The following is a 144,179-nucleotide window of genomic DNA, read 5'->3' as shown; positions in this document are numbered from 1 at the left end:
ATGACAATTTCAAGTGCCACGCTGAACGCATGCTGATGGTTTTTTGGCTTAATCTTGCTGTGTTTGCCCAAGTGGATTGTAATGACCTGACTAAAAGTCATTTACACTCTATTTCTGGTGAAAATGAACTAATTAAAAATAGAGCCCAGCTAATAAATCAGCATGACCAATATCATCATCCGATTTCAGCTTATCACAGATAGTATCAGTGTGTAAGTCAGGTAATAAGGTACTAGCTGTAGAGAATGCAAAAGAAACTCAACTTTAAAGGATAACATTGGCAATTTTCTATATTTTTGTTATTGTCAGCAAATCCTCTGTGCAGAGCCAAACTAACAATGAACTCATCCTACTTACAAGTATTATTTGTGTGCACCCAAAGCCTGATATATTTTATTCCTCTGTGCCGTAGACCTCTGTTGTTGTCCATAAACTTTAAAAACACGTCAGTGAGCCACACCATATCACTGGATGACATGTTCCTTCATTACAAAGAGTTTGAGCACGTTAGATTGTTTAGAAACAGCTCCAAAGACTAAAAAAATGCATTTTCAGTCTCTGGAGAGTTCCATGTAACAGTTTTTGGACAACATTGAAGGTCTACGACACAGAAGAAAAAGATTTATCAGGCTTTGGATGCACAAACAATACTTGTAAGTAGGATCAATTCATTGTTGGTTTGGCTCTGCACATTTGCTGATAGTGAGGAAAATGTAGAAAATTGATAGCCATATCCTTTAAGCTAACATGAAGAGAATATATATTATATACTGCATATAATATATACTTTTAAATTAACAAGTGATGCTCATAGTAACAAATTCCCCTCAGCTCTGTGGCATTTTACCATCTTTCAGCTCCTTGTTTTGATTTTCCAATCTGCATGTTTATTGTTTCGGTTCACTCTCACTACTCTCATCAGCATTGTTTCCAGATGCACCAGACAGCTGTTTTGCAAAACAAAACAAAACAAAACAATCTGTCCAGCATCATACAGCACACAAAGTCAGCAACTAGCTGGTGGAGCATTTAGTAGCTAAAGAGACAGATATTTCCCTCAGGAGTTGGAGGAGACTAAAAACAGATCTGACTGGACTTACATTCACTAGGTCACATGGAATATGACTCCACATGAAAGTTAATAATGCACCATATCTGGTAAGATGTGACCATAGGCAAATTTATGCTAACAAGTTCACAATATCAACTTGACAGGTCATGATATGTCACTGTTGTGTTCACAACGTGGGTCCAAAAATGTAGTTTTAATGTCTATAATTTCAGGACGACAGAGCAAACTCCATCTGCTGAGAACTGTGTGTATGATGTTTATGTATTATCCATAGCTCCGGAAACCTAACAAATAGTGGGATTGTTTTGGTAACTGCTAAAGACATTGTCTTTGTGTCACCATTACACTGTCTACCAGACAGAGGTCAACTATTTTTTTTTTACAGTGAAAATTAGTCCCATTTAGTATATATCTCGTTCACAACTCTTAGATTACCAAATTTAATGGAAACTCTCAAATAGCAATATCAACCTCAAAAATCCAACACTCTTGTTAATATAATTAAGAAGCTCTTCCATGTACTTGCATGTACTGTACTTCATCGAGTACTGTTGAAATTCAGTAATTCTACATGCACCTAATTTAAATTTCATGAACTCCTCAACTACTTAGGTACACTTCGAAATGCCAGAATAAGACTAGAGTCAGGGTGTTATGCCAAAAAAAGAGAAGAATATTCTACTAAAGTTGGTTTTGAAAGCTTTTTCCTTAATAAGACCATTTTTTGTGAGAGCTTTCTTATAGAGGAAGATCATTACAGAGTTGGAGGGAGACTAGTTCATATTCGTATTCATATTGGAATAGTTACCGTCAAGATGGCACATTTGCTCTTTCACTGCGATATGTATCTCAAGTAATTGTTACTCAGCTTCAAAGGAACCACTTTTGCACAGTTGAGTAGCTCCTAACACAATCTTACTTCTATCTAAAAAATGTTTAAATCAAGTAACTGCCACTTTGTGCACATCAAAATGTATTTACTGCAATCATGGAGAGATTGAAATGCTACCTGATGCAGATCACTGAAAAAGCCTGAAGCAGTACAGAAAAGTGTTTACTGCTTGCACTTTTGCATCTAACCATTTGAGGTTATGCAAACTGACAGGGACTGTTTGAAGAGTGGACAGGTTTGCATTGAACTCAGCTTTAAAAAAGTGTGAATATGTATCAGTAACACTCATAAAGAATATTCCTGAGGTGAGAAGGTGCAAAGTGACAGCTATCATACCTGTCATCTACCATGAAAAGTGTTTTCAAGGTAAACAAGACTGGCATCCCTCAGTTCACACCACTGTTTTTAGCTTCATGTCAAACCAAAATGACAGCGCAGTGAGCCATCAGCATGTTGAACCTTTAGGCAGCACCAGTCAAGAGCGGGAGAAGACTGCAGCTCAAATAACATGTTGTATAATTCATGTAGTGTCTGTACCCTCTCAACCCTGTACAGCTTAATTATACATATGCTTTTCCCACCCTAGTGCCACAATAAAGGAATGTACAGTACAAGCACCTCAGAGCTGTCAAGTCAAAAGAGATTTTAACATATATTGAGAATGGGAATGTGGCAACCAGGCAGTTTTCTATAATTTTCTGGTCCCATCATGTTTGCAACAGATGAACTGATATCTTTTTTTAAATTTTTTTATCACAATCACAGTACACATTCCAGGAAATGCTCCAGTAAATCTACAACATGGGAAGCCCGCTAGCTTTATAAATTATGGAGGTCCACCACTTTGGTCCAGATTGAAATATCTTTACAACTGTTGGATGGATTGCAATGAAATTTGGTACAATCATTAATGTTCTCCTCAGGATGAAATGTTTGGGGATCCCTTCATTCCCTTCCTTCCATCCCTTCACATTTTAAGTTATCCAATACTTTGGTTTACGATTAAACACCTACAAAACTAAATACATTATCACAAGTCGCTGTACTTAGCAAATGTAAGCATGCTAATACCCTAAAATAAGAAGGTAAACAGTATATCTGCTAAACATTAGCATGATAAGTGGACTGCATATAGTTCTTTTCTACCTTCATGGACAAATTGCTTTACAATATGTTGTCTCTCACTCACACACACCGATGGCGGTGGAGTTGCCATGCAAGGCACTGGCCTGACAATTGGGAACAAATTGGAGTTCAGTGTCTTGCTCAAGGACACTTCAACACATAGAAAGAAAGAGCTGGGGATCGAACGGCCAACCCTGTGATTGGTGGATGACCCACTCTACCTCCTGAGCCACAGCGGCCTCTTGCCATAAATGTTAGCATTTCATTGTTATTGCATGTTAGCATCAACATTCAGCTCAAAGCACCATACAACTTCACAGAGCTGTTAGCGTGGCTGAAATATCTTAGTCTTATTTACATTTAGCCTATATATTCTTTATAAGGCCACAACTGCAAATATTAAGAGCTTTTACTCACTTTAGATGAGGAATAATGCCATTCGCTGCTGACTTTATATTTTGTTCTGCAGCTGTAGAAGAAATGAACTGAGGAGACAGAAATAGAGTAGAAAAGCTGCCAGTGTACTGAAAGTCTTTATCTGTGTACCTTCTCAGTTAGTTGGATGAATGGCACTTTTGCTCTCCAATGAACGGTACAGTGCAAGATGCACGGTTGAGTAGCCGAATGTGAAACAACATTGCTTATCTTTACAGTTATCTGAACTGTAGTAGGAGCCAGGATGACAACAGTTGTTCATTAAGTAGATTCAAGCATGAGATAAGGCATAACACTGTGACATTATCAGTGAAAAGGATAGATTATTTAATATAGAAAGTGAAGGATGACCTTGGTCTCCCACACATACTGCCATCATCTGCTAGGTCATCTCACCTGGTCATGCATGCATGAAGCTGGATGGTCAATTACTCACATCTGACTTCCATTTAATTAGGAGGCTAAGACAGGCAGTTCTTTGGTGTACTGCAACTCAGAATCAATGATATGCTGTGGCTCATACGATCCTGACAATGAGTTGAGAGTTTGATTTTCAGTCAGTCTGATAATCAGGTGCTTGTGGTGGCAGTAGAGTTATTAGCCAGTGTAATATCATATCTACTGTGGTGTTCCTGTGGCTCAGGACAGTCCAATCATCATTTATTGTACATCTAGCATGGACATTACTTCGAATCAGAAAGCGGAGGTGCTGTGATGTTGCACTGCTTGAGAGCTGCTCCTCCGGCGAAGAACAAAGCTTTGACTTTGTGAACTTACTGAATGGTTCCATGACTGGTATGAAACTTTTATTTCTACTATGTATCCTATGATAATGTTAGTGTATCAAAAGCAGGAAAAGGTCCCTAAATTGTTAGTCAGGATTATTTGATCATTTATTGTTTGTTCTCTTTGGTGCTGTACACTAATGATACTACTGGTCTCCATATTTTTATGAGCAAAGTAAAAGTTGTATAATAATAGACAAGAGTGTGACTGTTAGCAGTAAATTCCTAAATGTGTTAATATCATTTCTCATGCTGATTGATTCCCTTAATGATGCTGCAAGTCAGGTTTTTCAGATATCACATTGCACAGATATAAGGGTCTATCATAAAAAACTATTGACATTTAAAATAACTAGGAGGCTACAGGCTCTAAAGAAGAAATTATTTTGAGATGCCAACAGCTTCAAATTCACAGATATCATTCAATAAGTAAGGTACATTGCTCACTATGGGAAGTTTGTCTTTGCACTTACATCACTTACCTAGCTGAATACCTTTGTAGAAACCCATTTGTAGCCCCCCTCATGAATTCTACAAGCACCTTTGAAGCACTGCCTTTGTGAATTTGAAGAATATCTTTATTATTTTCTGAAAATATAATTCGATAATGATTCGTCTTCTCGGTGGGTGATGGTAATGTATTATTCTAGGAGCTTTGGGGAGTTTGGGTTACTGAACTCTCAAGGCTTATTCTCCTAACACTCCTGTACTGACTGATTTATGACCACTGTGCACAATTTCGGCAGTCTGAGTTAACCAAGGAAGAAATACCCCAATGCAACCCTACAGATGCTTGACAGCACCTCTGGATTGCCCCACCTGAATGCACTACTCCAGTGTGATATGAGTCCACAAACATGATGATAGCTGAGATTTCCCGTTGGATTTCCCTCAGGAGTTGGTGGATGCCAAAACAGAGCTAAAAGGACAGGATATATATTGAACTTACTTTCATTAGGTGACAAAAATAAACTAACTAACTAACAAATAAAAAAGATACACAGCAGAAATTATGTGTCAACAGGCTACTAACAGGCTAGCCAACTTTATAAAGCATTACTATATAAATGTTGTGTTCAAAGCTTGTTGCACTGTCCTTGAGTGTCCAAAACATCGATCAATGCAGGATTGATCTTGAGATGTCAAACTAGTATCAGCAATATATTGTTTGGAGTCTGGGGTACCTTGCACATGGGAACCAAGTCAATTGTTGAGCGACTAACTCTATAACTTTCAAGTCTTCCAGAAAGGACCCTGATTTATTTCTGATATTTTAGAGTAGCATCCAAAGAAGTTGCTGGTTTAACTGGGTTACACTTCCAGTTTAACCACTAAAAAAAAACACTCTATATGTCAGATATTACCAAATGAAAACCTTCTTGGCACCTGTAAAACTGTATAAATACTATACATTTTTCTTTTCTCACCAGGCAAATATACATCAAGATTTCACCCAAATCAAAAACATTTTAGAGTAATTCCCCTAAATAACTGTGGTGCCTTCTGAAAGATGACACAAAAGCTGCTGTCATGGCTTTAATAGAGGTATTGTTGCCTGCAAGTCAGGCAAGCAAGCAAAGGAGATGGGTTTCGATCCTGGAATGCTGAATCAGACCAGAGGACACTTGAATGAAAAAGGACTCTTCAAGGGACAAGGTTGTGAGCCTTGCGTTGAACATGGTGATGAAAGAGGCTACTTGCTTATACAAAGCTGTTTCCGAGGGTTTGTGCTCATCATAACTTTCTTTTACAGTAATTTCATAGTGATAATAGAACACTTTTAGCTTGAACAACTAAAGTGCAAATGTGCAAAATCATCCCTGTAGAACACACATACACATGCTTGACAACATAAAAGCATCAGTAATAAAGAGCACACAGTGCAATTAAACCAGAAACATAATTTGCAGGATGCTCCATAAATAAACTGCCTGTAATTGTAATGAAAACTAATTAGAGGTTACCTAATAGCTCCTGGCAGATCTACTGTATAAACCATTTCTAATATTTTTCCAGACCTCACTTTGATCATTATTAGAGGGTTACTGTAATTGCTGCTCACTCAACTGTTAACATTCAATTATTGATAATGATTTTTGCAGCTTCTTCCCAATCATCGCTGAACGGTCCCTGTGGGATGATTGCTTACTTGTGAAACAAGCCAACTCAATGCTTAACGCACGAACTCAATTAAAGAAAATGCACATGGTGATTGTTCCCTGCTAACTACAATGAATACTTTCCAGTCAAATAAATGCACACTGCATCCCAGTAAAGAACACAGAGAGCTGCACAATGAAAGCCAAAATGATCTGTATTCATTGTATCGCACAACTCAATTCCCTGAAAACCAATGGGTGGATGGGCTCTTTATGGTTCAGGCTCAGTGTTTTGATCTTGAAGTGACTCTCCAATACAGTTTATTATTGACATTTCTCAGTGGCTCCCAGCAGGGACTTAGACAGCAGAAACCATATCGACCTCTTCATAAGGCAGATAAAGGTAAGACCAAGGTCACAGGGTTTCTGAACACGGGTGTGAATTTTGCAGAGACGGAAGATTTTCAGAGAGATAACATAAAAGGAGCAAGAGTCTTGGTTTTGACAAGCACAGTTGACATGTCTGCTGTGTGAGTCTGGTTAAGAATAAATATGGAGCTCTGTCTTATGGTATTGTCACATCTTTTCTTTGCTGTAGAAAACATGATCAAGGATTATAGCTGAAATGACTTTTCAGGCCTTTAAAAAACATCCAAATACTGGGACCATAGTTTTGCTCTCAATCTAGTTCATTTTTTTTTCTTCATCTGAAAATCATATGGGTTGGTTTGCAAAAGACTTTGACACCGGAGACCACAACTAAGCACAAGTAAAATTGGTCTCTGATGTAAAAAAAATTTTTAATTTCCTAAGCTTAGATCAGAAAACACTCATGTAAGCTGTTTTTGGAATGTGCTGGAAAACACTGACATTTTTTTGTTTAGGTGAGGATTACTTGGGAATGTTTCCAGTGTCACTTTTGGTATTATGTGAATTGCTGAATCATTCCGAAGGCTTCAATATGCTGCACATGAAGTGCTTGTGGGATTGTCTAAAAGCACCCTTTCCAACTGCAGAATCAGAGAGACTGTTTCTGACAATTTTTTCAAAACTTTACATCACTTTCCACAGCATTTGACCAAATGAGCTGAGTACATAGGATGCAGCTTGTTTTAGAGCCACAAGGTCAGCGCAGTGATGAGGTCAGGGTGGATAGATGGGTCAAAGAAATCTTTTTGGCAGATGTTTACATAACCTGAACAAAGTAGTTACTTTAACCTAAATAACTTCTTGATGGTAGAAACTCTTTTGACTTTTGTTTGAACCACAATGAATCCCTGTCATATAAAACGTGGGGGTTTTCAAATCAAATCAAGTCGGCAAACATCACATATAGTAAATTGTAGAGTTGTGGTGGAGCATGGTGTTAAAAATATGATGGTGTCAAAACAAACAGCTGTCAGAACAACAACGGAAGTGTGTTTTCTATTGTGCAATTGGTGCAAGAAGCAACAAAACTTTCTTAGCTGATTCATCACTATTTTTTCCACAATCGCACCTTTTTCAAATTATTTATAAAAATAAAAAGTCAAAACTTTCAGTAATCACTCTCAGCCTTTCTAGGTTTTCTGTTTGCCACTCACCATTCTTTTCTCTGCTCACACTAAGAGAAAATCAAGTCTGGGTTATATGTTATCATCACCTCCATGTGAACAGCATTCACTTACATTGTCGGCTGTAGGGATGGAGTAGCATCTTGAAATAAGACAAAATGTTGAATTTTTACCTTTCAAAAACACAATATTGAGGAGTCACAGGCTTAAATGTGGACATTTAGGCTGAGTCTGAGACAACGGTAACACTAGTTTTGATGAGTGGAAGGGACATTTGTGGAGGTTGAATCTTTCATCTTTCCCTCTGGTATAAAAGCCACTGGTGACAATTTTCCATCTTTGTGATTCTTACCTCTGGTCTAGGATTGGTGCATTTCAGTCTATTAAACCTTGCTATTCATCCGTGCTGTACCCATCGCAGGAATAGTTTGAATGTGTGTGCTATGTCAGCTGCTCTCACACAATCAGCTGCACATTCAGCTGTTTTGGATTGCTTTGTAAATTGGATCGACATGAATTCCCATTCCCGTTTTAGATTAACTATACGAGAGCAACAAAACCAGATGAGATTAATATTTTTCTACAGAACCTGATAAACTTTCTATGTTTAAAATAAATTAAAAGAGCTTGAATATCAATCAGTGCAATACACTCACCAAAAGTTATGTCAAATTTATCACCCTCCAAAATATTATATCTAATATCCTTATCATAACATGCTATGCTGTCACTAGCTTCACCTCTGGGGCTCTGTCACACTCTACTGAGGACACATGGGGGGAGCCGTACGCCTCCTGCTCTATTGTGCCAGCAGTAATATCAAGCTCCCTTACATGTCCTGTCACTGAGGGAGGCAGCTACAGCTGTGGGGCTTAGTCATCTTCTAGTGATGATGTTGAGCACAATGAGAGCCTTATCCTGCCTACTGCAAACCTGCCAGCAGTAAGACCAACCTCCCCCGTATTTCCAGTCTCGAGAGGAAACCTCCAAACTGACTTCACCGCCCTTGGCCACAACTCGGGAGCTCTGACATACTCCAGCTCCAGCTCTGTCCTGAGGGGAAAGAGGCACTCAAACGAGAGGAAAATAGAGACAGGAGCGAGGACTCCTCCGGGTTTTTTTTTTTAAATTAAGAAGCTTTTAGAAAAAGAAACTGCTGACAGGTATGTATCCACAAAGGAACAGGTCAAACATTTTAAATAAACATGTAAACATTCTGGTAAAGTAGTGATACAAGTCCCTCAAAGTTTTGCTGTCTCATATGTCTCATATGACTGTTATCTGATCTGCCACTGTACTGTAGATTTAGTGAAAAAAACAACTTGTTCAGCATTATTGTTGAAAGAAACAAACGTTGACTGGAAAAAGAAAGGAAACAGCAGTCTCCCATGTCAAAGACACACCGTCTGAGGTTTTGTGGATCTATATCAACGCTCCACTACCTCCACCTGTGGGAAATAAATGAGCAATGTCCCAGTTACACTGATTTGAATCTGTAATGCAAAACATGAATATTTGGTTTAGGAATTAGATTTAGTGTTGCATGCTAATCATTGCTGAAAATTAAAACATAAATTCAGCGGATATCTAATTAGAGTTTTTGAACCCGTCTGACTAACTTGGTTATCTGGCTTTGTGAATTTCCCCTTAGGCTGCCTTGTCTTGTTGCATTGATGTTCCTGAGGCTCGTTTGGGATTTTTCATAAATCACACCTCTTTACTTCAATTTTTGTAAGTTTTTTTTAAAGGATGTAACAGTTCATCAGTTCATCTGCTGCATTAGACTCTTTTACATGTAATTTTAGGCTACAACACTGCTTGTGTAGCTGCTGTATAGATGGGTTATTTTTTCTCCCAGTATAAGACGCCTTAACAAAAAATGAAAACACAAATAATTCACCAGGAAAGTAGAAGTCTGAAACTTTTCTGGCACACGTTCAGTGACCGCATACTCAAAATAAAATACACTTGACACGTTTGAATAAGCAAAGTGTTAAAGACATTTATGACCAAAAAAAGCAGCACATGTGGCCAATTTGTCACTGTCATCGTCTCATTCACTGGCTGTCAATGCATTATTGCCTGCAACCAAAAAAACAATATCATGCCTCTAACCTTGTTGCTTTTTTTATTACATACACCTATAGCTAAAACAAATGCAGTCTGGTGGAGGTGTTGATTCAGCTTTTTTCAGATTCAGGCTACTGTAGGTGTATCTGATAATCTGAGTTGGGTCCCATACTGTATTTTTGCTTTACTAGAGTTAGTTTAGTGATAACTCTGTGTGTTTTGAGTAACTTTTAGGAACCTTTTCTACCATCATGACTCACAAGCTGCTCCATCTGGCATCTCCATTCTGTGATTAAATTAAAATGTGAAATATGCTGCAGCCTCTAAACATCATTACCTGTGAATGTATATTATGTGTATTAATGACCATCCGGAAGTGCTTTCTGTAAATTGTTGTTACATTATGGGTGCAAACAAACTAATCTTCCTGAAGAGAATAATTAGTGCTTGTAGCAGGAATGGATGAAAGGCTGAAAGTGCTCGACAATGACAGGCATCAAACCCTCTCCAGCTCTGCTTGCCAGCCTGACACACTGCTGCTGACAAGCAGAGTGTGTCATTGTTATAAATGAACCCTGTAAAGAAGATTTCATATCCTTTCATACATCTCCCTCAGTTTTATATTGCTTGAATGTCTATTCCTTCGTTTTATATCCGTGCCTATCATTTTGCTAAGGCCCACTTACTGTATATTTCAATTGGTTTAATAGCCTGTCAATCAATCCTCCATAGCAGAGGAGGAGGAGCAGGCATGGGCAATAGCAAACTTTTTAAATTTGATGTAATACAGATACTTTTGGTTACAATTTTAACAATACTGATGCAGATACCGATTATTTCTTAAATTGTTCGTGTTGCTGTTTTGTGGCACTTTCTTGTCACAAATAGTGCATCTTGCTGAATTTTTATCTACAGGTGAAAAGTAGCACCACACCAAGCTACGTTTCCTTTCTGCCATTCTCTCACAAGTTTGATGCTGAAGTGTACAACTATGCACAGCTACATGCTCGGTTCACATGTCACATAGGTTTTCACAGTCATGTGACATGTCAGGGCCATTTATTGATACAAACATCATACAAAAGTACTGAAAATGTTCGGAAGTGATGCAGCCACCCATGTTTTTTATTTATATAATTTTATTAGCAATATTTTTTTAAAGGAATCAATACCAAATGAGTAGCTTGTGAATATCGAAATATCGATCCCCCGATATCACTCTGCCTATCCTTAGACAACACAAGTCTGCTAGTGCATCACTAGTGAAATCTACGGCTGGATAGTGAGCTGTTACTGTAGTTGAGTTAAGACTTTGTTAGACCTGCGTAGTTTGGACGGTAAGAGGCTGTGTGCGTCCACTGACAAGTAAGTTTCCTTTTATGTTTGCAGATAGGAGTGTAAGTTGCTACATGTAGGATGCGTAATTCATGCTCATGTTAGTTAGCAGGGTTAGCTCTGCATTTATTGGGTGTATGAGCTGATGCATATTTATATGGTGATGATAAGCAAGAAACAACATCTATAACTATATTTCATACAATGTGTAGCAATGCTGTACTTAGTATTGAGTGAGATGGTGATTGTTTCTAGAAGTTTAGAAGGCGCTCGTAATGAGGCACTGTTCAAATGTGCCATAGTATGAACCAAGCAGCACAGTAGAGCCACATGTTCTGTACGTTCATATAAATACATAAGAGATATTGAATGTTATTCCTATTAGTTATAATGTTGTTTACCATGTTATTTACCAGCACTGTGTAGGAATATTAAGGAATACAGTAGATCCTGTATATATTAGTAATATTAGTTATATGTGGAAATTATGTACATAATGCTATTATATTCTGTGCAGTAAAGCTGCAGTGTTGTATGTCATATTTCACATATAATTGTTAAATCATTTATGTCCTTTATTTTATATGGTTACAGAACCACACAAATGGAAAACCATATTTTCAGTCTGAAAATATTAATGGTGCACAGTGTGTGGAGTTTGTAATAAAGTTCACTGGAGACAAATCCATCTCAAGAGCATTTTTATTGATGCCCCACGGTGATTACACTAACTGGCTAGCAAACTAGTTAGTGGGAGTCAAGCGCACATCACCTTGTCTGATTTAACTGATCCTGAGTAGATAACCTTTGATCTCACTGAATAAGTGATCAGGCTCAGAGAGCGAGCGCACACCTTGCCTGTGGCAGAGGACTCTTACTCCCACAACCACTCACTCTGATAACTGGATGCATCGAGGAACGCAGGAAAAGGGTGAGAACAGAAGGTGATAAATGTGTTGTGGAAATGAAAGGAGAGGAGGGGAGCAGGTTCAGAGAGTGACTTATATTAAGCTGAAGTAAGTGTATATTTCTGCATCACATAAAAATCTGGTCTACCTTTCACTTAACGATTAAAATGTCATCTCTTCTATGTTTTTTAGCCACGCTAGCAGCTCTAGGGACAGAAACGTTGTTCTGTCTGACGGTTCAGACTAAAATATCTCTAACTAGATAGATTGCCATGATATTTTCTCCAGACATTTATGTTTCCCAGAGGATGAATCCCAATGGTGATCCCCCGCCATTTCCTGTACAGTGGCACCATCAGGTTGACACTTTTGGTGTTTAGTGTTCCCCTGTGGCTGAACTGTAGTCACTTCAGTGATCCCGTGACTTTTCATGTAGCCCCATCATCATGTCAGAATATAAATTTGCCCAATATTTTGATTGATAACCAAATATCTGAAAAACTAATGATATTCTTCTCACCTAAGCTGTACTTTGTGTTTAGTACTATACAGCATTGCCAGATGTATGGTAATTATCGTATTTGTACAATCATTTTGCCCTCTGTACAATGTACGATCAATAATGCCAAAAGTCCCATAGTGTACATTAATTTGATCATTTTGTGAGACTTTTAATTCATTTCCTGACACAATCAGGATAATACATATGGATCCTACGTCTGTGTTTACACATCTCTTCTTACGTGATGTCTCTCCAGCCAATCAGACTCCCCCCTTCCATGCACTATATAACTACGTCAGCAATTTTAAAAAAAAGCTTTTAAATAATGTGGGTCTTTTAGGTGGTGTCAAAAAGTTGTTTGTCTCAATAAATACGTGTTTTCTGAAAATTACACATTTATGCCTATTTGTTCTCTTGGTTATGACTCATGTACAATAATTTTCCTCAAAATACTTTAACATTTCCCATCTGACAATGCTGGTGCTATAGTTGGCAAATATTAGCACGCTAAAACCCTCAAATCTGAGGGTAAACAATATACCTCCTATACATTAGCATGTTTCAGTGCTTCATTGTTATTGTATGTTTGCTTGCTGACATTAGCATTTAGCTCAACATGCTAAACTAAGATGGTGAGCATGGTCAACATTATACCTGCTTAACATCTTATGCTGACTTTGGCATTTAGCTAAAGTACAGCCTCACGGAGCAGAGCATGGCTGTAGACTCTTCTATGTCCTTCTTTGTCTTTAAATTCTTGGAAAATACAAAGAAAGATAAAACTTAAATAACAGGAGGGCTCTGTCTGTAGAAATGATGGGTCTAGTGCAGCTGAGCATTTCGCCAACGGCGCTCACAGCCAAATAACCAGTGTACCCTACTCTGAGATTTTAAAAAATACATCACAGCATGCAAAGCAGCATCAGATTGCAGAAACATAACTGACTGAAGTTACCTGCTGTGTAAAATGCTAAAACCAGTCATCTGTGTTGTATGGCACCAAATTACAAGTGTTATTACCTTCTAAAGTCATCTGAAGGAGGCAATTTAATGGTAAAACTGAACTAATTTAGTTGTCATTGTGCTATGATTCTTGTGGCACTGAGTCTAACCTTCAAGACGGCCTGGCTAATGGCAGACTGTTAGAAACATGGCAACGTGAGGAACGACTGAGCTGACTCACTGATGTGATGTGACACTTCAACACATTTCACTGAGCCTCAGCATGAAGGAACAGAGAGAGACAGTAAGAAAGAAAAGAATGATGTATGGAGAAGTACAAAAATGAAAATACATGAGAAGAGTGTTGTAAAGGAGAAAATATGGAGATGGATTTTAAAAACTAAGAACAAAAGAGGGTGACACATGTAAGGAATAAGCTTCCAGATGACATAGAGCTCTGACCTTTTCACTTTTTCTCAGTCTGTTAGTCAACTGTTGACTGGTGACACAAGGGAGTGATAATTCTCATTGTTTCTTGAATCCAATCTGATCCTGAGGCTTTGAATTAAAACATGATGAATCACATCATGTTGTAACTGCTATCACAACATGTCATTGAAAAAATATATTATCTCAGCTCAGTCTCCCGTGTCATTTCATTATCATTGGAGGAATGACAATATAGATTGGGGAAGGTTGCAGGAGGGTTGATCCTCCACTTTCTCCTCTGGCTCTCCGTGATGGCTGAGATTGGGTTCAAGACCCTGATTTCAGCTCACTCATTGAAAATGTTCAGGCCATGGGGAAACCCTGTGCTCTAGTAAGATCTCTTCCATCTACTGTTATGTTTGAGCCAGCATCCATCAGTGAGACTGGGGTCTTTGGTGGACCTGCTATTCGTAAATCTAAGTTTGTGTGTGAAGTCTTTCCCAAGTACTACAAGCTGGTTTCAAACGAGTAATTTACTAAATCAGGTTGCACCATTAAAACTTAAGTAATGTCTTAGCCAGTAAACATTTTAATGTGTATCAGTTGCTTGGAAACATATCCATTAAGAGTGCAACTAACTATGTAAACAGAGGTCACTGTAGCATCACATAATTATGTAACATAATTTCCAAAAATAACAAGCTAAAAGATAAAATAAACTTAACTGCCAATCCTTTGTAAATGTATGACTATGTAATGACTTTGTTTTATTTATATCTGTGTGTATGTGTGTTTTAGGATTAGTACAGTGAGAGGGAAATATCCGATAATGCTGAGCTAACTGACATCATTTGGTCATTTAGTCTAACATTACTGACATGAAGTTTTGTAATTTGAGGTTTACTGTGTTTTTTCTGTGAAATTTAAAGTGTCAGCTCAGATATGTCCATACGACCACAATCCATATTTTCTTTTAACATAATGTTAAAAGCTAACATTAACTTTGTCAGTTGGTTCATTCAGCTCGCTAATACAACCGCTCCACCTGACAGTTAGAAGGTGTAAATATTTTATTACAACTAATCTCTCCATAAGAACTAGTTTGTGTGGTGTAACCAGGTTTAATGTAGTGATGCATAAACCTCCACTTACATTCTTATATTATAAGTAGGCTAAGTTCTCATTTAGACCAAAGTCTGATTTTTTTAAAAAATTATGCTACATGAACATGATTTGCAAAGCAAAGCATCAACAATGTTGTGGAATCTGAAGCTTCCTCTCTTACTATCAATATTTGTAAATACATTTCCTGAAAGTGTAACTCTGATTCTTGTTTCCAAAATTAGGCACTGACTGGGAGTAATATTTTGCCTATATCCTGTGGCATAAACCACGGCTCAGAGTTTACTTTTACCTTCAATAGTTAGTGCTTTTTGCAACTGTAAAATGGAAACATTAAATCTACAATAATTATCTCTGTGTTCTCTGTGTCCTGTGTTTTCTACAGCATGCATCTAAATGGAGAATGTTGTAAATGGAAATGGAAATATAAATGTAAATATATGTAAATTTAATGGCCCTCTCCAAACATGACAGTCACAAACAATATTTGGAAGTACTAAAGACAGACTGTTTGGTGAGACAGATGCTTGCTAGCCGAGGCTAAGCACCTTTTCCTGATTCATAATTTGCATAAAGTCAGTGAGGGAAATCTTCCAGCAGGTGTTTGAATACATTAAAAACAAATTGTTCATATCATTACCGTTGCATTGCCACTGCAGCATTTATAAAGCAGCATATAAACAGACCTCTGCCCTGAATGTAGATAGTAAATGGATTTGGACAGATTACCATAAGTTCTGATCAATATTTCCAGTACAAACCAGTTACAAACAGTACTTTGTTCTGCTAGAATTTAAAATTAAAAAGACATTAATGTTTTACATTTTGTGACAGGCTCAAGGGTCTGAGGGAAAATACACACCTACTCTAGTGAGGTGCTGGCTTGCAGGCAGGCATCAAAAAAAGCATACTCATAATTCAGATGCATTTATTTCAACAAATGAAGGCAGCATTTCAGAAATCTGCCTCCTTCAGGGTACCGGTTCCTCCATACCACCTTGAAGGGCTTTGTTCCTCAAGTCTAATCATGTCATTAGATGATGCATGAAAACCTGTCTCATATTCCTTCATTTTCAGGGTTGGTGGAGGCGTGGTATTTCAGGCAAAATATCCAAGAAGGCCATGATGCCAAACGACCGCATAGCAAACTTTATAATACTTTGAGACAGGATTTCACAACTCTTATGGTAAAAATCATTTAATCACAACACTCACCAGATCTACAGAATCAGAAATCAGAAACAGGTTTTTGCCCAGTAGGTGCACTTACAAGGGATTTGCCTTGTTGTTGTGCATAACAGTAGAAGAGAAAATACAAGTACCTATACAAAGTGAGAGAAAATACATCTTTAACAAAAGTCATTTATATAAATAGTCTTCAGTGTTGAAGGTAAATTACCAGTGTAAGATTGGAGGTTTTATGGCTCACTTTGGTGACTTGGAGCAAAACTACGATGTGTAAAGAAGATGATTGCAACAATAAGCAGATAAACTGTGCAGCACTGTGTTTTTAATTTAAATACTCATCTTTTCTTTTTATTTAAAATTTCAACCTCAGGCTTTTAGCTGCTTTTACACTGCGTCTCTGAAGCACAGTGCTCCCTGATGAAAAATGAGCTGTTTTCTGCTTCCTCACTCCATACTTCAATCTATCACTTACTGATGCATTTTATATTTCTTATGCTTTCACTCTCCCCTCCTCTCTCTCTCTCTCTGTGCTGATTGTAAGATTAGATAGAATAGAAGCGTGTGATGATTTATTCGCCCACCCCTGCTGTTAGCTGCATGCTGGGCCAACATCATGTTACTAGGGAATTACAGTATGTGGTAATTACTAATTCACATTCATAAAATTCAAAAATCCCTCTCTCCCACTGTTTGATTTTACATTTTTGGTACTGAGAGGGTGGGTTTAATTTTCCACTGAGATATCTTAAAAAAATAAAATAAAATAAGATTTGTAATGGTCTCCACCCTGCACGCTCTCTTTATCTGATCAGAGAACATTATTTTAATGTTGAATTTTAGCTAGTCAGCTGACCGGAGGATGAAGTCCTTGTGATTTTACTTTTGACAGAGTTTGCACAATATGGTATGATGCAATAGCCTGGCAATTAAATAAGGCTATTGAAAGACAGTGTAAGATACTGTAATAGAATTTTAACCAATCAAATCATTTCAAAATCATTAACTGAGGTGTAGCTGATCTTTGACATGGATTTAACATCACTGATTAGGTGGTACTTTTAAGTTTACAGTATTGTTCACATAGAAAAATGGTTGCAGCTCTGCTGATAAATTATTTGACCAGAAATTATTCTATCATCTATATAAATTCTTAGGTTATAAAATGTTTCCAAACCCCATTAAATAAATTCCTAAAGCTGAAAATAAGACTGCAAAAAAAAACATTTCCTCATGTCATTACTCACAACTGCACCAATTGCCGGATGTTGCACAAGTACTGTGGTTTTCTATAAAGGACCTGTCATGTCTGAATTAAGCGATAACAAACTTTACCTCCAGTATGTCTGAATGTCAAAAAGCCATTACTTTAATATACAGATGAGGCCAACAATTAATTGATGGAAGATGACAAATAGGAGTCAGACCAGATCACATTTCATAATCTATTATAATAAAAGTAGCACAATCAACTGCTTTAAAGGCTTAGGTGTGTCCATGCCCCCAAAAGCCTAACTGTGTGGTCTAAATGTAAATGTAAAGCCATGAGCCTCGACTTATAACTTATTTTTAAACCTAACCCTGAACCGAAACAAAGTAGGAAGAACTTTACTGCCATTCAAGAGCCTGCTGTATATTGAACAGGACACCGAAACAGTGTCTGGGTGAGGGCCAATGCTCCACTATGACAGTCTGTCTTGTGTTCATGCCATTTGTCACACTATAGCTGACATCTTTAAACGTGCATATACACCTGTCTTCATTGATCTCTTGAGCTGCAGCGTCTCCCCTTGAACTTGGAGTCCAAGTCACATACAGCCAAACTGCCATGTATCTACACGCAAGCTGCACAAAGTGGAAACCAGGGTCCACTGGGGTCCACTTGTTGGTAGAGACACTAATCTTTTACCTAAATCTATTTCAATGTGAATATGTTGTGTGCCGTTTTTATTTTACAGTATGATTTCGATATGCTGCCTGCAATCTATGTATTTTGTTTCTGTCTTAGATCATTTCTAACAACCTGTCTTTTGTATGACCTAAGTCTGAGAGCATGATAATAAAATAATGATAATGATAATGATAATAAAATCACCACTGATTTGGGGGGCACAGTTTTCATCTGCTTGTTGTAAATGTAACAATAAAATTGATTGGTTGATTGATTGCAAAAAGTATTTTATCTTTTTTAAATCTCAACTCCTTGATATCCAGGTGGAAATTTTACAAACCTGACAGGGACTAAATCCATATTTATTATCAGTCTACATATAATAGCTCAGTAAAGTCATAAAAAATAGAATATTCTGTGATCTTAAATATGCTGTTTTATCAGGTTTAGATGACAAATTAAATCATTATTAAAGAGAAAAAAATTTCAACCTGGGTCTATTTATCATAAATGTGTCCCAGAGTCATGCTAACCTCCCCTGTTGTAGAGATTCATCAATGCCATTCAGGCAACTTTTAGTCTTTTGTTTGGACTCAGAGGTAAGCATTTGAAATGTATGTTTATTTGGAAAGCACTAGGAGGCTTGTGCTTTTTGCCCAAATATGTTGTTTTGCATTTCACATTTCTCTGTAACAACATTTATTATTTTGGCTCTTTCTGTAAGCAGCAAAGCCACTGACAATGTTATTCTCAAAGTATGTGATCACACTGAATTTTTCCCATAAGTCAGACTGGTCGTTCGACAATGTATTGTCCACAATTTTGATTCACCACTGGCTACTTTTGTATTTAGCTCATCGTTTTGCTAGCCTACATCCCTTTTCATCAGTGACTTCTTTTTACTTGACTGGATGTGAATTGAGGGGTGAAAGTTTGTTCTGTGGGCATTCAAAATTAAACAATTCATGGCAATTAATTGGACTTGATAAGACTCAGCTGGTTTAGATGTTTTAAAAAAACTGCTGCTTTATTTTCATTTCTGTTTTACCTTTTTGTTCTCCTGTTAATATCACCTGCTGCCTGCAGGTGATATTTTGTTCATTTTTTTACCGTTTGTACAAACAGAACCACATGTGGAGTTAACATTTTTAAATGATTTTTTCTGGTTGTTATTGGAAGTGATGAGAATTTCACTGGAGACACTACTGTACTTCCCTTCGCTGCTCTCAGGTGAAATTATTGTAGTCTGAGTAAAGCAGCCCTTTAAAGGAATCGACTATTGAAATCTTGCAGCTGACACACACACAGATGATCTAATGATACTCGTGACTTGTTTTACTTGCCCAGTTTAGCCAATATTGCAGCCTCCTCTCTCATCTTCGGTGTGTAACAGCCCTGACACCACAGCCGGCCTAATGAGTAGGAAGACAGAGAGAGAAAGGCGTTCCAGGCTAGTAACGTCAAGACGGATCTGTAATTTCACCTTGATAAGATTTAATGGAAAAACTGGAAAAGTACTGATCATCACAAAAGCGCTTGTGTATCACAGTTAGTGAAAGTCATGTGACACCTTCTTAAATTTGGATCCACAGCTCTGCCTCTGAGCCAAACGGGCCCTGACAGGAGGTTACATGCTGTAAGCCGAGGTAGCGAAGCGTGTACTCCAATGTGAGTATGTATGTGTGTGTGTGTGTGTGTGTGTGTGTGTGTGTCCTTGTGTGTGTGTCCTTGTGTGCTCTTGTGAATCTATTTTTGTGACCAGTTTGACTTTTGGACCTTGGTAGAGAGGACATTTTTGTAAAATGAGGACATTTTGGCCTCACTTCTTCAAACATTACGGACTTAGTTTAAAGGTTAAGGTTAGAATTAATGGTTCAGATTAGGCATCTCACTTCAAGAACAATCTGTTTCCTTCTGGAATAAGGACTCTGAGCTACATACTCCTGCATCTATGCATCATGCCCCTGAATATACAGCTTTTCGCCCACTTAAAAATACATATATTGTACATATATGTACATGTATTGTTATTGTTATTGAGATGTTAGTGTATGCACAATGTTTATGTGTACCACTGCTCACACTGTGAACGAAGCCTTGTTACCAGGCTGTACCGAAAACAAATTTCACTGATTCTGGTCTTGTGGTGATTTTAGTGAAGTGAGTAACATAATGGTTAAGGTCACTGTGTCATCCAGTATTTCTACAGACTGTACAGCACAACAAATAGGGCCCTGCTGTTCTTTTCCTCACTGTATGAGCGCTATGCTGTGATAATCCCACGTTCGTGCCTTCTTCAGGCAGCAATTGGCTGGATGTGCTGAGGTGACAAAATAAGCAGGATTGGAACTTCTCTCTCAAACTTTTATTATTTTATTCTTTTAAAAGGTGCAACACTATGGATGCCTTCGAGGAAAGATTGTACAAAAGTAAGTGATCTTTAATTCATTAAACATTTACTAAACTTTATTTCTATAGCGCCTTTTAAAATCAGAGCACTACACTGCAAACTAGAGCAATACAAATATATACAAAGAACAATATAAAACCATTGGAGTAGAAATGATAAAAATGTTAAAGACACAGAAGTCTATGCAAGCTGCGATTTTAAATACTTTTAAAAATGTGGCTGTCATGGAAATTAAAATAGATTTCACACAGAGGGATAGTCTTTTGGAGCTTTATTCTCACTTGTGTGCAAGAGTAGCCATCTGTCTGTGTAGACTAATAGACCCTGAGCAGAGCTAAGCACTTCCATTATACCTTATGTCACATCCCCAGAATGGCAGTGAAGGTAACTAAATCTATCTATCTATCTATCTATCTATCTATCTATCTATCTATCTATCTATCTCTTATGATACATTTTCACAAGTCACATATTAATCTAATTGTTCTATCCCTTCCCAAAATACAAATTGGCAAATTGGTCGGTTTCTTTCCGCTTTATTCAAAAAGTTTGTAATGATAAATAATTTCTTTCTCCAATAAAAGCTTGTGGAGGAAACTGTTTGGATCATTTCATAATCGTAAGAGAGCAACATAGGTGAAGCATGATCAGTTGTTGAGCTGCACTTCTGATTATATTATTCCATTTGAGAGGTTTTGAGAGGTGTTGTGTGTGACCTGACACAACCAACGCATTTACACTCAGATACAAAATGTCTCGGCCTGTTTGGGGGAAGGGCGGAGATCATCAGATTCACTGTATCTTTTTCAATGCATCCTTGCTGCATTTATACCTGAATTTAAAAGCAGTGTAACACTATTGGAGAGGTTGCCAATCACCTGAGATGCATAAATATGCCAATTCTAGACAAGATGATAATCAAAATAGTAATACAGTAATTGTCTGACCTGTTTAGCTGGGCAGTTTACAATTATGACAATGGCAGATTTACCTTCAAAATTCATCGTAATTTTTGAAACAAAGGGTCTTTGATTTCAGACAGAAGTAGACAAATGCATGTTTCTTGTTCCTAGCAAACGACAACTGGCCTCGCCACCTGAAATGACAAGTTGCCAGCAGATTTTACCAGCTGTAGCTAGCTAATTAAGCTAACGTTAGTTTCATGAGTTGGTTGAAAACACTATCTTCAGCTGACTTTTTCATGTTTCTAGCTGACTAGTTTTATATAAAACAAGAGCTTTTATTGGACAAAGAAATGCACTTGATTGTTATATATACAACCTCTATGTTTTTACTTTTAATAATACAAGAGAAAAAGCTTTGAGGATATCAACTAAGGTAAGTGTTTGGCAAAATGTACTGCAGAGGGGTTTAGTGAACAGTCAGTTAAGGGCTTGAGTCCCCTCATACATCTGCCCATTTGTTGATTTGCTGTACAAAAATATAAACATTTATGTTCAGATTTGAACTTGCTTTGTGTATCCATAAAACAATGTATTGTTTCTGATGCTATAATAATCTAATTGTTGAAATGACAAAACTGACAGAAATTGAAAATGTTTACTTCTTTTATAGATGATGCTGAAGCTGAGATGTTGTTTTGATCACTCAGAAGCTTTGTGTTTGCTCTGAGATAAAAAAAAAAAAAAAAACAATTTACCAACTGTAGCACAGGCATAATAGGCCCTGTCTCATCTTCAGTCTGCCTGTGATGCTTTACAATTATTACTCCTTAATCACAGACTAGTTTTAATGCAGAAAAGACCAAGTACATGGTATTCTCCACCTCCACCAATGACTCAGACTATCCTGCCATTAAAACTTTAAATGGCACCCATGTTACTCTTGCTGAGTCATACAAATAGACTACTTAGAAATTTGGCTTGACAGCGATATCATTCATATTCAACATTTGACTCAAAAATTAAAAATCAAACTAGGCTTCTTGTATAGAATCAAAGGATGTCTGTCTTCTTCCAACTATAAGATTATTGTGCAGTCAACCCTCATGTCTGTCCTTGACTAAGGAGATATTCTGTATTGTCATGCTGCCCCATCAACACTTTAGCAGTTAAACCCTGAATGTCATAGTGCATTAGACTTTATCACAAATGACAAATTTTGTGCTCATCATTGTTCTCTGCATCACACGGCTGGATGGACTTCCTTACAGTCAAGAAGAATTAGCCATCTCATGTTATTCATCTATAAAGCTTCCAAACTACTTCGCATCTCCTCTCTCATTTAAATCTAGTAACTACAGTACACGATCCAATAACTACTTAACCTCAGATATCCCTCATGTTCACACTAATGTTGGCAGGACTGGTTTCAGGCACCTTTTGAATGGAATGAACTACCCTTAAACTTGAGTCTTACATTCCTCTTGAAGATTTTAAAGCTTTATTATCTGATGTTTTTATGATTCTTGTAACTTTTTAATTTATTAATTCCTTCTTTATGGTGTAGTTGTGTTCTGATTGTGTTCTTATGAATGTTTCTTGTTCTCAGGTCTTTCTTAGAAAAGAGATCTTAATCTCAAATAGATCTTAATCTCAATGAGACTGCCTGATTAAATAAAGATTAAATAAAAATAAAGAAATAAAATAAAATAGACAATCCCTGGAACTCTTTGGCTCACAATCTCTCACATAGGTTTCAGCTCAGCTCTGCAAGACATTCCACTAGGATGGATCTTAACAAGAACTCCTGGCCTAGCTAATGTCCAATCCCTGTCTAGTCAGCATTTAAAGGTCGGTCTCCTTGGTGGGATTTGAATTGACAGACCTTGGGTGAGGAGCCAAGTTGTCTGAGCTTTCAGTGGCAGCTGGCGTAAGGATTAATGAGCTGATCCTGATTCCATCATTTCCACTATAGAAAACGTCTGTAAGGAGCAGAAGTCATACTTGACTTAATGCTGAAGTGTGGTGTGTGTGAGCGCAGGTGTGCACTTCTACGGGTATATGACTGAGTGGATGCACCAGCACTAACTGAATCGGACAGGTGAGTCATGTGGAAACAACATCATCCTGGGGCAAACTGAGTGGGAAAGAATCCCACTGGGATTTAGAATCATGCATAACTATGAGAGGAAATTTTGACATGACTCCAGCACACACAGGTGTCTATCTGTGTGTGCTGGAGAGAGTATCACCACCCTGCAAAATACAATCCAGATAGTATAATTTAGGTAGAACAATTCACATGAACTGAAAAATGTGTCAAGTAGCGGAGACATGAGAGACCTGCAGCCATTCTCTTTGGCGCAGCAGCCAAATTAGAACAAATTAAACCAAATAATCTAGCCCAGGCTCTAACCCAGGTCTCTAAGAATACATGTTCTTCATTACGTTAGAGGGGCATAGTTAATGGGACACCGTTACAGTTATTTATAATCCATTTGGTGAAAGAAAACTCATTAGCAGCTTGCCATTAGAAACAGATCCCAGAATGCATGCCTGCGGTCGCAGAAAGCCCCAACGCCATTTACTGTAGCTGCATTGATGTCGGCACTGCACAGTTTGACTCTGAGTGCTCTGATTGCATTCATCGGGGTAGAACTCTTAAGGGCATCTGGGATCATGCTGGCTAATTTTTATTATTTTGAAAAAACTGATCAGCGATTGCCAGACCGCCACTGAACTACTGAATGAACACTTCTGCAGTGACTGAATGCTTAAGCCGTATTGAGGCTTTTTTGTGTTTTTGTGTGCGTACATGTTCTTCATAGCACAGAAAAAACAAAATGTTATGTTGTTGAAGCAACATAGACAAACAGTAGAGAGATGAAACCTAGCCTGATTCTTTTTCAAAACTGGAAACAAGAGAGAAAACTGATGCTCTTCAGTAGAATATTTTGACATTTCTATTTAGTTGGAAAATTCACTAATATTCACCAACTTCTTACTATTTTTTCATACTTTAGATGAGATCATTTTAACTAATGTTTCACTTCACACTCAGCCACAGTGCTGACACGGTGATAATGCTACATAAGATTTGGTTACGTCCCACTTTTTAATTCACTGGCTGGTTATATCATTGTATACTTGGTATATTTTACACTAAAGTAATTGTGTATATCATTAGAGCTGCAACAATTAGTCAATTAGTCAAGTCAATGATAGTAAACTGATTATTTTTGGTTTGTGGACTGTTAGGACAAAAGAAGACATCTTAGGTTGCATCTTGGGCTTTAGGAAATGGTGATGGACTTTCTCACATTTTTTAGACCAAAGGACAAATCAACAATTGATCGATTAGAGATGAAAATAATTGTTAGATGCATAGTTTCAACTGAATGTGATGTGGTCTGAATGTGGTCACCGATCTCGACACACCAATATGAATTATATAAATGTTATCTTGCCTTAACAGGTGCAACTAGACAGTGAGGGAGATGTCAATCAAGCACATGTTGTTCACATTTCCACTGTCCTGAGAGCAAATAAGTGAAAACACGTGAGTGAGCAGACTGTAGGTGTGTATGGCCTTTACATTTATTATTAACTGACTAGTAATACAGTGGGTGTATTGTTTCATATGTTGACAGTTGAGATCTTATCACACCATGCAGCTGTCACTGTGTGTATGAGCAGTATGTGCTGTTTGCTGCAGTTTTTCTTAACAGCTGCAGTATAACTTCAGGGTTTTCTTGTGGTCGAAATGATATTGTTTGGTATCATATGCTGTGAAATCAGTGTTGAGATAAAACCAACAATTCTAACTGATTGATGCACAGTTATGATGTCTGTATTTTACTTTCAGTGCTGGCCTTTCTGCTCAATCAAGACATCAGCTGAAGTGACTCAGGCAACTCTGGTGTTATGTTTTAGACAGCACATTTCTCATCTCATAGTAGTGGACATGTTTTTTCATTAGGTTGTTCTGAGGTTGGTGGTTTGGCAGAAGCTGATACCCTGCATATTCTGCAGATAATTACACCTCTTCTGTCTGACTTTATAAAACCAAGACATGTCCAAGTATGCACGGAGCAGCCTTTTTATCTAACAATTTTGTATAAATTATTCCTGCCTCTGTGGCAGTGTCTGCTCTTCACCCAGCTGTCATTATATAGAAATGTGTGCTTGCTCTAGCCTAAAAGGGTAGCGTGTGCTCACTAGTTAATATGCGGTAAGCTTCCCTGGGGTTCAAAATGGCATAAATGGTATAGTTATATCCATATCATTGTGCATATCAATATCAGTGAAGAGTTTAAACTGCCCCCCCCCTTCTGGAAATCGCAAATGAAAGTACAAGTACAAGCTGTGCCCAGTATGTGGGTTAGGACAGTTCAGAAAGCATATCTTAACAAGTCATTTAGTCTCAAATTCAGTCTTCAAAACTTTTTGTTTCAACCAAGAAAATTATTCTTCCATTAGGGTGAGATAGTGCAGTTTCCCTTGTTCCAGTTACTTTGTAGAAATTAATGAAGAAATATCTTGAGTCATGGCAGAAAACAGCAGCTCATTTTTATTTAAAAAAAGACCACTGATTCTTGAAACTATTTAATTTGTAAAGGAAACAAGTGAGAAATAAGTATAAGAATAAAATATAGATTCAAACACTTGTTACACCTTTTACCCTTGTAAATAAATGCTGATATATCAATATTAAACCAGCTCTGAGCTCAGAAACTGGATCCTCTTGAGGTCATTTGTACATTGAGAGTGTGTTGTTGGACATCATGCAGTGTGTTACTATTTTATGTCAATGCAGGAATGTATCAAGGGGTTTCATTATCATGAATAACAGAACAACCCCAAGGCTGCTGCTGATAAAAGCTGATGAGAAAGTCCAGTGTATGAAGAAGTAAGATGCCATGACACTTGTCATTCATGTATTATTGTTTCAGGTTTTGAATGCTCAACCTACATGCCTGAAACTACTCCATGCCATGGTGGCAGATGGGACATGAGCCAAACTAAAAAAAATCAAAGTACACATCAAATAAATTGTTCCCAAAGATAGTTTCTGTCATTTTAGGTAGTTCTTATCACGATGATGTTCGTCCAAGTGCTCATTTTTCTGATAAGTTTGTTTTTGAAACGTTTTTAAGCCCGCTTAGATAACCCCCATCTGGACAGTTCACCAGCACTACCAACAATATCATGTGGCCAGGGAGAGTGTTTTCCAGGTGACACGCAATCAGATTCTTAGGTCTCTGCAGCAGGTTAACCCCCATAAGGCAGCAGGGCTGGACTGAGTGTCATCTAGAGGTCTAAAAGCCTGTGCTGAGCTGATAGAAATTGATGTGAAAAAGTACAAAGTTTGTCTACGTGCTGTTTTCTGTTGCTGTTTTTTTGATTTTATAGATAAGTTACTTCCTCTAGGCCCTATCTACAAACCAAACAGGATGAGGTGGCGAGCTGAGCTATAAAGCGCAAGCATGCAAGTTCTCAAGAAACAGTTGTGAAAGATCCTGTCTTTACATGAAAACTCACTTGTATAAGTTTGGGGAAACTGAGAGGAACTTTTGCTCTTGGCCATGGTGACCGTTGATCTCCCTAAGCGTGAGCCTATTTGCAAATGCTTAAATAAATACCAGAAAGATAGCTCTTGTGTTTGTTCTCTTTACTATACAGAAATTCCCACCACAGAGTGTATACTGACATCTTCAACACCTTGTTGGCCCAGGCTGTCGTCCTGTGCCACTTTAAACACTCAGTCATTGCATGAATGACTTCCGTCTTGTGGTGCTCACATCAGTCGGCATGAAGTGCAGAAGTCCAGAAAATGGTGCTGAGATCATACCTTTTACCACTGATCCTCTTCAGTTTGCCTAAAAACTGATCGGTGGATGATACTGTGGCCCTCGCTCTCCACTCAGCCCTTGAACACCTGGACAACCCCAGCACCTATGCCTGCATGCTCTTTCTGGACTATAGTTCAGCTTTTAACACTGTCCACTCCACTAAGTTCGTAGCAAAGCTGGCAGATCTGGGGCTTCCCACTCCCACCTGTAATTAGATTTTAGATTTCTTGACAGAAGGTGGTTAGGGCGGGGAATTAAGTATCATCAGCACTGAACATCAGCACAGGAACCCCCAGGGCTGCTTCCTCAGCTCTGGACTCTTTTCCCTCTACACTTGTGACTGCCAATTCATCCATAAACTTAGCTACATTTTCAAATTTGCAGGTGAAACAACCATCCTAGGACGTATCGAGGGAAACAATGAATCACACTACAGGCAGCTGGTGGACGAGACACTTGCCTATAGGAAGGAAAACAGTCTTGTCCTCAACAATGACACGACCAAGTACCTAATCCTTGATTTAGGGAAGAAAGTTCCCCCTCTGCAACCTCTGTGGATTAAGGGTACCGGGGTGGAACGGGTCGACAGCTTCAACCTGAGCTGGACAGTAAATACCTCGGCCACTGTCAAGAGGGCACAGCAGCGGCTATGTTTCATCAGGTCACTGAGGAAAGGCAGCTTTAGCCGTCAGCCTCTGCACAGGCCCACAGATGTCTTGTGGACAGCGTCCTCACCAGAGGTATGGGTATGGAAACACCACACTAAAGGAGAGGATTGCCCTCCAGAGGACTATTAAAACCGCAGAGAAGAATAATAGAAAAAATAGGAAAAAAAATAGGAGTACAGCTTTCTTCCACGGACACTCTGTTCAGAAGCTCCAGACACCAGCTAAGAAACCACCAACCAGAGAGCATCAGAGCAAAAGGAAGTACATCCATAACAGTTTCTTCCCAGTGGCCATCAGACTACTTGCAAAAGTAGTACACGGACACACTTACTTCATACTTTTTATTATGTGCACCCACTCACTTTATGCTTTTTACTGTGCACATCTTTTATTACTGTTAATTGTGTGTATCTTTTGTTTCTTTCTTATTATATACATATTTTATTGTATTTTTATTACTTTACTTATTTATTATCGTGTGCATATCTTTATTGCATTTTTTATTACTTGACTGAGAGATCCACACAAGAATTCCAATGCCCTTGTACATGTACACCTGAGCCAATGGCAAACAAAGTCTTGAATCTTGATGTAGGCTATTCAGATGGATAAACATGAAGAAAATGTTGCAGACCAGTAACGCCATGCTCAAAGCTGTCAATGCTTTGTCATAGCTAACAAAAGTAAGTCCCACCATCTTACATATGAAATAATAAGTAAAAATAATTGAAATATCCCTTTGAGAGACAGCTGCATAGCGCAGCATGATGTGTTAGCCTGTCACTCAACCTGCAACTGGATCAATAGCAGGATGTGACTGAGAGGAGCATCTGATTCACTTTCACTCTTCTACTTTTCAGTGCCTTTGACAGCAGAATCAGAGCTGCACAGCACTAAGACAAGTGTGTGTACATGTTAAGTACTGTTTGTGTGTGTGTACGTATGTGTTTATTATACACTAGCATACTAATGTGAAAAGAGCTAAAAGGTTCCCCACTTTAGCATTCAACTGAAGTGGGAAGATACATTTGCTCTCAAGAATTATGTTCATATACAAATATTTTCTATTAGGAAATCAAAACATTATCAACATATCAACAAAGCATTCATATTTAAGATATCTGAAAATCTTTCACTAAAATATTCTTCAGATACTGAAGAGTCATACTGAACACAATCATGTATTCACACATAAACACATAGCTGTTACATCATTTTTTGACATTATTTGTCCATCCCTATGATATTTCACAACAAATTAATCTAAACTGAGGATTATCAAGGCATTTAGTGACATATTAACGTATATGATTGTATATAGTTTATGTTATCATCATGTCATACTTCTCTGACTATATAAGTAATTGGCATTCTTTTTTATAGTGCTCTTCAATAATCTTCAGCCTGTTTACCATTGATTTTTTTCCCCTTTTTATCTCATCAGTTTGGCCTTAAATTTTATTACAATTCTTTTTTTCAAGCTCTGCTCTGGTCTGCAGCCAAATTTCTTTTGGCGTATCTTTACTCATAAATGAAGTTCTTTTTTTTTTTATCTAAAAACAGCTTATTGTGTCTTGTTGTGAGCTAGTGAGACATTTAAACTGGCAGAAATGGAGACATACACATCATGTATCTTGAAACTATTCACATTCATAATTGATGAGTTTTGAAAACTTGTCCCATCTTGGAAAACATAATCTTTCAGTCAACAAAAACATGGTGACATTAGCATTCTGTGAAGAATCCAGTGGGAGCTCCTTCAAACTCTCACTGAAGAACAGTGAACTAGGCGGCTGACACGCCGCTATCAGTATCAAGTCTGTTGCTGTAGCTGCTCCAGAGGGCATGTTTTAGTCTTGAATTTAAACAAAGACAGTGCACTCATGGAATCAGACACAAGTCAACGCATCTGTGGCTCCAATATTAGGTTATGCTTAAAGGATAAGGCTGGTGTTATGCTATTTCTGTGTTATGCTTTTTCTCATTTGTCAAGAAAGCCTATTAAAAGACCAAAATCAACAATGCATTAGTCTGTCTCTCAATACTTTTTGATTTCCTTCTCCTTTCTGTGGTGCGCAAGTCATAATTACGATTGGGAAACTGAAACATGGATGCCTCACATCACCAAAGTCTGCCATTCAAGGTAATTAAACACAAATTTAATCAGTCATTATGGTCTTAATCTCTACATTTGGAAATTACTGCTCCGTTAATAAGATTTGAAGACTTATTGTAGCTTTGATATCTCCTGTGAGGGCGGTCATCAGAGGTGATGCGGCGTGTTTCCAGAGCGTGGAAGGTCCTGGCACCAGACGGAAAAGATGGTGGCGACCATAAGCTGCAACTCTGAGCTTCAAACCGGCTCTAATGCAAACCAACGGGTGATGTCATACTTCGCTATGTCCATCTTTATATAACAGTCTATGTTTTTAACCAGCACATGACCAACTCTGTGATACAACCATCTCAAGATGTTTGATGTTGTAAACATAGAAAACTTTCACATCTTTCCCTTTTCCATCCACCCTGTATGACATGAACACAGCCCCAGCTGTGCAAATGACTGTGCACTACAACATCATGGTAATTTGCCTGTTCAAATATGACGTCTTGTGTAGGAAGGTGACATTTTGGCTTCAGGGGCCAGGCTAGTGGAGAACTGGTTAGGGACTGCCCTCTGGGGACACGGCTGGGCAATGATATCTCATGATATAAGTGCCTGCCTGCTTGATGAACTAAAACAAACAAAAATTCAAAATACTCTGTTGATCCTTAGAAATCCCAAATGTATATGCAGCCAGTATTACAATAAAGTCAATATTTCTATCCATCTGTAAAAATGTTTGATTCATTGCATTGATTCATATGAATTGCAGGTTTCAGAATGTGAATGTTTAGGAAGTCATGGATTTCAGCTTATAGTTGAATAAAAAAGCAATATTTTGTGTAATCTTTACTTTTCATCTCTCCATCCATTCAGTAGCTTGCCTGGAGGGATATGCTATTGCCCTGTGAGTATAATAACAATACAATAATACTATTGTGCTCTGCTTTACAAACAAGGAGGGGCTGTAAATTTGCTCTTTTAAGTGTTTAAGTTTGACAGGCAATAAAGATATCTTCCCTGGTAGATCTCCAGGAACCTATAATATTCACACTCATCCTGCGTCATCTCCCACTAAATCGTATATCATTCTGTCAAATAAAGATATGACAGGATTTATTGGTGTCTCACTGTTACCACATGGTGCAATTAACAGTGCAGAAGAGAGGCAAATTAGGATCCGTCAGTTCAGGAGGCTGCAATAACATCCGACTGCAGTGAGGTGTTTGTAGTTGTCAGTTATAATGTTTTCAGATGGAGAGTATGCATCAATATACATACATCATATACATATATACATATACATATGCATACATCAATGTGCTGAATGAATGTCTTTTGAATGAACATGACTTCATTTACCTGTTTAAATAATCAGAAAAAAAATTAAAGTTCTCAAGTGGTGAAGTTCACACTTGAAAAGGAATCTTAACTCAAGATCCACATACTAATTTGTATTATATTCTATTTTTACCGCCTACATCTCTTGTCGTGGAATTGTTTGCATTGTTGCTCAAGAACCACACAGAGACATAAAGAAAGCATTAAACACTGTTACTTGTTGAAGCAGCTGTAGACACTGTACAATCCATTACATAATCAGTAACAACTATACAAATGTCCAAATAAAAAAACACAAAACAAAAATACAACCATCCTGTATTTTTGGAAAGAAAGCATGTTGTTCAGCCAGCCCTTTCCCTAAAGATTGTGAACACAAACCAGACAGCTTTATATCTCTCCCGAAGCAAAGTTCAGTCAGTCTGTTCCCTAAATGGACACTTTCACAAACTGTTACACCTTCTTACAAACAAATATGGTCACAAGATGATCCCACAGAGACCTAATGGTCAGGCAATAACTTCAAACAAGTACATTCTTCAAATTTAGCTCAACTAGGTACCTCATGATGCACACAGTTTCTAAGACAGTATGCTTAAGGCAAAGATATCTTTAGCTAACCCCAGAGGTCAGCAAACAACCCTCAGATAGAAACAAGTTCAAGAGTTAAACTAGCCTATTAGTAGGATTTCTTATTATCTTATTCCCACAGTGTCACAGTGACATTACATTACATCACACTGCATTGAGAATAAACATGACCCCAGAGTTTAAAAACAACATTTGTAACATATATAATATATACAAGAAATACATCAAATGATAACCACTATTTAAATCTCTCTCAAACTTTCTTCACCAGCACAATTTCATCAAGGCTGAGACTGTGGATAATTTAGTAAGTGGAACTTGACTTTAGATTTTTTGTTTTCAAAAATTTTAATTAAAAATGGATGGAGGATGTCATGATGCACCTTCAAGAAGAGAAACTGAGATTCATTTTTAATGTATCACTTAAAAAATGTAACAGGTTTATTTCCAGCATCTTGATCAGTAATGTCATACATGTTAATATTAAAATCTGTAATTCTGAATGCTAATAACGTGTATATTTTTCTGATATTATATTGCTGTTATTGTTTAATCATAATTGTATTAGTTTATGCTTGTGGATACTGTTTTAATTACACTTTAGTCATATTTATCTTTACCTTGATCCTTGAATTTTTGCAATTCACTCACATACTTTCAGTATGTATTTGCAACAGAAACAGTCTACTGCAATATGACAGGCTTGTTCTGTCATTAAAGTATTCAAATGGACTGTATATTACCCTCAATTATCTAGGTGCATGTATTTCTGTATTTTTCTTTTTCTGTTTTCGGTGTTGTTTTTATTGAATTGGACTTTCTGAATTGGAATTGAACTTAAAAAAATGAAAGTGACACACCACAGTAGTTCCATTTACCAGAAATGTCTACTCTTATTAATACTGTGATATTAGTTCAACCATACCATGCATTAATATGTGACACCAACAGTACATCCTAGCTACTTTAACTGCAAGTTGTCCACATATATAGCCCTTCTGCTTGCTGGAGTAATTCCAACAGACACGTGCAGATAGTATAACTAAAACAGGTACCATAGCAATGCGATAAAGGTGTAATCCTCTCTCACACACACAAATATACACAGCCAGCTGATGTATCCACTGGGGAGGAAAAAAATTTTACCCCACTAATCAGGATAAAGTGTTATAGTTTCTCTAAGTGTTGTAAGAGCTGCATATTATATCTAAAGAACAAGAATGAGAAATAAATCACTCTAACTCATTAATAAACCATTAGCTGACACAAGACACACTTTTGATCCTCAATTTAGAGACACAAAACAAGACTTGACAATTTTTCATTCCCGCATGACGATGATAGAAGCAAAGACAAAACTGTTCATTTGAAGCTCTGCAGTTTTTTTTACCACTTAAATAGCCCATAAAGTGTGTGTGTATACTGTATATGTGTGCTCTCATGTGCGCAAGTGATATGGTCCATTTCTTCATTAACATTTTCTATACTTGAAGAGCCTGCTAATTAGCTTTCAAGGAGCTGGTATTGATTCAATTAAAGATAAAATATACAGAAGGTGGGAGAGAAACAGCAGTTCAGTCAAAGTATTTAATGAACTAATAAGACCGCTCTTTTTCTGAATTAATACGAATCATGTAAAATAATATTTATAGGCTTTATTCTTACTTAAAAGTGGAACTTTTCAGAGAACTCTCTTGAGACACATTATCTAATATCCAAAGGAAACTAAGCAGTGTGATGATGTAGTTAAGGAAAATAGTGACACTGGGCTTGCTAACAGACATGTTAAACCATGTCGTCAATAACAGACTTAATTGGGTAACAGTTTTTGGCAATATGAGCTGAATACTCGACACTCCCTGAGGTCAATGGCAGTATTTGGGCCACTTTGAGTGGCTTGTTTTTGTCGTTTTCCCTCAGTTTCAACTGTTATCTTTTCCCTGTTACTTAATGGTGGAGACATTAACTGTATGGGCTGAAATAGTGATGCTAAATATGTGCTCCCCAATCCTCGATGTCAACCATATTTTCAAGAAGAAGCTGTCAAAGTCCCCATCATGCAGAAAACTCCTAATGTCTGTGGGCTCTTTGGCACTCTTTGCACCATCTGCAGATGCATTTAAGTTTTTGCCTTCTCTCCAGTCCCTCCATCCATTCAAACAGAGCCTTCCCCAGGGGTCACAGTAGTTTTCTCGTGGCAGCTGCTTATTCTTTGTGACTACTCATTATTTCCACCCCCGCAGAACCTCAGTAAATTTCTCAGCAATGTGGTATAGTTAATATAAAAATGGCTGAGGTGTGGATTTATCATCTGTGACATTTCCAAGATGTCTCTCTCAACTTTTGGAAATGGTTCATCGCAAACTAGCAAGCAGTCATCAACAACCAAGTTTTTGCTGTCTCATAACTAAACAGCCCTCACTTCAAGAGGGAGAGGAGAGAGGCAGAAAATACACTTCAGCGAGGAGATGCGGTTTTCCAAATGACACTGCTTGAATCTGTGACATAATATTGTTATAAAACTCAGCCTGTTTAAACAACCTGAGCAGAGTCAGTATTGAACCATATGATACCTCTGAACAACACAATATTCTCTTACACTGGGACAAAAAACACTGGTTATCTAGGAATGATTTTCTGGGGGAAAAAACCCTCTAATGGCTTGTACAGTTAATACATACAGAATCTCAGAGATAGCCACTAATTTGTGGTCACATTGCCGCAGTAAATACTGCATGTGTGTTAAACATGCATTTTCAAAGTAGAGCTAGTAAGAATCCAATGTATGCTGCATCAGCATTACAGAGCCTATCATGTCAGTATACTGTATCGACATGCTTATGAATGAGTCTTCATGAAATTTTGATGAAACCAATGCATGCAACTACTCTCAACTCTACTCTCTCAACATGGTTGTTGGTGTACAGTATACATATGTATATATTTATAGGTTTTTCCCCAGTGAAAAACATTGTTGAAATGTTATTTATTAAAATAAAGTGAGTTCTTACATGGTCAGAGCTTATGATCTGATGCACCAGTCTACATGAGGTTTTGGAGCTTTGCAATGATTGTTACCATCTGTGAAAACGTGAAATCTTTGAATCCAAGATGATCATGCTGCCATTCTCTGGAGGAGCAAACCACACATATTTTAAAGCTAATGTATACGTTGTCATGCAGTCAGTCTTTGGAGTGGAGTATCAATTTAAAATCGGAAATCTAATATTAAATTTTAAAAGTCTCAGCACTCTTTAAAATCTCAGCAGGGTTTAATTAGAAATGTATAAGCTCAGAACTCAACTTGCTTTTGGAAACATCTTTTCAAATTATTGTTACAATCTTGAATTGTAAATCAATTAAACTGCACTGAAAATTAACTGATCATTTTACTGTGGGACCATAAACTGTCAGAGGCCTCTGTAGGGCTCCTGTACCCCATATGGAGAACCTCAGCTGCCCTACTGTACATACTGTAACAATAACGGGGCGGACTGTCCAAGAAATCCACAGAGTTACTTGGAAGCACTCGCCTGTGCTTGCAGATGGTAAATTCACTCACAGTGTGTGGGGGGCACGGAGTAGGCTCTGCCATACAGCCGTTCCCATCAAAAACATACCAGAAACGCAGATTTGAATACAACTTGTTGACGTCTTTGTAATCTCCCTGGAGCAGAGCGGATCACATCAGCACCAGGAAGCCCCCGTGTCTCTACCTGGGGGTTTAATTGTGGCTGGAGACACGCACAACGCGCTGCGCCTTGATGCATCAAATGGAGCTCCGCTGGTGCACTTTTCACACTTTTTAGACATTCTGGTGGCTGAAATCTGGGAGTAAAAAGCTTTTATGTCGCGACGTTCAGTGAGATGTCATAAATTCGAGTCGCTCAAGTTTGCGTGACTACTGTAAATCCCAGTTTTGCGCTGTCTGCAGGACCGATCTGATTGTGTTTATATACCGACACACTATCTTTGAAGTGAGATGCGAAGCAACCTCAGCACAGAAACGTCTGCAGAAGCTGTGCGCTGTTACCCTTTCAATGTAAACAGTCTGTAATTCGTCTGCTTGTACTGGACGTGCGTAAATGAAGGACACCTTTGCCGGGATTCCCTGATTGCTTCTGTGCTCCGCTTTTACCAAAGTGAAAGCAGAAAGAAATACTACAGATGAAGAAAAAACATGGTAAGTAGTTCGGTTTTTTGTTTTTTAAATAACCTTTCTATTGATATGCGCGTGTTTGTTACCATTACGCATGGTTTGTAGAGCGCAGAACAGATGACATTAGTCGATAAAGAGTCACCTATCATCTTTGTAGTGCAAAAATTGCTTTACCAACACATATAACACAGGTAAATGCAGCTAAAAACAGCGCAGAAGAGAATCCTTTGATAATCCCATACCCAACAGATGCAAAAGAGTATGATAAGGTCACTTGTGATGACCGTTGGCACCGTTAAGTCCCGATTGGACTGTTTTAATGACACCGTAGGAGATTAAGCCGTTAAGTACTACAGACACAGTATAAAAGTCCCTTTGGGAGGCAATAGCAAGAGCATCACATGGATGTAAGGTTTTTAAGACATGGAGAGAGACATGGAGAAGAAAAAATCCACATGAATAAAAAATCTGCTCGAAGCCCCGGTGTGCCAAAACTGATTTGCAGGGTGAGTAAACACCTGGAGGATGCTGGATTCAAAGGAAGCACAGTATGTTTAGAAGCTGAAAGAAAGCTCCCATTTTAGTTCATCAAGGGCATTGATTGCAGCCTCTAAGTGCAGCAGAGACCTGCCTTTTCTTGTTACCTGAAACATCTTTTACCCTACCAGAGACATTTCTATGAAAATCAAAATCTAGAGGTTACAGGGACTTTTTTCCTCCAGTGCCAACTGTTTAGACATCTGAGTTAACTGCTGTAGGGTTGCTAATGACAGGTGAGCAGTTTATAATGTGATTAAACTTGAATTCATATAAAAGGTGGCATGTGTTATAAAGTACAATACGTTTATCGGTTTCTTCAGGGAGAAGCCACTGGTCCACTGGCCACGATGCTGACATTATATTGAAGGTGTTTACCTCACACACAATACAGTACAGTAATGGCATGTGCTGCAACATTCAATAATCAGATGCAGGGCAGGAGAGTGCAGTTACATACTGATATTGGTAGCAGTTCAAATAAGGCTGATATGGTTTGTGAGAGACATTACGCAAACCTGCCTATTGTGGAAATCATTGTGATTGTGATAAGTAGCTGGAGGTGGAATAGAGTTGCAAAAGTCACCACATCCTCTGTCAGCTGCTTATCTCTGACTGAATAATATCAGAAGATGCATCTCTTGCCATTAGCAGCTGGTGGTAGCATTAAGATCCACCTCAGTCTTAGGAAGTTAGAAAGAAATAGATCTGTCCTATATGTTCTCACGCTTTTTAGAAACCTACCTGCAGGCTCTCTTTGCAGAGACAGAGTGTTGCATTTTTGCTTGAAGTAGCTCACTGATGTGAGAGATATTCAGCAAAATGAAAGAGAATCACCATCATAGCACAGTATTCTGATGAAAAGTATTTTTCAGCACATAGTGTCCTTCCATTTCGTTGGGAGACTCACACACACACACACACGGGGGGGGGGGTTTCCTCTCTCGCTCTCAAACTGACACTCGTTTCTCTCCTCATCCTCTCACACTCGAGAGATGCACGCACGCACTCTCGCGCTCATGCACCTCAACTATCAGGGTATGACTGAAGATGGAAGATTGAATCGAAAACCCATTAAAATGACAGAAACTCTCATTTATATCATGCCCTTCCCATTCCCTACTTATTATTAACTGAATTAAAAAAAAACTGGAAACAATGACTTCTGAATGATGATATTGCTGAATATGTCATTTTATTATACAATGATGTTTTCTCTATATATCTGGTGCATGAAAGAACAATTCACAAAGAAGACTCATTTGTAGCCCATTAAGCAAAATATAAAATGGTTTAATAATTAATGTAGGAACAGACGATTAATGCCTGATGGTTTCAGGAGTGCACTGCATGTGCATAGAAGAACAGTTCTCGCTAATAACATCTTTTTACATGTAGAGGATATAGGGGTAAAATAATTAACATGGCTCTCACTTGCCTGGAGTTATATTGTTTTTTCACCTACAGAATATTGAGCTGAATGAAATTCAGCCCCCCCGCTAGGATGTGTGTTTATAGGCTGCAAATCACTGTGATCAGTCAGGGACAAGTGATGTGATGCTGAGAGTTAGGGTGTATAAGAGTGAAGAGTGAGTGAAATATAAGCAAAATCAAAACTTTCAACAAACTTTTAAGCCGACCTCAACAGATACACCTACACACATGTCCAATCATAGCTTAGCAACTGCAACAGTATACTGTTGTGTTGGGAGGGTGATGTCTTCTTTATAGCCTTTCCAAAACCAAGAATAGAAAAGCAAATGTGTCAGTGTAACCTGTCTTTTCAAGATCAGCAGACCGAAGAGACCACTCGACAACTTCTCTCAGGTTCACGGTGTTTATTTCTTGGCAAAGCTGTTAGACAGACACATGACTGTAATGGTGAAACACACAGTTTTATCACATAAACTGCATGAACCCATTTTCAAGATTTATATGAAAAAAATATATATACGAATTCTATGCAAAGGCTTTAGGCTTCTCCCTATGGAAGGTACAAATATACCAAGCACATGAATGTGGTTGGTGGTGATGGTGAAACATACAGCTCCTGCCCCTACACATTAGAATTGGAACACAATCAACACTCTGAAGCAATCGCCATTTCACATTAGGTGTGCAATACTTCCACAGAATACTAGTGAGGCATTGCAGCTAACTGTTACACAAGCTAACAGACTTTAGCAAGCTAACTTCACTTGACCGAACAATAGAAATACAGAATGACAACTTACTGACAGTCACAAAATGTGACAAGACAATTCGTGTCATTTTGGAAAAAAATCACGGACCTGTTTTCAGTACATATCGCAGCTGAAATCGTCAGCAAGCAAAAGGAGCGAGCTGACGACTTCTGGTCACTATAACCACTACAACCTGCCACATGAGGGCACCCCAATAAAACAAGCAAAAGGATATTTTAAAGATATTAAACTATTTCCCAAGGGAATAAAAAATAAGATAACTTGCTTGCAAAATAAAAAGAACACTGAATGAATATAGAAATGAATTTTGACGAACTTCAGCAATCTATAACAACCCTGTTACAGTAGGAATAGATAAAACCGTGTGTATGCTGCAAATGTTAGCATGTCTGAGAATTTTGTAGGATTATAAATTGCGTTAAAAAAGCTGTTTTCTTGATATCTAGTGTTTCAATCTAGTATTTTCCTAGTGCGTGTAAGCCGGTTCTGGATGCTGTTATTCAGAATTCAGGCTAATATTAGCAATTCTGTCCTGCTCTTTATGTGATTTATGGGATAAGCAGCTAACAGACTGAATAAAATAAATAACTATAAAATATCTCACACTGCAATACAAAAACAAAGCATTTTATTTCCATGTCTTCTACATGGTTCATTAACCGGTGAGGATGCCAACTTTTTGTCTGGGACACGTAGCTTCTGCCTGTCTTTAACATTATATCCAGTAGGCTATGCATCCAGTCAGTTGGAAAAATTAAAAAGTCAGCCAGCAACAGTATTTTCAACCAACTCATGGAGCTAATATTAGCTTCATTAATGAGCCTGTCCTCACAAGAAAAACGACAGCATAGGTCTAAAATTCAGGCTGGTGAAAACGACCTATAGTTACATTTACGCCATCTAGCAGCCATAGTAATTACGACCCAGGGAAGTGACGCAGTTCAGATGACGTCAATATAAGGTGAGTGGATAAGATAATTTATCCTTATTAGGAGAAAGAGGGTTGGGTGGATGGCTAGAAGTGGACTTAGCTGCAGAAGACTGCTGTTTGCTTCCCGTTTCCATGACCTTTCACTAACCCTTACTCTTATTTTTTAAGAGTGATGTGGCAGAATATTACGCTCCTTTGGGTAATTCTGGAGTGCAATACTATGGCCACTAGATGCCGTAAATGTAACTATAGATCAGTTTTTGCCAGCTGAATTTTAGAGAGAGAGAACTCCCTAAGAAGCATGTATGTAATTTAGTTACAGCGTCATTCCACATTTTTAGCATTCGTCTCTACTGGGTGTAAACCTTCTCCAAAATGTCTGTTTCAGCATCTACTACAAGACATAACACAGCAAAGACATTAAAACATTTGAGGTAATTTAAAACAGTGTTATCATGCAGACTGACTTTACTGTTTACAGTAGTCTGCAGCACATAAGTTGGCTGCGTAGCATCACAGCTGAGCAGATGGTGGGGCAGCATCTGTGAAGGAGAGTTTACCATTGAGCTGTAAAACACCCTGCTTGGATACATCTTTGTCACAACTCTTTGAAGTATCAGACGAAACTGTAATAATATGGTGATTGTTTCAGTACCAAGGAAATGTCAATATTATAGACTAATAACCAGGAGATAGTGGGAGTGCCATGAGGAATATGAGATGAACACTGACAACATGCTCATTAATTGGCCCAACTGCTGACTTGAGAGAGAGAGAGCTCACTAGAAGCAGCCAAACTAGATTTCCTAAACTCACTGAGAAGCTATCAGACAGTGCGACCACAGGTCTCCAATGTGTTAATATGCAACAGTAGTAATAATACACAAAGCAAATAGATAAACTTGGCAAATCATAGACAGTGTCCTCCAATGAAGCCAAGATGAAGTAAACATGCAAAGAGGTTAGTAAACTTGAGCATCAAAGGCTGAAACTGAACAGTACTGGAAGACCAAATGGAAGAAATAATCATCACATAACACCAATCATCAATGACTGATAGACCTGAAAGCATCCAGAACTATGAACCAGTAATGGTCACAGCATCAGGCGTCCAACAATGAGTCATGAACCCCATCACCAGGGCCTAACTATAATGAACCTGTAGAAGTACAGGAAAAAAGTCAAAGATATGTGAGAAGTCTTTGGCGATTAGACCCTCTCATGATGTTTAACATTTTGAACCATGAACATGATCGTTCCCTGATCTTAACTACATGGTTATTATTGTAACCTATCCTTCTTACAAGTATTATTTGTGTATTGAAAGCCTGATATATCTTATTTCTCTGTGCCATAGACCTCCGTTGTTGTCCAGAAATGATTAGACACGAATCAGTGAGCCACACTGTAGCACTGGGTGACATGTTCCTTCACCACAAAGATTACAGTCACATTAGTTTGTTTAGAAATGGCTCCAAAGACTAAAAACAGCAGTCATGTTTTCAGTCTCCGGAGAATTGTTCTGAGTAAGGAACTACTGCGCATGCGCAGGGATGTGATTCCCTTTACAAAGCTTCGCTAGCTTGTTACATATCACAACCTCTTTGTACTGAAGTTCTTTGAAATCTACAATGTAGTACAAAGTCAAAAGGTTGTGATATGTAGCACAACAAGTTGACGAAGCTCTGAAAATGAAACCACGTTCCCACTCGTGTAGTAATGTCTGCCTTACACAGGACTACTCTCTGGAGAATGAAAACGTGATCGCTGTTCAACTACCGTTCCCAAACTCTTTGTGGCAAAGGAACATATTACTCAGTGCAACTGTGTTACTAAGTGACATGTTTTAATAGTTTTTGACAACAAAAGAGGTCTACATCCCAGAGGAATATAATATATCAGGATTTGGATACACACACAATACTAAGTAGGATTGATTCATTGTTATTTTGGCTCTGCACATGACATTTGTTAACAATAAGAAAAATGTAGAAAATCGTCAGCCTTATCCTGTAACTAAGTAGTTATTTGAACCCAAAACCATAATCTAATCCTAACCACGTTGCATTTGCGCCTAAAACCTAGCCAAACTTTAACCATAGATTATAAAACAGATTTATTTTTCAACAGTGATTTGCTGATAATGGCAGCAGATCATAAAATACATCTATGTGTCGTTCTAAAGGGCCGTAACAAACAACGTGTTTTATTGTTTAATTTGGAGGACTTTGGAAAATACCAAAAACAAGTGTTTTAAGTGACAATTTTGGAAGTTGATTCTATATACTGGATTGATAGTGACACAAATGCACACTTCCCCACATATGCACAGTTAACCAACCCAGTCTCCATGTCATGTAATGCTTCACTTCTTTCATCAGATCCTTTTCTCACTCTTTATGCTGCTGAGTTTTCTTTTTACGCTGGAATTAAAGCAATGCAGAAAATTGATAATTGATAATTGATGTTACTATGTTGATTTTTTTGTGTCGTTGGATTATTTAATTTATTATAATTATTATTATTTATGTATGTATATATTTATTTTTTTTGTTTAAATGTTTGTTAACTTCCTCGTTTTGTGCCTGAGGACCCCCTTGAAAATGAAACATCTCAAGGTGTTTATCCTCTAATTAAATTTTGAAAAAAAAAAGAGACTGTATCAGTGGTAACCCCATTGGATTTACAGCCAGGATTATTCACAAGGGATTGGACTCAGTGTGAGAATGCAGTCTTCTCTCACAAATGCCTCTGTCAGTCTCTACTCTCTCTGTTCATCACCATTTTCTAAACCATTGTTTCAGCAGAGGGTACAATCCATCATGCTGCCCTGTCTCTGGGAAATGTTAATCATGCTTTGTTTTTATTCCAGGTGTTTTTATTCCAAGTTTGTTGTCTCCTTCCTATTCCTCAATTTTGCTTCTTCCTGATCTTTTCCCATTTCTTTCTGCACTTTACTCCCTTCATTCTCCTTTTCTCAAAGTCTCATTTTTTTCATCGTCGTTTCCCTCCACATCTCTGGCTAATCTAAGGGCTACCCTTATAATTAGAGCTGAAACCTAAAATTGGGCCCTCCAGATGAAAGTCATAATTATAGATCATGACAATTTGTCACTTACCATGAAAATGACAGCAGGGGTCATGTCAGAATCCATATAAGCCTGTACTCCGTACTCTCACAGCAGTTGCTCTGCTGCTCAGGCCATTAGTGGTCAATGTTTCAAGATTGACTACTTGTTGAAAGATGCCTGTTTCCATTACTTGAAGCCAGTTGAAGGAGGTAGCTGTCTCGCATTATCCAAGAGTTTGTAATTTGCTGACTGAAAGCTTGTGGAGAGAAACACTGAAAGGGTGGAAAATACCTTAACCTGTAGAGAACAATAAAGGGTTTTTAAAGTGTCTTTATTGTAAAACCCACTTGAATTTGTAATGCTGCTTGAGACATGAAACACTATCAACAATATGAGGCAGAACAGAAAAGTAATACTGTTACAGCAGCCTAACTATTATCCAAAATGTTAAATTTCTAGGCAGAAAGGCCTTATTTCTATCTACAAAAGGCATATAATCAGACATATAATCCAAGAGTAAATTAGAAGACAATATGTGAACAATATGTGGCAATTACAGTCCAATGTAAGCCAGTTAGTGCACTTGTGCAAATGTTAAGATTTATGAAAAAGGTTTGGAACAAAACCGATACATGATGTCAAATTAAGCTGTAAAGAGGACGAAGACATAAAGTAAAGCTGTAAAGAGGACGTACAGGTTAACAAAAAGATATCGACATTATGCTGTCATGTTGTTGTTCGCTACATGATGTTGTAGCGAAATCCAAAAGATTTTTAAAGGTTGCTTGATGCGTGGGTCGACCTCAGTGTTCAAATGTGTGAACTTGCATTTAAACACTCGGCTGACAAGGTCACATTTTTAAACTTGATGTTGATATTTGATATTCAGTATTCTATAGCTAAACCGAGTCCCTTGATGCATTCAAGAAACACCTGAAAACTCAGCTCTTCCGTGAATACCTCAACACTTGAGCCCCGTTGTACTATATCTTATTCTTAATTGTATTTCTTATGCACTTGTCTATTTCTGGTCATTTCTTTAATAAAAATAACCTTCTGTCTAGTGCTCTTTCTTATTGCACTTGTGCCTGGTCAGCTACTTGAGAATTAGTACCACAGCTCTTTTGAGTCACTGTTCTCTAACACTCTGCACATAAAACTTAGGTTTCAAAGACTCCAGTATCTGTCCCAAAGTTAGATACCCGACAAAACTCTGAATATTAACCTCCACTGTCAAATAGCTCAGTATGTTAATTGACAGCCCCCTCTATCTGTCTGAAACCAGATTCTAATTTTGTTCAACATTTCTTCCAATTCAGAGTCAAGATGTCAGAGCTGCTGTTCTTTTTACTTATAAATGGGCTTGCATGCAATTTCTTTGATGCTCTGCAAGGCTTAATTGACAATAAAATCAATACACCACCATGTCCATGAAAGTTACAGCTGTTGGTGTGGTGCTCACCAGACAGGTTTTTTTTGCCTTCTTTTCAAAAATATCAACTAGTTTTGATAAACATTACATTTTTCATTAAGCCAGAGTTGTCACAGTCTTACTTTTTAAAGAAATCAACTTAGACGTTGATCCTCCTCCCAATTATTGCATTATAAACAGTTTTGAACATATTTTATCTCAGGAAGAAGGGAAGATGTAAATTATTTGTTTAGCACCTTTCAAACACAGAGGCAAAGAAAGTGCTTTACATACAGCATTAGATTTAAAATCCTAATAAAGAAAAGAAATAGACAAATAGTGTGGTTTCAGTGCAATTATAAAGAGCACAACATTTAATAAATGAAATGAAAATAGAGAAAAGCACATAAAATAAATGGTGGTCCAAACAGTTGACTTAGTCCATCATACATCTTTTAGGCTACTGGTACTGGTACTCCTTAAAAAATAGTGATTGATCTGTTTATCCTTAATAACTGTCTCTAAATTTTGCATTTTATATGAAAAATTGAGTACTTATGATCCAGCTGATATTGCTTTTTAACATTTCTGAACACTTAATGTCTAGTTTTAGAGCTTTACATAGCACACCACTTTTTAAAGTAACTAAAGACCTTCTGATGTCAGTAAGTGCTGGCTGATTGTTTTATGTCAATACTTAGACTATACTCCAATTTTAATTGAATGCCTTAAGCACTGGGGAGTATTACTGTCTCTGTGAAAAATGCTCTACTCTGGATCATCGTTACTTGGATAACAATCTCTCTCTGCTGGCAGCTCATCCTCCTGACAACATGCACAGCTGTAGGGCTCAATTTGACATCCAGTTTCATTGTACATGCTATCCCTCAGCTTTATGAATCTTATGCTTAATATTTCATTTTACTGCCATGTTGATAAATTCTTTCTATTTCTCTGGTTGAAGCCCGATGGTGCAATCACTACTGTGACTGTATACATTTGGCTGAATACAGGGGCGGACTGGGACTAAAAAATGGCCCTGGACTTCTTTACCCAGACCAGCCCACCACAACCAGCCCGCGGACACTCCATCCTCTGCGGAGGAGGATGTGGGCTGGTGCATAATCAAGTGGGCCAACGACTCATCTCTCTCACTCTTGTTTTTGTATAATGGGCTGTTCAAGCGGCCAACAGAGCGACTGGCCCACCGGGATTTCTTCTGGTGCTCCTGATGGCCAGTCCGACTATGGCTGAACATAAAGTCTGACTTCTGAGGATCAGGAGGGTAGACTTAACTAAAATCCCAGGCAAACTTGAGAAAGCTTTTTTATTAAAGGGCCTGCACAGCCATTGTCCACCCAAATAATACAGACTTATAAACACATGCCAGTAAACATTGAGCTGTTGCATGACTATTGTTTGAATATCCCTTAAAGACGTCCCTAAATGATTCAAAAATAGTAACAAAATGAAAGTTATGCTGACATCCAGGATGTTACCCGGCCGTCAGATGGCTGCTCTCCTTGGGCATTCCAGCAACGTTGAAACATGTCGTTACCATCATCATACCATCACTGGCCTATTTAGCTATTCTGCTAAGGTTTATGTACACAGTGTGCATTCTACAGCTTTATACATCCTATATGTCTATATTAACAACTTACTATGCTCTACTTTCTAAAATGGTTTAACTGATGTCTTAGTCTGACCCGGACGTCTGTTATACATTTTAACTATGTCACTTTCAAGATAATCCTGACAATATGTTATTTTTAAAAAATATATTATTACAGATTAAGTATCTTAAAACAATACATATGCAATCATTTTTACAGAAACACACTGTGTATATATATATATATATATATATATATATATATATACTGATCTAATGGCCATTAGAGGTACTGCAGCTGAACTGTGTTTAGTATTCAGCTGTGGTTGTTTCTTACTGTATTCACTCTTCTGTTGCCTTGATTTATTCATTTTTATTCCCTGTCTGGTATATTCCATACGGTATGTGTGTAGCTGCTATGTAAAACAGTTTGTACATTGTTATTTTTAGACATGTGCTATCTTTATTCCTCTTTACATTCTTTGTATCATCAGTTTTTTGTCAATATAGGCAAACTAAACCTCTAGTGGGCTTTCATGTTGCTCTCTTGAGTGCTCCCGTCAAACATCCTCTATTGTCTCCTGGATGGATCGTTGTTTCCCAACCTCTGGATGAATCACTGCCCCTTCACTTTTATGACTCATACACACACTTGAACATGGAAGACAAAGATTAAGGCCCTCTTGTTTTGTCCTCATATGTTGATATGAAATCCAACTGCTGAGCCTCCTCACCCACACATCAGATTTACATGTATTGATATTGTTGTTCTAAACCAAACTAAATCCTTCCTACTGTCCCGAACATGGCATCCAGAGCTTGTTTGTTCTTTTGTCTTTTGATAAGATTGATAACATTTTGACAAAACTTAGTTAAGAGGGCAAGCTTATTTTATGTAACATAATTATATATAAATGTTTGTTATTCTACTGTGATGCACATGAAACTACAATTGTACACTTAAGTCTGTAACCGGTAATGACCGGTGACAGCAACCTCATTTGCAGAGTTAATGTGGGTTGAATGCAGGTTCAGTAGAGCCTCTAACTGAACATGTGATATACTGTAAGAGAGGGGTATTAGATATATATACTCTGACCATTTTATCAAGGCAAATTCTAATGCAAGGTAATTACACCAGTAGGTCAGAGCTTGTATTTGTCATCTTTGAAGTTATAATCCTTACAATTTCCATCATATAAGACCCAATTTTTGCCTCTCTGTGTCAGTGGTGAGTCCATTTCTTGTGCTGGGTTCACAGGAATGGTGAACTATTCCATTTATAACAAATTTCACAAGTTGCTTGTGTTCTTCTATTGTATTTCTGACAGGGTAGCCGCTCAAAGCACATTTCCTGCCCCCGGTAATTGATTATATCAAATGTGACTCATAGACTTTTTTAATAAGGTTGTTTTCAAACCTATACTGTAGTTTGTTTGCTCTGGTCAGGAATCAGTGGATCATTGGATGAGTTGGTAAACGTTTCCCAGTGGTTCAGTTTCTTTTCACACAGAAAAAATTTAAGCAAACCAAAATGCATCACTAAAAACCACGTGAGAATGTTCACTTCACTCACAGGTTAGTTGTGTCTGATGCAGGAGCAAGAACATAAACTCAGGAAGAAGGTCCTCCGGCCAAATTTTCTTGCCTCTGATTCAAGTGAGGTGTTGCAAATTTACATGTACATACTTGTCCACTATTTTTCAGTATTCATGGTTACTGTAATGTACAATTTGTGCCAAGTACACAAACGTCTTTGTTTGTGTGTAGCATAAATCGTTTTAACTCTAGTCGGGACAGACAGAGAATTTATATAAATCACATTATTAGCAGTATACTGTGGGAGACAGACTTGACACCGTGAGCACACCAGACACAGCAGATCACACAGGGCTGTTCTAGTCTGTCTCCAATCTGCATCACAAATCCCTGCAGACTGAATGTTCTCACAAACCTTCACTCGGTGTCTTCATAAGTAAATTCTTGGTTGGCAGGAGAGCAGCAACTTCTGTATGACTGTCTCCTTTCTAGTAGATATCCAAAAAGAGGTGGCTAAAATATTAAGTTTGTGTGACTTCATTGATAATCATTAATTAAGAATTAATTCCTGGAGGATTACAAACAACATTTTAAACATTTTAGGACATAGTTTTACTCTTACTTTAGTTTTCCTACTTTTTGTCAGGAGAGAACAGTGCATACTCAGTAGAAATGGCTTGCTGAGACTCGACTTGGTTGAGCGATAAAACAGCCTGTCTGTGAAGCCGACATAAAGGGAAAGAAAGTTTTCAGGCATTAATATATTTGCAAGGAATTTGGTTTGTTAAAGTTGAGGTTTGAGTTGGACATTGAATTATTCTATATGGAAAATGGCAGAAATGGTATTGTACTGAGGTGAAAACAGCGCAACTATTTGATTTTGTGTTAGCTCCTGTATGTGATCCTGCACAGGATCAACCACACATTTCTGGAGGGACTACCTAAATATTTATTCTTTGTATGTTTTTTTGACACATAGTACATCTTTTAATCGCAAGCTCTATGATCGCACCAGATTTAAACCAGATCCCCATTTATCCTGTCTGCTTCTCTCTGTCTCTCCTCTCACCCTAACACATACACACAGCTGGCTGTGACAGATAATCTCTGCATCAGCTCATCCCAAGCCCACTCCCAATGAAGGGCCTCTCAGGTGTCCTAGATATGCACTGGACATGTTCTACTTTCTAAGGGTCATGTACATAAAGTGGGGAGTATATTACCGTGGAGTGGTGTAAAAACATTGGTTGGAAGGTTGTCTCTGCAGTAGGAGGCTTTGATGCATTGATGGAGTTTATTTTTGGCAGAAAGGGATACAGGAAAAGAGATGTCAGAGGGTGCATTTGAACCAGTTTTAACATGATAATCACGCTGGCATTCAGTAAGTGTTGATGTCTATGTAACCTGTTAAAACTATAACAATTTTGGTGCCTGTGATTACCAGAAACATGGGGAGTTTTCTGCTAAGAGGCTAAATTGTCCAGTTTTCAGCAATCTGTTCCCTTTCCTATCCGCTTACAGAGGAGCAGAGATTATCCATCCCAGCCCCTATAATGAGTCCTGATGACTGCAATTGCATACATTACAGGAATCAGTCACCATAAATCAACATGAACCAGTGAAGCCCCTTCAGTGGCCTCCAGTGTCTGGTCCTGTGAGGGTGAATTGTTTGGTGCTCTGTTTTTCCATGCTTGCATTTGCGTGTGCGTGTAGGTGGATGGTTGGAGGGTGGTGCGGACGGTTCATGCATGTGTGATTGTACATGTGCATGCTCATGTGTAAGCCCACACAGCCTGAGAAAAACACCTACTCTCCACGCTCCCAGGCACCTGCAAACAGCAGAAATGTGATAAACCCTGGAGCCCTTTGTAAATATTTGGTTTTCCCTGAATGCTGGCATGACAATATACAATTCACATACACCAGCCATTCATGAAATGTGTTTCCATTATCCTTCATTTCCCATACTGCTATTGGCTATCATGGGTGATCATAGACACTATCCTCTTATATGTTTGTTTTGATTGCATGAACTTTAACCTTTAGGCTGTACTTTGACAGACAAGTGCTGAAGTCGTGTTGACGGTTTAAACATTCACACTAATCTATATTTTATAGCTTCACTCTCCCACACACAAAGCAATCTATAATTCAGTATTTTAAAGGCGTTAAGCAAACCGCATTGTAAAATTTTATTTCTGCTGCTAAATCAAACAACAGCATCCTGGACTGCATACTTATACTTATCCTGGACTGTTAAAGGGGGACCTTAAAGAGACAGGAATGAAAGCGGCCTGTTTCAGACAGAGGCTGAACTGAGCGGCTGCATAAAGAGCCAGTATAATATAAATCAGGATTTTTTTTTAAATTATAAAACATGCAAAGATATTCCAGTAGAGCCCCAGAATATAAATATAGACCAAGAAATGAAAATGAGCCAAAGCCTTTTCACCTACTTTTACCAATTGAACGATAATTATTGTTGCACACTCTATGTTTAAAGCTGAACTGATTACAAAACAGTTAAAAACATTGTTCTCTGTAAAGCTGTGATGGCTTTAACATATCTCCTGACCTCCACTTTATCTCAACATCCATTTACCCCACCATCAATCCCCAACCTCTTTCTCCATTGATGAGAACTCCTCCACACCCACACGCAGTACATTCTTGCTCACCTACTGTTTAGAGCACGCTTGAGTAAACGCCAGACATTAGCTGACAGAGGAGGCAGCAATTGCTCTACCTCATCTGAGCTAAATCAATTAGCCTCTCTCCAGCGGGGTCATGCAGTGTTTGCAGGCCTGGTGGGTTCAGAGGGTATTACTGTTTCACCCAGACCAGTGGTGTACTGGGAAAGAAATTCAGCCCTGGACTTATCCACGTGGCACATGCTTACCCTGCATGACAGACACACACAGGGAGGGCTGGTAAAGAGACAGACAGGGGCAATAAAAACGTTATGGATTTTTTGACGGTCCACTGGCCCACCGATGTGGCGGCCCACCGGGATTTTTCCCAGTATGCCCGATGGCCAGTACACCACTGACCCCGACCAATAGACTGCTGCACACACTGCAGCATCTGCTTGGGTTTGGCCCAAGCCTGAGAGGGATGAATTGGATTTGTTATGAATGGGGTATGACGCAATGGGGCCGATTGTGATATTGTATAGGGCTCCAGTTCTGGTCATCATCAGACCCACCTCAAAAAACATTTAAAATGTGCTTGGTATACCCCACTTCTTTCCATTTATTCCCTTCTTTTGCAGAAGCTGAATGCATCTCTCACCTCACTGGAGTTGAGCAGTGCCTCTTTGTATTAGATCTTCAATTTCAAAGCCAGATGTAGGAGCTAATATATTTTACACAAACAGTATTCAGCTCAATTTAAGCAAGGCCTGTTCTTGATTGAAAAATCTTTTCCTCTCATCCATTCATTATGAACCTCATTATCTCATTGTACTGTAAACCAGACCCTTAGGAGATAAGCATTGTCCTCAACTTGTTTGATGTGTAAACAGATAAGCTTTTGAGCCATTTATCAAACATGCTACTGTAGGTGCAAGTAGGAAATTATATGTACCGGACCCATATTACAGTGTAGCAGCTTGGAACAGGGATGAATGAATGAATAACTCGAAGTTGTCCATAACAATCTCCTTACTCTGTTCACTGTGGGGTGCATTTGATATTACAAAACTCAAACTGAGCATTATTACCAGGCACTCAGTGTGCTTATCAGTCTCGTCTCCACTGATGCAATGGAGTGTGATTTTAAAGTAGTCATGTTGTGTAATGGTTCTTCACCCATCACTAGTTACTGCTAACTGCACTTCTTTTATTTGTGATGTTTTCTTCTTTGCATCCGCAGAGCACTTGAGACAAAAAATATTCATAACTAGAACAATCTTTTAAAACAGGATTGTTGTAACAGATTAAAAGTTGAATTCATGATCAATAAAATGCACCCTTGCTCATTTTAACACATTCAGGGCTTTTGCTGCTACAACCGTACTTGGTGTGATATGACTAGTAGCTTATGGTGGCTAATGTTATCTTACTTAGAAAGATACTGCTGTGTTGACATTGCTCATAAGTCTGCTTACTTCTTGACTCTTGTCCTCTTGTTCTAGTGTTACACTTCATTTTACTGTTTACCGTTATTTACCATTAATTGTCACTTGCGGCTACAGTGGCTGTTAATCAGGAAAAGTGACATACCGGTATTAACGCATTAAGTTCTTTCTGATGTTCAGGACAGTAAAGTACAAAAGATTCAAACACCAAAATGAAACAGTGTTATTTACTATGGATTAATGTGATTGGCTGAATATGGTTAAAAAAATTTATATATTTTGACCTATTTTGACATATATTTTTAAATATGGAGCAGGGAAGATTGGGCAACAGCTACATTATGTTGTTAGGTTATGTTACATTATGTTAGTTTTCTGCATTTTGATGAGGTAAATTTCCTGGACCACTCCACAATGATGGACACAGAGTATATACAGAATGTAAACGGATGTCATTATTGCTACAGTCCAAGCACAAATAAATAAACCAATGAATGAAAATAAAGTTGACATTTAAAACTGGTTACTGTTCAGGCACTTACAGTAATAATCCTAGACACTGTAATTGATAAACAGTAATCATAACTGCTTGTCACTGTTCCACCATTTCAACATACAGGACTCTAATCTGAAACAGACACACAAGTCTTGATTCTTGATCACAAACCTCCTTTGCTTTTAAACTGTAGTCAAGGCGTTTGACCCAGTTTTTAAATATTATTATAACTCATAAATGCTGCAGTGCAGATCAGCAGGGTTCAGACAGTCCAGGATTTGTGTGTTTGTGAGACTGTGTGGATGCCAAGCATGTGATTGCCTGGGCAGGTAGGATGTGTACTCTCTGCCCTTTTCTTTGCTGTTATGCGCAGGTCTTTGATGGAGGGCAGCCAGCAGCCTGCCACCCTCTCAGCTGTTTGAATGTCATGGCACAGGCATGTTTTGAGCAGGAAAAAGCAGAGCCAAAACAGATGCCTATATACTGTATGATGTGAGGGAGCTTTAAATGAATGGTTTACACATCTGATGCTTGGGATCTTATGTTCTGTTGGTTTTTATTTACTCTTGTGATACCAGACAATCAGAGATCTCTACCAACTGAAGTGTAGGATTTCTAAATGCATGGTAGTTGCTTGAACAGTGGCAAGAAATTACCGGAAATTATGCTCTACCCACATTTTCCTCTGTAGTGAATGTATGAAGGGCTGCCCTAAAGACTTTGGATTGTTTTTTTTTTAATTCTCTAGTTGTTTCCATCCAGTGTTAACAACAAAACCAGGGAGATTGTCCTCAGTCTCTATGAGCAAAGCATTTAGAGACTGACCTGTGAGTTTAGTTTTTATTAGATAGTTAAAAGCACGTCAGCTGCATTAAAGGTGTGTTTGTCCCTAATCTGCAGTACTCTGGGTTTGGAGTTATACAGGAGACCTGCAATTCAGTATATATATAATCATTTGTGGGGTTTTTTTATGTACAAACAGTTTATAAGACATGGAAAGCTGCAGCTTCTGACCTCTGAGTTAGTGCCTCAAGATTCGAAAATGAGGACTCTAAGATATTAAAAATATATTTAATGTTTATTTCAGCTTGGTTACCTAACCTGTCTCATCCCTATCCATGTTTCAGCCTTGTCCAGTACTGTAATTTGTAACCCTGACAAAAGCAAACAAACACTGAAACATTAGGTCTCCACCTTCAAGTGAACATTTTCTATTCCTCTAATGTTTACAGTCTACCATTTGATGTAAATGTAATTGATGAAATTGAAATTGAAATTGATCTCTGAGAGACTGTTTATAGGTGTAAATAAAGGGGGTGATAAGAGCTTTTTCTTATCACACTGATATGAATTTGTTTTGCTGTTCGGCAAAAGCAGATAGAGCAGACTTGGAAACTGGGGATTAGAGTCAAAACACAACCGAACTGTGAGCATATTGGCATGCTGACTTTAGATTGATTTAGTTCAATGCCTCACATATCACTATATCACTAACTATACACTTGTAAACAAATCATATCCCCTACAGTATATCTTATTTTACTGAGAGTACTCATTCATTCATGCTCCCCAAAATATGTTTTTTGTTTTCTCCAAGTAATTTAATCAGTGAATGAAAGTCATTTTTCATGGGAACACATGGACGTTTTCCTTCAGGGATTCTTTGAAATCGTCACCACTGAGCGCACACACTGCACATAAAGAACATTGAAGGCTCCAAACTGAACAATACTGAGTGTGGTTTATAAAAATGTTCACGTACACCTGAGTGTCTGCAGATGAATACACTCAACAGACGAGGGTCTTTTCGTCTACAATTGAATATGCCAATTTGTTGTCATAGCTGAAGCACAATAATCCCTCTCAAGAGTCTAGCTGCCAATCAACACTTCAGTTAATTGAGGTGATTTACAGACTTGTATCATGAACGAACTTGCACTCAGAAATCAATCTTCAGACCCGTACCAGCAGAAGGATATGTGAAGTGTGAAAAAGCAAATATTACACACACTACTGTGGCAAATACCGCTGCTTGTTTTTCAGCAGCTTTGTTCCGTAATATTCCAACAGCAGTTCATAGCTTGTTGATGTGCAAAAATACAAAATATCCTGATGAAAATAATTAACAACTCTAAAAACCCTGTTCCAATAACCAAACCTTGTTCACTTCTTTCCCTCATCTGTTCCTATTTTAAATTGTACAAAATCTATTCTGTGCGCACACTTGGGCTTTTGAAAGGTACAAATGAAGACTTTACAGTGCACATGTACATCACATGTTAAAAGTAAATTAAAATATATATATATAAACAAACTGTGATAAGATGACAAATGCAAACAGCAGATTGAACAGACAAAACACATGGAGACCTCCTCATCCTCACTGGGACATTATACCACATTTTCAAGTCAAGTCAAGTCAATTTATTTATTTATATAGAGCAGGTCTAGACCGTACTCTTTAATTCCACATTTCAGTTTCTACCTCTTTCATTGTATTTGAAAAGTCAGCTTGCTGCCTCTGTCAAAATGTTCTGTCACTTTCACCTGGAGGCAACATGGCCAGTTTCTCTTTCCAATTTCCAAGCACCATTAACAGTAATGTGAAGCAAGTACAGTTTCATTGTAGTGTATGTCACAAGAAGAAAAGTATTTTCATGGGATTAAAAGAGGTGTGAAAGCCTATTGTACAATTACAAGTACTTTTTGATCATTTTTGCCTTTATTAGATGACGGCAGTAGAATGCTTGACATGAAATGAGTTAAAGAAACCCCAACTGGTGTCTTTGTGATTACGTGGTCAGCATCTTAAACCACTTGGTGACTCAGGACAAATGTACAAAATTGTACATTTTTAGTGAACTATTTTTATAGGAAAAGCTGCTAAAATGAACTGCCAGCAGATGGTTCTGGAGTTTAAAGAGTTGCAATGGCACAAAATGTAAATTTCTACCACAATCATCTGAAAGAATATCATTAGTAATTTTGGCTTTTATGCTGAGGATTTACATAAGATACCTCTATAGCACCAGTGTTGTGATTAGTTTCTTGTAGTGTGAATAGCAAGGTAATGTTGTGGCAGAAGGTTAAGTCCATGTTTCAAGTAATAATGTCCCATTTACAGGTCAAGGTTGAGTCAGGTTCAGGTTCAGGTCAGGTACAGGGTGGTCATGTGCATTTACTGCCCCTAATGTGTGTGTGTGTGTGTGTGTGTGTGTGTGTGTGCACGCGCACATGTATGATAGAGTTGAATATAACTATTTTTCCTTTCTATCTTTCTCAACTAGGATGAACATGCTGCAGAGGAAGCTGCATGGACAAAACCTTGACTTGTTATCTACATATATGGACACCACAGCTGAATGTTTACCTGACAGACAAAGCTGTGAAGAGGAAAAACGAATAAACAAGTATTTAACAGCAGGAACCTGAATGCTTTGCTGATGATTCAACATTTATCTTCAAGCACACTGGATGAATAGAATCTTTCCTTGTCTGCTGTTGACGTGGATCGTGTAACTGTAATGTTCTGGCTTTCCAATATCATCCAAAACACGAGGCACAGCCAAGTTACAGTACAAATCTCAATTCAGAAGGCTTCACACGGACTTCAGAATAGATAATAGCGCGATAACAAGCAAACCTGTGTATCTGTCGTCATCATCTTCCTACATGCAGCTCCGCGCTTGGCTTTATTGAAAAGGAGGAGCCCATTAAAGCATTTGATAGATAGGAAGTCTTGGTCTGAAGGTGTTGTTGCTGGCTGGCTGCTGGTTGGAGATGAGATAAGAGCACTGGGAAGAGAGAGAAGAGGTGCCAGTGTGACAAGAGCTAAATACAAATTAGGATTTGTCTCTCCTGCAGCTTCACCAGCGAGGCGAATCAATATAAACTGAAATGGACAAATTAATCAGCTTCTGTAACAGGAACATTAGTTGTGAACCTGAAATGATGAAATTAGATGTTTTCTAGAGGTTAATATGACAACATATCACAATACAAGGGATGGGAAATGAAGGGAAATATTGTCTCAGCTACTGAAAGCGGGATAAGAGACAACCTTTTCTACACCAACAGTGCCACACCACAGTGCAGCCTTCCTCAGTGCCATGCATGAACTGATCCGTGAACAATTTTAGATAGCAGTGATGAGGCTGGTCTAAACCTTGTACAAACGTGGGTCGAGAGGAGCAGAAGCAAGATGGAACTGGATAACAGCTCGCTGGACTACTTCACCAGCAACATCACAGAGATTCCTAATACCACTACAACTCCACCCTGGAGTAAGGCCACGCTGCTTGGCCTCCAGATCTTCCTGTCTGCACTGCTGGCTATTGTCACCCTGGCTACTGTGCTGTCAAACGCCTTTGTCATCGCCACCATCTTTCTGACCAGGAAGCTCCACACACCTGCCAACTTCCTGATCGGCTCGCTTGCTGTCACAGACCTGTTGGTGTCTATTTTAGTCATGCCGATTAGCATAGTGTACACTGTGAGCAAGACGTGGTCACTGGGGCAGATTGTGTGTGACATCTGGCTGTCGTCTGACATCACTTTCTGCACGGCCTCCATCTTACACCTGTGTGTGATTGCATTAGACCGCTACTGGGCCATCACAGACGCGTTGGAGTACTCGAAACGCCGCACCATGCGGCGGGCGGCGATCATGGTTGGGGTGGTGTGGGTGATCTCTATATCGATTTCCATGCCTCCACTTTTCTGGCGGCAGGCCAAAGCCCACGAGGAGCTGACAGAGTGCATGGTGAATACAGATCAGATCTCTTATACCCTATACTCAACCTTTGGCGCCTTTTATGTTCCCACAGTGCTTCTCATCATCCTCTACGGACGGATCTATGTTGCCGCTCGCTCCCGCATCTTTAAGACACCATCATCCTCTGGGAAACGTTTCACCACAGCCCAGCTCATCCAGACCTCTGCAGGCTCGTCTCTCTGTTCTCTTAATTCCGCCTCTAACCAGGAAGCGCACCTACACTCTGGCACAGGGAATGCGGGAATTGGAGGAGGAGGAGGCGGATCACCTCTGTTCATGAACAGTGTGAAAGTGAAGCTGGCAGACAGCATGATGGAGAGGAAACGTCTGTGTGCAGCTCGGGAAAGGAAAGCGACCAAGACGTTGGGCATCATCCTGGGCGCATTCATCATCTGTTGGCTCCCATTCTTTGTCGGGACTCTTGTCATGGCCATATGTAAAGAGTGCTGGTTTGATCCAGTGCTTTTTGATATCTTTACCTGGCTGGGATACCTGAACTCCCTCATCAATCCCATAATCTACACTGCATTCAATGATGAGTTCAAGCAGGCTTTCCAAAAACTCATCAAATTCAGAAGGTTCTCCTGAAAACCTCACAGTGATTATAAAAAAAAGACCTCTGCTGGAAAACATGAAGCGAAAAATACAAAGAAAAAATGAGATAATGGGAAATTATAATGACAAATATACTGTATGCGTAAATGTTCCATCTTGTGAACATATGTAATGTGTTTTTAAACTTTTTTTTACATTGAACAGCTCTGTGCCATAGCTCATTAGATACCTACAGTATATCCATCATATATATGCATGCTAAAAAAAAAAGAGAAAATCCTTAGCCCCAAGAATTATTGAACTCTACGTCATGTCACAGGGACATTGTCATTATTTCTTGGACAAAAGCAAAGATTTAAAACAGACTGTATGAAAAGAGTAAACTCAGAGTGGACTGGATTAAATGCAGTGGAAACGAAAAGCCATGAAATGTATGTTGTCTTAATCTCTGTGTCATGCTGTATGCTGCTGCTCCCATATGTTTCTGTGGTACAGTAAAGTACTTAGAAAGACTACGAACTCTAGAGATTCAGTAAAACTGTCTCCATATATGCAATTATACTTGAAAGTGGTGTGTGTGTCTGTTTGAGTGTGTGTAAAGGTAGTTACTTTATTGTAATATATGCGTGTTTGGGGTAGGGAGGATTGTCAAGTGTTTGACATTTATATAAGCTATTCCCTAGTGAGGCTCGTCTCGTCATTACAGAGACTGAAATGGAAACAGCATCTCCCACATTGCCTCTGAATAATAAGTAACACCCATGCCATAGCAACAAATAAGTCCTTCCAAAAAATGTTGAAATGATATGCTCAAGAAAAAAGGAGTCTTGGTTAGTGAGAGCAAATTGAGAATAATTAATTTTGATGGATTTATTTATTCATTTGCTTTAATGTCTAGCTTGTTTTTCCTTTATGCAAAAAAGGGGTCACTGGCAGATGCTACATATTTGCAGGAATTCTCTGATGATGTTATGACATGACAAAGATGTTGCCAATGTCAGTGTGTTTTAACAGTGTCTTCATAACATGTAAAACCTTAAACTCCTGTCTGACATTTTATTCCTCTATTGATATGCCTATTCCTGACAACCACGGGTTTACATGAAGCAAAAATGCACCAATGAGGGTTGAACTCACAAAATTTAAGTTAAAAAGTTAAAGTATAAACTGATATATTTGCTCTGACAATTAAAATATATGTAGTGAAGCAATAATTAAACTGAAAATGTGCTCTTACAATCAATCTTGATTTGATGAAGATGAGATAGTGACCAACAAGCTTAAAAAGTTAGGTTTTGTAGGATAAATTTGTACTATCAGCCAGTTAACAAAAGCTCCTCGACTCAATAAGAAAGCCTGATGGGTGCCACGCGATGTGGCTTTTGATTGACGTACTGGTTAGCGCACTTGTCGAGCAATAAATACTCACACAAGTGCAAAGCTGAGTGGTAATAATGTAATGAATGATGAAGTTATGAATCTGTTTTCATTGAGCAGTAGTTATTATAAACACTTCATTTAATTTTTGAGTTCCACTCATCATAGAAATGTGTCCTAAACACACTGAAATCATCATGATGCTAATTTATTTTCTGGTGTGTCATTTTTATCCACTTTCATGTGTGCAGCAGCTCTATAATACAGCGTTTGAACATGAGTCGTTTTACTGAACATCGTATCAAGCATGAACAGCAACTTTTAATACAAGAAATGTCTCATGTCTGACACATGAGGGATAGATATTCAAATCGATTTCTTTTATCAATCAATCAATCAATCAATCAATCAATCAATTTTTATTTATATAGGGCCAAATCACAACAAAAGTCATCTCAGACAATGTCGATGTCAGACAAGATGAGAAACTGTTGGAAAAGGTCACAGCCACATATATGTGGTTTATAATCATAGGTCATATGGTCCATATTTCATTGAAAATATAATTAAGTTGTGTGTGTGTAAAAAGGTATGTGCAAATTCCATCAAATCATTTAATTAAAATCTGATGAGAAGAAACTATGGATGAATGGATAAATATAGTAGCTATAGTAGATTTAATAAATAAACTGGATAATATGGAGAATATAGAAAAAGAACAAGAATGAGAAAACAAACTATAGCATACATGAGTTTTGCTTGACAGAGAACGTAACAATAAGACTCTTCATTGGTGGTGAGCGGGAAATATGTGACCTGAATTGCTTGTATTTGCTGCAGGTGGATTTAGGAGACTGTCCCCCCCACGAGAAACAAGAGCATCAGTCGAATTCACGTTCAAGCGACAAAGCCTTCTAGCTGCCATAAGAATTATGACTGTTGTCCGTTGAGAGAAAAGGAGGAAACAGTGTGAAGTTATTCTAGAGATAAAGTCCACAGAGGAGGAGGTCGGGGGCGCCGGATCAGAAGCTGGCATGGATCAACGTATTTTGTTGTTTAATTTGGAGGATTTGTTGGGATTTAGTCATTAATCCGTGAACTAATCAAAAAAAAAATCTCTAATTTACAGGCTTGATTTTCATCAATAACAGCCACACTAAATGTTAAAGTTGAGACTTTAATTGCAAAATCGACAAAACAGGAATCAAATAACCAAAGAGGAGTTGGATAACCATCACAAGTGCCAGCTGCCTTTAATCTGCTCCGGGCTTCAGTTCAAGGAGCTGGAGGCAGACAGCTCATACTGTATGAGTCAATGGCCTTGAAATTCAGCAGGATATGGCAATTATGTAGTCACCACAAAGAATCTATAACAAAAAAGTGGCTTGGATATACATGTTTGCATGAAGGGCATTCAAAGATGCATAGTTTAGGCTTGTTGTACCATCATCATGTCTATGCAAGTGACTTTTTCCACAGATGCACATCAGACCAGAGCCAACCATCAGCACCTCTGCAGCAAGAACACAGATTCTGCCATCAATTCTTCATGGCTGTCTTTCAGGGTGACTGCTATATATATATATATCAGTGATAGCATAACCTACAGTGATCTCTCTCTCTCTCCCTCTCTCTCACTGGTCTGAAAAGTGGCTGGCTGGAAGGCTCAGTGGACAGTCAGTGCAATCATGCTGAACTACTTTCGGTTCACAGGAAAGAGAGGTGAAGACCAGCTTAGCCACTTACAATAGATGTATTATTAATGTAAATTTTATTTGTTTACATTTCCAAGGAGTGCTGCAGTTGAACCACAGGTCCCCATATACCACAGAGTATGACTCATATTATCATGTATGTTGACATTGGTTGATTTTTCATTTCCATATCAGGTGAAAATGAATGTGTAATACATGTCATTTTATTGTTTTTTTCGGGGGGCTCAATCATAAAAGCAATTGAAGTTTGGTCAGGATTGTCAGTCAGTTGTACAGACTGCTACCAGCTAAGTAGGACAGAAGTAAAAAGGAGGACAAAATGCATTCATACTTTTCCTTTTAGCATACCAGCTACAGCTTTAAATAAATTATCAATTGTCATAGAAGCTAATGGCTAATGTAACCTTCACAGTGTCAAATTAATTCCTCACTACTTACCCTTGCAGTGTAACAAAATGAATGTTCTGTCTCAATTTATAGGTGGGCCACGTTTAACAGCATTAGACAAATAAAACCTCATTACGGTTTCAGGATTCAGCCTTACAGATACCACAGTTAGCCCACCAGCTATTGATTTATGTCATTGGGAAATCTGTCTTAATTAATTGGTATATAGAGAAGAAATTGAGGCAAATTAAAATAAAGGACTATCCATGCAAAGGCGTTCTGACAGCTGAGTTGCTTAGGCAAATACCAATTGCAGTATCTTGGGTTTGAATCTGGTTGCATGTGTCTCTCTCCATTGTGAGCCATTAAATAAAGGCTAAAATGCCAAAAAAAATGATACGCTTAAAACAGAAAGGGAGCCAAGAGTAGTTCTGTCACTGCGGATTAGACTAGATAGGAGATGGCTTCAGATAATGTTAGGCTGTCTTGAGCAGTGAAACCAAAAGGTCAGAGTGCACTTAACCTCATGGGATGGGGACTGTCAATTCTCGACTTGTGTAAGGAGTAAAGCGTAGAGGGAGTGCAGAGGAAAACAGTTGGAGGAGGGGAAAGGAGTGGAAAAAGAGTGACAGCCTCACAAACAAACCAAATTAGTCCCCTGAGACTGAGTTCAACAGACACTGTTAACCAAGTCAGGCCAAAGGGTAATAAGTTATCTGCTCAACATACACACACAACATTATTTAGCCAGCTAAAAATATAAAGTCAAAGCCATATATCAACCCCACATCAGCTGTATTACTGTGCAGATTTCATTTATTAACACATAATTCAGGTGATTTATCAACACCAAATATTCTCTAGTTTCAGTTTTCAGCTTATCTGTTACAGTATATCTGTTTTATAATTGAATACATTTGGGTTTGAGATCAGCTAAACAAAACAAGGAATTTGAAAAATTCATGTCGTGCTCTGGGAACATATGTTGAGTATTTTCCAATATGTTACAGATTAAGGCAGTTACTATAAAAATAATAAGTACAATAATCAGGGTTTGAGCCAGAGCCATTGCAACTATGACCCCCTTAAAACTCAACTAAACAACAATAAAAATGTCCTGTCACAACAACTGTCTCCAATAAAATCAAGTGCAGGATCTACACTGGTAGCAGGATTCCCAATTTTAGATTTTATAGCAACGGTATCAACATTTATTTTGTTTGTGAACTAAAATATGAAACTGTTGGCTGTTACCTCCTGAACATTCACTGCAAACCAGTGTTTGTAAGCTCGGCCAAAAGTGGTTTGTTAGAGAGAGAAACGCTGTACTGTACATTTTAATATTTAAACAGTTTGCATCTTTTTGCTGTTCAGAAAGAACAACAGATAATGTCACTAAATGTGTTGGTCTGGTGTTCTAGATACAGATTAATTTTCAAGTTGTTTGGAGTTGACTTCAAGCAATACTGATATTGATAATATTTGTTAGTGGCACTGTTTGACCCTGGTAAAACAAAGGGGTGTTCTTGACTGCTCTGTGTGTCATACATGTGATTTTATAGCTTCTTGAAAATTTTAAAATGTTTAGAACACAAAACTAGTTATGTCTATCTAATAAAGGGCTGCAAGTAACAATTATTTTCATTAGCGATTAATCTTTCAATTATTTTCTCTATTAATCCATTAGTTCTTTGGTCAAAAAAAATTCAGAAAATAGTGAAAAATGGCAGTCACCATTTCCTAAAGCCCAAGATGCAACCTTTACTATCCAAGCAGACTAAAGAAACCAGAAAATATTTACATTTAAGAAGCTGGGAACCAAGAATTTTAGCATTTTTTCTCTGTAAGTCACTCAAAATGATTATCAAAATAATTGGCAATTAATTCTCTATTGATCGACTAATCAATTAATCATTGCAGTGCTAATCCAATGTAATATTTAATATCTATTTTAATATTTTTAAATTTTGTAGCACTCCACAGGCATACAGTTGGTCCACAATGGTCAAAAAATAGGGATCCAAAATTCCCACCTTCGCAATGGCTCATTGAGCTGACAAAATTTTAAGCAATATCCAAATATATAAAGCCCTATCTATTCCTCTTAAATTTAGTAGAGTTGCAATAGGCTAGAAAGAGAAGATACAGTATATAAATTTTGCAGCTGTTCCCAATATGAAATGGAGTGTCCACAACTGACTCACACTTTGATTAACAAGCATGTATGCAATCTGACAAGCCTCTCTCCACCTACATGCGTGCACAGTCACCCAGACTGCACTCTGTCCATGTATCTAGAAACACATTCATATTCATTAAGGTCTATATGCTTCCTATGTATACATGTTATCCACACACACTCACACCTTTGCCAACTTCACATACATGATCAGAAACATGGGAGATTAATGATTTAAGAGGCTCCATGAATATTTTGCATTTCATGTCTTCTACAAAACAGTGAATCCAAATCCCGTCTTTTTTGCTGTTGAGGCATAAAGAAAACAGTGTGGAGTGGTGATCAAATGGAAAAGCATGCTAAATGGAAGTTAGATTAAATTAAATGTAGTGATACAACACTAAGAATTCTTTCTTCCTACATTAAATATTTTGCTCTCAGGAGACGATGAATCAGACTTTAACAAACCAACATTTAAGTTGTGATACTTGAATCGCAACTGAGATTCAAAATTAATAATGTTGTATACTTGTACCTTTTGTGCAGTACTCAAAATACAAATGAATAAGTAATGTGGATAGATTGTTTTAAAGATTACTTTGTTCTTTTGCTTCTCCCATGCATGCGCATACAAAGCCAAAGGTTTTTCCACACAGGCCAAGAATTCATATTTTATGTATGGAGCCAGACCGGTAAGGTTCCATAAAAAACATTTGTTTAAAACATGTATGAGCTTCAGAGAGACTTCTGTAGACCCTTGTCATATGGCATGGGCTTTTTCTCAAGGTGTCATGGTTTATCGCTGCATATACAACATGAAGGTGTGATGTATGAATTATACCGCGAGGTCATCTCTACTGTGAGCAACCTTTACAAGATATGCCAGCTACACAATTTACAACCTCCAAAAAGAGAGAAAGAGTTAAAATTGTGAGAGCTTGGGGAAAGCAAAGAGCATTTGCTGATTCCACCAGAAGATCCAGATTGGACTGTAGCAAGGATTTTAGAAATACTGAGGTCATGAGTCCTATCCCAGGGGGATTCAGGGGCATAGCCCCCATCCTATGATTGTTCTAACACTCATTACTCAAGTTCATCCAAACAATAAGCCATAATTAATAAGCCAAAGTTACACATGGCATGAAAGTGAATAGCTGTGCTTTTTGGAGCCAAGAACACAGCTTACCCAATGAACTGTAGCCCACTGCCCAGTTTTTTTTCACTCTTGGGTGTGGTTATAATAATCATTTTTAAATTTGGTGGTTGCTACACCCACTGAAAATGGCGTGTTAAATACAAGGGAAGAGAGAGGTGCTGCAAAATTTTTGACTTGGACAATTACAATTTGATTCAAACTTATTTCTGTGCAAAACAAAAAAAATGGCTAACATGTTCGACAGATTCAAGGAAGTTGTATAAAATTGTTGGAAAGATACTTAGGCCTAATCTGTCCTTAAATACAATAAGACATTAAATACTGTAAATGTAATCCTTATTTGTCATAAAATAAAAAGAAGAGGTATTTCTTATTGTTTATCAGTGAATCATAGTGATAAATGAGGTATCACTGAAACATTTTGGTCATTTCCTGTACATTTCCTGTCTACAAAGATTCTGATACATGAAGGTGCAGCATTAGAGAGTCATTCCAAAATCTTTATCAGCACAGTGACCCTGAACAGACTGACTTCTCACTCATACATGCAAACATGTTTATTTTGGACACAGGCTATATGCTCTGATGCGATCCTTCATCACTATGAACCTCGCGCAAGGCCCTGCAAGGGCCACTTTTGGAGTAGGCAATAAAAGACACCATGACTGCAACAAGGTAGGCTAATTGTTTATTCAAGGCTGCTGCAGTGCAGTAACTTTATTATGAAGAGTGTATTTTTGCCACTGAAAATGTCAGAGCAGAAACTCCTACTTGATTCTGTGAGCAAAAGTTTGGACGTCATGTTTTGAAAGCATATAGATTAATGGTTTGTGAGCTCAGATCTTGTACTCAGTTGCTGCTTCTGTTTCCTTTGGTGTACCATAGACTGTAAAAAATAATGGGTTTGTGGACTCCTGTTTTGAAACCTTGAGGTTGCATTTTGACTGCTGTCATCTTGGACTTTTGGAGCCAGAAGTGACTATATTTGGACAAGATGGTGGAGTGAAAAACAGGCTTAAAACCATTAAAACAAACTTACTGGAAAAAAATGAACATCTAAATCCTTAGAGGGTCTTTTAGTACAACCAAACTCTGAACAAGACTTTTTTAGGTGACCAAAATGTTACAATCAAATTTTCATGAACTGAAAACAGACTGAAATAGCGAAGGCTAATGCTAGACCTATGGTCTGTGAATGTGGTTATGTCATGGTTACATTACCTAACTAATGTTGTCCCCGTGGTAGCAACTTGCCTGTGATGGCACCTACCTGTCACTCCAAATGGCCACGCTATTAATTATGCAAAACTTTGAGCCTAAAATTTAAACAGGTGAGTTATATAAAAATCACCCCCCCCAACTCCCCCACCCCCCATACCGAACGGGGAAATTAACTATAGCTAAAGTTGGGCATTTTAACATTGTGTAGCCCAGGCTCTAAAATGACACCCTTTAATATTAGAATTATCCCTTTAAAATAATTCATGTTAATTGAGAAGTAAATAATTCATTGGAAAGTCATTAAAATCCTTAAATACAATTCATTTTATTTTGGAACAAATAAATAATTAATGTAGGTTGATTATATACACTAAGAAAATAATAATACGAAGAACCATTAAAAAGTGTTGATATAAAAATAACATTTGGAGTAAATATCATTCAATTAACTCATATAAATGACTACATCTGTTAAAAGTTGTTTAAAATCATGAAACTATGTGCATAAAGGGAGAAACACAGCCAACATTGTGTTTTCCAAGCAGCAGTGAAGGGCTCAGTATGACAAGATCCCCAAATAACAAATCAATGAACCCTACTAGCCCCAGGTGATCGGCCTTAGTTCCGCTTCCTGTTATAACTTCCTGTTTTATGAAACAACCCACGCTGCCTACCTCGAGTGCTGTTGGGACATAGAGAAAATAAAATATTTTGTCATCTGTTGGATTGTAAAACAGTGCGAGAGGCCGGATGATTTTCGTGGGTCTGCCGAGGTGAAATGCTGTAAAGCTCACTCATACTTTGACTCAACGGTTTTTGGTGATACTGTGCTCTGTTATTACATCATAATAAGGGTTACAATTGGGTCTACAGGGATTGACTCAATTTTGGAGCCAGCAGCAAGTAGCCATTCGAGGAACTGCAGTTTTTGGCACTTCCACGTTGGCTTCATTTTTCAGCCCCAGAGGTGGCTGCTTGGGTGTAACACGTAGTTACTTGTTTTGAGTTTGTAGATCTGGTGGAATACAGTCTATGGAAATCTATAGCCAGGCCTATCAATCATGTCATTGACCAATCTTGCTTCGAGAGGTAGGCTATATTATTGCCATTCTTTATTATTCTAAAATTATATAAGAGGATTTGTTTAATCCGTATTACCAATACTGTATTGGTAAGGCCAATCATATGTGATTTGAAAGTGCAACCTGTATTCAAACACAGTGTAGACTGATCTTGTAGGTTACAGCCCCCTCGTCCACAGAGTGAATAGAATGACAAGACTGTACTGTACATGTGCAACTTGTTACATGTTTGTCATGTAATGTAATGAGTTGCACACGCAGAGCTGTTCAGCTCTGCTGGCAAGATGATACCACCCTTTGCTCACAACACACTGCACAACTAAATAGTTTTAATAATATATTAAAACATTTTAAAAAGACACAAAGGACATGACCTCGGTGTCCTCAATGGTAGCTATGGGCCTAATTGGACTGAAGGTTAACCAAACAAGAAAACAGACTGAGAGGTGAGGCATGTTGTGCAGCAGAGGCAGCCTGGTTGGCAGGCTGAATGACTAAAAACATGATAAATAGCCGTAAGGGCAGAACTCAGAAGTGAGTAAATCAGTGTACATAATGAGTACAACTCAGACCATCTCTATATCACTCCATCTAGATGCCTTCGAGCAATGCAGAACTCCCTCTTACCAGATCGGCTTTCACCATATGATATTAGTTGGAAAATCATCCACTGAGGATCAAATAAACTCTGCAGCATGTAAGCTGGACCAGTCAGTGAATTTATATTGGATGGTATTTATAACATCCAGTAATCAAACATTTTGATTTAAATTGAGAACTTTTAGTCTACATCTACCAATGATGCCCCAAATCTAAGCAATTTCTTGCCAAAGACAAACATTTTAGTGAAATTGGCATCTTTTATTATCTATGTCTGTCCCAGCTGTCCCTGCCTGAAAAAAATATCAGTACATAAATAGAGTAGTAGCGCCTTGCCCCCTCATTAATGTTCCCAAAAATATGAAGAGGGTCTAGGGGGAGTCGTTTTGGAAATTATTGCTCCATTAATAAGATATGAAGACTTATGTCTGCTGTGTGGGTATTGATTGACAGCTGTGATTGACAGTTGGCTCACTTGCTGCTCTCTCTGGCTCCAGGACTCATACTGAGTCAGACTATTGTCACAATATTTCACTAAGTTTAATGTTACACAATTTATCTATTGTAATTTATCTATCTATTTATCTGTTCCCAGTAAGCTAACATTGGCGCTGGTCTAAGGTAGCAGGTTTCCAGAGTGTGAAGAGAAACAAACCACACTCCTTATTTGGGAAGTCCTGGCTACAAACAGTAAAATATGGCAGCAACTCTGGGCTTCAAACTGGCTCCAATGCAAACCAATGGGTGGCTTCACACCTCACCACGTCCATCTTTATATACAGTCTTTGAACTAGTCTATATATAAAAGTTAGGAACATGGTCTTTTAAAATTAACCACTATGAAGTGCAGTTAACCCCACTCATACAAGCATGAAGGTTTTTGAGACTACAACATTTGCAGGGAACTGTTACTCAGGAGCGATATGTATTCTGCTGAGAGGCTTGTCATCTCCTCTACCTAATGTGTAACCTCAGATCTACAAAAAAACCCTTCTGCAAATAACTTTCTAGGCCCATTTGTGTGATCAATTTTGACCTGTTATCCTTTGAAATGGGTTTCATAAAAGCTCCAAATCTAATAGTAAATATTCAGCAAGCATTCCCCGAGGGAGCTCTTTGTCCCTCTTTTGCTGCTTCCAAAGCTTTCTTCCTTCCAAAATTTCTATGATGCAGCAGTTTCATCTCATCTTGTGTACTTTTTTTTACAGCCAGAGAGAATTTTCCCTGTGATGTTTATGAATTTTTAAAGCGGGAGGTGAGTGAAAGGAAATGAGAGTGAGAGACAGACGAACAAATGCATGAAAAAAGCAGATGGGTTTGAAAATAAGGATTTTGAAGAAGAATTTAACAAATCCACTAAATTCAACTGCTTTATATGATGTCAGTTTGAAAAGGCAATTACACATGATAGTTGAGGACAGGTAATAAAATAAGATTATATTATCTTACTAAATTTACCTAAATGTAACTTTTGTGGAATTTTTGTGAGTTTTGTGAAATGTCAGGATTTCAGTGTAACACAGTCATGATACAATTAGCCTTTGATATTCTCTTTTTAGGGTGACTGTGAGGTGCTGGACAGGAAAAGGTCAGGATATTAGAAGTGACTAAAGGTCCCTGTAACATTTTAGTCACTGAGGCTTTAGCAATTAGCAAACACATGGCAGGTAAAGCCTTTCATAAAGGAAATGGGCAGTCACTATGGAAGAATAGATTTGTCCAATGAACCCCTTTCGTAAATATAGCCTTCTGTTTGCACAGGAAGAGCAGGTAGGGGGTTAGGTTGAAAAAAATGCTGAGGAGTAATGTCAGCTACCATAACAACAGAGGAAGACACTGAAACTGAGTACGCTTTTGCACACGATTACATGCACAGACCCAAAACCCTGGGCTGCATTCATATGTCACAGATACAGATACACAAAGACAGATTGATGCACAAACATACGCAAATATGAAAATGGCTGCCATAACAACTCCGCAGTGACAGTGTGCACTGCTCACAACAATGTTAATCATGCTGAGGAACTCCTGGCAGAGAAAATGTAAGGTTTTAAGGTGAGAGGAGAAGAGAGAGAGAGGCTGTAAGGAGGAGGGAGGGTGACACACACACAGCCTAGAGGTTTTCTCTTCCAGTCAGTGATCTGTCTAGTTTAGAGCAGATGAACCACAGTTGAACCCAAATTGAAGGAGGCATGGCAATCATCTTTATTTAATGAAGAACTTATTGTTCAAATTATTTAAAGCAGAGGATTTCTATTTGCAGGTCCAGAGTTGGGCAATGAAAGAAATTAAATCATCTAAAAAGTCTTCTTTACCATTATTTTATAACATTATTCTTTTAAGTTTAATATAAAGAGCATTACAGGATTACCCTAAACTCACTGCTTACGGACTAAAATACTTAGACCACAATAAAACAAATACATGGCTGCTAATGTTTTCCTGTAATTTGTAATTGGGAATTGTGAAAAAGGAGAAATTATCTCTATGCTCGTTGTCTCATAAAATTGAGAAAATGTCCTTCAATAAGGAAAAAAATGTTTTATTAGTCATTCATTATTCACAGGCTATATATATAAATATATAATAATAAATAAATATAATATATATATAAATATGGACAGATCCTTTATTATCACAACAGTCTTTGAATGATGATCTTTTGTTCAAAGAGTCTTCATGATTTTGATATAAAAGATATATTTGAAGAGATCTCATACTAAAACCTGGCAATATTTGTACAAAGATACATTTCTGCAGAATGCTCTTTTTATATTTTGACTGTGACAGGGATACTGATTTGGTTATTTCTGGTTTATGGTTTCATAACATGCTGTATGTATGTAATATGTTTTCCTAATTGGTGGAACCGTATTGGAGGTATATTGTGGTTTTTGATTTTCATGTAAATTAATGTCTTCTATGCTGTGCTCTTTATGGACAACAGCAATCTCTGTTTCAATTGCAATCTCGGAGCCATTAGCTATCTGTCTGATGTCAATTTAGCCTCTGGGGGCAACAGCCAATGCAGATAAATTTAAAAAAGCTAATAAAAGCTAAACTCTCATCAGACAATAGCCGATGGGTTCCAAGATTGCATTTTGGCCAATGCGTTCTGCCTCTTTTGCTCTCCACACAGACTGTTTACCTGCATGCAACCAAATCTCGCTTAAACGTGATTGGTTAATACCACTCGGACTACAAACGCAAACCAGAACACTTCCAGTGCCAAAGTCTTGTCCCGTCGCCTACAGATTCTGCATTCATATGCAGTTATCTGCTTATGGAGATTAGTTCAATTGCAACCATCAGTGTTGGGATACAACTGGACTGCTGGGTGGACAATCCAACCACAGTGAACCTCCTCCAGTGAAAGCTACATTTTTTTTTCATGGCTCATGCTCCTCCAGGAAGCTCTTTCAGGGATAAAAATGTCTTGTTTTTTCAAACCTACTCTACAGCAGTTCTGTCAGTCAAAATTCCCAATGCCTGCAGGGGGTTTTGTTTCCTTTGCCATATATATTTAGAGAGTTTACCAGTTGGCCCTGACACAATTAGGTTAATACACAGTAAGGTACTGTATGTGCTGAGGAATGTTAAAAGCTGTGTTAATTGTGTGTTACTGTGTAACAACCATGCTAGCAGCTCGGTAAACTGTACTTAGGCACAGCGGTGCTTTAACCTAAAAAAAGCATGCGCACAGTAACTACGCTAACATGCTTACGTTTAGCAGGTGTAGTGTTTACAATATTCACTATCTTAGTTTAGCATTTTAGCATGCTAACATTTGCTAGCACTAAATACAAAGTACAGCTGAGGATCATAGGAATTAGTTATTAGTCATTAGTTTTTCAAGTATTTGGTCAAAAAGCTGTATGTTGGGATGTTTCAGTATAGATACATACAAGCACTAGATAGATAATGCAAATTATTGTAGTATAATTAACAACACATCTGCTATTACTCAAGCAGTTTTGTTGTACAAACAGTACATACCCAGCAGCCAAGTCATGCACACACACACACACACACACACACACACACACACACACACTTTCAAAACACACACCCAAGCAGCTATCAGAATATTGCTCTACCTAAAGGGCACCAGAAATCCTCCAAGAATTTACTCTGCCTAATTTAGCTAGAAAAATAGTTTGATCCCAGTTCCTATCTTTGTAATGTGTTGCCATTCAACCGTGGGGCAAGATAAAATGGTTTGGTAAGTTTCCATACTTGCTATGATGCTGGCAAAGTAACAGAGGAACAAATTAGTGTGGAATAGCGAAACGAAAAGTCTGGTTTTCCACACATTTTGAAATACCTTATTTATGGCTAATTATGTGAATCCATACCTGGCAGGAATCACATTGTACATTTCTGAAACTGTGTGCTGAGATGCAGACCCCCCCCCCCCCCCCCCAAAAAAAAATGTAATTGCAGTGAAAAAAGGTTTTAAGCAGGAATTAACAAAACCCTCATTAGCAATCTACAACTCCCACACACACGTTGACGTACAATTATGTAATTACCCATCTGAAAAGCAGTTTATTTACAGACGGATGATTGATGTAAAAATGCTTCATATTATAATTCCCCCGCTGATGGTTTATTTCATTTCATCCTCAAAACAGCCAATACACAGCATCATCTCCTCCATCCCTCAGAGGTCCTTGTGTCAAATTTAAATTCCTACTTCTGCAGGGTGATTTTGAACTTCATGTCTGGTGATGGAACCTCTCCAGACATGAAGCTGCGTTTCTTTTTCTGTGGCGCTCCAGTACGTTTATAGGTCAAGTTGGACGGTATCTGATTTGAGACACGAGCATAGCCTTTTATCAATGTGGAAAAGCTGGCCTTTCTGTCAACCTCTGTCTCGGTCTCCAGCCGCCTGTATTCGCCTGATTAGCCCAGGCAGCTGGCTCATTTTCTGACCTGAGCAACTCACCAGTAAAGAGGAACTGAGCTGAGCGAGAAAGCAGAGGATAGAGTAAGGAGGAGATATGAGGAAGAAATGTGAATAGGACACAGAGAGTGAAAAGACATTCTAAGATAGGCAGAAGTACAGAAGAGAGGAGCCAGAGTGACCACTGACTGACAGAGGGAAAGAGCCTTTCTATATTTCAGCATTTTTCAGTTGGACTTTATCTTTAATGAAATGTGATGTATGAAAACAGGGTAAAAATGCTAGAAAATATTACCATAATCCACTAGTTTTCTCTCTAATTGTTAATACTATTGATAAACTGGAAGAGTCTTGTTTAGAGCTGCAATTGACAATTATTTCATTACTGATTAATCTGCTTATTATTTTGGGCAGATAATTTGATGATGTTATCAAATGCCTTGTTTTGTCTGATCAACAGCCTAAAACCCAAAATTATTCAATTTACTACAATGTAAGACAAGGAAAAACAGCAAAATCTCTACATTTAAGAAGCTGGGAGGAACCATCAAAGGTTTGGCATTTTTGCTTGAAAATTGACGATTACCAAATCGATTCCCAAAATAATTGCAGATTGCTATAATTGCAGGTTGCAAAACGTGAGGCGCACTGCAATGCCTTTTTTGTTGAGGCCTACAATTGAAAAAAAGAGCAGCCTTCTGTGTCTTTTTTATTTTATTGTTGCTATTTTATTAACGCTTCCTGAGGGAGACTTGAATGTCTGTACCAAACTTTGTGGCAAAGTTGTCAAGGCATTTCACTCAAAACCACAGAGGTCAACCTCATGGTGGTGCTACATGAAAAGTCAGGTGATCACTAAATTAGGATTCATCCTCTGGGTACCATGAGTATTGGTACAAAATTTCTTGTCCAATCCATCCAATAGTTGTTGGGATATTTTGGTCTGGAACATCCTCCAGAACCACACTGCTATCATGGGTACAAATGAGTACAAGAGGGCTAGCATCACAAAACATCCAGGGTTACTCTTGTCCTGCTGTCTTTCTATGGCAACACAACCATCAACAAAGTCCCATTTCACATCAACACAGCTATCTCACCAAAGTTCTCTAAGGACGTGACTGGCTGTGGACATACACAGTATTTGACTGGAGCATATATCTGTTTGGTTTGCTATCATTTTCTAAATATTTACTGTCTTTATGTGTGTTTTCCTAATTTGGAGATTAGGTAAAACTAAATGTCAGCTGTCTGTCCTCAGTATGCCTATATGTGTTGCTACTGAAACATGGAAACTTCAGTGCTTTAAAAAGAACCTTTAACTTTCCAAGTTGTCACCATACAATCTTTTCCATGAGCCAACAGAGAACCAGAACGAATTCCACAATTCTGTCTTCACATCTGAAAAGACAGAAAATAAGCTCAGTGAAAACACAGCTGACAGGATGGACTTACTCTATGATGGACCAGATGTCCATGTTTGACTGAGAGTCCTAATTTGAAGGTAGGGTGTTCTGTCATCAGAAGTTGTTTTTTTTTGTTGTTTTTTTAAATGTCCTCCATATGTCCCACTTTGTTTGGTAGTAAAAACAGCAATTTACTGTCCTGTGCTCTCTTACACAAACCTTTTTGTTGACATTCATAATAACCAAAATTCCAATCAGTAAACAAACAACATCAAATATGCCTGTAAATAAACAGTGAATTGCCTTGGGGGTATCAATCAATCACCGACAAAACAATTAAACTTTTATATTACACTAGCACTATTTGTGTAATCGGGTGTATACTACATTTTTTATTATTTCCATAGTGCACATACAAACATAATAATAATTATTATTATTACATTGTACCATTTGTAATCTGAAGTCTGAGCCATTCCCCCCTAAAATCTTTCTCTCTTTCTCTCCATCTCTTTACTCGTCTTTTAAGGTACTGTCAGCTGCAGCTGACAGACCTTTTTATCCCTTCCTACGTTTTTATGATAAAGGGTAAAGACAAGACAGAGAGGTAAAGACAAAAAAGAGAAGAAGAGGTCTGACCCACACGCAGAGGGGATTCAGTTACATTGCTGACATGTCCCCTGTGGTGTTGGAAGAGCCTGCAGATTTCATTCTCGGCAGATAAGAGTGATCCCTTCTCTCGCTGCAGCAGCAGGAGCAGTAAGTCCGTTCTGCTACAAGAACCTAAACTCCTGAACGAAAAGTACCTCAGCCTGTCTCCTTCATTACAAGCAAAGACTGACAAATCAGTGTTGCAGTGAGATGACAGCTGTAGCCGCAGACTGTCAATCCCGTCCAGCAGAAAGAGCCAGTCACAGACAGATGACAGCAGGTAATTCAGAGGGGATAGTTTACCTCGCCCTTGTATGTAAAACACTGTTCAGTAATTGGTGCTTGTCAAAGGGATGATTTTATGTTTGTGGGTGTATGTGTTAATCTGTGTCTGTCTGTGCATGCATGTGTGGGTGTGCAGATGCTATCATAAAAGCAAAAGACACTGTATCTACACTGTTGTATGCACTTTTCAAGGCTAAATATTTGAATACCACTCAAAGAATTCTTAAAAAAAAGCTTTTGAAATACCAGTAACTTGACTCAAGTCATCTCACAGACACAAAATTACAGTTATCTTTTTTATGTGTTTGTTCAACATGAGCTAGAGGTGAGATCTACTGCAAGGAGCACAGATTTTCTGAGGATGAACATAAAGCTGTTGAATTTAAGGTTTAAAGGGACAGTTCCACATTTTGGAAACTATAATAAGAAGATCAATACCACTCTCATATCTGTCAGTTCAATAGTTTTAGAAGAGCTGGAAAAAGAGAGAAACAGCAAGCTTGGCTCTGTCCAAGGGTAGCAGAATGTATGTATATGTAATTTGCTTAATCTGTACATAAAGTCTGAAAATGCTTCTGGCTCCAGCTGCATATTGAACAGACAGAGGTGAGAGTGGTATTGATTTCTTCATCTAACTGTCAGAAAAGAAGTGAATGAGTATATTTCCCAAAGTGTAAAACTATGCCTTTAAAAAGTGGTGCAGAGCTCAAGTTGCCCTACTGTCTGTGACTGTACTTAAAGAAATAATTAATGAAATAAAATTCTAATAATTGTAAAACCTGATAGCAAATACTATTCCTTCAACCCAAAGCCTTTTTATCAGCCATGTATGTTATGATTCAAATGTGCATGTTTTTGTCTTTTCCCTTATATCACATATATATTTAAAGTCTGTGTTTGTTTTGGAGCATACATATGAGTGCAGGCAGGCAGGTGGGGAAGACATGTGTATGATGACAGTTCCTTTTAATGTTTCATAACCACCTGACAGATAACAGAGCTCTTACAGGTTTTTCTTTATTCATGTCTTTGTCTCGAGCCCTTACAGCCGAAAAGCAGGAAATATCTGCTGTGAAATCAAACAGCAACCTCCGGGGCTGAAAAAATGAAGCCATCGCAGAAGTGCCAAAAACTGCCGTTCTTTGAATGGCCACTTGAGGCTGGCTCCAAAAGTGAGTCAATCCCCATAGACCCCCATTTTAAAATGCCCGACTTTGCAGCAGAAATAAACATGTTTACAGCCTGGTACAAAAAACAGTTTTTGTCTCTATAGCTAATTTCCACATTCATGACAATTGTACAGGGGGTGAATTTATATAAATCACCAGTTTAAAATTTTTTAAGGCTTAAAGTTGTGCATAATTAAGGGTGTGGCCGCTATGAGTGACAGGTGCTACCACAACGACAGCGTTGGTTAACATGATGGTGTAACCCAAGATTTACAGAGTATAGGTGTAGCCGTCAATATTTCAGTGTGTTTTCAGCTCATGAAAGTCAGCTGTAACATTTTGGTCACCTAAAAAAAGTCTTGTTCAGCGTTTGGCTAAAAAACCTTCTAAGGAGCCGAAAGTTGTTTTTTTCCCAGTAAGTATATTTTGTTTTTAATGGTTTTAAGCTTGTTTTTCACTAGTGAAAATTAGCATTAGCATTAACATTATTACAGTTAACCATTGTCTGTAAAAGCACTATGCTAGCCAAGCTAGCAGGTGGCCACTAGCATTAGGGTCAGCTCCACCCTCTTGTCAATGGTCACTTCTGGTTCCAAAAATCCAAGATGGTGACGTCAAAATGCAAGCTCAATGCTTCAAAGTGGGAATCCACAAACCAGTGGGTGACGTCACGGTGGCTACGTCCTAATATTTTTTACAGTCTATGAGTGAAATCATATTATCAGCTCAGCCCCAGCTCAAACTCAAGGGAAAAAGCTGAAATCTCAGCTTGCCAGACAAAGACTTAGCTGAACAACAATGATTCAGCCAAAGCCGGACTTACAATTTTAGTGTATGCTTCAAACAAATCTTCATTACAATGTCAAACCATATCAGACTACTGTACCTTCATGCAGTGAGACTGTTAAATTTGCTGAATGTGTGTGCATTTCTATGCATGTGTGCACTGTCTGAGAAACAAATGAAAAACCCAAAGGCTCCTCTTAAAAGCCAGGCCATTCTGACCTCCCGTAGTCCATACTAGACTCTGTGAGAGAGACTGTTGGTGCACTCTGGATTTTGAGAGCTAAGTTGAGAGCTGAATATTTGTGCATTTATGGTTTTCTTTCACAAACTTTTACATGAACCAAATTTGTTTATTAGCCACTTGATGCTTTGAATTAAATCACAAGTTCAGGATTGTTTTGAATAACTCAATTACATATATGTACACATGCAAAAGAATTATTGAAAGGTAAGACTTTCTGCTTAAATGTTGTTTTTTTTCGATTTTAAGATTGCCAAATTCATCAAAATAACATTGGATTTTGCTCAAATGTTACAGATTTTACAAGCACAACCAGACCTTAAAAAAACATTAAATCGCCCACATGCCCTGTGAGTGCTGGTCAGTGAGTCCCTTTATCTTTTTTTTTGGAGCTGAAATAAATGAGGAGGTCAGGACACTGGCGCCAAAGGGAATATACAGTCTGATTCTGAAAAGGCCCTTAATTGCTACAGTGAGATAGAAGTGTGTGAGTCTACTGAAACAAAATGTAACAAGTGAGCCAGTTGATAGCCATTATGCCTGTTTCAGAGTTGAATGATTGGCGTAATTGTTCTTAATGAAGTTCTGGATTAGAAATGACTTGTCTGGCATAAACCATAATGAGCTGTAATGGATAGAAGATAGAAAACAATCTCACACTCAGAGGATCTTAGCCTCATAATCTCTCTGTTAACTTCTTGCACTGTACAGGGATCTACCTGAAACAAAAAGGATAAAAAACTGTGTATAACACAAATTCTTGTTTTATTTTGCTATAGTTGCAACAACTCTTGATATTTCCACTATATTTCAAAGTACATCCATTTAGTACTTGCCCTTTGAACACCATAAAGCGCTTTACAATGTTTTTTCTGTTGCTCACTCACCCATTCACACACACTCACACTGATGGGGGCAAACTACCATGCAAGGTGCCGGCGCAACCATCAGGAGCAATGGGGTTCAGTATCTTGCTCAGGGACGCTTCGACATGCGGAAAGGAGGAGTCGGGGATAAAGTGCTGATTGGTGGATGACCCACTCTACCTCTTGAGCCACAGCCGCCCCATTTTGGTATCAACATGAATGTCGACATTTCAAGATTAAGCTTTTGAAAAGACTCTACAAACCCTGAATCCATTCAGGTTGAATAATATTCAGAGTCTGAAAGTACAAAATCTCTGTAAAAGGAAGAAATCAGACTGCAGCACAAATGCAAAGGGTGGCCCAGGGAAGTGCTATCTGGGGAGCAAGCCAACACCCCAGGGAAAGGAAAAGAGGTTGAAGCTGGTGCAGGATGAGCTGTAGGCTGCAGAACAGGAGGCGAGATCCAGTAGAGTTGGCATGAAACAGCAAGGTGACTGTACAAAGTACTGTAGCTACAGGCAAAAAGACTATAAGGTCACCCTGGAGAAACTGGAAAGTTGAATCCCAGAGGATGGTGTTCCTGAAGCAGGCAGTGTGTGATGTTCTTTCAGGCTCATCAAACAAGCCATCTGCTGGGGCAAGGTGAGGGCACTGGGATGTTATGTCTGTACACAGAGTGAAAGCACTCTATCATGCTAAACGTAAGCATGAAACATCCAATAGTTGTTGGTGTGCATCAGGTTTTTTTTAACATCTTAATAGTAGCACATTGGTAACAAAAATGGCCTTTCCTTTGACCTCACACTCAGACAAAACTATATTTTTCCCCCACTTCTGGCAAGGAAGTGATTATATCAAAACTGTTTGTTTACCCTGCATCCAACAATTTTGTTTTCCTCCCAACATTTAAGGACCACCATGGTTTTTCCTCTAACGTCACCCTCAGTCCAAACTTAACATTTTTTTACCCTGCTGACAGTAAGGATCTAAGAATTAGGGCTACAAAAAATTAGTATTTTCATTGTTCTATGCCCTGGCGATTATTTTCACAATTAATCGGTTACTGTTTTAGTCTATAAAATCTTGGAAAATAGGGAAAATCATTTAAATGTGTCGTTTGTCAGGCCAATAGTTATATAGTTGACTATCAGTTAAGACTAAGCAAACAAGCAAATATTCATATTTGAGATGTTGGATACAGTGAATTTTAAGGCATTTTTTTGCTTATAAAGTGACTTAAACAATTAAGTGATTATCAACGTTGTTACCAATTAATTTTCCACTGTCTCTATTATTGTTCACTGCTCACATTCTCTCATTTTTATGCACTGAATATGTGAATTAATTAAAGTTTTAGAGATATCCTGTCATTAATTGAAGTGCTGGACAAGTTTTGATCTGTTGGTTTTACAAGCTGAAAAGTCAGGGGATCAACAAAATCATTCAATTTTTTTTAAATTGTTAAAAAAAAAAAATGCATTACCCTATAAATCTATCTGCCAAGCGGTGACAGCTCCCTTTCACAAAGAAGGCAGGTAAACAGACAGGCATGAAAGTGTGAAGTGGTGTGTGACAAGCTGTATCTCAATCAATACACATTTATGTATTATCATCGCGGATCGTGCACCTGCTATAAAACATGGGGACTGAAGTCAACCAAGCAATTTTTCCCCTGCTGCCCTCGGCCTCTCCTTTGTTCTCTCCACCAATCTTCCTCCATTATAACAAGCTGTCAGTTTCTCTCTCCTTTTTACCCCTTTCTCTTTCTCTCCCCTGGAAAAGTAAACAAGCTCTTGTTGAGCAGTCCCACTCATTAGCCCCATTGGCTGGACAGCTTTCTCATAAAACGAGCTGGTGTTATGGCAACTCGCAGTCCACTGAGTGTGCTGCACAGCACGGGTGTGAAAAACGGTTCAATGGTTGTAGCAAAGTTAAAGAATTTACACCAGGTAGTGCTCACAGAAAGCTAAAAACCCACGAAAATGAAGAGTCAGGGAAAGAGAAAATAAATAGTTCAACTAGAAAATTGTTCTCAGCCTGAAGTTGATTAATAGGAACAGGCTACTGGGCAGATTTATGTGAAAAAATATTTGATTCATTTATTGAAGGATGGTAGAAAAACAAATCTCCCTTTCACATCGCTGATATTCTTCATTACACCAGCTACCTTTGAAATACTAGTTCATTTATTGGCTTTCTTTGTGAGGAAAGCACATATTGTGCTGTCTCACACACAGTCATCCAACTACCCAACCACATGCGCACACATGCATGCACAAAAGAACCTTTTTTTTTTTTCTCTCCGTGTTGCTGCATTCACTGCTGTTGCTGAGACAGGAAATGAAGGGAGCCGTATCACCCAGTAATAACACCATGTTGATGATGAAGCTCTGGCCATGGACACAGGGAGAGATGGAAACACAATGACTCAAAGAACAGAACACTCTCACAACCCAATCAATATACACCAGTGTACAGCATTGACAACCAGAATAGACAACAATCCTACTCAGTTTGTAGCCCACACATGCAGTCATTGCTCTTGTCAATCTGCACTTTCTTCTCCAATCAGTCATTATAATGACATGTGTGCTCGCTGAGGATTTGAAAACAAGCATCTTGTTCACACATAGTTTGAAATTTTTCAACCTACACGTGGAAGAAATTTTATAGAAAGCATCATCTCATCTTAATGCAAAAGAATATTAAAGGATCATATGGGTTGTTTATGTTTTCTCCCAATTTTACTGAAAAGATAATCTGATCATTACACAAAGTTCAAAATCATGCAACACTGCCACCCTATGGACAGAGACAAGTAGTACAACAACTCAACAATGCTCTGTGGAGACGAGCAAGCTATGGATAACCACAGTGAACCACATCCCTGCAAACATTATGGAGGCTTTATTCTAGCTAAATATCACAGTAAGTAATTAATGAATTCCTCATTATTTCAGGATATGGTTATCGCTGTAATGACCAGGTGGAGTTTTCATGTTAAAAGACAAACCTCATGTCACAATATGTGTACAACCAAAAAGGTTTTCAATCCATGGGAACATCCAACATGTAAGTAGGACTGATCAAGCCTTTTGATTAAGGGACAGGCTGTTATCAAGTATAAAACACCAAATTTACTGTGTTCTTTGTGGAATAAATGAAGGAAGCTCAACTATGGGAGCTAAAGAAATGAGATCACATCTAAGTAAATACTGGATTTCTTCTTTACTCTTACTCTATTATATGTCTCAATACATTAAGTGTAGTTGAAGATTAAATGATCTGTTCTATTTGCCGCCATAGTCTTGTAGTATTAAACTATGAAAAAAAAATCCAAAGACTTGAAAATAGCATCAGGGTAGACATGAAAATTTGAATTTGTTTTAATTTTCTAATTTTCATCACCAAAACTGTCTACAGCATCATCTTAGACAGGATACATGCTCTTTCAAGATGAGGAAGATGAGGCCTTAGTCTAAAGTCTGCATTTTGAAAACCATGACAAAACATTCATTTAGCTGGTGTTACTACATACCACATAGCTAGCTTTAGCTTTTTGTATTTTGCTCACTACTCACCCTCATGTCCAGTTAACTTGAAGCTAATGTTGCTTCTTGGCACCTTCACAACAACTGCAACAATAAATGTGAATTGAGTGAATTGGTTATTAAGCTTTACTTATTTAGTTATTTTTTATTTTATTTTATTACAGGGGCAAATCCAGGACACATAAGATATATATAGTGTTCTTAACTAGCATGTGGTTATCAGAGCGATGACAGTTGGTAAAATAAGTGAATATGGTTAAGAAAGGTGTCAAAACTTCATTGTCCACAATTTGTCTTAAAACAATAGTCAATAAGTTTTTCTTGCCATAATCATTCCTCCTCTTCACACTGACAATTAGAAGATCCCTTCATGATGCACTTACAATGTAAGTGATGGGGGGGGGGGCAAAATCTACAAGCTTCCTTCTGTGCAAAAATGTATTTAAAAGTTTATCTGAGGCAAAGTGTCAGCTGTCCAAATGAGTCAAATCAAGTAGATATCTTTCAACATGACAGTCTTTTTAGTGTCAAAGTCCCTGTTTTTGTTACTATACTTGCACCACAGCTGGACAGGGAAACACTGAGGAAACACAAAGAGGGATTTGATGCTAAATGTGGTAGATATCCACTTGATATGACTAACTCAGACCACTGAAGCCTCAAATAAATGTCAGACCAACTTTTAAATGCATTTTTGCACAAAATGAAACACTGTGGATTTTTGGCCTCACTTCACCATCACTTACATTGAAAGTAGATTTGAAGGGGATGTTTTAACAGCCAGTATGAACAGGAGGGATGATTTCAGTGAGGAAAGCCTCTTTTAGTGTTCATATGGGCACCTGACTGTTGTTTTACGACAGACTGGAAAAAATATGTACCAATCATTTAATATGTTTTTAATGAGAGCCTGTGATATGAAGATACATTTTTCATTTTTTGATGTACTTTTCCTTTAATGTTAACAGTACAAGACAGCCCATTGTTGTAAATCAGCATTTCACACATTGACATGTTAAATAGCTGCTAACGGCCCATATCCTGCCCTGCTATCTAAGTTAGCTCATGGTATATTCAGGACACAATCCTTTCCTAACTTACTACTAATTCTTTTTTTTTTTGACAGCATAATATCTTCAGGGAGGCGGAATTGTATGAAAAAATAAATGTTAAGTAAAAAAGTACACTAGTGGAGCAAGGGCAAGTTAACACAACCCATGTAGCAGTTAAATAAGTTTTTTTGACACATCATTTTTTTTCTCACAAAAGGAGTGAGGAAGAATGTGCCATCTTGGATTTTTAGGTAGCAGCTTTGTATCTTTAATGAGAGTCACCATAGACTGTATACTTTACCAGTGATGGAAGAAGTATTCAGATCTTTTAAAGTCCTGCATAAAAAATCCTACTTAAGTAAAAGTACATAACAAAATGTAGTTAAAGTGTTGCAGTAAAAGTAGTGGTTTGGTGTCTCTGACTGATATATTATTATATATGACATCATTAGATTATTAATACTGAAGTGTCAGTGAGTAAGCAGCCTGTTACTGTTGCAGCTGCTGGAGGTGGAGCTAGTTTCAACTACTTTATATACAGTTAGTACTTAAGTCCAGTGGTTCCCAACCTAGGGGGTGGGCCCCTCCAAAGGGTCACCAGATAAATCTGAGGGGTCGTGATGATTAATGGGAGAGGAAAGAAGGAAAAACAAAGTTCTGATACACAAATCTATTTTCAGTTTTTGGAATTTTTCTCTAATCTTTGTCATTCTCTTGTCTTTCTCATTTTTGGTGAAATATTGGATCATTTGAACATTTATTGAACTGAAACCATGTGAGAAGTTTAGAGGGAAAAATCACTATTTGGTGGAGCTGTTAACAACTCATAGACATCTGAAATGACGTCACAAGCCTAACAGGTTGGAAACCACCAGGTTAATCTTTGCGTTACATTTTAAAAAGCTTGTTATATTATCCATTATATAAAATCTGCACCTGAAAAGTAAATAAAGCTGTCAAATAAATGTAGTGGAGTAGAGAGTACAATATTTCCCTCTGAAATGTAGTAGAGTGGAAGTACAAAGTAGCATCAAATGGAAATACTCAAGTAAAGTACAAAATTGTACTTTGAGTAAATACTTTTCACTAACATCAATATTGGTTGTAAGTCTGTCTAACACCCTCACAATAACGCTGCCTCCTCTTTTTTCCAGGTACAACACTGCCCTCCTGCGGTAATTAGGACATACTACAGCCGGGAAAGGACACACGTCTGTCGCTGCCAGGCTAGAGGCTATCGCAGGCAGCAGAAAGTGCATCCACGGCAGCAGTAAGTTGGACGTTTACATCGAAAATAATCGTTTTCAAATATGAACTTCATCTTTCTTTTTTTTTCTTTTTTTTCTTTTTTCTTTTTTTTAGCAAAGCATGAGTTGTGGTATGCAGCCGCTGCGGACATATTATGACAGCTTGTTGTGGCTCGGACTCAGTCACATGGTGTGTGTGTGTGTGTGTGTGTGTGTGTGTGTGTGTGTGTGTGTGTGTGTGTGTGTGTGTGTGTGTGCGTGCGTGCGTGCGTGCGTGTATGTGTGTGTGGCGTGTGGATGGTCAGTCGTGAAAGCCACATCAGTGTGTACAGACCGCTACAGGCGTGTTAACCAGACATCTACAGTGTGTGGCCACAGTTTCAACGAGACCTGCCAACATTGGAGATCCCAGTCTCACTATGCCTCATAAGGGCAAAAAAGAAAAGGTAAAGTAGCTTATTTTAGTGGAAGTATTTATTTCATAACAGACAGATCATATAATTTATGTTGCATTTAACTTTTGTTTTACTAATTCATCCCTCTGTAGGAATCCTCCAAAACTGGAAGATCTAAAAAATCTGGAAGTAAAAATGGGCCTGCAGATGACCAAGATGTAAGTATTTTTGAACTTTTCACTGTCCAGAGAGGACTTCACCATTGGCTCTATAAAAAATCATAATACATATAAGAGAGACATTATACACAAGTACATAAAAACATAAACAAAGATGCACTGAATGTGACTACTATGATTATTGTTAGGATACCACAATAAAAATACCATAAAGTAAGGTCAGTGTAAACTACATTATTAAGTTATTATATATATTTTTATTGGAGCTATCTTCACTGTTATGCATTTTAGAGAGTGAGTTTATTTTGGATTTATTGATGTTGTTGTTTTTAGTGTTAGTCAGTGACAAGCTTATTAGCCTGGGGATTGAAGTTCACTGGAAACTTCTTTTCAGAAACTGTGATGCTAAGTACAAATGCTTCTCCTGTCCTCTACAGCTCCAACACACATTAAACACATCACATGCACATGCAAGGATATTCCACAAATTTGCATTAATCCTTAAATTTGTTGCGCTACCTTAACTTTAACAATTGCTTTTGCTCATGCTTTCTATGAGCAGTTATTGACAAATTCAGTAGAAACATACTATTTATCCATTTGTTTTTAAATTTAATAACCTTTTGTCTTCATGAAATGCAGGCAAAGTTTCTCATGTGACATTACAGCATGATCTTATGACTTTATTCTCTCTGAAAATACTTGCATTCAACCCCTAGTTTTCCCACTTCTGAGTATAATACTAGACATTGTAGCTGCTATTTTTGTCCTCATTATTTCTGACGTACATCAGTGATGTTGAGTATGGCAGTGCACTGAGGTTGGAAGAGGTCTGATTGATTGACTGCTGGACCTGCTGTTTGTCCCTATTGACAGCTTTATCAGCTCCATCTAAGCTCAATTATTCTGTCCACTGAGGTCCATCACAAACTCTGTCAACAGATGTAATAACAGTACACCATTGTCTGTGATCAGGTTCCCGCACTGAGAATCACCTGATCTGATTCGGAAAGGAACTTAACCCTTAACCACAACACCCTCACCCCCTCTCCTCACCTCTCGTCTCCTCTCCTCTCGTCATGTCTCGTCTCCTCTCAACTCGTCTCCTCTCCTCTCGTCTCCTCTCCTCTCCTCTAGACTCCATACTGACACTTGAGTAGAATGATTCCTATACCATTTCCTTTGAGGCAGGAACTACCTTGTCCTACCCTGCTCCAGTAACGGGAGCCCTTCCTCTGCAATTCTTGTTTCTGCAGGGCTCCAATAAGAAAGTGCCTCCCGCAACTCAGCTGATGAGGGTAAAGCAGCCGGGGTCACACTCGGCTGTGAAGAGGGAGAAGAGGTTCAGCACTTCCTCTTTCCCCCTCAATGCTAACAGAGAGCTACAGAAACTACCTGCACTAGCAGGTATGCCTCCCTCAGTGTACAGTGTCTCTATTTGGAGCTTTCTCTCTTTTCTTCTCAGCTTTCTTACTCCGCTTCACTTTCCTCTTCTGTAATACCTCATATACATAGATAGGCTTTTGCTCTTCTCCTGGAAAATGCTAGATGACCTTTATCTAAGATTGCATGTTTGGCCTATATGGATGAAGGGAATCATATTAACAATTCATAGCCTTGGTGGATCCTCATACCCACCTTTTTAACCTTGAGGTCTTTGCACACTACATAATTTATAGCTAAGCAGACTGCCCATCAGCTTTATCTGTAATGCAAATGATGTGCAATCAGCTGCATCTCCAGCCTTACCTGGAAGAAACAGATATTTCCCCTGGAGGGCTCGCTCATGTAAGATAACTCTGACTCAGACTGAATGGACAGGAACGGCCAGGGAATCTGGGCCATCCAATAATACCTTGAAACATAAGGCCAAATCGAATATAAACTTTAACGTCTGACATATTTTTGAGCATTCATGAGCAACACTTCAACCTACTACTGCACTTAGCAGAACATAACAGTCTGACTTAATGATATGAATGACTATGATGGGAGAGTCTGACTTGTTTCCGAGTTATTTTAGTAATCACCAATCAGCAAACTATAATTATAGTTAGCAAGCTGGTCCCACTGTCAGTGTTTTAATTTACTGTATTGATTCACTCTATTAGTACATAACACACTGATGCTGATTCTGAGACAAGACAGCAAGGTTGAGGTTTGAACATTTACATCAATCTTTCATGGCTTCTTTGTTTACACACAGCATTACAGGCAGGATCTGGCCTAAGTGGTTTCCTGTAAACTATACCCAGCTATGCTTTGTTCTCATACCTGGATGACACTATGGAGAAACAATAGAGGCGTACAGCCCCAAGAATTTGCATGTTTGAGGGAGACATGGCTATAATTGGCAATGTGTGACAATTAATAATGAAAAGTTTTTGATTGTCTGTTTATTTTTTCTTCTTGTATGTTAAAAAAATGTTCTATTTATGTGAGTGTTAGGACAAAGCTCGGAGGGATAAGATAATAATCTCCTTGACCCTTCAGTTGACAGTAGTGACCTGAGGAAACATGCATGAGCAGGCAGAGACTTAAATATAATCACACATTACACTCTTGACAGTTCAAGAACTGCTCTGTGATTTTAGGTCTAACAGCTTGCTCAGACAGCCACATACTCATTACAGGTTAATGACGGACGTAGTATGTTTCAGTTAATATCTTTCTAATCTTTTTTTGTAACATATGTGAACAGCAGCTCATCAGAAAGATCTTTAATCGGGACATTTTGCATGTGCATCCTGGGACTAGTGACATTAAATCTTTATTTTATATAATTTAATCATTTTTAAATTTTCAAAACAGGTTACAGTGTAATATCCATGACACTTGTTATGTTTGTGGAAAGATGGTCTGTTGATATATGATAAAAACCTCAATTAAAAACATATTATCTCATAAAAAAAACAACTATAGTTTAGGGCCAAGTGTAAGAGTCACAGTTATATTCAGTTACAGTACCCTTAGCTTTAGAAACAGGTAGATTTAATGTTCTCCCTGCAGAAGAAATGATGTGTTTGTTATGTAGTTTAGGCAAGATCATTTTATCTTTTATCGCACATTAAATGATAATTTAATGGCTATATGTTGTAATCCAATTACTATCTCTGCTGATTTCTTCTGGCTGGGTGATTATAAAAGACTTGATTTGTGTTTTAGGGAACCTGTTTTGTGGCACAATTTATTTGAAGAGCTTGGGAGAGGAGAGAAATGTCTGCAATGTAATGTTATAAATGACAAATATCGTTTCACCCTTTAACCACAGTATATATGGAGTCCATGTGGGCTTGAAACGTGTGTGTGTACGACACAATTAAGCAATTGCAACTACGCTAGTTCATCAAAATATATAAACAACATCTCACTTAATACCACTGGAATCTCAAATCAGGGTGTAGACAGAAAAAAGGGAAACACAACAATATTTATGACTGGATTTTATGTGTAGTTACAAGAGCCGTCCATTTTTACACAGGCTTTAAAGTATCTTTCTCTCTGTATCACTGTGGGTATGTGTGTGTACAAGGGAGAGGAGGAATCATACGTCTATAAATGTTGGTTTAACAGTATAAAGAAATGTTACTAATGTCTTGATTAGGGAGCACATGTAGGACATTTTAGTTCTCTTTTTTGTCTTTAATAACAAGTGATCAAAGCTTATTTGTAACCTGTCGGTGAGGACAAAATTTTGTCAGTAGGTCAACTCTGTATGTCTGGTGGAAGAAGAAGTAAACAGTATTTTATTCCAAGTGTTAGTAAAACATTTAGTGATGGTCTTATGTTACAGCTATCTGTCACAGATGTCACTGCCTGTGCTGCCATCTTCTGGTTGAAAATGGGAAGTGCTGTTGTTTCCTTTGCTTTTGCAGTCATCTTTAAACTTTTTTTTTTAATATGATGTCTAGCTTTTTTATGTGATTAACAGTGTTGCATAAGACAGACATTATGTAAAGCATAAGGCTGGTGTTATTTTATATTTTGTCTTGTTGTGAACAAACCCCATGAAATGACCAAAACCAGCAATGTAGACTATTGATCTGTCTCTTCTGTCTCCCCTACCCTGTCTGTGGCACTCAGCCCATTGATTTCTATTGTAGACATGTTTTTTGATTTTTTTTAAAGCTGGTAATTTCCTAAAACAGGTTGGCACTTTTACCAAAGTTTTATTCAAACAGAAGGATGTAGTGCATTTTGTTGAGGACTATTTTCAGCTGCTCATTAATAGGTACGCTAATAAGTACTTGCAGGAGCAGGTTGTTGTATGTGGAACAGACTCAAATTAACTACAAAGCCTGTGTTCATGGAAATAAAGGCGCATGTCTCCTAGTGCAATGTAATAGTTTTAGGACAGTGAAGCTCTACAGCACAGAGGAAAAAATTGCCATCGGCTACTATGCAAGCAATACTTAGTAGGATCATTTAATTGTTGCTTTTGGTTTTTTCATGGGATTTGTTTACATTAAGGAAAATACAGAATATTGCCAGCCTTATCCTTAACCAGGGATTCTTCTTTTGGTATTTGTTAGCATATAATAATGAACATCTAGAGGGAGTCCAGGGGCATTTTTGAAGCTGTACACACTCCTACTTAGTCTGTTCAACCAGTAAGCAGTAAGTGGCAGCTTTCAGAAAATACCGCCGCCCGTTGTCATGGCTGTGGAATGTAATGGCACCTCTTGGAGAAGCTTTGGCCCCTCAGTGAGATAATGCAAAGAGTGAGAACTGCTTAGTGGTACACTTGGCCTTCCTCTCCTCTCCTCTCCTCTCCTTTCCTTTCCTCTCTCCTTGATGCACCTCTGAGGCAGTCAGACCAGGATGTGGTGCTTATTTAGAAGTAATTTCATGTGCAGGACAACAGTAACATAACATACTTTAGATCCTTTTTGGTGGACTCTTAATTAATTAATCAGAAAACAGAATTGGTAAACTGCACAGTCCCTTTGTTACAAAATAACTGTGAAATTACTGTGAAAATGGAGCTATAAACCCCACTGTTATGAAAAATCTGGTCAGCCTCGCGGTGTAAATGTGGTTTCACTTTGTGTCTAAATCACATGAAATGGGAGAAAGCTACTTCATTATGTAAAGATGAAATGCAGATTATTCATTTTTCAGCATGGAGTATTAGATATGCTGGTGTACAAAGTCGCAAAATAATTATTCAGCGCAGAGTTAGTCACAATTTAGTTGACAATCACTAACTTTTAGGATTTAAAATGTGATGAAGTATGATATTCCTCTTGTATGATACCTAAATTCTTAAATATTTTTTAAACAGATGTTGGAGTCAGTAGATTAACACTTTGAGAGGCAATGAATGCTGCTTGGAGCTGCAGCAGCTTCCTGCGTTGTGTGCCCATGCATTTGATTTTCTGCCCTCTCGCTTTCATTTCCTGTTTACAGCTAATTTTGCTAAGCACACATACATTACTCAGAAGAACATAATGCAGAAAAATCTGCCATTGCTCCGAATAGTATGTGAGTCATTAAACCCGCTTACAGGATACATGTGAAGTCACTGAAGGTGGTGGATTTTGTTTTTCATTGAAAAATACAAAGTGTGCAACCATCTATTGTATGTGTTTTTCATTTCATTTTCTGCATAGTATTAGTGTGAGTAAACAACTGAAAAGGAAATTCTGGCAGTGCATTTGATTTCACATTTGTTTTTTTTTTAATATTAAGTATGACATGACATGTTAGATTGACATGTTTCTTTCATCTTGTGTTGTGAACAATCTCAACACAGCTTCCACTGAATTTCTTTGACTTCTCTTGCCGGAGAGAGCATTGGAGTTTGAGTCCTGTCCTCAGACCCTCGTGTGGTTTCTTCTTGTCTCCTTCTGTTCGTCATTGAATCCAAAGATTTGAGGCCCCCTCTGACCCTCTGCTCCACATCCCTTTGATAAAGAACCAAGCAGAGATGACAGGAGGAAACAATGAAAGACTTTGAAGATTCAGCCAGGGCATCTCTCTAGGCACACTCAGAGTAAGTTATTTCCAGCTGCTTATTCTAAATCAGATTATGCTGAAAACCCTGCTAATGGTTAAACTGTGGAATAGACTTAAGTCAATCTGATCTAAGATCTGTAGCCTCGCAGAGCGTCACCAGAGACTAGTGAGTGGGGAGGAGGAGCCGGACCAAAATTCCAATGGATGTCCCGCCCCCGTGCATCATCTCAGCCAATTGGCTTCCCCCTCTCTCAGCAGCCTTTGCCCCTATTGCGCCAGAGTGGTCTGAGCTCAGCCAATCAACTGGCTCCTTCACTGCTTACATCACTAACTAGCCAGTTCCCTCCAGCAGCAGAGAGCTTCATTTTCTGATCTGCTTTTGTGCTAAAATGGAGGCTGGCCTCTCGCCCTGAGTGGATCGCCTTCCTGGTTGAGGTTTAGATGTTGACATGCAATAAAGCTGGAGACAGGATGGTTGTGGATGCACCTAATTCCAATGGGCCTTTTCAGCCGGTGGCTCTTATGCACTTCAGAGGTACGTAAGGACAAATTATTCTTCCTGTATTGTCCTAGGGAATTAAGGGAGAGAGAGAGGGAGAGAGAGAGAGAGAGAGAGCTGTATGTTGCTGTGCTCCTGTTCCCCTCCACTGGTTACTGCTTGGTTAGTCAGCATTCATACGTTTGAGAGGAAGATCATTGTTTCTGCAGATTGGGAAGCAGCTCTATTGTATTTGAAAGGGAACTGAGCAATGGTTATTTATAAGGCTTGTGTGCATTGCTGTGAGACACGGGAGCTACATAAAAATCTGGTTTTACTAGCTAGCTGCTCTCTCTGCCCATCCCCCCGCCAACCTAGTGATGTCAAAGGAAGTGAGGTCATAGCCTAGGGAAGGGTCTTCTCCTCAGTTTTTCATGTGTTTGACTGTAATTTAGTGTATATTTATTTGTGCATACTGTTATTCATTGTAATCCTTGAGGAAAAGCTTAAGAGACATCAAATATTGTCTTTTTTTTAACCTCCTCCTTGCTGTGCTCAACTGTTCTACCCGGCACAGCATTTTTGTCACAGTCTAGTTCATCTGGGCACAAAGTGGTGTGTAAGCTGTAGACAGCCACTGCTCTGCAGCAGGCAGCAGACCCCTTCTTCCACCTCCCCACCCTGTTGCCCACATGTGAGCGACATGCTAAGGCACCTTCAGGAGACGACTAACAAGACGTTTCTCAAAACCTTAGATATAAATATATACACCGTTCACAAGGGCATATCTTTCTCAACAAAGCAGTCAATATGACCAGAGCCATCTTTGTCAGAGCAGAGCAGCAATGTTTTCGGATTACAACATCGGGCTCTGCCTCTTAATGTGTGTACAATGTACTCGGTCATGTTTGAAAGGCCCAGCCTGTTACCACTGTACTCCGTTGCAGCCCAGCGTTAGATGAAGCCTCGGGCAATTATTGATTACACTCTATTGAGCCACACAAGCGACTGCCTTGAATGACAACTCAGTGTTGGGGAACAATCAGACTCTCTCTGCCTCTTTCTCTTTCCTCTCTTTGTGTGTCTCTATCATTACGACCCAGTTCATAATAAAAAAAATATATATTTATATATATAATTATATAATGAAGCTTCAGATCCCACTGTGTCCTCAGTATGTTTTAGGTGCATTCTTGCCTGTGTTTAGAGCTGCTTACATGTAACCAGAAGTCTTTGGGAGACAAAATGTGTCACCAAAGATGCATTTTAAGTGTGAGCACGGGCCTCTGATTCTGTCTGTGTCCTTTAGATGCAAGACATGAGCTTAATAACAAGCACCGCAAAGCATTTCTCGCCATTATTACTCACACGGGAGCCTCCAGCTATGAATGTTTCTCAAGTGTGGTAATGATGCATACAATTTGAAAACAACACAGATTATGATTCAGGAACTGTACTCTACAGTACTGTGTATATCCTGGATGCATTCACAGGTGTTGCTTACAGTCCAACACTGTTTTTTGTTTTTTTTTTCTTTACAGAATGTGGCCAAACTAGTTACAGTTTCTCATATGCCATTAAAACTGAAACACACTGTCCCTCCACATAACTATAAATAGTATCAGTCGATGTTTACATTGATCATAACATTCTGTCAATACAGCAGATTGCCAAACCAGTCCTAACTCCAGACTAGCAGCTGCTCATCTGACCCATTTACAGAGGAAAAAGTAGATACTGTGGTTCCAATGTGACTCCAGTTATTTATTATTTTCGTTTTTAACATTGGGCATTAAGATAAATCTTTCTCTGTTCTCCAGAAGAGACGATACTTGTGTGTGTGTGCGCGCGCATGCTTGTTCATTTCCTAAGGCGTCGATGAGTTACATTAATAGAAGTCACATTGTGGTTAACATCAATTTTGGGATCACAACACTGGGCCTTTATCTGTTACACAACAACCCGCTGGGTATTTTAGGACTGTACAGAAACTTTATAACACAGGCAGACAGACTTATGTAATAGGAGCAACGCAAGTCTGACACGGTCAGGGGTGCAAGGCATGGCAACACATTCCAGTGCAGCTTCACGTCCCACTGCAACCAGCACAAATTAGAAAATGTGTTAAACCTTACGCCAAGGAGAGCGATAGTTCACTGAAAGAGTTTGGTGTTGAAAGATGATTTAAATGAACATCTAATCAATCAATCTAATCTTTCTTCTGACTGTTTCTGTCTCTTCCAGTCTTCTGGGTTTACACTGGTGCACCTCAGTTGACCCGGGGTGTTTCTCTGCGTGCTCTGTCGGCTTCGGAAAACAATTCTCAGCTGTTTTGAGTTTTTAGACTACATAATATAATGATAAATGTCTTGGATGACAATCTCTCTCTTATGTGTTTTTAATCAGGAGCGCTGGCACTTGTAGTGTTTTTATGTTGTGACAGCGCTGTTGGCCGCCAAATCTTTATGGAAATGGCCAATAATGGCGGCTCACACTTACCCTCTCTCCCTTGGAATTCCCAACCTCTCACTGTCATCAAGATAAATTGGCCGACTTGAAACTGACACTGCAGAAGTGTGTGAGTGTGTGCGTGTCCCAGCCAAGCCTCCATTATGTCTGAATAGGATATCTCTCTTCTTACCTAGAATCTGCCTATTTTGCAAGAATGTCGTGTGTATGTATGTGTGTGTGTGTGTGTGTGTGTGTGTGTGTGTGTGTGTGTGTGTGTGCGCGCTCTCCTCTAGTCTATCCCATGGCCTTTGTCACACTTTGTGGACATTCACAGAAATTAGGGCATGAGCGAATAGGACCAGCCGCCTATTATTTCCCTAACATTGTCTGTTTTTTCCTTACTGCACACCTGCACGACTGAATTGGTTGATGTATTTGCGTCCAGTTTTTTATTTGTTCATTATTTTCATTCTGATAACACAAGGCAGAAGGCAGCAACATAACGCAATGACTTTATACGGCTTTATATACTTTTTTTTTAAATTCATACAGCATGTTAGTGATGCTTTGTTTTTCCTTAATAAATTGTCTATTATTTTTGCTTTTTCCACATTTGAATTATGCCACATTCATAAAACACTTTGTCTTACAGCCTGATTTGGTTATCTCACTAATCAGAATCGTACTGCCCAAAGGTTACAGCAGTCATGGAAGTGGAATGGGATTCCTTTAATTTTTTTTCCCCTTTGACGTATATGTCACATAAATATCTGATCTAATTCGGTTCACCCATGGCGTCAACGTCCTCATCATGTGTAGACAGGCTCCGGGCCTCAGTGCCAGCACATTGTTAATGCCACACCCTATACTGAGATTAGTAATTACAGGGTATAGGAAACACAGCTTTTGCTGCACTGGTATGATTTGTTGAGGTTTAACACCGTAGATGGTGGATATGCTGCTGTACATGTTTTTCATGTAAGGATGTGAATTTGCTTACTGCATGACCTCACGTCCTTCTATTGTAACTATGAATATCCATCCTATTCTTTATATAGAAGAGAATTACATTTCAAACGTTACCTGTTCAGGAGGCGGTTCTGGTTACATAAATACAGCAAAATCTAAATAAAAGACTGCTGTTGGCGTCATCTATATGCGTGTGTGTAGGCAGTGATTGCTAGAAAATCTGACCCTCATCATACACAGGACTCACCAAGAGAGACACTAATGAAAGCCTGAACATCTAAATAACCACATTTAAGTCTGTTTTATTGGTGCATTGTAAATCACGAGCGAGAGCATCTTGATCTGACAGACCTCTTATCTATGACGCACGCAGCTGCTTTTGTCAGTTAAATTAACCCACACGTGAATTTAGTGAAGGAATATTTTGACTGATTAGGAATTTGCCTAACTTATTACAGCTCCAGCAGAGAATCAAATGCTGGTCAGTCAGTCAGTGATGGTAGAAGCAATTCTACCTGGAGGTTATCAAAAGTTTCCTAAAGGTGTAGAGCTTTTCAGATAATCTTTAAAAAACATGTCTGTTCTTTTATCGAGGATTACCTAATCTATAATATTATATGTGTAAAGGGAGGGAGAGGCTACTGTGAAATGCATTTTTAATAATGAATGTTAAAGCATGCTTCCTGTGATTTTCTGTCACGTATATACCGTTGTCAGATGTCACATCTATGTTAAAAATAGCCAAAGTTGCAAAACTCGAGGTGAATGTATGTAAAATGCTCACTGCAAGTCACAAGCTCAGTCCTGCTCTGAACATTTACAAAGTTACTTCTACTTCCCTTTTGAACTGACACCAGATTGTTTGTGCGTCCCCACAAACCGTCCTTTGATAGCCTTTGTTGCTAAGGTTGTTCTACATTCTGTTCGCGTTGTCCACTCGCATATTTCAGACTAGGTTTTGGCTCGAACAGATATATTTGAGAAGTTGACATTTTGAGTAAAGAATGTGAAAAGAAGTGAAATTCTCCTGTTATTGTTTGTTTACGTAGTGTCAGGAGCCGGCAGAAGCTGGCCAATCAGAACAGGGTGGGCTCATCAGGAAGGGGGGGGCTTAAACAGGCCTAAAACAGCCTGTTTCAGACAGGCTGAACTGAGGGGCTGCATAAAGGGCCAGTATAAGATAAATAAGGAGTTTTTTGAACTGTAAATCATGCAAAGATGTACCAGTTGAGCCCCAGAATAAAAATATAGACCTGGAAATGCGCTATCTCATGTTTTTTAGATGTCACAGATGTTTATGTCCTGATTTAATTTCTATTAAATGTAAGTGTGCCATAACAGCCATTTCCAGTGAAGCTAAGGGACATATGTACAATTCCCCTCAAATACGAGTGGCAAAGACAACACTCAACATCACAAGAGAAAGAGAAACAAGCTACATCAAAGTTGTGTGACATAACTACATAATTATGGTGCCACTATGTGTTATTACTGCAACACAAGAGCAGGTAGGAATTCAGAGTAACCGAAACAGTTGTGTCCTCTTTGTGTTGTCATGTGTGAAGTGTTGACTCTGGCAAAAGCTGTTTGTTTACAAGCCTGTGCTCGTGAGTGCTCGGGTGGAAATGAGGCGAAACAGGAAGTCCTCAAACCGCCATGGACAAATATAATGACAGACTTAAATAGCTAGGCTTCCTTTAAAAATATACTTTTTTTTTTTCTCAGGGTGCGTGTGTGTGTCAAATAGCTAGACTGTGACCGTTCACCTAGTTCCCAAATCCCTCATCCTCCTCTCCTTCTCCATGCTGTCGTTTCTCCTCCACTCCGCTTTGTTGTTATCCTCCCCCTGGGCTCTAACTATCTCAGCCTTTCTCTCAATGCACTTTAGTCGTCGTGACTCATTTTGCCAGTCTTCATCACTCTCTTGATGCCTTGTATCTCTTTTTCTATTGCATTGCTGTTTTAACTGTCATCCTTGACAGTTAAACCGCCCCCATCCTTTCTCTTGTGACCCCCTCGCTCTTTATTTGATCACCACTATGTAGCCTTGTTCCGCCCTCAACCACCTTTGTCCCTGGACTCTCTTATCTCCTTTTCTTCCCTTCACCCAACTCATCTCACTTTGTCCCTCTCTTTCTCTCTCCTTCCTCAGATGTGGCCCCCGCAGAGCAGGAGAAGCTCTTCATCCAGAAGCTACGGCAGTGCTGCGTTCTTTTCGACTTCCTGTCCGACCCGCTGAGTGACCTGAAATGGAAGGAGGTGAAGCGGGCGGCGCTGAGCGAAATGGTGGAGTACATCACCCACAACAGGAATGTCATCACAGAGCCCATCTACCCGGAGGTGGTGCACATGGTCAGTGGGAGCTGGAGGGGTTAAGTTTGCGGTTAAAGCTGGAGATGAGGGTGAAACTTGGGCCGAGAATAGGGGCAGGCTGTAGCTGCGAGACAGAGGTGGTAGGAGGGGAAAAGACAAAGAGAGTTGAGCATGTATTATGGGATTGAGCAGTTAGTTGCTGTCCTAGCTAGTGTTTGTGATCAGGTTTTGATGGGTTTATTTGCTCACAGCAGAAGAAGTGGCCATTCTTGAGTGTTAACGTGACATTTTTAAAAAAGCTGTTCGGCAATAAGTAATTTTGCTGATGTCATTCAAGTTATTTGTCAAGAATTAAGAGCATAGAGGGGAAAAACATATGAGAGATTTTCCTTCAGTTAGTGAGACCACTCTCCCATTCAAGTGAACTACTACTGTATCTCAGCAACCATTTGATTCAAGATTCCTTTGTACCATCCCATTATACAAGCATAAGAGTGTAAAATTCTTGGGTTTCAGCTCCTTGACATTGCAGCAACAATGGCAATAAAATAACAATAGAAATAGCAGCAAAAACAGCACTAAAAAAATACTGGGTTGCCATGACATTTTGTACATCCAGTACATTCACAGTTCCCAGACAAATTATCCCTTTGGCAATCCCCTGACTTTTCCTCTACCACCGAAATGTCTTGACAACTATTGAACAGATGCTGTGAAATTTTGTACATGGACATTCATGACAAACTTAACTTTTCATCGTGTCCAGTATTTTGGTTTGACTAAATACTTGTAAAACTAAATTTCCACCAGTCTCAACTGTACTTTGTGTTAATTAGCATGTGTTGTCAGCATGCTAGCACACTAAGAACATGGTAAACATTTTACTTGCAATACATTGTGAGCATGTTAGCTTGCTGACTTTAGCATTTAGCTCAAAACACCACTGTGTCTCACAGTACAGCCTTACAGAGCTGCTAGCATGGCTCTATAGTCTCATTTCTTCACTGCATTGCCAATTGATTCAACATACAAACTGTTAATGAATGCTTTTATATTTTTAGTTGGACTTTCCAAGGAAGGGCTTTCCCCTTGCACAAGGGATGTACTGCATTTTACATTTTCAGCAGAAACAACAGTGCGTTGTTTGGAATTAATAGAAAAATTACTTTGATTTACAGCCTCTAGACTTCACTAACAGAGCATTCAAGCAAAACGAGATTATCACGATGACAGATGTCCTGTTTACCATCTCATCCCAATCTTAAACGTGCAGAGATACAGAAGTGGAACATAATGAAAACACTATAGTCTGAGTAAGATACTCTTCCTTCCCAAGTCGCCACTAATACTGAGCTATTTTTTCATCAGCAAAGCCAACAGCAGAATTGCTATAATCATGGTTATGACATTTCCATTTACGGTTTCCATTGTTGAGTTAATGCGCAGTCATCTTCACAGCCTGTTCTGGGTTGAAGTGCAGCACAGCCCGTACGGGCTATCTACCTTGTAGCCTGTCTTTTACAAACAAGGCTCCCAGTGTTTTAGTAGGCCACCTGCACTGTCCCATGATCTGCCTGGCAGGGAACAGCAACCCACAGGGGAGTCAGTTGACACTGTGAGAGACCAGAAACACAACACACTTGGATTATTGTGGGCCAAACCCTTGGAGGCCAGTTACAAGGACAAAGTTAACATTAACCTAAAAAGGAAACATATTTTAGAATACCTAAGATAGGACATTATAAAAGTTACATTTATTCTGGACTGTTATGCCAAGCTTCTCTAAGAAAATAAAATAATTTAAATAAAAGAAATCATTAATCCTTCCTCCTCATGTAACAGCAGGCCCAGGAACTGAATAAATTAGCTGCACTCCTCATAAAATACCAGCATTTATAATTAGCCTTTAAGCAAACTTTACACATGCACTTCCATCTACTGTATAGCTGCATCTGGCTGGCAAAGACATGTCACACAAGGAGGCTGTTGCTGTTGTGGATCACAAGGGTTTTTCTAAATCAGTGTGCATAATGTGAGCAAAGTGGAATGAAATGAAACAGTTATTGATTTCTTTTGTCATCTGTCTTACTTAAAATGCTATCCCGTACAAAATTAAAGGGTAACCTCTTGATGTGGTTTCACTGTTGGTTTAACCTTTTGTCATGATGGTAAACATTTATTCACAAGTGGGGAAACTTCACCTTGACAGGAAGTCAGAAGTCTTGCTGTATGTTTGCTGCAAATCTGTTGTAGCCTCTTCTGGCAGTTTTTTTCAAATCTATATTAGATGTTTCAGTAACTTAAAGTCAAAGTTCAGGCTGAGGCCAAACCAAGCAACAAAAGGAAGTTGGTTTAAATAACGTGCCGTCCAGTGGAATAAACACTCACAGTATCATTTTCACTTCTCTTTTGCAGTTTGCAGTGAATATGTTCAGAACATTGCCTCCATCGTCCAACCCCACTGGAGCGGAGTTTGATCCAGAAGAGGATGAGCCAACACTTGAAGCTGCATGGCCACACCTCCAGGTTGCTATTTTTAATCTTTAATCATCTGCAAAACCACTAAAAAAAATAACAACAGAAGTGCATACAACAGCATGTCTGTATCGGCTTGAAAACTCTGTATTTGGTGTTGGAGAGTTTGTGAATGACCTGAACATTGAGCAGCACTAAACATCACTTTATCCTAATTTTCCTTGAATTCCTTACCAGCATTTATCCCTTTTGTTTTTTTTTTCGTTTGCCTCTGTTGCAGCTCGTCTATGAATTTTTCCTTAGGTTTTTAGAATCGCCCGACTTTCAGCCTAACATAGCGAAGAAATACATTGACCAGAAATTTGTTATGCAGGTAAGAAAAGAATATTTATTTTTTTCATTCTGAAAGGTCAAAAGACAAAATTACAAGACACAACCTGCGTTGTGACTTGCATTAATATTGTAACATGTCATATTTCTTGCATTGAAGCTCCTAGAACTATTTGACAGTGAAGATCCCAGAGAGAGAGACTTCCTTAAAACTACCCTCCACAGGATCTATGGAAAGTTTCTGGGGCTGAGAGCGTACATCAGAAAACAGATCAATAACATTTTCTATAGGTCAGTGCTCTTTTACCACTGTTCTGAATACCTTTTGGTTTCACTTTCAACCAGTTCCTTAAGACAGATGGTCAGCATATTGTATTGCCACTAAAACAAGTCTCTGTTTGTTCTTACAGGTTTATCTACGAGACAGAGCACCATAATGGTATAGCTGAACTACTGGAAATACTTGGAAGGTATGGTGCTTAGTTAAAGTTACAAGGTTTAGTGAATGCAGCTGTAATGTCCTTGTAGCTTTTATAATCTTTAATTTCTACTAATCGACATATCATTTCACAAAAGTATAAACCACAAAACTTAACATTTCATTTTTGTCCTAAATGTGTAAAAAATCCATTACCAGCTATTGAATTCCAGACATTTTTCAGATGTTCTAATAGTTTGTTTTATTTCACAGCATAATCAATGGATTTGCCTTACCACTAAAAGAAGAGCACAAGATTTTCCTGTTGAAGGTTTTATTGCCTCTGCACAAAGTCAAATCACTCAGTGTCTACCATCCACAGGTAAAGTGTGTGTATATTATATTATTGTATACTTAAATTAAAATAATTTTGAACTGAGTAGCTGTGTGGAACACAAAATATAACACATAAATTATTAAATAGTTACTTTTTTTAAAAAAAGTATTTAAATATTCTTGTCCAAACCTGCTTTAAGTGCAACCCCTCCTCTTTTCATGAGAGCAGCAGGTCAATCTGCAGGTTTTGTCAAAAACTGGTGTTACATGTTCCAGCTAGTCTGCCCCTCAGGCATCCCACATCCCCCGCTGTGTTAACTTTAATTTGTTCATGTGTAAATTCAAATCCTTTTGACAGTTTAATGATTGTATTTGTTTATGCTTTTTGCAGCTGGCCTACTGCGTGGTGCAGTTTTTGGAAAAGGACAGCACTCTAACTGAGCCGGTATGTCAAATAAAAACATGGGAGACTAATTTCCATTTCTTTGCATAATAATACTTGTTTAAACTCCTTATGAGGCTCGAATGAATTTACATTTTGAAGTTTGCTTCGTTTTACAAGGTTATAAGTTGGTATCCTCATTGATAACTTATTCTACATTATCATTATCTTCACCGTCACAACAGGTGGTAATGGCTCTTCTAAAGTACTGGCCAAAGACTCACAGTCCCAAGGAAGTGATGTTCCTCAACGAGCTGGAGGAGATTCTGGATGTTATCGAGCCCTCTGAGTTCGTTAAGGTGCAGGAGCCTCTCTTCAGACAGCTGGCCAAGTGTGTGTCCAGCCCGCACTTCCAGGTAACTGACGGGTGATCAGTGTTACCTTCATTACTCAGGGAATAAGCTATGACTGAGCTGACTGAGGTGTATGTTTTATGTAGGTGGCAGAGAGAGCTCTGTACTACTGGAACAACGAGTACATCATGAGTCTGATCAGCGACAACGCAGCAAAGATTCTGCCGATTATGTTCCCCGCTCTGTATCGCAACTCAAAGACCCACTGGAACAAGTGAGATACTAAAGTGTTACACCTCCACACAGGATGTACTAATATCCTTAAATGTTCTGTATTTCACCCCGCATGTAACACCAGTCTGACAAAATGCCTAACAAAATAGCTCACATAGTGATCTCTGGAGTGTGCGTGTAGATGTTTGAGTCACAGAACGTACTCTTCCTGCACGTCACTTAAGCCCTTCAGTAGACATAATTATTATAAAGAATATTAAAAGTCTGTGTACAATAACTTGTTATGCGGCTCATGTTTTATACACGATTTTTTTTTAAAAATGCTGCTTTTAGTGCACAGTGCAAGATTGGATAGAAAATAAAGGTCACAACCAGTAGTTCATATCTTTATATTTTCATAATCATTTTGTCAGTTAGAAACTTGAAAGTATTTGCCAAGTGTCAAGCATTTTTTTTTTAAATTTATTATCCATCTCTGATATTAATTTAGGTTTGTTGCTGGGGGCAAAACTGGCCTTTATTTTAATGTTGCTTGTGTCTGTAAAGATTTGACTCTTGACCGACTTCTGCTTTTGTGTGTGTTTGTGTGTGTGTGTGTGTGTGTGTGTGTTCACAGGACCATCCACGGCCTCATTTACAACGCTCTGAAGCTTTTCATGGAGATGAATCAGAAGCTCTTTGATGATTGCACACAGCAGTTCAGGGCCGAGAAAAACAAGTAGGCACCACACAGACTCTTCTCCCACTCAATTAATCTTTTTTTAAAAAAAAAAAGTCTGAGTGATGCACAATTTCCATCAGCCTTCACATTGAAGCTGAATGAGTGTTGGACACATGAATGACACAAGGTTTGGTGCTTTGCTCAACAGAGAGAAGGCAAAGTCAAAAGAACGCGAAGAGGCTTGGATTAAGATCGAGAACCTCGCCAAATCAAATCCACAGGTGAGTAGTGTGTGCAGTCGTTTAAACACATCTGTTTTCCCCTTACTACTAAAGTGTGCGTGTGTTTATGTGTGTGTGTGGAGGCCTTTATGTGTATTTGTCATGCCCTTTCCATCTTATCCTGTTCTGGTTTGCTTATACTCTTACCCATTCATACTCAAACTAAGTTGTGTTTTCAAAATTAGACACTGCTGGTAAAGATGGAAAGATCTTGATGAGTGCTCTAAAAATGTGCTTACTTGTGGTGAATGGTGTCTGTAAAGGAACGGGATCTCCAGAGGTCTTTGATTCATTTAAAGAGTAACTACACCCAGGTTAAAAATCCTGCTTCTGAAATTAATGCTCTGTCCCCTCGCCAGAAGGGATTTTAGCATAGCACTGTATCACAATATTACATAATTGTTTTGTATGGTCAAATCGGCAAAAGACTACACTTAAAAAACCAACAAACTTAAATTTTTAACCCAAAAAGATCAGTGCAATCATGTTAATGTGTCATAAAAGAGTTTAGTTGCTCTTTAATTCATAATATAGTGTCTCCAACACCTGGTGATCTCTTTATCATTTGGCATCAAAGTGGCTATTTCATAATCCACACAACTTCCAATAAATTTTCAATTGGTGTTGAACATGTTTCCAAATCACCCCAACTAAAGCATATTAAACTGATAACAGCAGTAGATCAGAGTGCTTGTTGTAATTCCCACAGAGCCTCTTGATTCATTCTTCTTTGCATGCGACTGAAAGTCTTTTCTCCATCCTTTTGTGTTTTTTTTGTTTTTTGTTTTTGTTTCCCTTTCTTTTCAACATAGTTCTCTATGTATGTTGATTCCTCTGACCTCAATAGTCCTGTAGCAATGGAGACGGATGTTCCTTTGATAGAAGATGTTCAGAGGTTAAAAAAGACAGTTGAGGAGGGCGCGACTCAGGTAAACCTGACTTCTCTCTGTCTCTATCCATCTTTCCTCTTATAATCATTCTATATAGTCATATATTTGCCTGTTAGCTTGCAACTTCTGCTAATTGAAACAGTAATTATTATCACTGTATTATTTCTGTTAAAGTCTTTGTTTTAGTGTATTTTTTTCTGACGATTATAGCCTTCTAGTCCAAAAAACAATGCAGGAACAAATCTGTTTGTGGACTGAACACTGGAATCAAAAGCTTTCTTATTTTTTGTGCTTGCCTTCTTTTGCATGTTGTCTAAGTAGTGCAGGACATGTGATGTTCTGTATTTAATTTAAGGTTGTTGTTTTGCACCAGTTTTGATGTATTTGTCAAGGTATGGCTGGCTCAGTACGCCATGCTTTAACTCGGTTAGTCTTGGTTTTCCTCTGTACATTGATATAGGATTTGATGTATGTAATTGAATTGTGTTGTGCCTCTGTCACAAAGATATGATCAGAACAGGGACTATGTGACATGATGACAAAACATGATGGCATGTAATGTTATAATTAAGCCTTACATTCTCCTTTTGTCTCTCCTCGCCATCTGACAGTTGCAGCATGACCAGCGGAAAGAGCGGCCTATGGTGCGACGCAAATCTGAGTTGCCTCAGGATATCTACACCACAAAAGCCTTGGAGTCCCACCGCAGAGCTGAAGACATGTTGACCACCCACGATGGACTCTAGGTCCCACGACCTGCCGGCTCTTGGTTCAACTGCCCCTCCTACCCTCAACAGCCATGGACATCCTTTTAGCCCGGGCGCCAGAATTAAACTGGTGACCCATGTTGGGCTCTCCATCCTTCTTCCCACCATCCGTTTACCCAGAATCCTTAGTTCTTCTCCATTCCTGCTGCCCTGACCTTATCATCAGTGCAGCACACTGGGCTTATGACCAGTGCAGAAGCCCTGTATTCACCTCCCTAAGATTTCTGCTTTCTCAGGTTATTTTTTTTTTTTTTTTTTTTTTTTTTGGAGAGGGGCGGGAGTGTGTTTGTGTGTCTTTTAGCCTTTGCCACATTCAGTGTGTTCTCCCATTATTTTCTGCATCAGTTCTTCTCAGCCTCCTTTTTCCTTCCATCCCCTCATGCGCTCACTGTAAATGTGGAACCCGGGACTAAGGACGCCACAGCGCTGGTTCCTTCATTCCTTCTTGCATACATGTTCACAAAGGATTGGGACATGGAAACATAGGCACTGACTGACTCACTGTCTAAGGATCCTCTTTTGGTCTCTGCTTGGTTTTCTTTTCTGTCAAAGGGAACAAAAACAGAACCTGTTGGTCAAACGAAAGACAAGACTTTCCTGTCATCTGTTGTATGTATTTTCTTTTTTTTTCCCTTTTTTTTTTTTTTTTTTTTTTTTGCTCAATCTAACGGACATCTTGTCAGTGCCAAGACTGTTGTGTTCTTCTATGTTTATTTGTTTCATGGGTATGTATCTGTGACTTTAACAGGGACACTTGCCTTTTGTTTTTGCTGACTGGTGTTTGAAAGATTTGTTGTTTTTTTTCGTTTAGCACACTTAAGACCAAACTGAGGCCTGTCCTTAGCCTTGCAATGTCCAGGAAGACAGCGAGGAAGGGGGAAGTTGTCCTGTGGACATCTGTCACTTTCCGTTTTATTGTTTTGTGCCATATGCCGCTCTTTTATATGCTTGCTTCCTTACGTTCACTGGCAATATTTGAAAACCAGACCATAGTGATGCCTAGAAAGTTCAAACAATGGTACTTACTGTATTTGAGTTTAGCAGATGATGGAAGAACCTGAATGAAAGTTGTTGCAGTAGCAATATCCTGAGATGTATAAAAGAGTTGTGAGTCCTCAGTTGCACATAAAAGCTGCATATTGAATAGAGAGGTCAGCACAGCTGTGGGATGTTCAAGGTGAGTGGTGGGTTTTATATATACTGTATATATACAGTATATACTGTATAATGAATAGGGATGGTTGTCTTTGTAAAGGATCTTTTTTTTTTTACTATGTTCAATGGAAGAGACAGATCTGTACTGTCACACAGCTCCACTTACTGTTTGGTTTTAGAAGCCGTTGCTAAGTTAGGACTTGCTCATTATGTTGCTTTTTTAAGAGCTTGAAGGTGGTATTGTATGCTATGAAGATCTTGAATCATAAGTAATTAAAAATAGAATTAATTTATTATTAAACATAAGCTAGTAACCTCAGTAGCTATTAATGAATGGACATCAAATGACAAATGATTAATACACAAAATTACTTGATGAGAACTACCAAAAACAAAAATCACTTCCTCAAACTTTAAAGGTGTTGCTACCATTCCTGATTTCAGTTGTGTGGTTTGCAGATTGTGTGTGTTCATGATAGGTTGGAAAAATATCTTCCAGTCAGTACCATTGTTTAAACTGAGGAGGTCTGCTAGAGTTCTTCATATTTGATGTGCTGTATTTCTTTGTCTTGTCCCTGGAGGTTAGTAGCGTGGATGTCAGGTTTCGGAGGGGTTTTTTCCCTGGCCATTCAGAATGCCCAACGCTGAAACAGACTGGTATCAAATGGCCACAAAAATGCCAGATGCTGAAAATAAACTGACATTGTGACTTGGCTTGTTAATTGTATTAATACTGTATTTGCTTGAATGCAAAAAGATGTAAATTAAAACTACCATGTTAAACATGTACCTTTTACCCTGGAGGAATGCCATTCACCAAACTGATTTATTTCTGTTGTCGAGGTCATTGCATTTAGAAAACAGTCCTGCTTGTTTGGAAAGATGTTTTATGGATTTTTTGAGTTTGAGTCAGAGCTGTTTGAGGTTTATTTTAGTGCTGATAAACAAGTCATCCATGATAACGAGAGATGATTTAAAAAATTATTTGGTGGCTTGTTCTCATTCTGCAGGATCTTTGCAGATCTTTTCATTTTAACATATTATTTCCAAAAACATGATAACTTAAAGTGTCCTTTTGTATGTGACCTGTACTATATGATTCATTTAATATTGTATATATGATTTACCTTGTTTCATGTAGTGTTATATATCTAGATTAATTTTGTACAAATTGTCCCTCCTGTACAGAATAAAACATCAATAGCAAGTGAAAGAAGTCGATCTGGCACATACCGTCTTATTTTCCCTTTTTGTGCTGTTCTTTCAGCAACACAAGGATTTAGAAAATGAATATTTTTAATGTTGAAATCTGCAAAGTTTCCTCCCTCCTCTAAATAACTGACACATGTTCATGCCTGTTGTGTGCTCCTATCACTGTCTTAAGTGGTGTACAACTATAAAGAATGGATAAAGAGATTATTTGTATATTTTCAACTATGCATCCATCTTGGCTTTACTTTACTGAAAGGGCACACATCATAAGTTACTCAGTACATGTGTACCACAGTATAAATACTACAGTCCATTTTCTGAAACAAGAATAAAAAGAGGCTCGTATTAGCTATGAGGGTATTTTATAACAAACAGAAGTTGCAGCTGTCAGAATGGTGTGACAGTTGGGTCATATTTGTCTTTTAAATATGTCTAATGCACTTTTGGTAGTATTAAGTAGCCACTTTGGCAGTGTGCTGTTTTGAACACAAGGGGGAGCCAGATATCTGGGACTGGACGTAAAGTAACAATCCATTTGGATCTGCAGATAATCTCAATTATCTGATTAATGAATGCAACAACAAACAGCAACAACAAAATTATCACCTTTATCTCAACCTATAGCTAAACTGTACATGATAATCTGCCCTCACATACACATACAAAAGGATAATAAACTAAGCTCAAATGTGGAATACTGCAATGAAAATTTTGCAATTCCAGAAACTACAATGAAACTAATGGTAGAGTGATATTTCATAGCTAAATGGACATTTTCTATCAGAAATAACCTGTTCACATCATAATTGATATCTACATGATGTATTCATCTGTAACTCAAACCAACTTTTTCCATCTATTTCAACAGATGACTCCTGTGATGTACAATAGTACCAAAAATGTAAAAAGGTATTACATCCCAGAGACATTTTGTTCTTTTTTTTGTAACTTATGTCTCGCGTCAGCTTTCTCTTTATTCATGAGCCTTTCCTTCTCTTTATTGTTGCCTTTATTCTTATCAAATAAGCAATAACAACAAGATATTCAAGACAAAAGGACAGCTGGGTATATCTACACAACACTGAGGATTACATTCACTGCTAACAAAGAGAACACTGTGTTCTTGGTCAAAGTAATAATTGTGACAGTATCTGTTAGAAGGGGCCTCAGGTATCACCTCCACCTACAAGAAGGTGTAAACATGCGATAAAGTGTTCCCATTAAGTCTCCAGAAAGTTTGAATTTGGTTCTTGAGTGCAAGAATTGATACTGAAAGTGCACAAATACAACTTGGAACTGTGCTATAAAAGAAAACAACATAATGTTGCACATTGACATTCAGTGACATTGTTTAATTAGTTTACAATTTGTGGTATTTTTTGAGGCTCAGTTTTTTTTTAAATACGTAACAAAATAAATAAAATCTAACATTCAAGTCAAGTATATTCCAGACAGTTCCTTTAAATGCATCTTTTTCTTATTTTTAGGGAAGTAAATATAAAGTAAATAATTATAAAGTAAACTCTTGCATACACACTCTTAACCTTTGCAGGAAGAGTGCTGTTCAATTTTTATCATTAATGGAGTTCCAAAAAATATTACACTTCATCATTCTTCTGCGTCACATTTGAGAGAGTGATGTGAGTGTGCAAAGCTCCTGCTTTTTATTACAACACGTGCCTTATGGATTATTTCCTGTTCCAGTAATTAGAGTGTGTTTGTTTTGATGTTGTTGGATTTGTTTTTCTGTAACAGTTGGCTGTAGTAGCTTATATCCCGGTGCGGAGGGAGAGTATTAAATCTTGATGTTACACAGGGCGAAGGTGAAGTCGTGAGACACAAAGGATTGATGAGCGGAAGGCCAATTGTAAACAAGTGTGTTTTCGGAAGAGGATGACCAGATATTTGTTGTTTCCCTGAGACATTTCCGCAAGATCTGTTGTTTTGTTCTGAGCTGACAGTGTTGATGGAAATAACGCTGGAATACACAGTTGGCCTGAGGTCCAAATGTTGTACTCACTTATCCTTTACTTCATGAAAAGAGGGTAAGACAAGACAGTCCTCCTGTCAGTTGTTTAGAAGTGCACCACTGCATTTGTTGGCATCAATTGTCTGCAAATTTAGTAGTGAATTACTCATAATTTGCCCCATATGATGGATGCATATCTTTGATCAGAATATTTTGATCTGATGAGTGAATATTCAGAAGCAAGAACAGTAAACATCAGCCTACATTTGCACACAATCAAAATATCGAAAGAGAGTTAAGGAAAGTCATGACTTGATTATCCACATAGTAACATCACTCTTTATTGACTTCTTACTTCAGCTAAGAAATATCTCTACAATTGAGTAATTTTCCTTCACCAAATAAATTTTTTATGCCTTTGTCTCATTTTGCATGGACTATTGAAATTTTCTCTATCCTTGACTCAAACACAAAGCTTCAGCTTTTTTGCAGCTTGTTCAGTGTGATGCAGCCAGACTCATAACTGTGACTAAAGGAAAAGATAAAATTGTGCCACATTACACTGACATTTTGTCCATTTTGAAAGCGATTTACAGATTTTATTGAATTCTTTTAAAGCATTACTCTCTTCTCATTCATGCCACAATGTATGAAAATGTTTTCTATATTTACCATCTCAGGTGAATACAGGGTTTGTGACAGTTTTGTTCTGCACCTAACATGCACACAGAACCCAAAATCAGTACTAAAAAAGGCAACAAACATGTTATTATCAACACCAAATTTTACTACCATTCGTCCAATGACAAAGCTAAATTCTTCTTTGAGCCCTCCACTTTGTGTTAGATTTCAAAGTTCACCTATAAAAAAACACTCGCCTGACTGTGGTAATGACAACTCCATGGTCATTCATTTTTGGTAAAGTTATTAATCCTGTCCTGTCCCTTATATATCCTGCCTACAACAGTTCCCATGTTGTTAGGGTTACCATCATTCTGTGGTGAGTCCTGACATCTGAAGAGTTAATACGATCACATGTATCTCCACACTTCAAAGTTTTTTCTTTTCTGAGCTCTACTATTCATTCCAGCAGTGCTGCAGGCCTGAGGAGTACTTAATGTGCTTCCTTCTCAGTGAGTTTAAACTACTGACCATCCATTGTCAGTCAATAATCACATGAATATCACTGATAAAAGACTATATATCTAAAAGATGGATGAATAAAAGCTAATGCACAATAACTGTTTCCCATGTTCCACAAGCAAAGGACTGAAAAATTAAAGAAGGAAGGAAATATAACATAAATAAATTGATGATTATTTTTTGATTCTAATTGTATTGTTTTTAAGTACAGGAGTGCAAATATTGAAAGCTGTATGCATATTCTGTATCTATATAGAGTATTTATGTATGGAAATACATGTTAGAGCATAAAAACATCCCACTGTTGCATGCAGTCCTGCTCTGAGTCCCGTAAGACTTCAGTCAAGAAGTTGAAGCTTTATACAAAACAGCAAGATTACAGATCCAGATAAGATGGTTGTTGTTAGTACCATAAACTGAAATAAAAGCTAGTATTGAAGGCAACAACAGTATTTCTCTGATGCTCCTCAGCAGCCTTGTGCGGAATCAGACGAGGTCACGCAGATGCCGGTCTGCTCTAAGTAGAACGCTTTAATGTGCTGTGACCTCAGTAATAATTAAAAGATTTAAAAAAGAAGATTATCAAAGCAATTTCTACCTCACTATCTTTCCACATATTAACCGTGACCTGAGGTAAACCAGTGGCCAGTGTGTCACACTGTTTACGTATTGAGTGTCTTTTTTTTTTTTGTACTTTTTTAGCGGGATCATTGATAAGACTGTATCACTGCAGGTCTCCAACATCATATTAATGCTCCTATAGGCTGACTTTTGACAGTTGCTAACATATACTACCGTGACTATCATTAGATATGTGCTGTACTTGGATATCTGCTAGTGTGACTGTTGGTGTTCACTTTTCCAACAAATAGCAATCCAGACAAAAACTGAAGACAAGGTAAAAGGTAAAAAGTTGTAGAGCATATTGCTATTTGTACATATTAATGGGCTAGAAAGGTAACCTTCATGAAATACAAAAAAAATGCTGGTACACTATTGTGCATCCTCAACGAATTTAACATTGCACCAACTGTTTATGTTGTATGTGTAGTGTGTTTGAGAAATAAATGAGATAACGCAATTAATTCTTACTGATCCAGGTCAGAGATCAGCCGGCTCTCTCAAATCCCAGGGCATGTCCTGGGCTTGTGTATCGCAGTGTATCGTTGCCAAGCTGTCCTCACCTGCCCTACCTGACTCACAGGTGGCTCAGAGCCAAGACTGACAGACTGCTGGAAGGGAAACCTGCCACCATCTGGAACATCACAGGCTGCCAGTAGCAGCCTCGGCCAGCTCATAGACAAAATGTTACATCCCTTCGCTATTGTGTGTGGACCTGTACACTGCGAGCGTCTTTCCAGGAGGAGATAAAAGCTTGGGCCTGCAGCAAAATAGCATCTGCAACCTTTCTAACACATTAAAAGAATAAAAATATTGAACATAAAGATTTATGGTAGAAGTCAGAGGATTCATTATTCATCAGAACTACAGTACAGTCAGTACAACAAGTACACAAGGAGCCACATATTCAGCTGTCATTTCAACAGTGATCTATCTTTTGAGGTTAATCCATTTTGCTCAGAACAAGGATTTATTATCATCAAAAACTGAAATTCCTTAACTCCTGACCTTTTAAGTCTTGTTTCTAATGTGTGGCATTTTACGCCTGTGTACCCGTTATTTTGTCTGGAAGCACAGTTGTAGGTGCAACTCTTCTGATTAGTGCATGTGTATTTGAGGGAGTATTATGCAAATAACGACAAGAGATAAGTGAGACTATAATTACACAGTTCACTGGACTGACTTTAAATTTTACGCCTGTGCATGGTATAAAAATTAAAGGTATGTCTGTGGTGAAGACAAATATGTAAATTAATCTTTACTCTACTGGAATCAAGACTGTACAATGAATTGTACAAAACTCTTGTTGAGAGTGTTTTAACTTTTCATTTTCCCACCTGGCATGGTCACTTAAAGTGTAGATCTAAGAATAAACTTTCTAGGATTGTCCTAATAGCCAGCAGAATTGTTGGCAAACACTAAAAGTCCTTGATTAAACTTTTTATGGAAAGGACGAAGAAGAAACCAAAGAGTATCCAGGCAGATAGTTCCCATCCTCTATTCAGACAGTTTGAGCCTTTGAGCTCCGGGAGGTGCTAAAGAGTTGCCCCTGACTGCTAAAAATGCATTTAAGAAGTCCTTCATCCTAAGTGCCATCAGTATTCTTAACTCTGCAAAGTGACTGATGAGAATTAAGCCACAGACATGACATGAAATGTTCTTAATGTGTAACATGACCTTGTCTCTGTGTTTGTTCTGCTGACTGCTTTGCTATCTCTTTCTTGCAATAATTTATATATCTATATTCTATTCTATTCTATTTGGGAGATTAAAAATAACACACCAATAAATAACTAAAAATGATTCAGGAAAATTAAGAAATAATTATAAATGAACACAATATCTGACTATTTTGACAGCAGACACGGGATGGAGAGCTGTGGTTAAGATTTTTCTCTCTCAAGCAACAGGTGATGACTCATGTATATTTTGTGTCTTTTATGTGTATTATTGTCTCATTCAGTCTCTTTTTCAAAATTAACATTAACATTATCATAATGCCTACAAAGACACACACACACACACACACACATATATATACACTTAAATATGTTTAAAACAGTTCACGGCTTAAAGCTGTTGATGGTTTTGAGGAAGAGTTGCATACATAAGGATTTTTAAGGGGGTTTTTTTGACTGCAATTACTTGACCACACTATTTTCATATGACAGATCACAGTAAATTAACTAACTGTCAACTGTCAACAGACCTTTTTCAAAAGAGACATTTGGACTTGTCATAGTAAGAAAAGCACAGGTGTTACTCATAACATTAACAATGGCTCTGTTCTATTCAAGAGTCCCAGTAAGACATGACAGTGACAGTGAGCCAGCAGGCACAATACCAGGACCCTGAAACTGAAGCAGCTGAATGGAATTCAGCCATCGTTAATTTTATTACTAACACCTGAACTTTTCCTTCTGTGACATGTCAAAATGTCATCTGTGACAAAACCGGACTGCCTGGACCATTTCCTCCTAGCTTCCTCTTGAACTAGGTTGAGGTACTTTCGTATCCACCTTTATTTGTATATTTCAAAACCATCATTATGATTTTTATTTATTATTATTCTGGATTCTGAAGAGAGATATTGATATATGATTGGATATATGAATTCAATTTACAAATGTTAATTGAAGCAGGTATTATGTTGTTTCTATTGTGCTCATTCATTTAAACGTCCATAGACAGACGATAAATGTATGATAGGATCAGAACAGCTTTAAAACAAGCCTTGTAATAAATACATATCATGATAGAGGATGGTTTTTGAATTGACAGGGATCTTGATAAGTTTCCCAACCGAAGTAGAAAAGCATCTTTGTATTTAGCTTTGTGGATTGTTATTATTGAGTAATGAATAAAGGAGTATACTGTTCATCTCTGGACTCTGCTGTCATTTCTTGAATGTGTAGTAATATATTTGAGTAGGACATGAGTCTGCCTGGAAGACATTTCGAGGTCTTGACAGTGATTGGCAGAGACTCTAATAAAAGCTGAAATGCAATTTCCTTTGCTGACTTGTCATAAAAAATGTGGTATTTCTAACTGCATGAAGACAGCATATTGAAATATTTAAACCTGCCTTTAACTTCTAATACAAAACATTTAATTAACTGTCAAATAGGAAAAATATACATTCTAACTGAATCTGGATATGCTTCTGCACTATTTGGATATGCTCTAGTTTCACTTACAGCTCTCAACACAATCAAAACCCCAACATTTTGGAAAACACTATCTTCTTTTCCACTCAAAAAAATGTGCTGCGGTATTTTACTCACCTCAACAACCCTGACGAAATGCAGCCAGGTGTTTGAGGTCTCCATGTTGAAGTCCTTCCTTGATCCTACAGGGGGGGGTGTTACTCTGCAGGGACTGGACCATGAGCCTGGGACAAAGGGGAGATGAGCAATGGAGAAGAGGGCAGCTGAGGTGAGTGGTGGGGTGGCTGCCACAGCTTAAAGCCTCACCGCAGCCCCAGCAGGGTAATCTAATCAGCTGTTTCAGAGGCTCTCTTGGCGCTGACGAGCTCTGCGTCTCTCTCTCTCTCTCACTCTGTGAAAATGAAGAAGAGCTCACTCTTCATTTTCAAGCGATATGTGCTCCTTCTTATTATCCTCAATTAGGTATGTAGAGGTTTGAGAACAGCTGATAAACATGGCCTGTTTTTCCCTGCAGGAAAAGATGGTTTAGTGTATTTTGTTTGCGGTTGATTTTAATCTTTGTTTGTGGGTGAAAATGCCGTTCCAATGAGGTATTCATATTGATTGGGAGAACGTCATAAAAACTCTTCTACATACCTGAGATGATGTCATTGTACTGCTGTTTAGAAATACAACATTTCCCCTTGATGATATAAACCACTTATGCTGTACATATGTAGTGAGATGTGAATGCTATTTGTGTACTGCATTAAGTTGTATTTCCTTCCACTTCAATTTAATATGATCCCACATGTGTACAAAGCTTTAATCATGAGTGGGATGCTGATGTTAGTAAGACAAGAGCTTTTTCTGTGATTTTTGGGCAATATCTTTGATTACTGGCAGGGTTTTCTCATAAAAAGTCTTTCAATTAGTAACAGTTGGAAGAATTTAGTATAAATGGAAAGACACACATGAGGATTGAAGCTACAGTACATGCAATATGTCAGTTACACAGCTGCCCAGCGCTTAGTGTTTACATTATAATCTCTTATCAAAAGAGGAGTAATGGTTTGTAGGATAAACTGAAGTAAAAACTAAATACAGCTATGGAACAGGAAATCCACAAACAATGATACACACAAGGAAGTGAGCTAAAGAGCAGATAATGCAATTAAGAAAAGGCAATTAAATAGCTCATTCTCAAACATTTAACATAAATATGCTCGGCATCAAAACTGCATTTGTCAAAATGAGTAATGACAGTATACAAAAGTGTGAGTCACCTGGAACTAAATATATCCCCTAATGAGAACGGAAAGGATTGTGATTGTGTTGGACAAACAACATGTGCTCAGCTATTGACATCTTGATGGTTGAAGAATTAATCAAATTAAAGGTTCAACCGATGCTGACAGCAGAACAGACACTGCTAAATCAACAGGTGCAACATCTCAGTGGGAATCTTTTACATGACTGAGATGTCTTCCGTTCATAGAGACCCTGTTTACACTTGGTTTTAAAATGTGTCTTGGGCGATCGGATCACAAGTGGATAGCACTAAATACAAGTGTGACGACCATCAACGCCCCCTTTACAGCACAAACTAAAATGCGTTTTGGGTGATCAGATTGCAATCAGATAGTGCTTGACCACATGAAAGTACAGGTGTAAATGCACCCAAGACGCATTATGGATTGATTGTGATCCAGTCAGCCAAACCATCTCTGGAAGTGCTCAGGGATGCATTGTGTAAGTGTAAATGTATTTGTATTGTCAACCCATATACAACAACTGCATGGGTGGAAAAATGTAATCACGCTTGACTGTTCCAAACCAGCGAGGTAGCAGCCATTAGCCTGTTAGCACGCTCAGCTTCTAGCAAGAAAGCAGCAAGAAAGCTATGGATATTCAAAACTCTCATAGATTGAGTCAAGACGAGACCAAGTGTCAGCTGTCAGTTTGGTTTGATGGAAATATACAAGCGAAACTTGGCAATTGAAGGAAAAAAAGTCCAAACAATAGCGTAGCTTTATGGATGGCTACTTTTTAAAAATTTGTTTTGTTTTTTTGGACCCCGCGCAAACGAGAGGAGGATGTGATGTTCGGTTGTTTGAGCTGGACAGAGTGATTGGATGTCAATCGGATCTGAATGTGGAAACTGGAGACACATATAAATATCAAGTCAGGTTAAATCATATCAGGTTAAATCATATATAAATACAATATGGATATGAGACATATTTTAATGCAAGGTGTAAAGGGACTATAAGACACATTGTGATCCGATCACTCAAACCACTTGCCAAGGTGGTGTGGGACGCGTTTGACCACGTCTTTTGTAGTGCAAACGCTAATGCATCCTGATGCATGTCAATGTCAGATAATAAAATTTATCATACAGTTCTTTCTGTAAATATAAATGTAACGTGTATGATAAATATAACACTCTAAATTGGGCCATTTTGCATAATGAGTACTTTTACTTTTGATACTTTAAATAGGCTACATTTTGCTGACAATATGTATACAATATGTTTTACTTAAATAAGATTTTGAATGCAGGACTGTTACTTGTAATTGATTGTTTTTTTGTTGAGGTTTTGCTTTTACGCAGTGGTGGAAGACGTATTCAGACCCTTTACTTAAGTAAAAGTATGAATTCAGTAATGTAAAAATACTCAATTACAAGTAAAAGTCCTGCATGAAAAGTCCTACTTTAGTAAAAATGTTAAGTTGAGCAGTATGCTCTTTAGTAGTCTTAGTTCTTTCTTTCCTTTTGGCTGGCTGGTAGTGGATGAGACATCAATTAACCCGGTGGCCCAGGTGTGGTAAGGCTTCTGGGTAGCCGTGTCCAGAAGTGATTTTGGCGATGAACAACCGTGAACGACCGTGAGAGTGAGAGACCCAACACCAGAGCAACTTTTGTCTTTGGCCTTGAGAACTGAAAGCCGACTACCTCCAGCTTTGTTTAGTTTTGGACCAGCCACCACCAACAAACAAACTACTGACGCTGTCTGGGCTGGCTGCTCGTGGGGAGCTCTCAATTGGAGCTAACCGCTGTTGTTGACTGGAAGTAAGCCCCACACAACCCACTGCCAGCCAGCCTTCTCTTCCAAACACACACAGTATGTTAGGGAATGAACTTGCCCTAGACACGCCAGGAACCGAACTGCCAGTCAGTCTTGTAACAGAAGTACAAAGTAGCGGCAAAATGCTTTACACATTAGTATTAAAGTAAAAGTACTCGTTTGGTCCCCCTGACTGATATATTATTATATATGACATCATTAGATTATTAATACTGAAGCATCAGTGTGTAAGCAGAATGTTACTGTTGTAGCTGCTGGAAGTGGAGCTAGTTTGAACTACTTCATATACAGTTAGCTAGTTTAGTCCAGTGGTTCCCAACCTAGGGGTCGGGCCACTCCAAAGGGTCAACAGATAAATCTGAAGGGTCGTGAGATGATTAATGGGAGAGGAAAGAAGAAAAAACAAAGTTCTGATACACAAATCTGTTTTCAGTTTTTGGACTTTTCTCTAATCTTTGGTTTTTGTGAAATATTTGGTCATTTGAACATTTATTGAAATGAAACCATGTGAGAAGTTTAGAGGGAAAAATCACTATTTGGTGGAGCTGTTAACAACTCTGGACTCAAGACATCTGGAATGTGACTCTGACTACACGCTGCTTTTTGTAACATGTCAAAAGCCAAAAAGGTTGGAAACCACTGGTTTAATGTTCCAAAATGTGTTGTATTTTAAAAGCTTGTCATATTATCTATTGTCTAAAATCTTAATCTGAAAAGTAATTAGTGTCAAATAAATGTAGTTGAGTAGAAAGTACAATATTTCCCTGTAATGTAGTGGATTGGAAGTATAAAGTAGCATAAAATGGAAATATTCAAGTTAAGTACAAGTACCTCAGATGTACTTAGTTACTTTCCACCATTGCTTTTACTTAAAGGTGCAGTGTGTAGTATATAGTGGCATCTAGTAGAACAGTCTTGGCAAAATGGAATATATACATAAGTAAGTTTTAGTGTATAATCACCTGAAAATAAGAATCATTGTGTTTACATTACATTAGAATGAGCCCTTTTTATCTACATGGGGAGCGGGTCCTCTTCCACGGAGCCCGCCATGTTTCTACAGTAGCCCAGAATGGACAAAGCAATCATTGGCTATAGAGAGGGCCTTTCACGTTTTTTGTGGCCACCGTAGGTTCTCCTACACGTTTGGAAGGGTAGGGGGAGGGGGAGTGGTATTTAGTTGGTTGCAATCTGCAACCTCACTGCTAGATGCCACTAAATCCTACCTACTGGTCCTGTAAGTAAAAGATCTGAATACTTCTTCCATGCTGACTTTCTGCTAGCTAGCTGTCACATACTTCTCAATATGGCGGGCAATTTGAACTGCCACCGCTCTGTCAATTCTTTAGCGTGGACTCTGTCCACTCATAGCTCACCTGTCAACTGTTTGTTAATGCAGCTTCAGTAGCTAACGTTACTGTTTTGTGGCGGTAATATTCGCGTTGGTGCTCTCCTGCTCCCGTTTTTATGTCTCACTTCCTTCATAGTTTCTCACATGGGTTGTCAACCTCAAACTCCACTTCAAGCAGGAGTTTTCCTTCCCTGCTGTCGGCGGCTTGGCTCTTCCTGCATCCGCGGAGGTGCCAGGGATCGCTGCTTCACTTCAACCAAGCTAGGTGAGTCTTGTTAGTTTTGCTTAGGTGTGTGTTGTTGTGAGGAGATGTCTTGGCTGTCTTCAGTCAGACTTTGTTGTTGTTTTTGCTCAACAATATCAGTTAGCTATGAGGCTGCTGGCTCATTTATTTGTTATGGTATTGTGAATTAGCTAGTGTCTCTTGGTGTTTGAGCTTATTTTTCTGTTGGCTGTTTTTCCTTGGCGCAATTAATGATACTTTCATGCTGCTAATTAGCTTAGTTGTGATATTTCACTTTTGTACTGTTAAGGACTGAATTGGCACTCTTCTCCTCAGGTCTGTTGCTGTTGTTTTGGCTCTGTAGACTTAGGTTTGGTTATGTAAAATGCTTCAGGAATGTAAACATGACTGGTATCTTGCTCAGCCCATACATATTTCTCATATTTGTTTTATGGTTTGATTTGTTTGATTTATTTTCCTTGTACTGGAGAAGTAATCACCTTCGCACATTTTCCAAACACCATGCTCAGTTATGCACTAGAGAAATGTTTCACTCAAAACAGTGGGTTCATGATCAGCTTACTTTACTGTTCTTAATGTCACATTACATCTGTGTTGCCACTACACTCAGCGGCAATCTTGCCAATGCCAACCTTAATCCTATTATCAGCACTCCCCAGTATTTGCTATGTATGCTCATGTGAGGCCAGAGCCTAGATGTCAAATATCAACTCTATATAAACTGACTAATCTAATCATCAATCATATCAGTTATTAGAACCCAAACCTACTCTACTGTATACGGTAAACAAATTTCCATGTATAATTACCAAATGGGTGGCTCAAAAAGTCAAACGTTGTGTCATGCAGGTCTCTGTTATTTTGTACAATGATTTCTATCATTTATTCCAGAAATAGAGCTTTGGGAGGTGTTTCCGCTTGTTGTTGTGCTCCTAAGAGACACCTGGGTGTTCCTGAGGACGAGTCCATAAGAGAGCATTAGGGAGAAGAGTGTAGCGCACTGTTGTCATCGCTAACCATATCCAACTCCCTCATGTCTCATTCACATGTAAAAAAACACCTAACATTATCATATAGAATGTAAACAACAAACACGGTTGTTATTATTAGTACTCACAGCTGTCAAAGCTAGCATATTAGTATTGGGAAATCGAGTTTGATGCAGTAACTTATTGCTGGCTAGCTAACAACAGTTGGCTGCAGTAAGGTTAGATATCAAGCAAAGCTAAAAACATCAACAAGGTTAGCAGTAGTACACAGCCAAAGTTTGTTTTGAGTGTTTATTTTAAACGTTCAGTGCATTTCTTCCATAATGTCTGCAGACAAAACAGCTGCAGTACTTACCTAGCTACCTGGTTATTTTTTTCTGTTACCATCAGTGACACATTGACAAACCTGAATTTTGTATTTTACTCATAACATGTCATCTGTTGTGTGCTGTGTTTGCTGTGTAATTTACCTGGTTGTCTGCTTTGTTTTGCAGGTAATCATCAGCAGGTTATTTAATTCTGGGCTGCAGCACAGCTCAGCCTCTGGCTGACTCTCTGGCATTTGGCCGCTGCGCCAGCTCTCACTCTTCCCCACCGACGCCTTTTCGATTTGGTTATGTTGCTTTAGTTCTTTTGCTTTTATGCACCGTACAACACCCACACACACATCTTCCACTCATGCACACTACACTACTGATTATACTGACATCCAAGCCCCATATTGTAAATATTTAGTTAATTTGTTTAATTTGATTTAATAAATTATATTTTGTTAAACATTGACATGGTGTGTTTCCCTTTTGTTGTGGCCACTTGAGCCAGGTCATAACAATACGTTGTTTTGCATGTTAGAGCTTCCACAATGAGAGCATTGTTGGCTCTGATTATGAGTACACTCCAGAGCCAAGCACATCATCTGGTCAAAGAGGACAGGCTTGGGGTCGAGGATGAAGCAGAGGAGGTTTTGTGAGAGGGAGGGCAACCAGCAGGGTCCGAGGAAGTGGAGGCAGAGGACGGGGAGATCGGAGTGCGACAGGCCAAGGAGCAGATGTTCTTGGACAAGATAATATATAATATATAACCTCAAAGGATTACAGATGAGCATGTATCTATAGTAGCACATTACTTTTGATATTTTTCTGACATCAACACCACCAATAACTACAACTCTTTGTCTTAGTCTGTGGATATGATGCTCATTCATGGTGTCTGTGTATGCATGTTGACCTGGCATGCACTGTGGACACACAAGTCCTCTTAGAGGACAATAAAGCTCTGTTCAATGAAAATATCTAATCATGTTGATGATCTATTGCTTTACAGGCCAGAATTTGAGGACTGAGCTTGGAACAAATCACATCAAGTGTTGGAGCTCTGCCTGACACGTGACCCAAGCCTGATCTTTGATATTCTCCACTTCAGCAGATGCTCCTCCACCGGGCCCTCCTGTTACAGGTCAACCCATTTGGTGTGTCTGCCAGAAGTGCAGAGAAATGCCCACAGATGTGGAAAGAAAGTGCTGTGGGCAACATCATGACTCCTGTGTTTCCAAGCTGCCACATATGGAAACCTATATTTTGCAGGAGGGGGTCCTGCACCTTGCCAGATGGATCTGGAATGATATCAGGGCAGTGGCTGATCTTCCAGACACAGGGGAGAGTAACGGACAGTTCTGTTATGCAGCATACAGATAATTTGTCGTGTGACAATATGGAGCACTGGGGCAGGGTCATAGAGCAGTTACACCCAGCTGCTATGGCTAGAAAAAACATGACCGTTATCCAGATCCTCATGCAAAATACAATACCAATATTTACATTGAGTGGTTGAACATATGTATATCACAGATTTTATTTGTTTTCCTTTTTCTATCCCCAGGAGGGTGTAGACAATAATACAAAGTAGATTTTAATTATTTTTTGTTCTGCACAACCTGTTATCACTTGTTTGAATAAAATCTTAAAAATGATAAATGCCTTTTCTTTACACGTATAGTATAAACAGTCAGTCAGTGTTGACAAACAGGTCAGGCTGTGCATTTGACATCATATGGGTGCTGTGGCAATCTTCTACTGTTTTGGCTGTGATTGTCCTTTAGAAAGAGTATTACAATCACATATCTGACAGTAATTACTGCATTTCAAAGAAACCCACATTACTTTCAAAGAATAAGACTACTACAACTTTGGCTGCATTTTATGCAGTGACAAACATTCACAACAGTTTTCAAAGTCATACCTATTGTGGGAGCCAAGTATTATTTGGCCATATTTAAAATTGGCCTGAAATAGGTGTAGGCCTGTGTTATATTAAATTTGCGTATTCATTTTGCCATTTACAGTCATTTGATAGTTAGCAGCCCTAGCTATTTTAGAGTTAGCGAGTTTCAGTTTCAGAGTCATTTGCATAGTTTCACAATCAGTGATTTCTTGCAATATCTGTATTTGGCAACAAAGCCACACATTTCATATGCTTGTGCCATGACTTCACTTAGATAACTATTGTAGATCATAAGTAGTTCTGAGGTTCAGAATCTGTAAAACAGACCTGAAAATGGTATGTGGAACCTGGCATAAATGTCTACACTTTGGAATTCTTTACAACAGAGCCATATGGATTTTAAACTAGCTTTTGCACACAAGTATGTTGCCACTTCATGCTCAAGCTACAGTATCGTAAGCCAACTCACCTAGCCCTCTGCTGACTTGCATCTGCAATAGCTCCTGGGTGGCTGGGGCAGGGACACCTCAGAACACATCAGGCCTCCTGACTCTGCTCCATGGCATCCCCTCAGTAGCAAACAACCTTTGCTGCAGGATAGCGTTTGGGAGGTCTGCGATGTAGCTGTTGTCCTTCTCCACCTTCAGTGTGTACAGGCTCTACTTCTCGGACTTCTTGTTGTACAACGTTCTTATTACCCTACATTGCACAATAGTTTGCATTTCCACATAAAAACCCATCAACACATTAAATAAGTACCTTGCATTTTGTTCTTGTACATAAACAGAAAAATGTAGCTGTATTTGTCATACTATTGACTCAGCACCTATAAGTTTATTGACTAAAACGCATAGGTATACTTATAATACAACATACTGAATTGAGCCATCAGCTTTTTTCTTGGCTGGTCTGTGAATGTGATGATTGTAGTCCAGGCCAGCCGCCATGGTCTAAGCTGCATATACAGGTGGGGAGAGGTTGAAGCGCTTGCTTGCCCACATAAGTATGTGATTGTGGAAGGACTCCAATCCTGCAGTTGACTTGAGAGCACAGTGGAAACAATATACAATTGATTTCTGTTCTGGTTACATGATTCAAGGCATAGCAACATCAAATCAAAATTGCAGTGAAATATTTACATAGGGGAAAACAGTACGTGGAACATAGACCTATGTAGTGAGTTTAACATAGACCTATGCTGATATATACATTAAAAGCAGATGCTTGTGGACGTCCTTTAGCCAGTGTGCATCAAGAATAAGTTCTTTCAGTCTCCAGTGTGCCCTTCTGAGTCCACTCCTTTTCTCTGATTTCCACCAAGGGGCCATAGCGACAGGCACCAAGGGCCCACACATGCTCTCCTGTGACGTGGTGCAGGACTCCAATCCACATGTCCTGTGAATTCTGAGGGCAGCAAGAAATCAAACCCAGTTTGCACAAATCACAGGTGAGCACGATCACGAGTCAGCAAAAGGGTCCAACCCGTTGGCCAAGGTCTACCAAGCATTTTCATTTGAGGTTTTTAAAGTAATATTTTGTCCAAAGCATTATTTTATATGAAACCTTTTGGTACGACTAGTCACATAAATACAGCATTTGACACTGAGGCGTACACTAAAGGCCTAGTACATCAGTAATTACATTACTCTATAAATCATAGTGAGGGATGAGGGACTGACTGAATTCAAATAAAAGCTTCAATAATCTTTTTGGCTTGGTGTCTAAATATCAACACTGAAGAGAAACATTACAAAAGATAAATTTCTGTAATACTTCATAACTCTTCATAGTTATCTGCAGTCTCACAGCAAAGCCAGAAGTGGTTGCAGATGTCTTTATTCCACATCTGTAGAATGGAGCGCCCCTTTTGCTGCCCTGCCTGGACATTGAACAAAATTCATTTTGATGGAACGTCAAGTAGGTTTATGACAAGAGGGTTGATGTATCTATCTATCTATCTATCTATCTATCTATCTATCTATCTATCTATCATGAACTTATTGCATGAATTTTTCTATCCAAGTTTTTGGACCTTTGCCAGATGTCCAGGGTGTGGTGGACTTCACTGTCTTTGCATTTCCATTTGTCTGGATGACAAAAACAAATCATGGAACACATAATATGCTATGTAATAATCCAAAACAATCTCAAGAATAATGTAAGTGATGAATGTGGTCTGGGACTTGATGCAGAAAGTTGGATTGCTGCACCAACCCCTAAAGAAAACTACAATAAATCCACTTACTGAAGAGTGCTGATATTTGGGTATGAGCATCTGTGCAAATTTTGACAGAGCGTCTCAAAAGGTACGCATGAGGCCCTCCTTCTCCATGACAAGAAGTTCCTCAGTGTCTTTTGCTTGTCAGTGCTGACCATGGAGATGATCTATTTGGACTCATTGTCCATGGCAGTGTATGTGCAATATTGCACACAGAACACAGGACTGTGTATCTGAGCATCTCCTTTGAATAGAAATGAGAAAAGAAAGCAAAAAGGGTAACTACACTTTTCAGTAATGAGCTAAATATGTCATTTTATGCTACTCCAACTGGATGAAACAACACTGAGGTCACTGTAGCGCTTCATATCACAAATAAAAACCTCATTGAATGTACTGTCAACATCTCTTCAAAAATCATACACAAAAGCCAAAGTAGCCTGGCATCAGTTCACAATCAACTGAGTCTGAATGAAGCCTACCCTCAATAAACAAAGTATTGACATTTTGTGCACATTTTGTTGCATTTGATTTCTACTTTTACCCTAGGGTTTTATGTCTGTACTGAACTTTTTTTTGTAGATTTGTTGTGTTTGGTCTTTGTATCACCATGCATCTGCGCTGCTAATACTGTCTCAAATAAAACAACAAAATACAGTTCTATTATATGGTGTATAGTTGTGTGTGTGTGTGTGTGTGTGTGTGTGTGTGTGTGTGTGTGTGTGTGTATGTCAAACTCACCCAGGGTAACAACAGGCCCTTTAAGTCTGATTTATGGTTGGTCGCTCGACACTTTTGATAAGTGACGTATTTTTGCCAGAAAAAAGTGTCGCTGTGTCACTTTCCTTTCATGTCGCACACCTAGAGAATTTTATTATGTCGTGGACACCGTATATTTTGTCACACAATGTGACTGGGTAGTGTTACTAATGTCACCATGGAGAATGTAGTTTTCACTGAATTTCCTTATTGATATTTTGGTCTGTAACTTTAGATAACTTACAACGTCCTTGTTTAAGCAGTCAGGATGATATAACGTAACTAAACCAACTGACTGGAGGATGGTGCCTGGTTACCATGGAGATGACCTGACACCTTTTTCCTGAGCATAAATTGAAAATGCTTATCAAAAGTGTTGAGCGATATTCCATAAATCAGCCTTTGGTCTGAAGCTGGGTGATGATTTCAGCTCTCTTTTCATTCCGGAAGTCCTTTATAGTGTCCACACAGTAGGAGTCCTGGATCCTGAAGAAAGAAAACCTCTCCACCATGCCCATATTCATGAATTTGAATAGGAATGATATATCTCTGCATAGTTGTTGCCAGAGAGCAGTATGTTACATCATGTTACATCACCACATGTTGCTGAGGTAATGCAGGGACCAAGACTTAATTTCAAATTTGTACTTTGGAAATAATTTGAACAAAAAAATGTCACTACAATTACCATACCTTGCATCCAATTACTGAATAGTTGTCTCCTAAGTGCTGTTGTTGTCCAACTCCTCAACTCCAGCTACTGAGAAGTCATCATCTCTGCAAAAATGATAAGAATTACAGAATAACATCTGAATCTGTGAGCAGGACATAAAATTGTTCCTCATTCTCTCAAGGAAACAACACAGGACTGTTGCTACATAGAAATAGAAGTCTTGTGTTGGGCAGTTGATGGGAAGCAGGTTTGATGGGTGGAAAGTAATTATTTGAGAGGGTTGATTGGTGCAGCAGTTATGGACAGTGTTTCCCATATTCTTCTGTGGCCGGCTGACAAAGTCAATCACGAATCAAAGTAATTTCAAAAATATTTTACTAATGGCAGAGATGGTCTCAATTGGTAGGCATATGACTTTTAGAATCAGTACTGGAAACATGATAGTGGCACAGCTGATGAAAATTTGCTATTTTTTTCTAATGTATCTCTGCCAAGGAGCATGTATGTAAAACAAACAAGCTAGACATGAAAGAAAGATGCATATATATATATGAATATTGCCCATCAAAGAGAACAGTGGTCTAAGCCATGTTCCTATCCGCATCAAGTTACACTCAGCAGTTGGAGAGAGACTCCAAAAAAATGGTGGAAACAGTGGGAGGTGGTGGTCTCTGCTTCGAAGGTGTGGAAGTTGATGAATCCATAACTACAAAAACACACCAATAGGCTACATCACCACATTTGTAAAACATCCTGTTCAAAGCCCATATAGACTAAGATAAATACCATCAAATTACACTTACTCACAACTACAAAGCAGACACTGGCGAACATTTACACAGATTAGATACCAGGTAGGAAACATAGCTATATAGTCTATTAGTTTACACCTACAGCATAGCTAATGTTAACGTTGGGCTAATATATATAAGGAAGCAACATAAGTAGCTAACTACGTTAGCTACATAATTCAGGAAAATAACAAATTCCCCCCCAAAACAAAACAAACCAGATAATTACTTGTCCAACAGAAATACAGCAATCATGGCATTACTTTTCAGGCCCTTCAACTTCGTCAGTTCTCGCTATTGTTGAAGTCATATTGACTCTGGTTTGACCTCTTGCTTTATCCAACCTCTTTTTGGTCATAGCCTTTTCTACTTCTGTCTTTCTTTTTTGTTTTGTTCAGCAGTGCAAGTCTGTTGTAGGTATAGGTGTAACTGGAAATTTTGGCTGCATTTTTTCTGCCATTCCTGTGCGACTAGCTCGTAGCTTTAGCAATATGTCTGCCTAGCCTTGTGTGAGACTTGTGTGAGGTCATGTGCAATGAGTGCATGGGCAGAATGCGCAGGTAGGCAGGTAAGTAGGTAGGTAGATAGACAGGAAGGTAGGCCATCCAATAATATCGTGTGGGCCAAATGAAATGACTGGATGGGCTTACGACAGCCACTGATACCGGATTTTTTTCTTCTTATTTTTGGTCAGAGCATTTGATTTATTGATTGCTGTTGGGATGTAAAGAGAATTTCAACAAATATAACAAAAAATGCTTCTAAAATAAATTACCTTCCCAAGCTTTAAGACACTGAGATGAGTTTTTAATTATATTATATTGACAGTTTAGTTTGGTTTTATTATAATGACTAAATCCTCAACAGAGATGCATGAAATGTACTGTGTAACGACTTCTGCAAAACATGAAATAAATAAGACAAAGAGCACAGTTCCAAAACAGACTTTTTCAAACCTGTCCTGAGATAATTAGAACCTGGAGTAAGTAAGTAACACTTTCTGCAGCATTCTCCCACTTCTTAAATAAAAGCGTTGCTGAGCTGAAATCAGGATTGAACTAATGTCACTGTTGTCTTCTTTGATCTACTGTCTATCTTTGCCAGACATCACTAGAGTCCCTTACTGCGAACACTCGGCAGGATAGATCTTTGCATTTAAAGAACAATCTGATAGATTTTAAAATTTACAACAGTGCTGAAATGATTAGTTGATTATTCCTGTGGTTTGCCTCCCATTGTTTTGGGCCCTGCAGCATTAGCTACCGGGCTGCGAGAAAACATGAGTCAATATGATTCGGCAATAAATAATGAATAATAATTTTGTAAGCTGAGAAATATGGCTTGAAATTTGAGTAATCACATTAACAGCTACAGATACAGTAAAGTTCAACAACAACATAGGAGTGCATATATTGTATTTTGTAAATGCATAACAACATCATAGTGCATTGTACTGTATCAAGACACATAGGCCCAAGGCATTTCTACATTCAAATGGCAATAGCCTATGCACCATGTTCAGAAATCAGTCAAGGTGAGTAATATACAGACATTTAGAATTCCACTCATTTATCTAACAGACAACATCCTCTCAAGTGCACACAACTGTGCCAACAAAAACAAAACATGAGTGCATGGGATGATATTGAAAGGAATTATAACAATATATCAGTGCATTGTATTTTATCGAGGCAAATTATTTCTATATTGATATTTCGAGAGAGAGGTGAAGTCAGGTTGTCAGTGGAATACACATACAGTGGTGCAGATGCTGGGCAGTGAGGTATGCGCCATTATTAGTTTTAATGGCATTCATGTGTGAGAATGACGATTCGCATGTGTAAGTTGAGCCAAACATTGTGAGGATAAAAAGCGCAAGATCCCTTGAATGAGGGAATTTCTAGTGGCTGACTTCATGTGTCCAGAACTTTTCAGAACCTGCCAGCTGGAATGACTGTCGCAGGTCATCTGATGACTGAATGTCAATGAGTTCGAGTTGTAAAGACGCCTCATTCAATGACGTTACCAGCTCCTTTGCTTTCAATGCAAACTCTCCCTCAACATTCACACAGAGAGGGTCCTTCACAAATCTCATCACTTCAGTGGGGATACTGAAATTGTCAAACCTAGTGGCAAAGTTGGTTTTCAGTGAGTCTATAAATCCCGTCATCACCTCAGTGATTTATAGGCATGCTTGCGATTTGCGCAATGTGGGGAAGTGGAGCATTTTGCCTGGACATAGATCAGCAGAAAAAAGTGTGAGCTTTCTTTGAAATGCATGAAGTCTCTCCACAAGTTGCGTGACTGTTTTATCTCTGCCCTGCAGCTCCATGTTGAGTCGGTTCAAGTGATGGAAAACATCGCTCAGAAAGCAAACAGCAGCGGAAAACTCACCATTTTCCATTAGACAGAAAAGTGTGGGCTTTTTTCTGCTTTGAATTACGGAGAAAAGCCAGGATCTCCTCTCTCTGTTCACAAAATCGTTTGAATGCGTTTCCTTTGCTAAGCCATCATGTCATGTGGATGAGCAAATCATTATATTGAGCTGACATGCCTGACAACAACTGGTGGAAAAGGCAGCACTGTAAGCTGGAGGTATGACAAATAAAGTTAATAATTGCAATGACAGAGTCAATGGTCTTTTTTAACTCACCACTTAGTTTGGCACACAAGAGGCTTTGGTAGATAAGGCAATGTGGTGATCTCAGCTGTGGAGCCACAACTGCCAATCCCCTCCAACCATCACGGGCACACCATCCGTTACCAGCATGTTAATACGTTCCAAATCCAACTTGTTCTCCTCAAAGAATGAGACAGCTTAATTTGATATTATCTCATCAGTCGTGTGTCTGTCCAAAGGAATTAGTCCAAGAACATCCTCCCGAAAGCATTTGCCATCAAAGAATCTAACATAGAGGCACAGCTGTGCTACATCGCTGTTGTCAGTTTATTCATCACCTCTGCCTTCCTCAGTTTGTCCAAAAGAGTCTTGAAGATTTCCGATGCAAGTGCCTCTACTCTCCTTGTGGTTGAAATTATATATAATAATGGAATTTTCTTGATCGAATCAATCAAGCTGTTGCAGGTTTTCTCATCTGTAACCACCCCTTGATTGATGCAAGCATATACTCTACACACTCTTTTTGCCTAATATCCATGCTACACATAGTGATGCTGATGTAGCTCTCTCTTCTTCTGTAAAAGCCCAAAACAGGTAGTGATGTCTTTGCTCATAACATGAGGTTAGCCCCTGAAGTTAGCATGGGTTGCCTGAAAATGCCTTCTCAAGTTATATTCTTTACACGGATGCACTTGTTGCAGAGTAAACACATGGGCCTCGCACAGAGAGATATAAACAAATACTTCTATGTCCATTCATTGTTGAATTGCCTGTTTTCTGAGTCAATTGTAAAGTAGAAAGAGACATTTTGCCTAACTAACCAGGCTAACATGCTAGCAAGAACAGGACCACAGGCGCCAAGAAGAGCACATGGGGAGCAGAGAGTGGAGAGCGGAGAGTGGAGCATGTGTCAGCCGGGATGACTTTTTTTTACGTTGTTTGGTCCGGAACAAACAGGGGTAATTGTGACTCAGTGAGGTAGGACAAACAGTGTGGGAAATAATTGTGACATAGGATCATACAAATATGATAAACGTTGGTTATTTTATATTTTTTAAAGAGGCCATATTATGACCCTTTTCCACAAGTTAACACAGTACCCTGGGGTCTTAATAAAATGTATCTGACCTGCATTGGTCAAAATACCACAACGATCAATAAACGAGAGACTGAGGATAAATCCACGTAATCCCAGAGGTTTAAAATACAAACTCCTCCCACCGGTAAACTGCTCCGGATAAGAGCAGAATTGGGTGTTTATTCCTCCAGAAGACAGCAGGAGCAACAGTGACTGACTCAGCTCTGCTCCCCGGCTGGCTCTCTCCTACAGAATTCACCAGGGCTCAGCAGCCATCTGTCAGCAAGCAGAGGCTCTGTCCCCCAGTCCAGCCCCATGACACAGGCAAATTTTTCGCTCTTAGCTTAGCTTCGCCCCATGTGATGTAAGAAGGGGCATCAAATCTGAATGGATTGCCCACACCAAACTGACTGGGTGGTCTTATTTCACAGTTTGTGTGTTAGTAGGCACACCAGAGACCCAAATACATATGCACAAGCACTGAAAAAGTGAGTTTTTCATAATATGGCCCCTTTAACTAGGCTAATTTAACATTTCTTTAAAGCAGACGCAGCTCCAGGGCCGCCAATTGAATAGCCCTGTATTAGAGCTTGAGGAGTAAGGAGATATACAAGGCCTAATGTGTGTTACAGTTTCAAAATGTGTGATGGGCATTTTTAACCACTTTATACACTAACTGGCAGACAGTTTCACAAAAAGACCCAGTTCTGACCTCTCACATGAACAAGACATTTTGGCTTTCAGGATGGATTGTTTTTTTACAGCATTTATTACACCAACCCTCATATTGCATTCATAGTGGTTTAGATCATATATATATGTATACATGTATATATGACATATATATGTCCATTCTAATGATGAGCTGAATGGTGACTGAACTTTTCTGTGCCATCAGCAAACCTAACACTTTATTTATGCTTGATTTACTGCCTGGAAGAGTGAACTGTTTGGAGAAACAGGGAGGAGAACTCATGAAATGTCCACTTTGAAACAGCTTTACAGCGTCAATATTTAGATTAGTTTCATTGATGTTTGTCGTTTAACATACTAGACACAGGCTGAATGTTATATGAATCATTATGGTATATAGTATGTGGAATGTTGTAATGGTGGTGTTTACTGAATATGTCCTTGTATGGAAACGTTCTTGTAATCATATAACTAAAGAACATCGCCTCACAGAAAAGAAGACTAAGTAGATTGTGAAGCACTTTGCTGCATAGTACAGCAATATAGAAGAAAAGCCTTTTAAAAACAATCATAGACGAAAAGATGCATTTGTGAACATATGTGTCACGGGCTCTCAACACTAATTTTCTTAAATGTATAAGATCAAACATGTTTTGTTAATGCTTTTATTTTTACCATCAAATTTAACTGCAAAATGGACTGAAATGATATGGGGCATGTTGCAAACCACACTCCACTCAGCCACGTCAGGACTCATTACATTTTATGGGTCTATAGATAAGCATGTTTCAATTAACTATTCCAGCAACAAAATCAATACTAACAACAATAAAGGTATAAAGGTTTGAGATAAGGATGCACAAATCTGATCAATCAGATCAGTATTGGTGCTGATACCGACTTGATTAAGTGGATCAAGTATTGTATTTATAATATTGTATTAAATACAGTTTATTCATCAATATCATTATAAAATTTTGTGTTTCTGCTATGAGTCCCGACCATAGACTGTATATAAAGTCACAGCTGTCAATAATTATGACACACCCCCTTTTTATATTGTCAAATAACTAATTAAAAACAAACATATCAGAAAAAGGAGCACTTGAACAATCATCAGCGTGATAATAACTACTTAAAATGACAGACACCATATTTGGGGAAAAGTTGTTTGACATGTACTTTGATTTTTTAGTTTGGCCCATGTCCAATCCACTAATATGGAGGGGCGGAACTTATGACCTACACTGCAGTCAGCCACCAGGAGGCAATTGGGATGTTTTGGCTTCACTTTTAGGGAGCTGTCATGTCGTCCATCTTTATATACAGTCTAAGGTCCCAACGGGCAGCTGACTCGCTGGGTTTTTAGTGCCATCACAAAGCCTGCCCTCATGTTATCCTACGTGAAAATGCTGTAAATTAGCTCCATGCAGGTACACAGATTTAAATTTGGGAAAAAGAGAGCACTGTTATCACAGCAGGAATCAGTGTCTGCAGATACTTTGAGTTGAGTTATCGGAATCCGTACAATGTGAGGAAAAAAATGGTTGCATCTCTAGTTTGAGATGCTAGCATGCAGAATTGTGCAGTGCAATTTTAACCGGAAAGGATATAAAATTTTTATTCTGAGAAATTATTTATTTTTATTTATATTTATTTGTGCGTCAGTTGCTGTGATTGACATCAAAGGCTCCAGTCTTATCCCCAACACTAATTCTGACCTTCATCGTGGGAATAGTGTTATATTATTAAAATGCTGGTGAAGCTTTCTGCATGCATTTAATCAATTTGATGACAACAACTCAAAGTAGTTTTTATCAAAGAGAAATTATAAACATAGCTATATCTTTTCTATTATCTAATCTGTTTAGATAATAAAAAAGAAGTAGAACATTTTCTGTAGATGAACACACTGACTAACACTGACTAATGATTATCTGGCTTGCACTCCTCCCACAGGCAAGCTGTTTTTCCTGACATTTCCTCTTTTATTGCATTCATGTCTCTCGCTGATCTCCCCATATGGTTTACATGTTTGAGTTACTGCACATGTTCTGTTCTCGGCCCCTCTAACATCTCCTCCGTTACTTTCCAATGTGAGATAAAACAGAATGTTGTAGGAGAATGGATTTGAAAATTACTAATGGCCACCGATCAGAACTGTTAAAATCTGTGATCATATGGAAGTCTGCAAACTTTACAAGGCAACTATGTGCCAAACATACAGATGTGCATTGTTAATTCATACTGCTTTAAGAATATTGCTTTAATGTGGGAAGTTAATGGCTTGAGCTTTAATTATCAAGTTAATGAGCAGGAAAGATGTTCATACTGACACCTCAGTAATGACCATGTTTGTCAAATTATATACATCCACATCCTACATGGCGTGACATACTGAGAAATTTAAGTTAATATGAGGATGTGGGCTGATCTGTGTCTTTTATTAGGTGCAAAAGGGTACCATTTACTTTTATGAGCCAAATATCCTGGAGATTTGAGTCAGATTTGAGGCTAATCATGGGAAGAATGGAAAAGTTCATCCATCACCAACCATCTTTATTTTTAGTCTTGTGTGTAGTTATTAAAAGTTTACATCTTTGAGGAAAACTCTTCAGGCAGTACAGATGAAACTCCCACATCCATAATAAGAGAGATCATAATCTCCATTGTTTATACGTTGTAGTCTTGCCCCAACGCAAACAGGTACATGCGTTAGCTGTTCTGTCTTCTTAACTATGACTGGCAGTTCACACTCGCTCAGAAAACGTTTGCATGTAACAGACAAACAAGCCTCTTGGGTGGTATAGAGACTGCAAGAATTCATGAGAGTATTCTCTCTACAGCATAGCATGTAGCTCGTCATTGTTGGTCTGTGTGTTAATGTCAAAGTGGTGAGCACATTTGGCAGTAAACTCCTAATAAAATTCAGCATGTTCTTAGAAAGCTGTTGAATATGACGCTGCGAGCAAAAACCTGTATACTCATTGTGGCTCCAGGTGTGCTTGTTTAATGTCCACACCATCATCATTACCATTATTGATACCTTATGTATAAATGTGCAAATTGGATAAGGATGAAAACAGTGATTATACCAAAAGCCGCACTTTATACAGTACTTATATGTTGTATCAACTCTGCTGCAATTTGTTTAACTGTGACGGTTGTAAATATACTGTATAGGTATGTTTTTAATCATGCAAGCTTAATGGCTCTATGGATGGCAGTACAGGTTTGTTTGGTTGGTCTGCCCACCACTGTAGTCGAGACTGAGATATCTTGACAGCTATTGGATGGACTGGCATTCAATTTTGTACAGACATGCATGTTCCCTAGATGTTAAATCCTACTGACTTTGGTGAGTAGTGTAACTGCAATCTCTTGACATGCATGAGAGAGAATTGTGTCAGTGTGAGGCCTTAGCTTTTGGAGTTAGACAAATAAATGGGTTTCATCCAAAACCTGTCTTTTAGTACAAAATTCCCCCTTTGTGTAACTATTTCTCTACAGCTTCTCAGTGCAGAAATACTGCCTGGGGGGAAACAAAGAGGGAATTCTGTGCTAAAAAGACCATATCTTTGGAAGATCCCACTTGATTTGATAAACGCAAACTACTGAGGCCTCAAATGAACTTTAGATAATGGAAGCATGTTAGGAAAGGATCTCTTTAAGCAAGAAGAAGTAAGAACATCCTGGGTTAGTCTGCTGGCTGTTTCCTTACACATATTTTTGATTCAGAGATACACAGGGATTAGTTGTTAGCTGTTCCAGATTCATTCCTAATTTGTTCCTTGGTAATTAATTTAGATTTTGTGTGCTATATTGTTGTCTTACCAATGGAAGAGGATTAACTCAAATTTGTAACTCTCAGCATTAATGATGGGCCATCTAGTATTGCAGTGGAAAGTTCTTTCACCTTGTTGTTGTTGTTATATAGTGAAAATGACATCCATGGAGGCAAATGTACTATATACCGAAATCTTGACATTATTGGCACTGTCAGCTTGTGTGATCCAACAAATCAACATTTCCAACCATGGTAATTGTACAAGTTTTCACAACACTCCAACATACTCCAACAGTCTGTTCTTATAAATCTATGCCAGATATCCAATTTAAATACTTTTAGACAAGTTAATTTTGATATTTGATAGGGCTTCAAGTGACTGTCACAACCAGGATGAAAAAAATGAAAATCTTTTTCAAAGTCTTCATTATCTGAGACATGCATGGCTATCCGTAAACGCTGGAAGATGTGTTGTGCTTCAGAATTCAAATTAAGTTCACAGCAGCAAAGCTGCCTCTCTATGCAATGGAGCCATCACCAGAACAGCAGGGGTATTGAACAGACATTCACTCTAATTATAAATCAACCTCTTGCTGCTCAGCCTGCTCAGATTGCTCACACTGCTCTCTCTGCCTCTGCCTCTCTCTCTCTCTCTCTCTCTCTCTCTCTCTCTCTCTCTCTCCCTCTCTCTCTTTCTGTCTCTCCCACGTCTACCCGCAGCCAAATACTTTGGTTCATCCAAGGTAAATCTGCACTGGGTAAACAATCACCACCATAGGGGATGCACTTTAGACCAGGATTCTAAAAAGTTCTTTGCAACGAACAAGTGTTCTCCTGTCTGAAAATGGACACTTTATCTACCGTTTAATAAATGTACACTTTGATGTGAAATCATAGCAACATATGCACATTTAAGCAACTGTATCTCAGTATATATATATTACTTAAGTATACAAGACCAAAAGTCTTGGACGCAGCCTCATGAGGCTTTAATGCCCAGAACACACCAGAAAGCCTTACAAGCAAGGCTGGAGAGACACTTTACTATCCTTAGAGATTTTAATGCCATACTTACCAATATGTTAAGTTTATAATGTGAAGTTTCAGAGGAGAGAACATCATAGGCTCAGCTTGTGAGGCTCAGCTCTTTCATTATTCTAAATAGTACTTGGTCAGCTGTAACTGCCTTAAGTGTGGCTATGGTATTCATGAGAAAACTCTATTTGAATGACCCACATGTGGTATTCAGAACGTTTTAGGACATAGCTCTGAGTTTCAGTGTCACAGACACCTACTGGAATGTGGTCATAAGTTTTAGAGAAATTATGAACTGTAGCTTTGCACACATGGAAAATGTGTTGGTGACACTGGATGAAAACTCAGGATATCACCAAATTGCAACCCCTTTGGGGATCATGAATGTTTGTAACAAAAATAATTCACTCTGGATCAAACTGTCAGGCGATGAAGACCAACCGCCCCAGTGACCAACATTGTCATCTCTAGAGCCACACTGTTTTTACTAAATATGTGCATAGAACATTTTGGATAAAAGAATAATCCCTGCTTGTCTGAACATGGATTTCCACTTTTTTCTCACAGTTTGTATTTGTGGAGCCTTACCACTGACTCATTTTCATTTCATCTTGTGCAGTTGGGCATTATGTCAAGTTCTAAGTGATTCCTGCTAATGCATGGTGACGCCTTCTCCTCTGACCTGAAGGTGCAGATCCGTAACCAGGTCACCATACCTCAGCGATTATGCCTGTCATGGCTGATGCCAATGTGCAATGAAATCTGCCCAACATCTTGAGTGAATCTGTGCTTAATTACAACAAACATCACCTGGTTCTTATTTGGAAAAATAAAGGGAATGTTGGCCCTAAAAACATTTTCTAACTAATTTCTATGTGCTATTAGGCTTGGCTGTCACTTCTTGTGATTCTTTGATGAAGAGTTGTTTTTTGATATCTTTTCACAGTTGTAAAAAGATCTCATCCCTTTTCAAGTCAAATTAGCTATACTGTGGATAGAAAAGTCACATTAGCCAGTGACACAGTTAAACCCAGGGAGTCTGTGTAACCTGATATGACCCTTGAAACTGGAGCTCTAGTAAACAAGCTTGCCTAAACAATTAAGTCAAAACCAAACCACCAACACCTAACCAACCACTCTCAAATGTGTGATATGTCATTTAACATATCTCGCAATGCTTGAGGAAGAATTGGCTTGCACGTGCAGACACTGTAACCTTCCCCTTTGGCTTCCCAGTTGTCCAAACCACACCCCGAGGTGAAATGAGTCCAGAGGAGTGTGGGGGGCCCTGCATTGTGGTGGCTAAGCTTAGGAAGGATTTAAACACTACTACTTAGCGGCTCTTAACCTCACTGACCCTTCTGGGACTAACACAAATCCTGTTGTGCTAGAGAATTACATTAAGCCCTCGCTTTGAACCCTGGCCTCAGTAAGCACATGGACTGGAGCAGTTACGGTAGATTTTTCATCTCTCTGCTCACTGTCTTGGCAGGTTAGCTATGAGCTTTGTGTTTTGATATGACAGCTAGATCACACCACGATGCCACATGTGCTGCGGGGGTTGGTTTGGGATTAATTGGTGGAGATGGGCCACACAAAAAAAAAACTGGTGACAATACAGCTTTTCAGGTCAGCATTTACTGCCAGTAATTAGTCACTGAAAAGCAAACCCTAGAGAAGACAAATTATTAAAAGTGGAAAAAACTGTAGATCAATGGCTGTGTATTGTTGCTTCATTGTCTGCCTTATTTTTGTATTCCCTGAATTTCTGTCTCTAACGACTTACAATATAAACTGTCAACCTCAATATCTTTACTGTGAGTCATCCAAACGCCCTGATCTCACCTCATTCTGCCCCTGCTGAAACAAAGTGGGGCCTGTGCTGGAACGGTTTTGTTTTGATTTGCTTCTTTCCCCCTTTCTCTTTCGATTGCCTCAAAAATTATCAGGCCCATTTGGTGAATAGTTTCAGTTTCTCTCCCACTAAAACTGATTGGCGAGATGGTAGTGCTATAACAAGCAACATGGCAGCAAATAAATTTCAAACCATAGCACAGAATCAGTGTGTTTTCCTCTGATTCCTTAACTCAAAGCCAGTACATGACACAAACAGGTTTTAATTTCTTTTTGCACAGTTGTTTTTAATTTCCTACAAAACCTTGCTATTTGCTATTTTGCCCACAAATTGACCAAATCACAATTAAATCTTACAAACAACTCAACTCAGCTCTATTTATAAAGCATTTTACACACAACACAGTTGATACAAACTGCTTTATAGCACGCAGAAAGAAAAACAGAACAAGGAAAGAAAACAAACACTAAAGAGAAAAAAATAAGAGAAGAGTTAAAAGAAGAGTTAAGGAGACATTATTATAGAGAGCAATAATGATAATAAAACCACATGATGCACATAGAGACATGCACCTACACAGACTTCAGAAGAAATACCTGGTTGGTTAGGCAAAGAAAAAGACCAACATGAAGTGCATTTTAGTGTAAATTGACTCATGAAAACCTCAATAGAACAGCAGAGAGGGAGGAAGAGAATAGCTATAGAGGAGGCCCCATCCTGTAGGTTTTTGAACAGACAGGAGTTTTCAGTCAGAAGATCTTAGGTCTTCGACAATGTGACATGGGGACATGAATTCTGTAATGTAAGCAGGGGCAAGACCATTTAACACTTTGTAGACAACAGGATTTTGAATTTAACTATAGGGAGTGTGAGTAATGTGATCCCTTTTTTGACTTTCTTAATTCTTTTGCTGCAGCATTCTGAACTAGTTGAAGATGGGGTAAAGAGGACAAAGTGATACTAAAATAAAAAAAAGTTGCAGGTGGGTGGATATGAAGACATGGATGACTTTCTCCAGGTCAGAGGTGCAGAGAATTGATCCGAGTTTGGAGACAGTGAATGAAACTTGATTTAATTCCCTGATTGATTTGTTTGTAGAACTTAAATGCTGTAATCAAAAGACTCCAAGGTTTTTTTTGCAGGTGGGATTTCACAAAAGGGGAGTGCCAAGATGAGGAGAACTCATGCTTAGATGTTGTAGTTAATTGCAATATGATTTATTATCATTGAGCTGGAGAATGTTTGCAGCCATTCAGGATTTTATGTCCTGAAAGTGACAGGTAATTAGGGTCAATTAGCTTGTTGTAGTTATTAGGCTCTAGCGGGAGGTAGATCTGTGTATCATCTGCATAACAGGGGAAAAAAATGGTTATGTTTTTGAATGATGTGACCTAATGGGAGCATATAGATGGAGAAGAGGATTGAACCAAGTATAGAACCTTTGGGGATCCCACAGGAGATAGAGGCTGAGGTTGAAGAGGAGTTACCAATTGAGACTGTAAGTGCATTTCCATCCACCTGTTTTTATGTGCATTTTGAGTTTTTGCACATTACTAGTGGAAATGCTGGAATTTGAATAAAAGTCAAAATATTGCAAAAGAAGTTTTTACACTTGGCTGAAGCAGAAAAATTAGATCTGAGCAGACCAATTAGGAGATTGTAATGTTCCTCAAATCCATACATGCATGTATGAATTTCATATACATTCAACAAACATAAATGCTATGATTTTCATCACGTTTTCCACATGGTCTTCCATTACTTGAGGTTGGAGTAGCATTCTTTTAAATACAGTACATCATTTTGTTGCACCCTCTTCTGCAAAGATTTAATGGCACCCAACTGGAGAGTTGGTGTCGCCAACTTTTTTTTTTTTTTTTTTTTTTTTTAAATGCACCAATTCATAAGATTCTTATAACAGGAGCAGATGGAAACATGCATTGATTCAGAGTCTTTTTTGTGCAACATTTGGATGGAAACTTGGCTAATGAATTACCTTTAAGGCAGAATTGGAAACCCCCGCCCCCGCACTTATAGCTAAAAGCAGGAGAGTAGAGCAGTTACTTGAAGCAGCAGCAAGAAAGAGGTAATTTGTTACTCCCAGTAATACAGATTCAGTACTGTGAAGAGCCCTGAAACCAGATGGGAATTTTCAAAAATGCAGTTTTGAGCCAGGTAAGACAACAGCTGGTTAAAAACGACATTTTCAAGGATTTCAAAAAGAAGTTAGTTTGGAAATTGGTCTGTAACTGTTAAGGACTGAAGAATCTAGGGGTTTTTTTTTTTTTTTAATAGTGGCTGGACAACTGCATGTTTGATAGATGACGGAACATGGCCAGCTACCAGGGAGCTATTGATGTTTGAAAGAACAGTGGGGCCATGACACTTGCATACTAGTAGACTCTAGTCTTACTAGTGGTAAAAATGACAATCACGTTGCCGTTTGACTGGTCAGATTTAAAAAGGTGCTTTTTTCCCCATCACCAAGTTTCACACAATATGACTTTGACTGAGTTTCAGAGAAATTTGATCATTTTGACAATTAGTTATTCAGTTAAACATGATTAACAGGTAAGTCACAGCACAGCTGATGTTCAAACAGTAAAACTGGGGAAGGTGGGACATCAACAGGCCAACATTGGAACAACACTTGCTGTCAGATTTGAAGTCATGGATCTTGACTTTAACTCATCTACGTAACAACTGCATACTTAATTTATTCAATCACACTTGTGGTACAGTCGATCTGTTTTCTAGTAGCTATTAGAGGAATGGCAACACTCCACTTGCAGTCTGCTAAACTGTACAGGTAAATGATGATATAATCTTTTTTTCAAAACACAGGTTACTAAGTACAGGTTTAATCAACAAACAAAAGACATTAACTGGACCAGAATTAAATGAGTAAATCAAATGCCAGTACAAACAATTCCAGTTAAGGAAGATAAAAGAAATAAAGAGACAGTTCAAGTATAATCAAGTAAGATAAGTCTAGTAAACTCTGATTTAAGTTACGTTGTAAGAGGAGAATTACATGATTCTGACTCAGCCAATCTTATTTTCTCTGGCAGGTGTTTCACAACTTTAGCTACTCATGGGTTGTATGGGATTAAAAGAACAGAAATATGGCAAGGAGTGAGGCCAAAAAGATAAGGTAATCAATAAACAATTCTAAAACATACCACACAGTCTAAGGAGGCTAAAAAAAAAGGGGGTGAATTGGTCACATGTTGTAGCCAACTACAGATCATGTAATCTTAATCCTGACTTTACCCTGACCACAACCCCCGACATGACTCTATTTCTAACAATGATTCCAACCCAAAGATTAATCATATGTAACAGAGGCAAAGTAATGAAGCTAGTGGGCCTCAAGTTTGAACAACGCCACCTGGGGTTAGAATCCCCAGGAAAACTAAAGGTTGACATGGGTTCCCCACACATAGTGGTAACAAAATAATATGTGGATTTTGACTCTGGATGGGCAATTTATTGATCATAAGTCATAAGAAAAAAAATCAGGTTTAGGGCAATTTGTTCATTATAACATGATAAAAGCACAAACAGTCCTTAAAACAAGAACAAAATGTTAATGCCAACAGACGCTAGAGGAAAAGATAAAATCTGTCAGTTGTAAAACACTTAAGAATCTGTATGAGCCAGACATATAGGGGGTTACCGAAGTGCTACCAGGATGCCCGGACACCACTACACACACAAAATTGCACCGTCACCTAAACACAACAAAACCACACAATAGAGACCAAGTTGACAGTGTTCATACCACCACATTCAGTGAAGAGGAGCGGGGCACCAACAGTACCCTGTTTGTCTGGTAGTAACACTAGTAAAAAGGGGAAAAAAGTAAGAGGGCTGAGTTCAGATCATGCAAAAAACCTCATGAAAAAAACCTGCAAAAACATTAGCAAACCCCAGCAGTTGGCACCAACATTTCCATGGCCCATCCACCCAGGTCTAGTATGAATCCATGTACAAAATCAAGGCACAGATAGCAGCACAGTAGCACACAGGAAAAACAGCAGTGGCTGTGACAACCCTAGAATGACAAAAATTTGAAAGCCAGTTGGTACATATAGTAGGCCTACAAAGCTTACTAAATAACTTACAGGTTACTGCATTGTTTATCTCAAACAACCTTCAAAACCTTCAAAATAGATTATCCAGCCTACAGGGCTTGGGCAACAGGTTGCTAAAAGTGCCTGTAGTAGAAAGGTAAAACTTATTAATAAAAGTCTTTTTAAAAAGTGTTCACCAAGGTTACAACAAGGTCCGCTTTAAACATACCTTCCAGGTATCCAGGATTAGCCTGTTCCCTATCCACACTGGACAAAATGCATCAAGAGTGAAATCCTGAGTGCTACCTATATATATCACCTCTTAATGAGACAATTATAGTCTCCAGGTGTGTGCGTGCCAGTGAGAGAGGCAGAGGGTGGAGCTTCCATTGAGAGGGAAACCTGAGATGGTGGCATTACTAGGCTGAAAGTCTACCTATGACACATAGCCTAGACATTCAATATCTACAAACTGCTTTTCACACATTCACAAGTAGACTTACACCAGAAATCTAGTAGATTGTCAGTGAAACATTACAGCAGCGTTCTGGATCTTTTCTGTCTGCATATCGACATATGAAGCAACTCCAACATTAAAAACACAAAGAGCAAATGAATGACAACCACATAATCCAGTTGTCAGTTGCATAACTAATGTAAAGGAATGATTTTATATTTTTATAGAGCTGAAATTATAGAATTGAAATCGAATCTAGCTAAAAGAATAAGGCATACATGCTTCATGCCAATAAGGTTGTGTTTTTAAAGCTTTCAAGGATCTGAGCTGAGTCAGTTCTCATATGGAAATGTAGAAGAATGAATGTAATTTCAGCAACTCCATGGCAAATGAAATAAACATGTTGAACTGTAACAAACATCTTTAGAGCAGACTTGGCTCTGAAACAACATTATGTCAGAAGTAGTGTTATTTCAGCTGAACTTGAGTGAGTCAACGTGTTATCAACCATTCTTTGATGCTTCCAGTAAAAGTATCTTGACTGGTCCCAAGCCTCAACTGGAAATGCATCATGTCTTCTACAATGTAAGTTGAGCCCTGGCTGATGCAACAGCAAATCACAAAAGCATGCCCATTTTTCAACAAACCCTCGCTGTCTCCTGACAAATCCTGGCAATTTTCTCCAGACTGTAAAAACGATTAGTCATGAGTAAGCCGTTTATGTGAAATTTACTGTTAGTAATTCAAAAACTAGAAGAAAGAGACCTATGTCACACAAACTTTGAATGCGAAAGAAAGATGCCCATTCAGCTCTTTCAGTACCAAATGATAGCAAATGTCTATGTAAACGTTTCTATCAAGTAGGTCAGTGTATTCTTGGCTCACGCTAGCTGTTGCAAATGAATTTGCATAGTTCTTTATTTGTTCTTCCTCTCATTTGACAGCATCTAATTCTTACTATAAAGCTTTAAAAACACATTCACGCAAGCAATTGCAGCGGCGTACATTTGGCAGCCTTTTTGTTTTCTAAACACACGTCACACATGAAAACCTGAACATTTTTGGGTGAAAGGCTAATGTGGAAATCAACCATGGGCTCTCATTCACACAAGCTCTTTGCCGGTTATTTCAAGGACAAGCTGTTGGGCTGACATTCAAATGTTGTTGGTTTTTTTGGCAAGAGAAAGCTGTTTTAGGTTAACAACCCCCCAGATTCTCGGAGAGGTCCATACTGTAGGCTATAGAAAGAGGGCCTCACTGCATAGTTTACGGAAACCTCAGGGAACAGTTCACCGTAAACGCAAGAGACATAACACAGAACATAAGCTGGAACATAGAAGAACAATTTTCTCTGTCAGTTTGCATCAAGTTTCAACATTTGTGAGGACATTAATTAAAATGTTTTGTTCGTTTTTTGAGCGTCATCGTTGATAAACAAAAAATATGAACCAAAACATATATTTGTTTGGAAAAGAGCAAGGTCTAACATAAGCCAGTTAACAAATACGCTGGCCCTCACACATGCAGAGCACGTAGGAGCCCTCCACATATGTTCTGCTTCTCATTATGCTCACTTACATGCTTCGCATTATGTTCCGGCCATCCTTCCCCCAGGCCTATAGCCTTTTAGCCATTTATGTGTCAACAGAATTACCACAGAGAAGCTTCCCTGTCTGGTCTCCGTCTTTAGCCCTTTGTTCTGCTCTGATGTGTAACTCCATATGTGATCCGTCCATGGTCTTTGATGAGTCCTAAAGGTCCCCCTATAGTGCCTACATATTTATTGTAAACCTTAAATTCATAAGACTGAATAGTCAAAAAAGTTTAAGATTGGATTTTTGGCTTGTGGTGTATCTTTGCATATAAATAATAGTGATGGGATGCATTTTGTACGGTTGAAATTCACCCTTCTCTCCTGTCTGCTGCCTTCCAAAAACCTGTGGCTAATCTCAAGGCAGTGAGTGTACGAGGCTGTCCTCATCTGAACTTTGGGTGGATGAAACGGCAAATACTCAGCTGAGTTCTGCTGCTGCGCAGGCTCTCTCTCTCTCTCTCTCTCTCTCTCTCTCTCTCTCTCTCTCTCTCTCTCTCTCTCTCTCTCTCTCCCTGCTCAGCATTAGCTTGCTTTCCTCCATGGCCTCCCGCCTGCTCACAGCATGTCAACAAGTAAGATCTGAGATGCAACTGTGTCAAGTTGGACTCATATCAGGTCTAAATATGTGAGCGGAATGTCATTAGGAATTCACAGCAGAGGAAGCAGGGACAGAGCAGCAGACAGAGACACCGAGGTTCACAGCCAATCAACACAAGAGACACACATGTATGCAGATGCACACACACAGACACACACCCACGTTTTATAAACAATAGGCAAATCTATCCGGTCATCTCACTCCTAATGAAAAGTGCACTGATGACATGGATGTAAAAAGGGGCTTTATTTCCGTGGCAACCAGTGTAACGGAAGGAGCAGGAAAACCAAAAATACTGCATTGCGTCATAGCGTTAAATCCCAGCGACTTGTGTTTGCATGGCCACAGCTTCGTTCAGTCTTCACACTACTCCTGACTAACGTCCAAAACAATAATGATACTGATCACAAAAGTGATTTAGCCTGCGGCTTCATAAGCCCACAAGCAAAATTAAAATAATCTGTCCCTCGAGTGCAAAAGGCCATAGTCACACATTATAGCACAGGATGTTGATGCTTCTCATCAGTGATTTGTAGCCTTTGCTGTGTAATTCTTGAGGAACAAACTGATGGAGGTCCAGATGTTCTTTATGTATGAGAGGCCAAGAATAGTGTGTCTCCACCATCTGTCCATGAAGGAGAGTTTGATTAAAAACATGCTGCATTTATCAACAACTTTACACATCATGGAGTTGGCTAGGTTAGTGTCTGTTGTTTGGATAGATTAATGACATTTGGGGTGGATTTTCCAAGATGTGATTACAGGACAGTTGCTTGCTACAAGAGTTTCTCTCAACCATTATGATTCATCAATTTAGTCCTTATGACAAGTGCCATGTTTGCCAATAGCAATGTAGGTGGGCAATGTTTTAGGGCTGCAACTACAATTATTTTTATTATCAGTTAATCTGCAGGTTATTTTCTTGATTAATCCATTTGTCTATAAAATGTCTTATAATGAGTCCAAGGTTACATCTTTAAATGTCTTGTTTTGTCCAAACAACAGTCCAAAACCCAAAGAAATTATGTTTACTATCATATATGACCAAAAAAAGCAGAAAATCATCACATTTTAGGAACTAAAAGCAACACTTTATTTTGGCATATTTGCTTAAAAAATGATCAAAATGATTATTCGATTATCAGAATAGTTGCAGATTAATTTTCTATTGATCAACTAATCAATTAGTCGACTAATCATTGTAGCTCTACAATGTTTTAATAATCAGCATTTTTGAATACTCATTTGTAAAAGGAATTCTATGTAGAAGACTGTGCAGTGTCGTTGAAATTGCTGAATGTTATAAATACTAAATTCACTTGTAAGGCACATGTGGAACACCTGACAAGCAAACTGAAGGTCAAAAATGTATCTTTTTTAAACAAATCATGCTAGTTGGAAGACGATTCTGCACTCTACAACTATGTCTGCACTTGATTATGGTGATATTGTGTATATGTATATACAGTA

General features: G+C 38.5%; 2 protein-coding genes and 3 long non-coding RNA genes across 17 annotated transcripts; 3 read left to right on the top strand and 2 right to left on the bottom strand.

The window, feature by feature from the left end:
* Positions 1 to 36,002: 36,002 nt before the first annotated feature.
* Positions 36,003 to 58,036, top strand: htr1d (5-hydroxytryptamine (serotonin) receptor 1D, G protein-coupled). The gene is made up of 2 exons (XM_042388752.1): positions 36,003 to 36,396; positions 55,542 to 58,036. Exon 2 carries the CDS (start codon positions 56,456 to 56,458, stop codon positions 57,614 to 57,616), a length of 1,161 nt encoding a protein of 386 aa, XP_042244686.1. The 5' UTR covers positions 36,003 to 36,396; positions 55,542 to 56,455; the 3' UTR covers positions 57,617 to 58,036.
* Positions 58,037 to 83,392: 25,356 nt separating this feature from the next.
* Positions 83,393 to 105,709, top strand: ppp2r5ca (protein phosphatase 2, regulatory subunit B', gamma a). 7 transcript variants are annotated; one of them, XM_042387833.1, is made up of 17 exons: positions 83,393 to 83,486; positions 83,579 to 83,909; positions 84,011 to 84,076; positions 85,294 to 85,444; positions 96,046 to 96,245; positions 98,622 to 98,732; positions 98,962 to 99,054; positions 99,172 to 99,302; positions 99,422 to 99,481; positions 99,703 to 99,811; positions 100,157 to 100,210; positions 100,393 to 100,563; positions 100,647 to 100,774; positions 101,351 to 101,452; positions 101,604 to 101,676; positions 102,489 to 102,605; positions 103,178 to 105,709. In XM_042387833.1, exons 2-17 carry the CDS (start codon positions 83,883 to 83,885, stop codon positions 103,310 to 103,312), a joined length of 1,728 nt encoding a protein of 575 aa, XP_042243767.1. In that variant the 5' UTR covers positions 83,393 to 83,486; positions 83,579 to 83,882; the 3' UTR covers positions 103,313 to 105,709. The 7 variants fall into 7 exon arrangements, with proteins under 7 accessions (XP_042243767.1, XP_042243770.1, XP_042243772.1 ...); XM_042387838.1 differs by having other exon boundaries at positions 83,395 to 83,486; positions 102,524 to 102,605; positions 103,178 to 103,262; XM_042387834.1 differs by having other exon boundaries at positions 83,396 to 83,486; positions 83,769 to 83,909.
* On the bottom strand, positions 89,743 to 128,413 carry LOC121880560. Of its 7 annotated transcripts, none has more exons than XR_006091595.1 (9): positions 127,570 to 128,413; positions 123,435 to 124,229; positions 122,721 to 122,937; positions 122,508 to 122,562; positions 121,352 to 122,354; positions 120,945 to 121,174; positions 112,718 to 112,824; positions 97,710 to 97,819; positions 89,743 to 89,943 (listed from the first exon to the last, which is right to left on the bottom strand). It is a non-coding gene; the product is annotated as an uncharacterized LOC121880560 (long non-coding RNA). The 7 variants fall into 7 exon arrangements; XR_006091596.1 differs by lacking the exon at positions 89,743 to 89,943 and adding an exon at positions 96,250 to 96,330; XR_006091598.1 differs by lacking the exon at positions 89,743 to 89,943 and having other exon boundaries at positions 97,164 to 97,819; positions 121,352 to 121,515; positions 121,685 to 122,354.
* Positions 116,936 to 119,667, top strand: LOC121880561. Its single transcript, XR_006091601.1, has 3 exons — positions 116,936 to 117,287; positions 118,750 to 119,360; positions 119,579 to 119,667. It is a non-coding gene; the product is annotated as an uncharacterized LOC121880561 (long non-coding RNA).
* A 9,856-nt stretch (positions 128,414 to 138,269) lies between the features above and the next one.
* On the bottom strand, positions 138,270 to 140,360 carry LOC121880563. Its single transcript, XR_006091602.1, has 3 exons — positions 140,290 to 140,360; positions 140,141 to 140,204; positions 138,270 to 140,041 (listed from the first exon to the last, which is right to left on the bottom strand). It is a non-coding gene; the product is annotated as an uncharacterized LOC121880563 (long non-coding RNA).
* Positions 140,361 to 144,179: the final 3,819 nt, after the last annotated feature.

Source organism: Thunnus maccoyii, chromosome 16 (assembly GCF_910596095.1).
Source record: "Thunnus maccoyii chromosome 16, fThuMac1.1, whole genome shotgun sequence".
NCBI classification, from domain to species: domain Eukaryota; kingdom Metazoa; phylum Chordata; class Actinopteri; order Scombriformes; family Scombridae; genus Thunnus; species Thunnus maccoyii.
Note: the sequence above shows the minus strand (reverse complement) of the source record. Positions and strands in the feature narration are given on the sequence as shown.

Coding starts and splice junctions, on each gene's coding strand:
- htr1d (XM_042388752.1), top strand. CDS start 56,456: ATGGAACTGGATAACAGCTCGCTGGACTACTTCACCAGCAACATCACA.
- ppp2r5ca (XM_042387833.1), top strand. CDS start 83,883: ATGCCTCATAAGGGCAAAAAAGAAAAG. Junction 98,733..98,961: donor CTGCATGGCCACACCTCCAG/GTTGCTATTTTT, acceptor CCTCTGTTGCAG/CTCGTCTATGAATTTTTCCT. Junction 101,677..102,488: donor TCGCCAAATCAAATCCACAG/GTGAGTAGTGTG, acceptor TTTTCAACATAG/TTCTCTATGTATGTTGATTC.